Raw genomic sequence first — 144,179 nt, 5'->3', positions numbered from 1 at the left:
TACGGGAGGAAATGGAACAGAAATTGATGTAACAAAATAAGTAAGACTGCACCTTTATGTTCTCTTACCTAAGAGCAAGCCCCATTGAACTCAATGGCAGTTAATTCTGACTACATACATAGGGTATTGCTCTGCACATAGTATTTTGAAAGCACAGCAACATCCCATTCTGTATCCAGTGACACTTTGAGCTTCTTAAGGTTGATCAGTTTACAGCACAACAAATGAGCTGTGCCTTGTTGGGGGAAGGGGTCATCAAAGTAGAATCACAGAACTGTAGATCTGGAAGGGACAACAAGGGCCATTGAGTCCAACAGCCTGCAATGCAGGGATATTTTTCCCAACACGGGGCTCAAACTCATGACCCTGAGATTAAGAGCAGGCATAGGCAAACTCGCCCCTCCAGATGTTTTGGGACTACAACTCCCATCATCCCTAGTCAACAGGACTAGTGGTCAGGGATGGTGGGAGTTGTGGTCCTAAAACATCTGGAGGGCCGGTTTGCTTATGCCTGATTAAGGGCCTCATGCTCTACCAACCAAACTAGTTCTTCAACAATGCAGGATATAACTACAAGTAGAGCTTCTGTAGCAAGCATATGGCATGGCAATGTGCCCCCTCTTGCCCCTGCTCTTGTGTGAGTCCATAATTATATCTTGTTTTTGAACAGAGGTGGGAAGACTCATGCCCTGGTCCTTGAAGAATCTCTCCAAGTCACACCCTCCCTCAGGCTTTATCCTGCCTGGGATGTGTCCTTGAACCTCCTACTTTTACATATCTGGAATGTAGTTTACTACACAAAGAGTCACATCCATTGCCTCTGGCCCCAACCATCCCTGGCAGGAAGGCTGCTCAGGGGGGAAAGTGATCCTTAGGCTGAAAAAGGGTGCTTCAGATGTTAAGAAGACTTTCTGCCATACTTCTGAAAGGATAATACTTGGTACATATAGTCACAGACACCGTCCTTCTTGGAGCAGCGCACTGCCATTTGTTGAACGGTCCCATTTCTTTTATTTGATACTTTGAAATATGTCCACTCCTCTTCACCATAACTGGAGTGCATGTATACCCTGAATTAATTTGCAGAGATATGAGTACAGGTATCCCACACAGCAAGACTATGTAAGACTGAATGCCACCATCACTGAACTAGGACTGGTTCCTCCAGTGTAGTCCTGTGAAGGTTTTAGTTGTCTGGAGATCATTTTGTCCCAAATCCTCTCTCCTCGCAAACGGCAGCATCCTCGTATGCCAAGAATATCTCATTCTTCAGAGGATGTCCACCAGAACATTGTGTTAAATGCTACTGTCCACATTTATACCACATAGAGATGCTGAAAATAATAATTTGATGGCTGAGAAACAGACTTTAATTAGGACAGATTCACAGGCTGCAATCTGAATGTGCAATCTACTCATTAAAAAGGACAGAAAATGGTTTGATTGTAGGGCATAAATTTACCCTTTGTAGGAAGACAACTCCAAGTACAAAAGGGCTCCTCCTCCTCCATCCAGCAGAGGAAAGTATAACAATCTGTGCCTAAATGTTCAAATGATGTTTGAAATGTTCAGCAATGAGAATACCCAATGGCCCCAACAAAGGTGCCCTCTCCCACAGGCTCCATACAGCATGGGCACTACCATAAAATGCAATGTGAACAGGCTTCACATGTTAACAGTAATAACAGGGAGAAGTTAGCTTTGCCTGTTCTGTATAGGAAGTTACGCTGGGCTGTGCCTGTGCATCTGTATGATTATGAAGTCAATAGATCTCGAATGGAACAGGGGGAGCTATATGAAAGAATAGGTAAAGATAAAGGGACCCCTGACCATTAGGTCCAGTCATGACCGACTCTGGGGTTGCGGCGCTCATCTTGCTTTATTGGCTGAGGGAGCCAGCATACAGCTTCCGGCTCATGTGGCCAGCATGACTAAGCCGCTTCTGGCGAACCAGAGCAGCACATGGAAACACCGTTTACCTTCCCGCCAGAGCGGTACCTATTTATCTACTTGCACTTGACGTGCTTTCGAACTGCTAGGTTGACAGGAGCTGGGATGAAATAATGGGAGCTCACCCTGTCGCGGGGATTCGAATTGCCGACCTTCCAGTCGGCAAGCCCTAGGCTCTGTGGTTTAGACTACAGCGCCACCCGTGTCCCTTATGAAAGAATACTCACTTTCAAAATTCTATAACAATACATTTATCCAACACACATATTTCCATTCATATGCACAGTTACACGTTGTCAAGTATATTAACACCAAGTTGCTGTGTGAATTTTAAAGAGGTGTCAGAGATGGAGAGCGCTAGAATATACGAAGCCTTCTATTTGTCCACAGCACAGGAATAGCAGTAATAAAAGTTTCCCGTGTTCCCCCACTCACTATACTTATTTCCAAGGCATCAAACTGGAACAGTAGAAGGTGTAGCCTTGGTTATTTGCTCTCTATGAGAAGTAAGCCAACCATCTATACAGTGGTACCTTGGTTCCCGAACGGCTTAGTTGCCAAACAAATTGGCTCCTGGATGCCGCAAATCCAGAGGAAGTGTTCCGGTTTGGGAACATTTTTGGGAAGCCCAACGCCCAACACGGCTTCCGATTGAGTGCAGGAAGCTCCTGCAGCCAATCGGAAGCCGTGCCTTGGTTTTTGAATGGTTCAGGGAGTCGAACAGACTCCCAGAACGGATTAAGTTTGACAACCAAGATACCACTGTATTAGTGAAATCAGGAAACTGCTGGAACAGGATCAATATTTGATGTTTTACAGACAGGCAAACCAGCTTTGATGCAAAGGTGAATGTCTATGTATTCAGGAAGGGAATGAGATCCCAAGCCTCTATATTACTGCTGCATTTGAGGACTTCATGAAATTTAATCACATACTGTTCATCTTGTTTTATAAAGGGAGCGTATTTTTCCCCAATTCTATTTTTGAATTATTCCATGGAGGACTTAGAAGTGACCAACCAAGCTTTCATTCGACTGCCGTTATATGCTAATAGAAAAGGCTAGGTAGCCTGCTACCATGTGTTGGACCAAGCTAATGTATATCATAACTCCATATCTACAAAAATCCAATAGGTATATACACAGCACTATGGGTTATTTGAATAAATTGATTACAGTTTATTGCATCAACTGCCATAAAGTCATAACATTTTTCTTGCTTACTTTTAATCCTTTCTTTAAAAAATACAAAAAATAAATTAAATAAAAAACATGTTAAGTAATATTAATGATCTGTCTATGATAAAAAATACCAGCAAATTCCACATTAAGGCTAAAAAGTATGACCTTATTATTCTTGTAAGTTCATGGCAAGTTTGACCTTAGCTATTATGGGTGTCCTTAACATTTTTGTGGACTTAGTGCAAAATCAGATACTTATTGCTACTTGAATCCACCTTTATGCAATATGTATATATATATCTTTTACTGTTAGATGCTGAACATGCTGTATGTCTTTTAACTCATTTATTCGAAGGATAATCATTTTCTGGTTATGGTTATTAAAAACACAATTTCAAAGTAATTTACAATGATAGTCCTATTGCAGATTCTGGTGGAATTAGTCCAATTAAAGTGGTCTTATAGCAAGCCTGCACCATTTGTGATCCACCCAACTTATTACACAGCCCAGTATTGTGGCTTTTCAACTGCTTAACAATCTTCCCATTTTCAAAATCCCAGGCAGGCAGCAAAAAGAAAAAGGGTCGTCATAAAGTGGGTTTTGATCCATAAGAGAAGAACTGTATCAAATTCTCAAACAGAAACAAAGTCCTGATCAATTAAGTCAATATGTGTTGAATGTAAGCAGAAATGCTCTGACAATTAGATGTCCAACATCCCTTGGAATTAACCTAGCTGTCATTTATTTACTTTGAAAGATTTAGCCCAAAGCTAATATTCAGCAGTTTACTATACATTGGGAAAGTCTTGAGTCTGATTATACTATGGATCAAGAAGCAACTGGCATTAAGATTTTCATTTTAAATGAAAGAATAGTTTTCTTATTCTGATCCCATTCAGAGTAAGTGACTGCACACATTATGGTGCTCACATAATAAATTTTAGCTATCAGTTATGTGGAACAGATCTCTTCCGTGTATCATGGATAGTTGCATCAAAAAATTACCCAAGATTGGATACTATGGACTGGCTAGCCAAAAGGGCAGAACTACACATTACACTTGACTCAAGGCTGCCTCTGAAAATCCCAGCCCCGTGTTGAGTTCTCCACCTCTCCCATAAGGTTTAAACACACCTGTGTTGACATCATAATTCCTCAGCCCTTGTCCAGAACACAGGTTGATATTCCACAAGGGTGTGGAAACGTACAGATAGATGACATAATAATAAGGGGAAGACTGACTTTGTATCAAAGAGATACAAAGAGTGGGGAGAGAGGGGTAAGAACTGTACATGGGGATATAATTTTCATTTGTAGCCCCATGTGGAATGTAATGTGCTCCCCACGCCCCAAAACCGAACATATAAACTCATCATGTGCAGCTTGCAACTGAGTGAAGGAATGCTGAATTCATTCTGAACATATTGATGGTTATCTCCAATTTGTTCATAAGCAGTACTTAATATCTTTGGTTTGTCTCCAACGGAGGCATGCTCAAAGTAGACCCACTGAAATCAAGGGGCTTGAGTTAGTTGTTACTAAGTCTATGGGTCTGTTCTGTGCATGACTTAGTTGATACAACCCTCTGTGCATTAAACTCCCTTCTTACTCCAGCTAGGTGGAACATTTAGGCTTGTCTCTAGCGACAGCCATATTCAGAGCGACCAGCTGAGGTAACGAAAATGACTACCAAGTCTATTAATTTCAATGGGTCTACTCCGAGTACAAGCTCGTTGGAGGCAACCAGAGCCTTGAAACTGCTTGCTAATACTTGCACGGGAAAACTCAAGTAAAACTTATACGGTCCCAGAATGACATGAGGTATCAACCAAAACAAGTGGCATCAGAAGTGATTAGACGTGCTTCAGTTGTTTTAAGCATCTACTGCAACCCAAGGAAATACGCATCATTCATACGGAGATGGAGGCACAACTTTCCAAACTAAATAGAATCCAGAGAACAACCCAAACCAGGCTGAGCTGAAACCTTGTACAGTAACTCTGCACAATGGTACACCAACATAGTGCCCTGGGCTGCAGCTGTTGACAGCACTTCTGACTCAGCTATTCCCAGGGGCTCTTTTCTATGGGCAAGTTCCAAAATTACAACCCCTAACAAAAGGTGTGTTTGCACTGATTACGTTACACAGTCCTAACGGCATACAGAGCCTGCCTCACGATACACTCCAGGAACATATGGAAGATAACTTGAAATAAAACGAGTGTAGTACTTTCCCCCTCATTGCAATTCTCAATAGAGATTTATTAGTTTCATTTGCAAGAGTCTTACTTTAAGAAGGGTGTTAATATGTATTATGACAGTTCACACTGAAAGCATTTTTTTTCTCCATAAAAGATGTTACAGTAATAACCCCTATGGAACTTGTGTAATTTCAGAGTAGATAGTCAAGTGCACAATTAAACAAGTTTACAAGAGTGAACCTTGCCCCGGGCCTCTTGTACTAGTTGTGAAAACCTTAATTAGTACAAAATGTCAATATTAGGATGTTTCTGGCATTCTGCTTAAATAAAAAGAGCATATTTATCATTTAGCTTTGGTATTATCTGCAGTAGGTTTTAACAAGTAGAGCATATACCAACCCTTATTTTCTTTTCTCTTTCTTCTTTTCACAACTGTGAAGATTACAAAGATGGAATAAGTCGACTTACCAAAGAGGAAATATTACAGACACAGAATTAAAGTTTTGAAGACCCATTTTTATCTTTAATCCTTGGGGAGGGAGGGGGGAGGGGAGAGTTTAAGCTATGAAACAAGCAGTCAGAAGAGTGAGCTCTCTGTGTCATGAGTGGTTGTGCATACTTTTACAATAATATGGGCACAAAGGAGATTGTCGCCTTTAGTACATTAGGATCGCTAGATTTCTCTTTGCCTCCATGCACCTTTTACATTTGACTTGCATGAGTTTTATCACAGGTTCAAGAGCGGCCTTTCGCTGTCGAAATGTTTCACAGAGCCTAAAGCTTCCAAACTGCCTATCTGGCCTGTACATATTTCATTAAAAATAAACTCTATATAATAAATAAATATATAAAATAAATAAAATGTTGCCTTTGGAATTTCTATAAATAAATTTAAACTTTTTTACGTATTTTTTTTACTTTTTATTTTTTTAATTTTTATTTTAATCTTTTCTCGTTTTTTTCACCTAGGAGGTCTTTGCTTTTAAATTCAGCGAGGGGTGGCTCCCACTTGAGCAGTCAAACAAAAAAAATAGTAAGTCTCTTTTTGTTCGTTTGTTTGTTTGTTTAAGTAAGACCGAACCCTCCATGCCTTCTTTTTTTTCGTTTTCTTTTTTATAAATGCAGCGTACACTTGAGCAGGCCACCAGCCAAAATTCCTGATGAGTCAAAGTATGGCAGCTATGCTGATATAGGATGAAGTACAATGGATCAAAAAATTTAAAAGCGTGTCTATTTCCCAGCATGCATCAGGCCTTTCCCCCTCCCCCTTCCTTCTTGCTCCAGCTTCTCTCTTTCATCCTCCTTCCTTTCTTTTTTCCGCTCTCACACATTCTCACTCTTCCTTCCTTCCTTCCTTCCTTCCTCTCATAATAAACCAAGCGAGTGGGCAATAGGCACTCCTCCAGGAAGACAAAACCCCTTTAAGTGCAGAACAAAATCAGCATGTTCCATCCAAGCCTCCATCATACATTATGCATGCGACAAAGTTTGGCAACAGTGGAGCTGATGCAATGACACAGCTAATCAATTAAGAACCCACCGCATGAAACCTTTTATAGTGGTTACTTTCGTTTTAAGGGCTCACAAGTGAAGGAAACGTCTTTGTCAACTTTGGCTTAAAATATCCTTATATAGTTCAGGGACTTTCTCTGGATCCACCGGTCTAGGTAAAAAATGTGTGAATTTTTGATGGCGCTTAGTCCTAGTCGCTTCTCTCGGAGACCCGTCCTTATTTAATGCAACATAATATCGTCTTCCAGTGTCCACATGCTTATATAGATTTGATGAGTATGTGTTATACCAGTTTTCTTCAAATTGTTCTCTGAATACACACTCCTGGGTTAGCTTTTCCTGTGAACAGAAACAGGGAGGGAGGGAGGGAGAGAGAGAAACATTAAGGAATTAGCAACATATTTAATTACTTATTGCCAAATGCCATCTAGAAAAACCAGGGGTTGGGAATAATAATAATAATAATAATAATAATAATAATAATAATAATAATAATAATGTATCATTTATACCTCGCCCATCTGGCCAGGTTTTCCCAGCCACTCTGGGCGGCTCCCAACAGAATATTAAAACCACAATAAAACAATCAAACATTAAAAACTTCCCAATACAGGAAGTTGGATGTTACAATTTCCAATTATACCAGACTCCACTTAGTTTCTGGCCTGAAGTTTACAGGGTACAAATATTAAGGAAATGGATGGAAGTGGAATAAAAACAAAGTAATACTAATAACACAACAAATGAAAGAAGTTTAAGGGAAGGAGGTCAAACATGGGTGGAGGGAAGTCAAGGTTCTGTGTAGTTTTTGTTTGTTCTTTTCATTCTCTTTTTTGTAATTTGCTATTTTTCTTTTCTCTTGTGATATTGTTTGGTTTTTGTTACTGCAATTCAATAATGTATAAAGAATAAGAAACGATCAAACATTAAAAAGTTCCCTAAACAGGGCTGACTTCAGTCATTTAGTCTGACTCTTTGTGACCCCATGGACCAGAGCACGCCAGGCACTCTTGTCTTCCACTGCCTCCCGCAGACTCATTAATAGTAATTAATGTATCCATTGTCATATGCAACCCTGTGTATTTCCACGAAGGGCTGGGTATTAAAAGCTATTAAAAAAAACCAAATGCATAGGTGGCTCGGGAGTGGTGGTGTGATGAAATGTTATTTACCCATGACCACCATTACATTGGTCCCAACCTAAAAACTGAAGACAGCAGTACCAGAGGATTTGCCCACAGAAGCTGACACAACAATAGGAGAAGCTGAATGTGTTCTAACAGCCTCCCATATCTTATTGAGAGAGAAGAATGCCGGCAGCTTTGTAATCAATGTCTTCTTTATATTGGTTGAATAGTCTGTAAATACAGCTCTTGCAGTCTACACATTTCTTGGAGCAATTTTAAAAATTACTTTATATTCTTTCAACTGCAAAAGCAGATGCTGAGAAGAAGTAGTCGGCGGATGCTGGGCTCTGTGTGTTGGGAGGGGAGGCATAAAACTCATTCAAATGAAGTCTTTTTCTGCTATCTGCAAGCATCACATGATGTGCGCTGCTGAACTTCTCGGGTTTTAAAAAGAGAGATCCTCTTAAATGTCTTTCTTTGCTTTCCTGAATCATAAATACCCATATAAGGTTAATTTGAAACCAAGATACATCTCTTGAGAACAGTTCTCTTTTTCTCCCTAACAGCTGCTCCCAACTTTAGACCTGTAAATGTTGTTATGCCACCACCACCACAACAACAATCCCATAATGGTCAGGGGTGGTGGGAGGGGTGGTCCAACATCATCGGGGGGAGGGAGCAAGCTTGTAAAAAGGGTTATTCTTGAAGCTTTAAATCAATTATTTAAACCTACTACAAACCCTTTTCCATTTTTGAATTTTCACAGCTAGAACAAAACAGCAATTACAACATCGAAACATTCAGTCTTCCCCATTATAATGTTGCCATGCATTAGTAAACTGAAGGGAAGGATGATATCACATGGAATACTTTGGATGAAAAATTTGTAAACTCCGCCCCTATGGAGCAAATAATTTTAAAAGGTACGGAGAAAAATGTAACAATTCCCAACGTGCAAAAGTTTGCAATTTACTTTACTCCTCAGGCTCTGTATTATAAAATGCACTTCCAGTAAAATACTTGCTGATTTAGTTCCAACTACATAATTAAAAGAGTAAATTGATAACAAATATAAATAATCACTCCTTCTTTGTTTGGAGACCTTTCATTAGGAGCTACTTCTTTCAAATGGTTTTGAATCAGGGAAGGGGGATTATTACCACATGTATGTCACCACCAGTTATCTTTTGGGGGGTGTCTCCTAGAACAGCCTTGCCAACACAGTGCTCTGCGGATGTAATTGAACCCTTGCCAATCTACTGCAAATCATCCAGACATCAACCCAAAAAACCCAAGCTCATTTTGCTCAGCCCCATTCATACACATGAGCCAACCAGGAATTTGAGTAGACACATTACAACTTAACTGTGCCACCGAAAGAGTGACTTCCTCTAAAGGGTTACAAGAGGGCAGCCCTCTGTGTGAAAGCATCTTCTGTTTCAAAATCTGTTCAGTCCAAGTCTATTTTTAAGATAGTTAAAGAGTCATAAGAAGGGAGTGTAAGAAGGGCCTTGAAGTGGCTCATCAACAGTTAACACCTGGAGAGCAAACTGAGCATGTCAGACACAACTCACATCGTCACAGTCTCCCCCACTATAGTGAGATGTATCCTTGGGAAGACAAGGCAGACCAATGTCAGTGTACTGGAAGAAGCAAAGATCACCAGTGTTGAAGCAATGATTCTTCAACATCAACTTCGTTGGACTGGACATGTTGTGCGGATGCCTGATTATCATCTTCCAAAGCAACTACTCTATTCCGAACTTAAAAATGGAAAGCGTAATGCTGGTGGTCAACAAAAGAGGTTTAAAGACTGTCTCAAGGCACATCTTTAAAAATGTAGTATAAACACTGACAACTGGGAAACACTGGCTTGCGAGCGCTCCAGTTAGAGAACAGCCTTTACCAAAGGTGTCATGGGCTTTGAAGACGCTCAAACTCAGGACGCAAGGGAGAAATGCTAAGAGGAAGGCACGCTTGGCAAACCCTCACCGTGATCAATTCCCAGAAACCGATGTCCCCACTGGGGAAGGACGTGTGGATCCAGAATTGGCCTCCACAGTCACTTACAGACCCACTGTTAAAACATTGTTTATGGAAGACAATCTTGCTCGGCTACGAGTGATTGCCAAAGAAGAGGAAGAAGATATGTATTTCTGTTTAAATAATAGTAATTATCTCTATGCTTGCATTGATGCATATAAATTATCACACACACACACATTTGTACCCCACCTTTACTTCCAGGAGCTCACAAGGTAGTGTATATGGTTCTCTCCCTCCCCATTGTATCCTCGCCTTAAAACCCTGTGAAGCAGTAACTGTGTGAGTAACCTGTCCACCAGAAATAAAAGACAGCTGTTCATGTTCTTTCTAACTCAGCACTTTTTTAAATACACTACCCCATTCAAAAATTAATAATAATATTGCATTTGAATCGCATCTCCTTTGCCAACGAGCTCAAGGGAGTGTGCATGGTTCTCCCCATCCTCCTTTAATCCCCACACCAAGCCCGTTAGGTAAGTCAGGCTGAGAGGCAGTGGCTGGCCCAAGGTCACACCATGAGCTTCATGGCTGACTGGGGATTTGGACCCTGGTCTCACAAGTCCTAGTACAATGCTCTACACCACACTGTGAAGGGTCCATTCTTGTTTCCCCTTTGAGTGTTGCATTCCAACTCCCATCATCCGTGACCACTAGCCACGTTGGCTGGGGATGATGGGAACATTTAACTCAAATTTAACTCAAGATCCACAGCATGATTTTATTCCAGTCATTTTATTCCAGTCATTTCAGAAAAATGCCCCAAATATCAAGGAAGACCATGTAAACTTTCTGGCTGACAATGATCCTTTATATAAAATATAATGTTTTTAGCTCTGTTATTCTGTTGGCCCCTTCGTTTTTGCCCCACCTTACCCAATCTGAGGTCACTTTAGAAGAATACTTACATTGTTAACCTAATACTTAATATATGTTATAGAGGAGTTTATTTGATGCATGATTTACTTTAACTGACATTTCTAGAATGTTTTTAAATAAAAAAAATCCTTCCCTACAGCTTTGCCTCAAAAATAGGCTGAAAGCAACTGTTTCACCTTTCAAATAAAGTGCATCTAAGCTCACAAACACTGGACAATTGCTGCATGCATCTCCCACACAGGAATCCATTTGTAATTGGTTAAGGCTTTATCCACACAGTTAATTTCAATTTTGATGACACTTTATGTCAAATACTTAACAGATAATTACATATTTATTAAAATTTCAACTGATCTGATGAGTGAGGAGGTCAGATAACAGGCAGCCATCTTTGCTTGATGTCATGTGGACCTTTCCTGAGAGCAAAAATATCCAGCACTCAAGCTTTGAATCGCAAACGTATTTGTGGAGTTTCTTTACTATTTTTGTAAGGCTGTGAAGGAGGGGAAGGGGGGAAGAGACTTGGTTTTACTCAACCCTGTTATGCCTTATTAAAATGGCTAAAATTACTTCCATAACATTTTCCCCCTCAAGTAAAAATGGGGAACAAGCGCTTCAGCAAAACCCCAATATTTATTGAATATAATGTAAGTCTATCCTGTGGTCCTTAGGAAGGCATCCAAGAGGCCATAAGATAGCATGGTCCCTCTTTCTGAAATAGAGAGAGGGAGACCCATGACCACAGGAGATCTGTCCATGACGCCATTTTCCTCGGAACTGCACAAATCTCCCTGGTTTGCCCCCTCCTTTGCCATCAAAGGCCCTGGGGCAGAGAGGGGGGAAAGGAGGCATTCTGGGGGCAGATCATGGGCAACTTTGGATTCACTGAATCAAAAGCCCTCCCATTCCTCTGACATGCCCCCAACTGGCATACTTAATTCCCCTCTCATTGGGATCAGTGGCAGGGGAAATCCTTGTTTTAGAAAGCTGACCAAGAGCAAAGCCCACCCACAGAAAAATAAGCAACCTACACACACGCTATTTGAACTGCTGTCATGAGCTACTAGGGCTTTGGATTTGGCCGTTCAATTCTCTCCCCCACCCCCAACTTCTGCAGACTGCTCCGCCTATGAACACACCAGAGCTAATGCATAAGTCACAGAATTTGGGCTTTTGGGAGCATCTATCCCAATTTCAGCTATTTGGCTTGCAAGAGAACTGGTCCCAAAGTGTTGAGGTTCAGGGCTTTAGTATGAGCTCTGTGCCCCCTGAGGAAGGACCACAAGAAAGGAAGGAGAGGTGGCTTTGCTTTTGGTGTACCCACTAGTAAGGGCTCAGCCAATTGATGCTAACTCGTCTTCAGACCATTTGCTTGACCTGCTCAAAGGCTCTGCAATTAATATGTACACATGCCTCTGAAAGGCTCCAAAGATTATAATCCTGATTTATGGGAGATACTGGAATCCCCATTTCGACCTGATTGTGCATATGTGAAGAGCCTCTGCAGGGACATATTCAAGGAAAAGTCAGCACACCTAAGTCACAATGAAATCATCAAGATTTGTGCTTTACTTGTGGTCCTAAATCCAATAGTTTTCAACTGGGCTTATTTTATTCATTTTACAAAATTTATATAGTGCTTGATTGTAAACAGAACCTCAAAGTGATTTACAAAAAAAAAAAAACAACATTAAAAACAAGGTTATGGAGAGAGAGAGAGAGAGAGAGAGAGAGAGTGTTCTATACATATGGACTTAAGAGATGTCCATCTTACTTTGTAGATTTCCAGGTGTCATTACCACTTTTATGTTTACAACACTTGGTTCAAGCATCCTCACAATCAACTCAAGTAGATCCTTAGTACTCCCTCGCTTACGCTTTGGAAGCAGATAGACAAAAATAATAACCTGAATAAGACCATCTTAAGAGTTCACTGTGCAAATTAAGATGTCCAGAGTTCAAGGATGCTACATAAAAAACCTTTCACATCTAGGGATGAGGGAGAAATTTGATTCAGCTTCCATTTGATTCTAATCTGTACTTTCCAAAACAATACATGAGCCAAAACGCAGCCATATTTTGAAATTCATACTTCTCTGATTTTTGCAATGCAGTTGTACAGCCACGAGACATGTACAAATATGCATATACTAGGGTAAAGTGTGCATATGAATGCATATATTAGTGAAAATAACATATGCATTTGCATTTTAGTTGGGGGAAACCCTTTTGTAAAAATGTAGGACCAGTAGGACCAGCGGTCAGGGATGATGGGAATTGTAGTCCAAAAACTAATGGAGACCAAAATTTGGAAAACGCTGGTATACAGAAATTAGCAAGTAAAACTGGTCAAAATCTGGTAAATAAAATGAGCCTCTTGCTCATTTATTTGACTTGCTAGCGTGGCATCTGGTCCTCAGACATTGCAAGAAACCCCAATAGACATTAAGTCAAAAGGATAATCCACCCCCAGACCACATTATCTCCAATGCACTATGTAAACAAACACTGAGTTATTTAGCAGGGAAAGTTTTAAGCTATTGTGATACTGCTGAAGCCATAAAAGGCAGAGTTATAAAGATGCTTGTAACAGAGCCAATACTGGCAAGACCTTGTCATCACTTCTGTGTTATGCCACTGTGTGCTGTGATCTTGACATTTCATAATAAACTAAGCAAGTGAAACCTGTTGAGCACATGGTACAAAGCCTTACAAAGGCAACTTGGGGCTAGTGATTCAGTAGGACAGACCTCTTTTTTTCTCAAAGTCAACAGCAAACAAAAAAAGGATGCTCCAACAGAACGCATCACAATATCCAACCCTAAAATAATCACCTAAGCAGCAAGTCCTTGTTTTCAGCCTCAGGTTGAAAACCTACACACGTTTGCAATTAATACCCATTGGATACAGTCAGAGTTATTTTTGAGTAAAAATGCATAGGACAAGACTGTTAACGAGATACTGTGAGACTTCTGCCCACACCGCATGTCTATTCTGCATGTGTATTCTGGGTGCTCCCTCTCAGATTTTACAGGCTCACGGTAGGTATAAAGTGACCAATGAAAAACACACCCAAGGCTATATTATTCAAAAGTGGTGTAAAGACACGTTTTCATACTTCTCAACTGTAGTTTGTATCCTGCTTCTGCTTGTATCCTGTCCTCCACAACATTCACCCATGCACAAAAAGGTCTCATTCAGACATAATCCTAAAAGGTGGTTTCACTTAGGGATAGTCAATGCAGTTACTTCCAGATGTGGTTTGACTACAATTCTCATCAGTCCTGACTATAAGCCTTGTTGGCTGAGGCTGATGGGAGCTGAGTCCAACAACATCTGGAAGGTGCCATATTGACTACCCCACTATGCAAATGAGCCTCATGAGCTCCCCTCTCCTCTAAGGCAACCAGAAGCAAATCAGAAGTTTTCGCTTCCATTTTTAACTAACTGCAGTTGCTCCTTAAAACCTGGACAAACAGTTATTAGTCTCACCCAGATTGTAAGGAAACAAGCCATCTTCAAACCCCGGAACATTGCTATCTCATGTAATATACAAGGTAGGGCTGGGAGACCATTTTATTTGCACTTTAATATCTACTTTCAAAGTAATATGCAAACTGGAATGGAACTATCCTTCAAACTTTGCCCTCTTCCCAACCTTGCAAAGCAAATTACTAAAAAAAAAAAAAAAAACCCACCTGTGCACCAAAACAAAGCATATATTGGGCAGGTGTGCAGAACAGACAACATAACATACAAAAATAAATTATATTAGAGTAGATAGCTTGCAAAAATGCTTAAATTGAGCAAAATTGCGTACCAAAAGTGCATATATTAGGAGAATCATTTGAATTTTCATGCAGGCTTTTTAAAAAAATAATAATAATGAATGGATAAGGAATGAACTGAACTGGACTGGAAATAGAGAAAAGTCAAGAAATCAAGAGAAAATTGGCAAGATTTACCCATCCCTAATACAATGATACTATTTTATCTCCTTTGAGAACATAAATGATTTAGCCAGTAGTTATCTACAAGGTTATCATTTCCTTCCTTCCTATCTATTTCCACACTGTAGCCTACTAAAGTTGAAGAGTTTTCCAGACACTATTCCTTCTCATAATAATATTCATTTATTGATCATATTATACCTTGCTTCATGCACCACATTGTGTTAGATTCAAGGTCACTATTCTGTGGTCTGACACAAATTCTTTAGGGAAGAGGGATCACATTGCAAAATATGCATTATACCAAGAAGAATCAACATGACCCAAACACATAAAATGGACTGCACACAAAATGCAAAGGTTGCCTCACAAATACTCCAGGTTTTATTTTTCTTGGTTCCTACAGATACACAGAACTCAAGCAGAGGTGCAATAAGAATCAATGACAAATCACTAATCAAAAATTTTCGTTAATCTTTTGACTTAGCCCAAGGGTAGCCAATGTGGTGCCTCCCAGATGTTGTTGGACTACAATTCCCATCACCCTTGACCACGGGACATAGGAGATGGGAACTGTAGTCCAACAGCATCTAGAAGGCACCATATTGGCTACTCCTAGCTTAGCCCTTCTGTCCTGTCAAAAAATGCAAGAGTTGAGCTGGGAATCCTGTGACCCTGAAAACAGCACCTAAGATTCTTTTTAGTTGGGTCCCAGAAGCTTCATCCTGGGCAAAAGGGAGTAGAACTGTGTAATATAAACCTCTGTTGGTGGCAAACCTTATGAGGCCCCTAAATCGACCAAGTCAGGTGTAAGTATTAGGCACCTAATAATCACCCGCCTACCATACTCCAGCCTGCAAGCTCCAGCTTCAAAAGTAAGGAGGCCGTATGGCTGAAAGAGATGTATTGTTAAATGCATCTTTGCAGGGAGAGAGGGTAATGAAATGCAAATTACAAACGCCTTGGGTAGGGCATGCCTGACAATTAAGAGGATCAGAGAAGGCATGTGTGATGAATTCAGCCCTTTCCTTACATGATACAGCTCTGAGTAGACGCCAAGACAGGCTCTGGTGGACAAGACTAATATTACATCCAATGGTCAAGTTTCTGCATGTACTGTTGAGGGAAACGAAGGGCAGATGGGGTGTGTCAACCTGGGAAGGAAGCCCATCTAGGAGAAGGAAACTCTGATCCTAAACCTCCGCTGCCTTGCAGATAAACTCACTTGTGAGAAAGGCTTTGGAAGCAAATCCTGGGCACCAATCTGTCCTTGCTGCCTTGTACGACATCTTCTGGAGAAGGAAAAGCTAAGGAGTTAACCCTAGGCTAATCTGGAGTGGAGTCCCTAAGGCGGTTGGAAGGCATCTTGTATGCTTCCTTCCGACAACGCCTGCAGCCAAGCTGGTGCCAAATGCTTTCCTTTCATTTGGGCCACATCTGTGAGGCCAAGAGGTGAGTCATGTCACCTGTGCACACTGCTTTATGGTAGTGAGATGTGGGCAAGTTACACCCACCAGAAGCAATGCCTCAACCTCTTGCACACATCCTGTAACAGGAAGATTTTGAGCATGTTCGCACTCCTGTCTCAGTGACAGTCTACACTGGCTTGGTCATGTCCACAGAATGGAAGATGGCAGGATCCCCAAGGAGGGGCTCTACAGGGAGCTGGCTCCAGGAACCCATTGGCAGATCAACGCTGAGTTACAAACGTGACATGAAGACTGGCATCATTAACTCCGCCATGTGAGAATCCCTTGCAGACGATCACAGTGCCTGGAGACAATCAGTCAGGCTGTGTATCCACAGCAGTGACCAGGGAAGGGATGACCACTGGGAGGAGCGTAGAGAGAAGAAACACCATGGAGACTTCCGGGTTGGCGCCATCGCCGAATGGCGGACTCCCTCTGAGCTCCGGAGGGAGTCTGCTCGGCAGGGGCTGGGTCCTACCGCGCCGGTGATGCGGGGACCCTTAAAAACCACGGGCACGGAGCCCGTGGACATGGGTGACTCGGCTGGCACCATTAGCGCCCTCCCGACTCGTGAAGGAGCCTTTTTAAAGGCTTCGGATCGGGTGCCGGGGAGCGGCGTGGTGCTTTGAGTCCTCTGCTTTCCCTGCCGAGCACAGCCACATGCCATTCAACGGAGAGCGCTGACTTCTTCCATTGGAAATTTGGACTATTAACAACAACCCATGAGTAATTGGGAAACCGGGTTCAAAAGGAGAAAAAAAAGGAATTTTTTTCGGATTTGGCACGAGCGGGGGTGATCTAAAAAGGAAGTCAATCCCCCCCCCTATTGTAAACATTCCAAAACAAGGACTGGGTAACCAAGGTCGGAAGAGAAGTTTACTTCTGATAAAAATCATCAATTCCACGATGGGAAATTATAAGAACTGTGCTGGAGGAGAAGAGTGGAGGGTGAGAAGGAAAATGCAACCCCCCCTGGGAACCGGGGCGATTCGCAGAGCCTGGTGAAGAGAGATGGGGACTTTGACAGCTGTCAAAGTAGCTGTCAAAGCAGGAGAATATAAAGAGGACTTTGTTATGAGGACTTTGCTGGTTAATTTTGTTACAATTTGCTACAATTTGGATATAAACTGTCGGAAAATAAGGAACAACAATTTGACTTTTGGATTAGAGGATACAAAGTTATTACAATCCCCCTAGAGGGGTTTTGGGACATTACAAGAACAGTCGTAAGTGGAAAAATACTCCGGGATTCGCACAGGACTTGTTATCTTCTGGGAAAGCTGCAAAACTGAAATAGTATTTTGTCTAGTAGATAGGTAGCCGTGTTGGTCTGCCATAGTCAAAATAAAAAAATTCCTTCCAGTAGCACCTTAAAGACCAACTAAGTTAGTTCTTGGTATGAGCTTTCGTGTGCATGCACACTTCTTCAGATACACTGCTCCAGTGTATCTGAAGAAGTGTGCATGCACACGAAAGCTCATACCAAGAACTAACTTAGTTGGTCTTTAAGGTGCTACTGGAAAGTATTTTGTCTACAGAGGTGTTTACATTAAAGGAGACAATAGAATTTTCTATTGAAGAAAGGAAGGGACTGGACGTAAGTTTTTGTTCCTGAACAACAAACCTCTGTAGAGATACAAGATTTCTGAATTAGAACGTTTTGGCAGCTGAACAGGACAAGAAACCTGAGAAAGTGAGAAATAAGAAGAACAAAGGATTGACTACGACACGGAAAGAACAATGGGAGGAGTGGTAAAGATCAAGGAAATTAAAGGCCTTGTTAGATTGGACGTTTGAAGTTAAATATTATTAAAATTAATAAATTAGAAGAAAACCGGCAAGATGGAATTGGGGATAAATTTGGCCATGACTTGAGATCTCCAGGCTGACAACATATAGACTGATGGACATGGGGAATTCAAACCGGGGAAGGGGGGGAGAGATTTGGAATCCAAAGGCTGTGTAACCATCTTTTGAATCTTTTTATATCTTTTATTTTCTATTTCTTTATATAACTTATGTATGTTATTTTATTTTGATTGGACGTGTTTTTTTAAAAAAAGGGAATTCGTGGAAGTAACTGGGGTGGATCTTGGGGAAAATCTTTTTTCTTCTCTTGTTAATAATGTGGGACGGTGGTAAGATTTGTACAATTCAATTTGGATAGTGGGTTAAACAAATTAAGTTTCAAACTGGGAGTGAGAGCTTGTAGAACCAAATTAATGAAAGGGGAATACAGTTGGGAGGGGGAGGGGGGAGTCCCAGAAAGTAGGTAATGAAAGTAAGGGTTTAAGTATCTTTTTCTTTTCTTTTTCTTTTTTCTTTGTATTTCTATATTTCTGGAAACTTTAATAAATATGATTTTAAAAAAAAAAGAGAGAAGAAACACCATGGCGCATCTGCATTAGCATAACCGGACCCCTTTATCTGCCCCAACTGCAACAAAACTTGTCTCTCCTACATTGGTCTCTACAGCCACAGCAGGCGCAGTAACTTTCCAATGGGTTGACTGTCTCCCAAGACACACAGATGTCAACCAAAAACTTCTTCTAGTATAGCATTTGCTTTGGTAAGGTAAAGGTAAAGGGACCCCGGACTATTAGGTCCAGTCGTGGCTGACTCTGGGGTTGCGGCGCTCATCTCGCTTTACTGGCCGAGAGAGCTGGCATACAGCTTCTGGGTCATGTGGCCAGCATGACTAAGCCGCTTCTGGCAAACCAGAGCACCGCACGGAAATGCAGTTTACCTTCCCGCCGGAGCGGTACCTATTTATCTACTTGCACTTTGTGACGTGCTTTCGAACTGCTAGGTTGGCAGGAGCAGGGACTGAGCAATGGGAGCTCACCCCGTTGTGGGGATTCGAACCGCCGACCTTCTGATCTGCAAGCCCTAGGCTCTGTGGTTTAACCCGCAGCGCCACCCACATCCCCTATTTGCTTTGGTACCAGTGGGTAATTTCCTTCCAATGTCAATATTAGATTCAGAATATGTGCTACATGACATTTGTGTCTAGTTTTGAAAACACAAAGCACAGCTCTGTCTCCTGATAAAATCATGCAAAGCCCTACTATGTACCCGACAAGTCCCCATACGTGACTGAAAGAAAAACTAAGCACACAACTGCTCACACTTCTCCCTTATTAACCATGCCTTTCCCTTGACTCTTCTCTCTCAGCTGTATCCCTCCATGGTTGGAATTTGTATCACGAGCTCCTTGGGACAAAGCCCCACCATTGCTTGAATGTCTACTACATCTTCCCACAATCCATCTTAAGACCATGGCTAAATAGAGACTCCATCCATGGCTCCAACCTCAGCCAATTTACCCCCATCCCACACCCCCTGTTTGCCATCTATCCTAATGCAGAGTTCCAGAGAACATGAAGTCTTGCACAATATTCTGTAACATTTCAGTTGGCCTAATAAAAGATTGCATATTCCAAGAATTTGTTTTTCCAATAAAACATATCAACATTTATAATCCATCATACTTCAGTTTAAAAAGAGTACAACATGCTATTATTTATGAAGGAACAATAATATCGTCCTTCTGAAAACACAAAGTTACTAATTTAATCTAACACTATTTGGATCATTCTAAGTGCAATATTAACTGATTCAAGGCCCTTTCATTGTGTCTGAAAGCTATAATAACTTTGTTGTTTTCTAAATCTCAGGTAGTGGATTAATCTGGTGACAGCAGCAATCTTCCAAAGTTTCTTCATCCATTCTTTAATTGATGTTCACTGACCTCCATGTCTTAGAGAGCAATGTCCTCACATGTGCAGTTAACATATAAGAAACTAATTATTTATGTTCTGATACCACCAAGCTTTCCACATAATTAAACAAAATGAATAGTGGTTGAAGATGAATTCCATAACTTAAGACCTTTTTAACTTGGATTCTTCCAATATTTTCTGACAATCACATTCCCACCACATAAGGGTAGGGGAAATCACCTATTTTCTTTTTGGCATGTCCAACATTTAGTGGGATAAAAGAATTGCCCTAATGTGGGTACTTGAATTTTTCTTATGGTCAACACAGGTACTTTTGCTTGGCTTGTGTTACTCTGTGAAGTGCCCTGTACACAGATGGTACTGTCCCTGAATAAATCTTGCCCTACTCATAGTCGTAGACATGCCTTAGATCTGGTGTTTACCTCTGTGGACGTGGGTGATCTGACACTAAGTTCCAGTGGAACAAAACAAGTGCCATGGTCAGATCACTTCCCGGTGCAACTAGACTTCTCCACAACCCAGTACATACATTGCGTGTAAACCCACTAGCATAATTAGAAAGGTAGCACCCACAACTCCAGCCAACTGAGCCCAGAACTCCTGCTGATGCCACAGCTGGGATGTCCTGCCATTGGGCAGCCTGCAGCTGTTGGACAGTCCGCCCCTGACCATTAGGATCCCTGCTCCTGCCACTGCCCAGTCAGCCTGTCAGGGCAGTGGGTGGGGGGAGCCACGTCACCAGGTATGTGTCTATGCCATGTTGCAACACTGTGTGACTCATGAAGGCATCTCTCCCAGGCCCACATCAAACCTGGAACCTGATACTGTAGCCTAGGGCCCCTTGTAACCTGGTACTGTTATTATTAATAACAGTAACAAGTGCAACATGGACCCTGAGATCATCCTCTGAGACCCTTCTTCATGTGCCTCCTCCATGAGAGGTCCAGAGGGTGGTAACACAAGAACAGGCCTTTTCTGCAGTAGCTCCCTGTTTGTGGAATGCTCTCCTCAGGGAGGCTCGCCTGGCACCTTCATTATGCACATAACATTCCTCTTTATCCATGCCTTTAGGTGATTAATACCCTATGCCATTTTAAAATGTGTTGGGTGGGGTCATTGGGTTGCCTTTTATTTTATTTTAATTATGTATTTTGTGTTTTCTACACTGTGATTTTATGTTGTAAGTAGAGCTATGGATGAAGGGCATATACAAATTTAATGAACAAAGGAACAACCTCTGTATTTAGATTTCTCTATGGGTTATATATATGAGGGGTAGCCAACACTTGTTCTCAAGATGCTCTTGGGCTTCAACTCCCACCAGCTCTGACCATTAGCCATACTTGCTGGGGCTGATGGGAGTTGTAGTCCAACAAAACCCGGAGGGCACCATTTTGACTACCCCTGACATACATGACTGACAACTTTGAAAGAGGTTGCTCTGTTGCAGCAGCAGAGTCTGTTGGCACTTTGAATTCTAACCTGGCAACGCCTCTGGAAATTGCCTACAGCATATGTGGTTTGTAATACAGCAAAAAACAACAAGAACACCCCGCCCCCAAAAGCTGAAAAAAAGAGGGATGCCTATCACTTAGCAAACATTAGTACTGCAATGTCAGCAGCCAGTAACAATTCCTTAGCTTTTGGCATCGTGCAATGCCATCTTTGCACAAGCTCCTCAAGGCTGCACCAGCGCACTGGTTGGCACAACCCAATATCCTGAGCACTTATTTGTTGGCACATGCCTCAAGACCCAGAAGGATAGGGGAAAATGAAATGGTTCCAGGCCACAACAGTATTTGCGCTACTGTTGGCAGCTGCTGAAATATGGGTACTAATTTTGCCAGTGTCAACAAGGCCCTAAAGGATCATGAATATTAGATGCTATGTTTCATTGGAACTAATGGAATTAGATCACAGCCACTTTTCATCACGTTGCAGTCTGACGGCAAGACCCATCTTCTGTGTACAGTTTTCAAAGCCAACTCCGCTAGCCTAGGGGTTCAATCCACCTGGAATTTCTCCTACGCAAGCCCCGCCAGCGGAAGTGGGAATTGCACAAAAGCACAGCTTATGCCCCAGACATAAAGCTACCAAGTACTTCATTAGCTCCTTGTACGTTAAATTTTCAGTTTATATAAAAGAAAGCTTCCGTAGTTCAGTATGACATTAAAGCTCTCAGAAGCATCAATTGCAAAAATTAACACAGGAAGGATGAATGCCAGCTCATATACAAAATTAACGACTTTCCAAATCTATTTTGTTAGTATAAAAAGGCAGTTTCGTGCCTTCCTTTGTAGAACACTTAAATATCTGCTTTTTAGTTTTAAAAAGTATTAAAGGTTTAACTAGGGTTTAATTAAGGTAGTGTTAATGGTTTCTTTGACTAATAAAATTACAGACAGCCTTTTTTTTTTAACTTTCTACTCCTGTCAGCAGGTTACTGTATACTGTAGATCTGAATATCATCACATTGTAATACAACTTTCTGTCGTGCCATAGGTACATAACTGAATCTTCTTGCTCTTGTTTAATGTATTATAACTTTCACTTTCTCTTATTCCACCGTAAACGACAGACCCTACTTGTTCTGTCCTTCATTTTTAACCATTTGTGATACATAACCTGTGCTTCTTTCGTGACAGTACTCACTGGAATGGAGTACCAACACCTCTTTCTGTTGCCCATGGCAGCCATTTTGTGATGGCACCCGCGGCACTTTTATCAAGAGTACCGGCACCTCATTTATTATTATTATTTTACCAAAATAAGCCCTGTATATAACACAAATGGTATCCATCAGTACTGTGTATTCCCCATCTCCCCTCCGCCCTGAACCACTATTTTACACCCCACACAAATTCTCACAAAGCTAGGCTTTATCCTCTGCATTTATTTTATGTCTTTATTTCAGTGCCATCAGTTCCAACGATGCCACTGAATTAGGACACAACCCTTTCTGAGCACAAGATGCTGGCCAGCAATAGATCAATGGAACATGAGACAGAGAAGGCCAAGTCACTGACAGAAAAGGTTGGCGACAACAATTTGGTGACCTTCATAGCCACCTTGACGTTTGTGCCTGCTCCCAGTGCTGACTGGTCCCAAAAAGGGCCCAGGTGCAACCTCCTGAATCTCTAGCTTGGGGGATCAAAGACAGCACTGCTTGGAAAGAATCCTACCCGAAGACTTGGGCAATCATGATCAATAAGAGCGGACAGTAGTGAGCCTGACAGCCCAGCTATCTGATCTGGTCTAAGGTAGCATGTGTTCAGTTTTATTGTTCCTATTTCTCTCCATGTAGGATACTGCCAGTCTTCACAAAACAGCACCAACGAAAATCTTCTCATTAGCTTTCCAGAGCTTCCCTTCAGACTTTGTGGTAGGATACAGCACAGTTGCTCAGCCAGTACAACTCCTGATCATCCTTTGGCTCCATGCAGCATCCTTTGACTCTTTACATATGCAGCTGCCTCGAACTGCCTTTTGAGGCTTGTAGGGCTGCATCCAATCGTTTCGTGGATGAAGGCAACTCAGACTCCTTATCCCTTCCCGTTCTCAAAACGTGTTCGGCCAACCAACCTTTGTGTATGTGAGGTCTCCTCTTTTCATGCCTGCATTTGGTGGCCCCCTCATCTTTCTGTCTTTATGAATTACGTAGGCTGACATGCATGACTATTCTTAAATGTCACCCTGAGGTAGGAATGAAACTGAGGGTTAAAAAAAAGGGGGTGTCCAAGCCAGGCTAAGGTTGTGGGTAGCAGAGCCAAAAATCCTCTGACTGAAGCCAGAGTAGCTATCCTTTTGTCCCGGAGAAAGACAAGCCCACCATTAGGCAGAGTGGAGCAGCCACCTCAGGCAGCTAATTTTGGGTGCCATGAAAGGGAAGTGAAGGGTTAGTGACATTTATTGCTGTTGTATTTTTCCTGCAAGTGAGGAAGAAAGGGACTTGCAGGATGGCCGAGGAACCAAGTTAACTCGACCAGCCTTGCGTACTACAAACTAGCAGGTGCCATTTGCTGTCCTGCCTCAGGAAGGAAAACATACTGGGCCATCTCAGCTGAGGGGTAATGGAGGCCTAACTGCAGGTTTTCGTACCTGACCTAACTAATAGAAAGAATCCATACTAATTGTCAGTTGCAGGTGCCAGTGCTCTGTTCCCTTCACCTCAGATGGACTCTACTGCTTCTTCCTCGGTATAGAATCGACTATTTCGAAAAACCCAGAGCAAAGGAAAACTATCCTATAATATCTTCCCATGGCTTCACAGATGGGCGTAAACCTACCTGTGCAACTTAGGTAGCAATTACACTGGACAGAACTTCAAGCTTTGCGAACATCAAGATATTCTGGATAGCTAAGCAAACATGCACCTTGACAGGATGAAATACCGTATTTTTTGCACCATAACACTCACTTTTTTCCTCCTAGAAAGTAAGGGGAAATGTCTGTGCGTGTTATGGAGGAAATGCCTACGGGTGGCATGCCTATGGATTTTCCTCCTCTAAAAACTATGTGCGTGTTATGGTCGGGTGTGTGTTATAGAGCGAAAAATACGGTAAGTGGAATTTCTTATTCTTTCTGATAGTCTGGCATATAAAATGCATGAACAGAAGCAAGGCTCTAGAAATATAACGTGCCATTCATCCTGTGAGTGGGAATGTAGCCATAGATTTGAGGTAGCCAACAGCGTCCTGCAGATGTTTTGGACGACAACCTCCATCATTCCTGACCATTGCTGCAGATGATGAGAGCTGTAGTACAAAACACTGGAGGGCACCACATTGGCTACCCCTGCCACAGAACGTTCCATGGTGGCTAGAATGCCTTGGAAATGTACCTTTCCAAATGTACATACCCCCACCCTCCCATCATGGCCTGGTTCTGCTGATTACTATACCATGTAAAAGTACTGCAAACAGCACAGGAGCGCATCTGTTAACAGCGGCCATTCGCAGAGAGCAGTAGTATCATCCAAAGTGTTGTGCCAGTTTAACATCCTAGGTGAGCTTACCACACCAGCACAAAACTACAGGTTGTGACAATGCAAGTACATCCCAGCTTTTATGTTTATTTAATGAAAACACAGGGTCAATCTGTCAAACTAAGAAACAGTGTCTTATTTATACTTCTTAACTAGATTCTAGTACCTTTGACCAGAAATTTGCACAATGCATTGTTTTACAAGCGCATGATCTTCTGGGCACTGCAGATAGCCATTTAACGACCACAGTAACCATAACAGCACGTTTAAAGAAAACAGAGGCCAAGATTTTTCAAAATCACAAGGAACTTACCGAGCCATATAGTTCTCCTTTCTCGTTCATTCCCAGATAAAGTCCACTGTCGACCCCTCGAATGCTGACCAGGCCCACTGCTATACTGATAAATTCCAGGATACCTGCAAAACACAACACACACAAAATGTCCATACCATTTCCATTCACAAATTTAGCACTTGAAGTCAACTTTGAAATTGACTCAGTGGCATCACAAAGATGGCAGATGTTTTCCACCAGAAAGAAAAATGCCAACAGATGAGTAATTATTAGAGATACAGACATCCGCAGCATATAAAAGGCAACAGTGCTGAGCTTTCTCCCGAAATTATGCAATGCAGACGGCAGAGGAGTGCCAAGTGAAAAGCTCAGCCTTTCAAAGAAGGCTACTTGTTCAAAGAGATTTTTCTTAAGTCCTTCCAATCAAGTACCTGACCAGACCCAATGTTCCAGCAATCCTCTGGCATGCTGGGGCATGCAGAAAGGTTTGTAAAGTTATTTACAGGCTGCTCGTTGTTTTTTAAAAGGTATTTATGTGATCGGCTGCGAAAGATTGTTCAGAATCTGTTCAAGACTGAAAGTGGAGCTTACAAAGCACAACTTCAGGTCTAAAATCAGGTGAGAGGAACCTTTCTTCAGTCTAAGGGGCACGTTAACCTTACCAGGCCACCAGGTTCCCCATCCCTGGTCTAAATATGTGTTACACACACACACACACACACACACACACACACACGTGTGTGTGGAAACCTGCATTATGTTCAGGAACTGTAATTAAACTGTGCTTTGTCCTGTTAAATACAACCAGTGCCAGCTATAGGGGGATTGAACAACCCTCAATGCCCACTCAATGCCAACTGCTGCTGCTCTGCCTCACTTTTGCTTGCCCCATCTGCAGTATACATTTAAAGCAGTATCACACCATGGCTTCCCCCCAAAGAATCCTGGGAACTGTAGTTTGTGCTGAGAATTGTTAGGAGACCCTTATTCACTTCACAGCACTAAAATTCCCAGAGTTCCCTGGGAAGAGGGGCTTGACTATTAAGCCACTCTGATAACTGTTGCTGTGAGGTAACTGTAGCTGTGAATAGGCATTTCCTAGCAACTCTCAGCAGGTGTCCAACCATGCTGACCCTCGAAGCCAGCCCTCCCTCAGACTAGGAGAAATCCTCCTGCAGGCCTGTAGTAAGAGCCTTGCCAGAGAACTGACGAAAACCTCCTTAATAACTTAATAAACCTACTGTGTTACCACAACTGGCGCGGAGCCTTAATTTAGTGATTAAGGTTCAACGGACGATAAAGGTACACGCTATACCTTTAAAGTACATTCAAAACACATTTTTCTCCTTCAAGAATTCTGGGCACAGTAGTTGCTGGGAATGGTATCTGTGAAGGCTAAACTGCAGTGCCCAGAATTCTTTGAGGGGAAGAACGTGCTTCAAATGTGCTTTAAAGGTGCAGCACGTACACAGCTCAAGTCCCAGTGTTCCTTCCGCCCTTTTGCTTCAGGAAAAGCCACCCCAGAATGAGTTGATCTGGAGGAGAAGCAGTAGGAATAGAGGATTTGATCCATAGTTGTGCTTCAAATTACACCCGCCACAAACTCACTAGCAACCCAACCTTGCAAGGTGTCCAATTCCTCATTTATTTATGTGTGTGAAAAGGGAAACATGGGGAGGGAAGCAGCGGATGGGACAATTTGGAACAGGGGAACAATGGGTAGCGAATGCATAAACATCACCTCACTCTCTCCCTGCTTCTTCCTCAGATTACCTACCAACAAAAGTGCCTTTTGCTGGAATAAAACAGGCCATTAGTATTTGGCTGATTGTCTAGTTGGGCTTTATATCAGTATCTTGGTATCAGTATCTCCCATTTACCTATAAATAATGAAGACTACCCACTCCCCACCCCAAATAAACTAGATACCTACAGTCCAAAGTTTGTCTGTAACCAATATTTGCCATCCAGTTCTCAAATTCCCAAACCCTTGTCTCCCTCACTTCCCACAATAGCCAGATCTGGCCCAAGTCTTCTCTGAGCATTCCCCTCAACCCATGCCTCCCTCTCTACCTTCCCTCCAACTCCTCTGCTGCTAAATTGATCTATCACAGTCTCCTTGAAGTCACAGCCCACCTCCCGTTCTCCATATTTCCCCTTCTTCCTCCTTCACTGCTTAATTCAACACTTTCACAGACTGCCAACTGAGCCCCCTTCAGCCCACTGCAGCAAACAGCCCCTCCAGTCCTTCTGCAAGACTCTTGGCAACCTTTCCCTTTCTACCAAACGAACTGTCAACTTGCCTCATAGCAGCTGATCTGGTTTTGCATATTACACCATTAACCTTTCCCGCTTAATAGTTCATATTTGTCCATATCGCCACTGAACAGATTGTCTATTTTACACAATTCCTTTCCCCTCCTAATAGCTAGGATTTGTCCACATCAGCAGTTACAAGGATGCTGTTGTTATTTATTAGTCACTTTATTCATGGAAATGACTCAAAGCAGCTTACAGGTGTTGTCATAATTAAACCATGTCAGTCAACAGAAAGTGTCTTTGTGTTCATGGTCTGTTTCTGAGCTTCTCATGGGCCTCTACTGTGCAAAACAGGATTCTGGATCCAGCAGGACCATTCTTATGTTCTTATGAAAGGATTTTGCAGATGGGCAGCCAACAGCAACCAGGTTTTACTGTGTCATATCTCAGAGAGAGAGAGAGAGAGAGAGAGAGAGATGACACAGCAAAACCTGGTTGTATATAGATTGACAACATTGCTAAAGAGTGTGTCTTGCCAAACAAATCTCTAAAAAATACACTATTCTTCCAAGTGTAATCAAAGGTCAAGATATCTCACATGCATTGTTAGAAACTCACATACAGTGGTGCCCCGCAAGACGAATGCCTCACAAGTCGAAAAACCCGCTAGACGAAAGGGTTTTCCGTTTTTCGATGCGCTTCACAAGATGAATTTCCCTATGGGCTTGCTTTGCAAGACGAAAACGTCTTGCAAGTCTTGCTATTTTTTTCGCTCCCCCCCCTTTTTCTAAGCTGCTAAGCTGCTAATAGCCTTTTAGCCCGCTAAGCCTTTAATAGCCGCTAAACCGCTAATAGCGCTAATCCGCTAATAGGGTTGCTTTGCAAGACGAAAAAACCGCTAGATGAAGAGACTCGCGAACGGATTATTTTCGTCTTGCGAGGCACCACTGTATATAATCTAGGTGCCAAATGGCTCCTCAAACCAAGGTTACAGACGCCAAAAATGGAATGTCTAGTTGCAGTTTTGGGGTCAGATGGCTCAAAAGACTTTTTGGTTCCTGAAATTTGTTCCGATTGTGCAGATAAAATATCACAGATAGAATTCTACAGGATGTGTTGCTAGTGTGTGAAAACATGCAAGATCCAAGGTTCCCCAGGCCTGCACTTCCAGATGGCGGAGACATCAGACGCCACCCCAGCACCTGGGCAACTTCACTTGGTCACAAGTGGTCAATAGCCAGGTGCAAAATGTGCCTGGCACCTAGCGAATTTCAAACGCTGCTCACATGCTATGGCAAACATGGGGAACCTGTGTCCCTCCAGATGTTGGGCTCCAACTCACATAATCCCAAACCACTTTCCATGTTGACTTTGGCTGATGAAAGTTAAGAGCCCAAAATAACCAGAAGTCCACCAGTTTCTCTCCGCTGGTCTATCCTTGCCTTCAGGAATGAACATAGGAACTTGCTTTATGTTGAGTCAAGATCATTGCTCCATCTAACTTAGTAATATCAAACTGACAGGCAGTGGCTGTTCAAGGTTCCAGACTGGGGACACTCCCAGCCCTAGAGATACCAGGGATTGAACCTGCAACTTTTCTGCACTCAAAGCAGATGCTCTGTCACCGAGCTACAGCCCTTCCCTGTAGGTGGAAGAGGAACTCAGAAGTTGGAGAGAAAGAATGGGATAGAGAAAATGGCTGTTTCTAAGGCAGATTTACCCAATGCCAGTTTTTGTTCAGACCATGGTCCTACCAGGAATATCTGTGAACCAGTGAATGTGGCCTCTTTACCATCCTCCTTTAAACCCTCCTCCAAAAATGTTACCCAGACAATTCTTGCACGTCACATTACATTTATGTTTGTTTATTTATTATTGAAATGTTTAAAGCTCCACTATAACTTGATAGGATGTTGTACAAAGGACCGAGGCCACCAGGTCAAAATCTATTTTAAAAACAAGGCAAGAGATGAGTTAGAGAAGAACAGAGAAAGAGTGTAGTTGTAAAAATGGAAAGCCAAAGGAGAAAGATGGAATGGTAACAGGCAGAAATCTGAAGCGAGAAAAGGTATTCCAATGAAAGCAAATATATGAGGAAGACAAATGTGGGGGGGGGGGGACTGACCAACAGAAAAGCTGTTACAAAGATTATGGAGCGATTCATTTTGCATCTTTCACAAAGGAGCAATAGCAATAGCAGCCTCAGCAGCATAGATCTATCAACAACAGGTAGAAGCCAAGAGATAAAGTTTTGTAACCAAGATTGCAAAGATGAGTACTGCTGTACCTTTCTCTAAGGCAGTGGTTCCCAAACTTTTTAATATGGTGGCCCACAAGTCAAAAAATCACTGATTTATTGCAACAAGTGTCAAGACAGCATTATAACAAGCCAACTAAACAAAAAGTTGTAAGAGATATTCATCATACCAGTTAAGGATTGCAAGCAATAATTATTTTGAGCTTATTTATAAAGTCCAAAGCCCACTTGCACAGGCTTTGTGACCCACTTGCTAGTCTAAGAGAACACTACTGATTATTTTACTCATCACTGCATTGATAACTCCAGCTTAGTAAAAGGCAATCTGTCCATTTTAAATTGTTTGCATTCTTACGAAGTAATAAAACAAAACAAAAAAATCAGCATTCTTCAGCTAGGTGCAATACTTCTAGTACAATATCTGATACAAACAGTCCATTGGAAAGCTTTCACCATGCTCAGAGCTACATAATCAGGGCTCCAAATCTTGTAAAACTGTAAAACTTTCACCAAACTATCAAGTTACCCCTGTGTACATATAATCACCAAGCAATTTTAAGAGAGGCCAATTCTTAGGTTATGTGCCTATTGTCCAATATTGTAGGCTCTGGGTTTATAAACCTGGTATCTTTCATTCTGGTGTAAAAGTAAATTGGGAGTGAAATTGCTACTCCAATTTCAGATGGCCGGGTCACACACTGCTGACCACCTGAAAGTAAAATGCTGCTAGCCCTGTAGCTGATTTTTTCAAGTCAGTTGTGCCTCTGTTCTTGAGAAGTCTGTGAAACCCACAAACAACAGAGTTTATATATTGCAATAGGAAATGCTTCAGTTTTATTACTCTTTGCTCAGCACACTCCCTTAGGGAAAACTATCCAGAGACACATCTGAACCCTATATAAATCAAAGCACAAATCACTCTGGACCGTGCCCACTGTCCATAATATGAGTTTTGCCAAATCAGCAGATGTATTGTTTAATTCGAGGCACTTTTGAATGTTTCCAGGATATAAATAATGTGCTCATTCAGTTAATAGTAGCACATACAGTCTATGGCAGTAGTTATCAACCAGTGTGCCATGGCACCTTCGGGTACCTTGAATGACGGTCAGGGGTGCCAGGCAACACTGACCTCTGTCCCTCTTTCCTTCGCTCCCTCCTCTGATGCCCTCTTGCATCTCTGCCTCCCAAAGGCTTCCACAGCTGTTTGTTGCAGCAGCCCTGGCTACAAGCTCCCCAGGCGAATGTTTCCTCTGGGGCTGGTCAGGGGGTGCTGGGTGCCAGGAGCTGAGGCAGCCTCGGAGTAAGCAAGTAAGCAGACAAGGGAGCCTAGCCAGCCAGTCCACCGGCCCTTGTTGTTGGGAATGGGCAGACAAGTGCCAGGGGCAGTGTGAGGAGGCACCTCTATTTGGGACATGGGAGGCAGCTCTGAGACCAGGGGTGGCAGCAGCGGCTGCCCAGAGGACTCTCAAGGAGAGGGGAGAGGAGGCTGAGGGAACACTTCATAAGGGAGGGTGTTCGAAAAGGGGTGAGGGGCTGCCAGCTCTGCAGGCAAGGGGTGACATAACTAGGTTCCTGAGCCCCACAGGGGTGCCGCAGAAAGAATGCTGTTGTTCAAGGGAGCCATGGATTCAAAAAGGCTGAAAACCTCTGATCCAAGGGCTGAATCATATGCTAACTTCACGGATTGCTAAGGTTTGTATCCTGCCTCTCCAAATCCTTTAACAGTCAAAGGCTTGTAAACATGCAATCCAGGATAATGTTTCATTTGCAAAGATCAAGCATAACTTTGCCACTAGAGCCAAAGTGACAAGGCATACGCCATACACAATGACATTCCTAACATGCTATCAACTAGCCAACTGGCCAACCCATTGCACTTTGCAGGATTTTGTTCATTTCCCCTAATTGCTTTCAAACCCGAACTAGTACGCACTGCTGAATATGACCCTGATAGTTACAGCTCCAGGGTAATGTTGTTATAGGATTGGCAGGGCTTGTTTGTATGTCGTCTTTGGAGCCACTCCCAGCCTGTGGCTTTGTATCTGGAAGATGGCATTCTGTAGACAGAGCGACTGCTTAAGCGGTCAAACAAGCCATCAAGCAAGCCTCTTTGGCAATGGCTCTGGCCAAGTCTGCTAAGCAACTCTTTGCAGGACCGAAGGGTAAAGGCTGCCATACAAACTAGCAGCTGCCATGCTCCCAGAAAAGATATAGGGGCCTTGTCTTGTTCTCTGTGCTGAATTCAACACTCTGGCTTTACCATCTCCACCACCCCAAAAAACTGTTGGAGCTCTTCCATAATATGCTCCGCCTCTGTGTGTGTGTGCGGTATCATCAAATCGCAGAGTTGGATGGGGCCCCAAGCATCATCTAGTCCAACCCCTTGCAATGTAGAAATCTCCATGAAGTCATCCATGGATGAAACCTCTGCTTTGAAAACCTCCAAAGGAGAGTCCACCACCTTCTGAGGGAGACCGTTCCACTGTTGAACAGCTCTTAGCGTAAGAAAGTTCTTTCCAATGTTTATATATATAAGCATACTGCTTTTTGTGGTTTTATATCACTGTACAGTGGTACCTCAGGTTAAGTACTTAATTCGTTCCGGAGGTCCGTTCTTAACCTGAAACTGTTCTTAACCTGAAGCACCACTTTAGTTAATAGGGCCTCCCGCTGCCGCCCCACCACCAGAGCACGATTTCTGTTCTCATCCTGAAGCAAAGTTCTTAACCCGAGGTACTATTTCTGGGTTAGCAGAGTCTGTAACCTGAAGCGTATGTAACCCGAGGTACCACTGTACCCTGCTCTGAAATTTTATGAGAAGGTGATATGTACTTTTCTACATAAATAGGTAAAGGGGACCCCTGACCATTATGTCCAGTCGTGACCAACTCTGGGGTTGCAGCGCTCATCTCGCTTTATTGGCCAAGGGAGCTTCCGGGTCATGTGGCCAGCATGACTAAGCCGCTTCTGGCGAACCAGAGCAGCGCACGGAAATGCCCTTTACCCTTCCCGCCTGAGCGGTACCTATTTATCTACTTGCACTTTGAGGTGCTTTCAAACTGCTAGGTTGGCAGGAGCAGGGACCGAGCAACGGGAGCTCACCCCGTCGCGGGGATTCGAACCACCGACCTTCTGATCGGCAAGTCCTAGGCTCTACGTAAATAGATGTAAATAAAAGACACCACAGTCTCTGGTGACCTTCATTCTAGGAAAACTCCAGCCAAAGTATGTGCTGGCACCCTGAAATCTCTCATTTTGCTCAGATACTGAGGTGCATACAGCCATATCACGGTTTGCAACACTGCGCTGGATTGTTGTACAATCTTTAGGCCTTTTATGCTGCTGCAAGAAATATTGGAATCAGGTTCCTGAACAGTCATTTCCCATACATCAGCTGGCAAGAGATTCAGATATGGGTCATTAGGCTGCCAATGTTCTCTAACCAGACATGCAAGATACACCAGTACTCACACTGGCCATTCACTGCTGGACCCCTTCAAGGGTTTGCATTTGACCAGTTGCAATCTGGAGTTTAATGGGCTTCAATTTCCCCTGGATATTTCAAAAGGAGCCAAGAAAACAATTCTCAAGCAGAGACAAAGTTCCTTTTTCACAGGCGACGTCTTCCATGGGCCGTCACTCAATATGGAACAGCCCCTCATCAGAAGGGAAGGGAGGAGGGAAAGGAGCAGCTGTAGTTTAAATCCCAGTGAAACAGCTGCACACTCAGCAAAGAAACAAAGTTCTTCTACAGATGACTTGACTATGGTTACATTCACACACTACAGTTAAAGAACACTTCAAAGCGGGCCAAAATAATCCTGGGAACTGTGATTTGTTAAGAGTGCTGGGAACTGCAGCACTCTGAGGGGTAAACTACAGTTCCCAATATTTCTCAGGGGAACATCACGTGCTTTAAATTTGTTGTGTGCACACCTTCTATGGCTGTAGATTACCAGTGTTTGGGAGAAACAAGGGCAGAATTGCAATTTGCCACTTGCCCGCTCGCCTGGAGCAAGCTCCTATGCAAGTACCCAAGTGCCAAAACTATCAGATCCACTTAGTGTTGCTAAGTGCTGACTCAGCAGCCATTCCTGGGTGTCTCCATACCTCCTGGAGCCACAAGGCGCACTGCGAGTTGCAAGGACAGAACTAACAAAACATCTCAGCCAGCTCAGTCTCAGGTGAGCTCCAGCGAGGAATAGGAAACGAATAACTTACTGAGAGATGTTATGTGCAGAGCTGCACAAAAATGTATGTAGGACCTGGGAAACCAGAGTTCAAATCCCCACTCAGCCATGAAGCTCGCCTAGCCTAGCTCATAGGGTCGTTGTGGGGATTAAAGGGAGAGGGGGAGAACCACATACTACAACTTGAGCTCCTTGGAAAGGTGGAGTATGAATGCAATGAATAAAAAAGGAACACATTTTATTTAGGCTGAGTATAAGAGGCAGCAATGTTTATGGGACTGGATACATACTGAGAATTAAAAAGCTTGCAAAATGCACATAAGAAGAGCTCTGCTGGACCAGATTAAAGGCTTATCTAGTCAATAAAATACTTCTGGGAAGCCTACAGTGGGGCATGAAGGCATGAGCCCTCTCTGCTCTAGCAACTCAGCCCACATCATGCACTCAGATATGACTTTAACGGTCATGGCTTCCCCCAAAGAAGCCTGGAAGCTGCAGTTTGTGAATGATTCTGGTAACTGTAGCTTTGTGAGGATTTACCTAACAACTCTCAGCACTTTTAATAAAACACAGTTCCCAGGATTCTTGGGGGGAGCTGTTAAAAGTGATGTAGGAGCGCTTTAAATGTACAGTGCATTTTGGACGTTGCCTATGAGCCAAATGGGTAGCCATATCCAGTGCTACTTTTCTAGAAAAAGAAATGCCAGAACCTCACCACAAACACCTCCCTCGTTCTCTTAAAATGGCAATGGCACCCACCTGAGAAGTGGGGGGGGAGCCCTGGCCTTATCCCCCACAAATATGGCTAATCTCGTTTTGAAGACATGAAAGTCAGTGGCCGTCATTACAGGAGGAGAAAATTCCATAGTTTAACCATGCACTGTGGGAGATGGGGAGTGTTTCCTTTTGCCAAATTCCTAATTTTGGCAATTTTGGGAACCTATTTTTTTGTTGATATTACCTATTTCTCTCTCGACAGTTCCTGCAGTGACTACTTGGGGGGGGAAGTGAACCTTCAAGATTTGTTTTTGTCTTGGGGTGGCATAAGGGGCTGGAGACCTACTTTCAGAGCATTTGGTGGGAATAACGGCCTTGAGGAGATATTTACAAATATGGTTATGGTGGAAGTCCCTCCTGTGTTTTCACACTGGTAGATACACCAGTGCAACTGCTCAAATGCAACACTGGAATAAAAAGCTAAAGGTAAAGGACCCCTGGACGGTTAAGTCCAGTCAAAGGCGACTATGGGGTGTGGCGCTCATCTCGCTTTCAGGCCGAGGGAGCCGGCGTTTGTCGACAGGCTGCTTTCTGGGTCATGTGGCCAGCAGGACTAAACCGCTTCTGGTGCAACGGAACACCGTGACGGAAACCAGAGCACATGGAAACCTTCCCACCGCAGCAGTACCTATTTATCTACTTGCACTGGCATGCTTCCAAACTGCTAGGTTGGCAGGAGCTGGGACAGAGCAACGGGAGCTGACCCCGTGGTGGGGATTCTGCCGACCTTCTGATCGGCAAGCCCAAGAAGCTCAGTGGTTTAGACCGTAGCACCACCCGCATCACCTGTGATGGAAGTGAAAAGCCCGATGGAGAGGGAAACCAACTAACACTGTGGCATGCAGCCATCCTCACTGGCTCAATTTGTACTACTCCAAGAAACCCACTGAAATTAACTAACATTGACTAGCTTAGTTGGATATAAGTTTGCTGGATCCAACCTGCTGCCTTGGAGCTATAGCTACTGTGCCATCCAGACTGATTCTTCTACAAGCCAAGCAGAGAGAGAAAACACATGTGACCACAACACACACACCCCATACATGGGGGAGGTTAGCCACGAGCATAGAGGGATTTCTTGGCAGACAGACATTGCAATCTGCATCCCACTACAATTCCTAAGTTCAAAGGAGCCTTCTTAGCAATACTATCTGAGCCTGCTTCAAACCAAGGTGTTCTTGGTGGCTGGTCTTTTAGAGATGCACTAAAGTATCTCTTAGAAGCTCTTCCTGTTTGGGTTGGCTTTGGCAACGGGCTCAAAGCGAAGCAGACATCAGAGAGGAGGGTTTTTTTTGGTATTTTTAAAGGCTACAGCCCTAAAGTAACTCACTAGGAAGCAAGTGGCAGTTCCACTGAGTTCAATTGGCTTAATATGAAGCTGGGATACAAGTCTGAGTTAGGTTGCAGTCCTAAACACGCTCATAAGGAATAAGCCTGACTGAAGACAGGGGAAATAATTTCCAACCAAATGCACATGAATAGTATTACAGTATTCAGTTTCAATATAATACTTTGGTATGCTGTTTTTATTTTGTTATTTGACATAAGTTTGGAGAATGGGTTGAGCTATAACACCTCAATACAAGCCTCCATTGTCCAATTAACATCCACACACACCTTTGAATGTTAGAATGCTGTTGTAAGTTAAGTTTGAGCCTCAGACTGATTTTCTAGGGGGTGCAATAGGTGCAAGGGAATCTTGGGCCCTGGGTTCTCATCAGGTTGAAAGGTCATCTGTTGTCATTATTTTAAAAAAACCTAAATCCTATTGCTATAGAAATAGCATAAATAGGAATAATTGAATAGAATAAAAAATAGTAAAAACAGCAAGAAGCCTGTTGATGTAGAACAAAGGGACAGAATTTGCATCCTGGATATATACTATTAAATCTATTAGGCCTCACTTTGCATATGCACATGCACTTAATATGCAAAATCAGAAGATCATCAGCCCTGTTGGCACCTTGCCATAAGCCCAGATAAGCTGAAATAAGTAACTTCAAATTACAGAAATCACAAACCAATGAGTACTCTAGCAAGGTCAGTTCTGCAAGGAGTAAAAAGGACTGAAGTTACAAGTCATGGGCCCCTTCCACCCCTACTGATGGTGGTGGTAGTGATTAAAATTTATGGACCACTTCATAACATAAAATCATCAAAGTGGTGCACACAATAAAAACAGAATAAAACACAAGCTCTTAACACATGCATATGACGCAGTGGGCATTAGTCCACCAAATCTTATGCCATAATAAAATTTATTAGTTTGTGCACAGACTCAAAAAAATTATTTGTTCAACAGCCAACCTATGCTGCCCAAATTTAGAAAAATCATAACTGGGCATCCCCAGCTTACTGGAACAAAAATATCCTGCCAGTGATGGCTGTGATCCTATTTTGCCTTACCAGCCACAGGAGGCACTTTCTAAAGACTTAAAAGGAGAGTGCCTGCCCACCACCTATGAAACAGCTACTGCAATTCATCTGCAGCAGCAGGACTCAGCTTTCTCCCCCAGCCTTTGCAAGGAGGCTGTCGCTGCTGCATCATCACCTACGTGCAAACAGAGCTGGAGTCACAAGCTATGCATGGAAGGTCACAGACTGCAGGAGAAGGACATTGTGCAGGTACGGGCTTTTGCATCACTTTTCCTTGCCATCGTGTAAGATGAGTTCTCTCCCATGCAGGGATTTTTGCCTGGAGGAGCAGGTAAGGCAAACTCTCCCTGAAGCTAACAGGATATCTAATTGCCAATCTTTCCAAAGGGCTGGCTCCTATTCCAGAACAGCACGAGGCTATGAAAGTTAACTGGCGCCTTTTATTAAAGAAAATTGTAGCGCTACAAAAAGCACAAGCACTATACACACAAGTGCCAAGTTTTGGTCATCATCAGAGCAAGCAGAGGTGTGCGCATATATAAATATATACACAGGGACAGTTTGAATGGGGCAAATATGGCCCCATTCCTCCAGAGAGATCAAGGTGACATTACATGCTGCTTTATCCTCACAACAACTCCAGGAGGTAGGTTAGTGTAAAGACAGGCTTCCTCAAATTCGGCCCTCCAGATGTTTTTTGGCCCACAACTCCCATGATCCCTAGCTAGCAGGACCAGTGGTCAGGGATGGTGGGAATTGCAGTCTCAAAACATCTGGAGGGCTGAGTTTGAGGAAGCCTGGTGTAAGAGAATATGCCTTGCCCAAGGTCACCCTGTGAAACTTCCAACACTTCCACACTGGACCTCGCATATTGCACATGCACCCAGAACCTAGCACAGACTCAGGACCAGAGGAGGTGGATAGATTCTGCTTTTGCTGCATCAGTGCCCTTGTATGCAGTGCTTTGCCCAGAGGAGGCAGCAGAATGGCAGCCATCAGTTGAATGGAAGCAAAGCACTGCGCTTAAGGGCTAAACCAGTTCCCTACTGAGTCTGCTCCATCTGCATACAGGGTTCCTCTAGAGCAGGGGTGGAGGGACCTGTAGCCCTCAGGAGCCTATTGGAATACAACTCCCATCATCCCTTGCCACAGGCCATATTGGCCAGAGCTGATGGGATTCCAGCAACATCTGTCCATCTAGAATACGATAGGTGTTTGGAGGGAATAGTTTGTTAAAGCAAAATAGGTGGAGTAGACATTTCCCTTTGTCCTTTCAGACATACTCAGTCCCATTCAAAGTTCCTGGGTGTAAGGCTACACTAAAAAGACTTAGGAGAGGAAATGGTCTGGCTTAGCAGGATGGTTGCTGCAAAATAGTTTTTGCCACAATGAGTTTAAAGCTTAGAGGCTATAATGTTAGACTGAACTATAGAATTGTAGAGTACCCCACGGTCATCTAGTCCAACCTTCAGCCATGCAGGAATCTCAACTGGATCATGCATGACCTCTGCTTATAAACCTCCAAAGAAGGAGAGCCCATCACCTCTCTTTGGAGTCTATTCCACTGTTGAACATCTCTGTCAGAAAGCTCTTGTAACTTTGGTTTTGGTAACGTTGGTTTGGTTTGGGTCCTGCCCTCCAGAGCAGCAGAAAACAAGCTTGCTTCATCCTCCATGTGACAGCCTTCAGACCTTTGAGGATGGCTATCGTGTCTCCTCTCAGTCCCCTCTTCTCCCGGCTAAACACAACCATCTCCCTCAACCGTTCCTCACAGGGCTTGGTTTCCAGACCCTTTATCATCTTGGCCACCCTCTTCTGCACATGTTCTAGCTTGCCAATTTTGTAAGTGGACACGCCACCTATAAAACTGGGAATTAATGACCTTCCTTGTAAGCTTGGCTGTGCTAAAGAAGAGCTCTGAAAAGCAAGCACTCTATAAATGTTGAATTCTGAAAACCATGTACAGCGGGGGTAGGGGACTTGTAGCCCTTCAAATGTTGCTGGACTACTGCCGCCATAATTCCTGGCCACTTCCCATGCTGACAGGGGCTGATGGGAGTTGTAGTCCAACACCATCTGGAGGGCTGCAGGTTTCTCCAAGCCTGGTGTAAAGAACCGAGTGCTGATCAAAGAAAGCCTCTGGTGGCATTGTGCAGTAGCTGGTATTCCTGGACTAGGAGACCTGGATTCAAATATTTTTCCCTCAGCTACAAAGCTGACTGGGTGACCTTGGGCCTCACTCAGTTTAACTGACCTCACAAGTCCTTAAAAAAGGAATCGTGCAAGCTACTCCCAAACACCTTGCAAGGTAAAGCAGGCTACAAGTTTAACAAGTCTTATTATTTGTACCCCACCCATCTGCCTGGGATGCCCCAGCCACTGTGAGGGGGGGGGGCACCAACAGAAGAAGAGTGCAAGCTGCATTTTCACTCCTACCCACTAAGCAGAAGGGCGTTGGGGGGCGGTGAGAAAGCAGAAGGCAGAAATCTGTTTTAAAGATTGCAATGACATTGTGCAACGAAGCGGGGTCATTCCCCAGAGGGAGGGGCTTGCCTGACTTTACCCTCCCGGGTCCTAAGGCTGCTACATTTTACCCCTTGCGTTTTTCCAGAGGCCTCGGCCAGGTGGGGGTGCAGGAGGTGCTGGACAAAGGAAGGGGGTCGCTCTGCTTTCTCTGCAGGATGCGCCCGAAGAAGCTGCTTTAGTACTGCAGGTCCCGCTCCTCTTGCTTATCCGAGTCATTCTCTGCAGCAGCAGCAGCAGCAGAACAGGGTTTTTTACGGCAGCGGCGCCCAGCCCGGGGAAGTAGGGGGGGGGAGGGAGTATGCAGCTGCAGCAGCCGGATCCTATGCAATAGATATACTATATATAAATGAACTGGAAGGCAGGGCTTGCTCCGCAGCTCAGCGTGCCTTGGGATTGCAGCCCCGAGACTCGTCAGGTGCACTGCAAGCGGGCGCTGCAAGGACCCTCTGCAGCAGCAGCAGCATGTCGCTCGAGGACACGCAGCTGCCGGCGCGTGACGACACCTGGGGAGCGGAGACGCCTGCGCTTCGCCGGGGATCTATGCACCGTTCTTTTTAAAAATAATAGGAAAGCGATCGTTTATAGAGGGTCCGTGACGCGCATAAGCACGTGCGAAAGCCCCGCCCACGCTTCCCCTGGGCGAAAACTAACGCTGCTGCTGCTGAGCGGGGGCGCGATCGTCCGGTGCTGCCGGTTGCTTCTCTGCTGGGAGCTGATCTGGCCGGAGCCCGGACGAAGGTTGACTAGCATGACTCCTTAGCAGAGCTCTCTCTCTCTCTCTGGAAGGGTGATATTTTTCTCCCTCTCATGCAGTGGTTGTGCTGACGCAAGAGCTACGGTACCTTCCCCCATCCCCGGTACAAAATTCCTTAAGTTTACCAGTATTGCACCGTCAATGTCCTACCTACACCAAAGGCACACGCAAAAAAAAAACAAAAAAAAACCAACCACCCAAAAAAAAATCCCCAATAAATTCCGACATTCCCCGGAGAGATAGCATCCGCTTTGATCCCGCGGGGATCGCGTTCCACACTGGATCTCGTAAAAGAGCTTGCATTTAAAGGAAGACGTTAAAATGGTAAAAGTATCACGGGTCCCTGAGCCGGTGCAGCTTGATTTATGACATGTCCCTGGCACGTGTCTAAAATAGGCTTCCCGTCTAAGGTTTCTTCTGAGAAGTGGGGGGGGGGGGCGGGGTGCATAGCCAAAGCAGGAAACTGGGTCCCTGGGTCCTATTTCCGAGCATGACTTTTAAAACCCCGCCCACCCACAAATACTCAAATTCATGGAGAAGCCTGCTCTTATTCTGGAACCAAAAGCTACCCAGCTAAATTCGGATTGGAAACGAGGGTTGCAATCCTGTAGCTGCTGGCTTGGGAGTCAGTGACCTTTAACTCAATGGAGCTTACTTTCTGAGTAGCCTTGAGTTGCAGAAATGCACTGGTGTTGGGCAGCTATATTAGCTGGGGCCTTTGGGCAACTCCCGAAAAACAAGTCCCTGGGGCAGGTTCTGGAAACGCATAGGAATGCAAGGACACATGCATTATGAAGTTTGGTTTAAAAATAACTAACAACCTGAATAATAAAGAAAAAACAAACCTGGGAATTGTAAGGATGCTGCAATGGTGAGGGAGCCAAGATGTGCCCATACTTCTCTTGGCACAAAACATAACTGTAATTCCCAGCATTCTCTAGGGCAAACTAGAACATAATTACTTTAGAGTTTTACCATGTTATGTTGATGCCAAGATACAAGTAGTTCAACAGGAATTACTTCTCAAGATAAAAAGTAATCCAAAAGGAAGTACACTGAAATGTACCAGACTTGGACTAATGTCAAGTCAATATTTTTAGGATCGGGTAGGCTGCAGTATATTTTGGGGTCACCTGTCTGCCCTGCCTGCTCCCAATTAACCCACTACCATCATAAAAAGCCAATCCTTTTTGGAGCGCTCTCTCCACCTTTTATATATACTGTAAGCCTTACCTAAGCAGGCGCTGTGTTAATTTTGCAGAACTTAAACCAGCTGAAATGGTTCCAGAATAGTACAAGGGCCCAAGGTGTTCAGTCCTTGAATGGGTTGGCCAAGATTATTATGGAAAGGACTTTTCTGACCTTGGTTTCTCAAGGTCTGCAATGAAACCTGTTCAGAAGATTCCAAAGGCTAATTTATTTTATGGAATATGGATTTGGCTGGGTTGTTTGATTCCATTTGTGGCTATTTGCTTTCTGCATGTGACATACTGGGAAATGTTGTACTTTAAGAACCTGGATCAGGCCAATCGCAAACTTGGTCTAGCATCCTGCTTTCACTGTGGCCTGTAGATGCCTACATAAAACCCACAAGCAGTGGCTGCAGCACTCTCCCTACTTGTGCTGAACGGGTTGGTATACAGGGGCAAACTGCCTTGCATAGTGGAGACAGAACACAGCCATCGTGGCTAGTGGCCGTTGATAGCCTTATTGTCCATGACTGTGTGGCCTGACCTCTTGATGTCCCTATGGATGTAAGCAGGAGAAGTTTCTATCCACACTGCATTCAGCATTCTGTTAACGGAATAATGCATGCCTGAAACCAAGAGTCCCTTGGAACAGCTTGAGATAAAAGCCGGTTGTGGGGCCCAGCAGCTTGAGCCTATATAGAGTTACCCAGATGTTAGCTCCCAGCGAAATCAGTGCCCAAGTACAGGGCACGTACGGGAGGTTTGCAACTTTAGCTACAGAATAGAATTCTCACAATATCTAAACTATCTTGCCTCCCCTTTCCATTCGGTCCTAGATCCAATAGTCATCACCTCGCAGGGAGAGCTGCAACTGAACAGATGGTGTAGGGATCCCACCACATTAAGTGCCATGAGATCACAGAGGTTTTTGAGTTGTCCACTACACATAACCTTTCCAAGTAAGTGGCAGAACAGTTCTATAGGGGGCAACCAGACACAAATGAGGACAAATTCCCCTGAACTTCTGTTGCACAGGTGAAGCAGGAGCCATTTCACCATCCCAGCACAATAAGCTGCACCCTACCAAACCAGGTATTTTGTACTACCGACTGGGGGCTGATGGGAGCTGAGGCTGATGAGAACTGTAGTCCAAAAAACCTGGAAGGCACCCAGGTTGCTGACTGCAGACCTAGATAATGATCCCTCCATTCTCCACCCCTTAAATCAGTAGCTGCCTGTGGTGGTGGTGGTGATATTATTATTATTATTATTATTATTATTATTATTATTATTTAGAGTCACCTTTATTTATAGAGCAACAATATTCCAACAGATAATGAGAATATTAAGGAATCTTAACTACAAGGACATAGTTGTTACTGCACTGCATCTCTTCTCGGCGCACCGTATCGGTGTAAAATGAGCCGCCTCCCCCTAACGCGGGTCTTCTGCAGCTCTGCAGAGCAGCAGCAGCAGCAGCTGGTGCGATGGCCCAGCTCAGGCGAGCGGCTGGGAGGAGAGGAAGCGGCGGGGTGTAGGACCCTGCAGTGCCCTCCTGCTGCTGCCAAGGCCAATGCGCGCGGTAGCAGGAGCGCCAGCTCGGCCGCCGTACACCTGCTAGCGGCGTGAGCCCGCGGGCTGCCGCTGGGCTCCAGCACAGCGTGCAAATCTCGCCTCTTAACGCACCAGAGCTTCCTGCTTTTGATCTCGCACCAGCCAGCGTACCGTAAAGACTGCAGCCCCGTCCTTGAGGGCGCATGCACATCCCTGCACCAGATCTCGCCTCTGCTGCTGCTGGCGTGCAGAACCACCCCGGAGCAAAAGGGGCGTGCGTCTGCATAGACGCATATCTACAGAAGCGCAAAGCCAACTTCTGCATAATCTCTCAACTTTCTCCATTTGAGAGCTGCCGAGGAGATCGCTGCTGCTTTGCGCCCGCAACCCTCAAGTTTACATGCCTAGCGCTGGGATTCTCCGCAGACTTTCGCCCTCCTTTCTCTTCAACCGCATTCAAGAACTATTCTCGTTTTCAGGTGCATGTGTTCCTAAGAGAAAACGGCGCCCAGGCCTGAAAAGGGAACGTGTGCTGCATATGTTGCAACGCAGAGAAGGGGGGGGGATGCTGTTTCAGGGCTGCAGGCAATACTATCCCTACCGAGAGTGAGTGCACATGAGGGCCATTCATTGCAACCTGAGTAGGACTAGCTAGCACCCACTTAGGACGCCCTTAGCCTCTGGCGAACGAAGGGTGACACCGGATGACTTTGCATGTAGCGACCGGTTCGAATCTCAAATGACCCCTTTGAAGCGCATCCCTTCCTCGCGAGCCCCGGCATTATCTCCCCAGCTCTCGAAAGCAATAAAAGGAACACAGTTTAGAGCTTGTTCAACATCTGGCATTCAAGCATGGCGGTGGGGAAGGAAGGGGGGAGAAGCACCACAGGACTTTTTCTTTTTCTTTTGTTTTTTGCTTTGCTTTTACGACCTGGTTTTAAGTGCTGTCAGGTGGATTCACTCACAAGTTAACTCCTTCCAACAGCCGCTGGAGCCCGCCTTACCCCCCAAAGTGGCATTATTTTACCACCCAAACCCCTTCAAAGAATTCCAGATTTGTTTAAAAAAAAAATCAGGCCAGCGCCAGCCCGTTGTAAGAACTCAGTGGCATTTTGGAGCTACTCTGAGAAGGCAGAAGGCCCACTTGCGTGTGGCCACAGCATCGGAAGTACCGCGTGAAGTCCTCCGACGCCCCTCTATACTGCTGAGTCACAAATAGGAGCCCTCGGGAATGAAATCGGCAGAACACGAGACTCTTAAATCTCAGGGTAGTGGGTTCGAGAACCACGCTGGGCAAAAGATTCCTGCATTGCAGGGGGTTGGGCTAGATGACCCCCGGGGTCCCTTCCAACTCTACGGTTCTGCGATTCTAACACACACCTCCCCCCCCCCCAACTCTGAAAGGAAGTCTGCGCCTGCAGGCGTGGAGCTCCCATTGGATACCTGCGCTCAAGCATGTGGGCGCACAGCAGAGGGACAGAGGCGAAGGAATGCCTTCTTTAATGACCAAGAGATCTGGGCTTATGATGCAGGCACCCACAGCAGCGGTGGCTATTCGCCAGAGCCGCTCACTGTAGGGGGATCCCTCACAGTGATGGGGGCAGGATAAAGGGGCGGGATCCTTTGGCGGGGGGGGGGACAATCCAGACCTATCTACGGAGGCAGGTATTAAGGGTCTTGCGGTGGGGGAAGAGTGCGAGGCACTTCCTTCACCCGAGGAAGCCGCGATCCTTCCCTATTAAGAAAAAAGCGACTAGGTTTGAAATAGGAAGCACATTACTGACTCATCGGAAGAACGGGATCTATTAACCTTATTTATAACAGGACACCTTATGCTCACCCCTATTGCCCCTTAGCCACAAACCTAGAGGAGTGGCAATTCTTTTAAAAAATATTATTATTATCATTATTCTCCAGACTTGTGGCTCTTTGGTGAAAAAACTCTTACTTGGACGCGTGCAGGGGTGTCCCGTTTGCATGCCATCTGCAAATCCCGGAGGCATTTCCTCTTCCGAGCTGTTTCAACAACAATAATCCTCAGCATCGACTCTCCATCCCATTTCCTCCCGACCAAAAAAAATAATAATATTATTATTTTATTTGGTTGTGGGTTTTCTTTTCTTTTCTTTTCTTTTAAAAAAGACCCAACTTCTGTCCTTGTCAGCCCCACGGCCACCAGAAGGTTAAATCGCCCATACCTACCAAATCTGCTGTGGTCTTGCCTGGTTCCTTGGATCGTACCATTGGGGAAAATCTCTAAATGAAATCCAGTCCTGCAGTAGAGCTGCCTCCGCCTCAGGATCCCTTTTAAGTGATCCAGGTCCGTCACCGCAGGGCCCCGGGGTAGCCCACCCGCTTCCGCCTGGCCCAGGTGGTCGCTTAACAACACGGGGCTATCAGCCGGCAAGACGGGGACGTTCCCAAAGGGTACCGCATCCTGGACGCCGAAATAGTTCCCAACTTCACCTAAGGGAGCCATCAGGAGCGAGGGGGAGGGAGGAGGAAGGGGGGAGGAAGGCGAGCTCGTTTTTGAAGCAAAACTGTAGTGCCGGTGCCCAAAAACCCAAGGTAGATATCTTTTTCTTTCCCCCCTTTTTTTGGGTGGGTGGGGGGGAGGACGTGCTCCCACTCCACTCTCCCCTCCCACTTGTAGTTACATGGAGGGGAAGAATGTCCTTTGCTTTAATCCATCAATAATAATAAGTAGGATATATATTTTTTGAAAGTGATCTGCTGCTTCGACTTGTCCCAGGTTCAAGGTCAAGCCGCTGTTAGTCTTAAGAAAGCGCCGCACACGGACATATTTATAAACACATCAGACGGGTCTGGAGGGGTCCAGGGCGAGGGATCATCTATATTCCTCCAGCTCTTAGCAAGCGGTGGGGTCTTCTGCCCATCCGACCGTAATGAGGCTAAAAATCCGTAGTTTCTCCATGGGGCTTAGGAGCAGCACGACCATAGCAACTTCGCCGCCTGAGGCTTTTCTCTAAAGGGAGCTGCACGCACCGATTATTGTTATATATTATATATATATTTAAGATGCACGGGCGACGCCAGGATTTTTTATGGATTCTGACTCCAGGAAGGCATGCGCTGTTTTTACTCTATAACTGGCTGCATACATCAGCATGGACTCCTGCAAGGAGAAAAGCGGGAGAAGAAGAAGAAGAAAAAGAAGAGCAGGGTGGGTGGGAGATCTCACGTTGGCTGGCTGAGACGAATCCCCCTCTCCACCGCCCGGAAGGGGGGGAGATTTTTTTTATAATTAAAAAAATCCAAATAAAAGAAAACTTTTGCCGTCCAGATCCTATTATCCCGAATTCTCCGGAGGAGGCACCGCGGGTGCCTCTCTGGGCTCAGCCGGGCTGGCGATCCGCGCCGAACAACGCGTCCCACGGCTGCTCTCTCTCGGCTGCCTCGCCTGGGAACAGGTGCCGCTTCCGCAGGGCTCCCGGTGCCGCGCCGCCGCTGCCGCTGTCCTCCAGTGCCGAGCTGCGGCTCTCGACTGTGCCTCTTCCATCCAAGCGCGCAGGGAAAAGTGGCGCAGGAAGAGGCATTGGGCTGGGTTTAAGGTAGTCCAGCTTGCGGGCGGCCACGGATTCCGCCCAGGTCCTAGCGCGCAACGCTACCTGCTGCATTAGAGCGGCGGCGGCGGCGGCGGCGCTCCCTTTCCATCCCAGCCAGCTCAACGCCACCGAAGCGCCTCGCGCGAAAACCCAGCCAGTCAGTCGCTCCCTCGCTCGGGCTTTTTGCTGGTCTGCGGCACGCCAGCCTCGGCGGCGTTGCAGCTTGAAAGCGGCGGAGAACTTCTCAGCCGCGCGCGGATCCAGGGGCTCCTGGACGCAGGGATTAAAAGCGGGAGTGGGGAAGGAGATGGAGGGGTGCAGCGCGCGCGCGGCGCTGGGTCAAAGTGTGTTTTGTTTTAAGGCGGGGATCCCAGGTTTAGGTGCTGGGTCATCCACTAGCGCGGGGCGTCCTTCGAGAGAGGAGGGGAAGAGCGAGCGAGGAAAACCTCTCCAGCCCAGCCCGGTTCTGTGCCGATTTCGTTTGCAAGTCGGTCCCCCGAGCGGCGAGCCTGCTGCGCAGCCTGGGCTTGTATACTCAGAGGTGTGCACGCTTTATGTGCGCGTTCCCTACTCCCGAGTCAAGGTTGGGCAGGACACGCTTAGCTGGAAGTAAGGCTCGCCGTGCACAGTAAGAAGGGTGGGCAGTAGACGCGCCTTAGGATCGGGGGCGCGAAGGCAAAAGCGCTATCGGCGCGCGGAGCAAACTCCTGGGAGGTAAAATGGGCTGCGATCCTGCGCACGTTTGCAAGGGTACAAGTTCCGCCGAATTCAGCGGGGCTTTGGCCAAGGGGGTTGCTATGTGTGTATGTGTGACTGCTCTGCAGGAGCGCTCACTTGCTAACCGGGCGCGCCACTGAAATGCGTCTATAGGATACCAGGGAACCAGATACCGCCCCGCGGTCTCCCGCTTCTCCTGCAGCATCCAGCAGCCCCGGGCCCTTGCGAGGGAGCGAGGAACTGGGGCGGGGCGGAGCCGCGAGAGGACTAGTCCCGCCCCGCCGCACGTGGCGAGGCGCCCTGGAGGCGCCGCCACGTGCTCGGCTCCGCGGGGAAGGGCTTTTCCGGTCGCCACGCCCGTGGAAGTCGCCGTCGGGAAATGGCTCCTCGTCACAGGGGCGCCGCAAGCCCACCCTGGGGAGACGGGAGCTGTCTTAGGCTGAGTTCGGCCACCAGATCATAGCAGCTCCCTGTGGTCTGCGCTCATTCTGCGGGGTTTAAGAGAGAGACTCCTCCCAGCCTCTTCTGGAGATGTTGGGGAGGAACCGACGACCTGCTCAAGTACTGCGCTGCAGCCACAAAACAAAACAAAAACACCCAGTGAATGGTGTTCTGCAAATTATTACCACAGGCCAAGCTCCAGGGAGTTAAAGAAGTCTGGAATGCTCTATAGATGCCTGGCTCAAATGGCGATGTGAATAATAACTTCAGACCTGGGATTTATCTGTGCTCAGACTCAGCACCCCTTTTTCCAGTTGTGGGGTAACAATGACACCGGTGCCATTGAGCTTATGCAGAATGCCACGGTTGGGTTGCAGGGTCTACATGGCTAACAGGGGCTAACAGGCAGCCTTGATACCCACAGAGATGTACCCAGGGTCCCTTGTGTCCTTTGCAATATGTATTGGCACTCCCCCCCCCAAAAAAAACCACCCTTGAGTCATGGTGTGGGGATGATTGCTAGCTTCTCTTGCATTTGATCTTGCCGTGACAGCGGCATCACATCGCCGCAACACACAGATGTCACACACTGCATAGTCTGATAGGTGATTTTTGCACCCCCAGCAAGGGCCAGTTTCACCCAAAAACACCCCCATGTATACCTCTGGATACCCAGAGCCTTTTAAAATAACTTTGAGCCCTATGCAGAATAAACGTGAATCTCTTAAGGAGCCACAAGACACAACACTTTTTGATGCACCGGATTAGACACAACTCTTACCCTTCTGAAAATAGTTGGACTTTCATCATGTTTCCCAGCAAGAGTGACTTCATCACTGTGCAGCAGAACTGCAGCCACTGCAAAATTCAGCAGGTCCAACTGCATGGGCATGGCTGTGCAGCTGCCCCCCCCCCCGCCATCAAGTAATTAAATAAAAATACTTAACTGACTATTTGCATCGCAGATAACTTGGTTCTGCCACCGCCCCCCACATGAAGCCTGCCCCCTTAAAATAAATCCTGGCTACACCCATAGGTCCAGGTTTTCTGGTTAAGCCACCCATTGGTGCTTCCAGACAGGAGTTTCTTGTGGGTTGGTCCTCCTGATGCATGCAATTTGGGTGGGTGGAGGGGCTGCATTCACATGGCATGATCCTCAAAAAGCCAGCCCATATTTTTACTCCATTTAATCCAGGTTTACCCTTTCTGGGGGAAACAGTAAACTGTTGCCAATTACTCATTTGCAATATCTTAAAGAATTACACCCCCCCTTCAATAGAAGCACATTATGACAGGTACTGTTCATGATGTTTCAATTAATAAAATGGATTGATTGCATTTCCCCATGGGTTTGTAAATCAAATGAAAAGGCTACAAAAACTAGAGTATGTACATCTAATTGAATATGTATCTCTCAGGCTCTTTGTTTTGCATGTCACAGTGTTCACAAGTGATGTTTTTGCAAGTGACAGGCACAGCCATACACACAAAACTGTGTGAAGCACACTTGGAAGGAAGGGGGCTTACATTTGTGTAAACACAGATAGGATCAGGTTGCACAGATGCTTTTTAATCTAGAATGCATAGCTTGTGAATATCATTATGAAAGTCATTTCATTTTAGGGAAGGGTAAAGAAATGTAATAGATAATAAAACCAATGAGCCAGGACAGAAAATGGAAGGTAGCTGTAATCAAATGCACAGATTCTGCCCAGTGCATATATTTCATCTGAATTAGAAATGCAGCAGAAAAAAAGAATTGAAATGTCAGCTGCAGAAATGGCCTCCAAAGGCCATTCACAAGCATCGCTTGTGGAAATGCCTTGAGTCTTCTGAAACAGCCCAGCCAGAGAATTCCTGTTCTTCCACTCAATTGCTTTAAACATGTTTTGGATTAGAGGGAGAAACAACCTGCAGGCTCCAGGTCCCATATGGTCCATTTCATTTTCACAGAAAACCAGGAAGTGGGAGCAGGTTCTCTCTCCTTAATCCCACCTCTCAATCTCTCCTGTGTTCTGCTGTCCCTATGAAAATAGCAGGCTCTTTCAAAGGAAATCTCCATAACCGGAAACTTGCAAGGAGTGGCTGCAGAGAGTCATCTGTCAAGATGCTGAGCTCCACTTTCCTGCCTCCAGGCGGTGGCTTAGACGGATGATCCCTGTGGTTATTTCCTATGGATGCCTTCACCTGAACAAAGGCAAAGAGCATTAGGCAATCCTCTAGGAGTTCATTCAAGCAGACCTGCCTCACTTCTGCCTTCCTCACCATGCTCCTATGTTCGGGGGAGCTAGGGGCGCTGTCAGGGCAAGACTGGCTGCAACATGTGGAAAGCCGGGCCGGCTGAGTTGGGGGTCTTCCCCTCATTCTGCTGGGGAATAAGCTCACGGCCTTGCCCAGCAATGTGAACAAGGGTGAACCCCACTCCCAGGATTTTTGTTGGGGGAAAGCAAAAAGCTGTTGAGTTTTTGGGGGGAGATCACAGGTAAAAATCCCCCCAAAAAGAGGACATTACAAGGAGTGGGCTTTTGTTGGGGGGGAGAAGCTTTTAAATGCTTTTCAATAATTTTTGAGGATTTAAGGAGGGCCACTGCCCCCTGCCCCCCCCCTTGGCAACACCCATGAAACCCCTCCCCACCCCCCAAAAAAAACCCTCAACAGGTCTGGCTTTGCACAATTTGGTGTAAGTGAAGTAATGCCATCTAAAGACGAGTCCCATGGAGTCATAGGAAGCAAGCAAATTAAAACAAATTAATACAGTATGCAAAGCGGGAGTTGGGTGCTAAAGGACCATTGAGGCAGCAATTCAAGTCTCTGGCTGCAAGGTGGCAGATGGGCTGGGAAAATAGTTTATCACTATGGCAATCTATTAAATGGGGGGGGGGGTGGCAGAACCATACAGGGCACCAGCCTAAATTATGCTGCTTTGTATTAAACTGGCATGAAGTATGTCAGATCCAGAGCTTGACCATGGGGTTAGGATCCAGTGCAATTCCCTCTCCTGTCCTGCCCCCATGACTTCCCTTTTTCTGAGCGTACACCAGCATAACATTTACTGGTTTCAGCTGAGCTACTGTATCTCCAGAGATCTACCGGATCCTAAACTGCTCAGCCCTGCTGTTCTGAGCTCAGGATTATGCCCTAAAATAATTTTATAAATTCTACCATTTCAATTGCATCTTTTGCCTTGCTAGCCTAAGACACCGCACACACTTCATTCACTCATTTCATAAAATTTGTACACCTCTTGATTGTAAAAAGACAAAACTCAAAGCAGTTTACAGAAAATAAAACAGTAAAAGCAAGAAAAATACACAACCATACTTTAAAACATACGAAATTTAAAATTCTAAAGCCGATTAAAATTACTTTGACTTTCTCAGCATATGGGCAGGCTTTTCTAAACAATAAGGTTTTAAGCAGGGGCTGGAAAGAGTAAAGGGAAGGCACCTGCTTGATCTCAATAGGCAAGAAGTTCCAAAGTTTAGGCGCTGCTGCACCAAATAACTAAATTCTTACAAATGAAAACGGGCCAGGTATTATGTGGCACCTATTACAGTGGTAGTTCCATTCCACCAATCAAAGCGATCAAGTGGGCACGTGTGGGGTAATCTTTTCTTAGCACGGAATCTGGGCTCAGTTGGTGATAAGGTCATCGCAGTTTAGGCAATATCTGCTTTTGCCACATCCAGGTTTTTATCCCTTTTCTATGGTGGCGCTGTGGTCTAAACCACAGAGCCTAAGGCTTGCCGATCAGAAGGTCGGCAGTTCGAATCCCTACGACGGGGTGAGCTCCTGCCAACCTAGCAGTTCGAAAGCACGTCAAAGTGCAAGTAGATAAATAGGTACCGCTCTGGCGGGAAGGTAAACGGCGTTTCCATGCGCTGCTCTGGCTCACCAGAAGCGGCTTAGTCACGCTGGCCACATGACCCGGAAGCTGTACGCCGGCTCCCTCAGCCAGTAAAGTGAGATGAGCGCTGCAACCCCAGAGTCGTTCACAACTGGACCTAACGGTCAGGGGTCCCTTTACCTTTTATATGCTTAGAAGCAGAAAGGTTGGAAATCAAATCATAGCAGGCACTTTGAATTAAAAATAAAATGGTTGGCACATTGAGTAAATTTAATAAATAAAAATTAATATAAATAAAACAAGACGCCTATTGTATGTATGTTTCCTGAAGCAATCTACCATTCTGATAGTATACAAATTTTCTGACCACTTAGCTCTGTGACGTGGTTTAGACTGGGAAACAGCTGTTTTCCCAAGACCACCAAATAAGTTTCATGGTTAAGAAGACAGTTGTTGTTAAGGAACGTTTCCTGTCTCCATACCCAAAACACTGTCCTCATTTTATACATTTCCAAATACCAGGCATGTGGATGCTTTATAGGAGTGCCTGAATTAGGGCAGAAAGTGGGTAAGAGGGCATTGAATTGAAATACAACTGCTGGTAAATAAGCACAACTGAAACAGAAAATTCTATTTTCCCCCATCCTCAAATGAAGAGCTTTAAAACCACTAACCTAGGACTTTGATGTTTTCATTACTCATGAGTTTTAAACTCAGAACGGGATTGCAAGCTATCATTAATCATCCATGAGTAGGCGGTGTTCCAGCCAAGTCTCATGAGAAATCTACATTTGCTATATAATATAAAACCTCTCTTTTCTTCTCCCCTCCCCTCATTTCCATCCTAAAGTAACTACTCGTGCAAATATTAAAACCAAAATCTTACCAGAGAGGCACAAATCTGTAGGGCTTCCTCTTCTTCCCAGGGCTCCCTTTGACCACACTGTTGGCGCATTTGCCTCCTTGCTGAATAATAGTGGCATTCAAAAGCTGCGTTTCTCACTATCGGTCATCAAAATTTAATTTATCACCCCCAGTCTATCTCTGACCAGCAGTGAGTCATCATATTTGCCTCCCAGCTGGTTCCTTATAGCTGCATTTCACCATCCCATAAACTTCCCATATATGCACCAATTGAACAATAGATGACGTCTGTAAATGCAATTTTCATAATTTTACTGCAATTCAATAAATACGGTAATATTATTAACTAGGAATATGTAACAGCAGCTCTCATATACCAGTCTTAAGGTGTGTAGATGAGATGGCCTTTCTTGTAACATCTAAAACTACAACCATGTTGGAAGTGTTTTTCTGTAGGAAGAATATAAAGTGATCTGGCAGAGACATTAGTTTTCTGCACTGCTGTGATTAAGCAGAGAATTACAGGATTTGGCACATTTACAGAATTCACAACACTTAACACCCTTCATTCTCTCCCCCCCCCCCCTCTCCTGTGAGATATGCTCATAACATTCACATTTAGAAAATAAAGATGAGAGGGTCTTGCCCAAGCCCAGTCTGGAATTAAGATTCTAAATGGCACTTTGAATCAAGGCTCAAGCATAACCTTTATTTCCACTGGACCACCGTTCATCCATCAGATGCTTCAGAAAATCAGTTTAGTTGCTATTGTTTTAAGTATCTGTTTCCTAGATCTCATAGTCACGTAGATACATTTTGAAAGAGAAAGCCTTCATGTGTTAAAGACTCAGAGACTAAAATGTCTTGAAAATGTATCCAGTAGCCAGCAATAGGAATACCTATCCTTATAACCCCCACTCCAACTTCTCTGCCCCTTTTTCCACAGCCACCCACTCTCCCATTAATTCCCCTTCCCCTTCTCCTATTGTGTCATTTTGCAACGATTAAAATTCTTGTCAAACAGCATTTGTATTGTGTATGTCATCTGCATAATTTATTCTGATTTACAGAATTTGATAAACTTATAGAATTGAGCTTTGTTGGTTGAGGAATTTGACTTGTTCATTACACACACACACACACACACACACACACACACACACACCATAAAAGTCTTGTAGCATGTGGTGTAGCCTGTACATAATGTGTAAAGTGTGTCTGTGTGGGCCTACACTGATTCCCACAATATTCCCCATCTCTTTTGAAAGGGAAGAAGCATTCAAATGAAGCCTCTGCGCATGCACAGAGTGGACTCTTCACATGGAACACTCACATCACATATTAAATACTGTAGGTGTCCAATGTGTCTTCTCTGTTTGGGTAACAGCTGGAAATTTCAACCTATATAAGATACTGATGTTTGCTGAACCTTTTCCCCCTTGTAATCTGTTAAAGCTTGCCAATGTGCTCCCACTGCTTGTTTACACTATACAGTGGTACCTCAGTTTACGAACTTAAATCCGTTCCAGAAGTCCATTCTTAAACCAAAACCGTTCTTAAACCGAGGCGCGCTTTCCCGAATGAGGCCTCCCGCCACCAGTGCCCTTCCATTGTTTGGATTCTGTTCTTAGACCAAGGTAAAGTTCACAAACTGGGACACTACTTCTGGTTTTGCAGAGTTCATAAGCCGAATCGTTCATAAACAGGACTGTTCTTAAACCGAGGTACCACTGTATTAGCCACAATCTATATTGTCCATTTTCTGATAATGGAGTGAACAGATAAAGTCTTGACCTCTATCATCCTCCGTTTTAAACCATGGGACCTGGTCTGAGTCTTGTAAAATCAAAAGGACATTGCGTAAGTGAGTCTTTATACCGTTTTAGGTTAGGTATGTACCTACGGCTGCAAACAATGTACTGAAACTTACTTGCAGGTAGGGTATTCATTTACCCACCAGTTAATACAATCTCTTAATTTAATTCTCCCTTTATTTCTGAGGCCTTTGGAGGGCTGGCTATGTAGAAGAAACAGATACAAATAAGATTAAAATTGAAGCAGAAAAATACCAACCTCTGAGGCAGACCCAAAGCTACAACACAGCAGGTGTAATTACATAAAATAGAAGTGGGACCTTCAACAGCGTGTTGCAGAATCAAATGTTTTTGTTGGGGTTTGAGCTACCCGTATGTATTTCTTTCTTCAACTTCTTATCAATTTTTTGTTACATACAAGATACCCTTTCCCCATCGCCCATCCCCAACTATCAGTCAGCATTCCATCTCTGCTGAGCATGCTCAGTTCTCATTGGACGGTTTCGGAATTCTTTGCTCCCCTAGGGAATTTCCCCCTGTATATCTGCAAATCTTGTGGTTCCCCAAGCCTGTTGATATCTCCCTCTGGTGCATGGATGGTGTGTCCCTTTGGCTACATAAGGATTGAGACCTGGAGAACCAAGTTAACTTTCAGTACACAGGATTTCAAGTCAAACTTGCAATTTTGAATGCAGTCCTTGATTTACTGCTGCAGTTCGGTGCTCTGCGTGAATATCCTATGACATAATTATGTTTTATCACTTCTAGGAACTGGCATGAGCCCATAGAGAAAGCTGGCTCATCCTCATAGTGAGAATGAGAATTATTTCAGTCTGTGGGGATGAAGTGATTACGTGAATTCAAGTGTCATGTTTTAAGTACAGGAGTAATAATCCCATTATCAATCAGCCAGAGCTCACTGCCTCGTAAGTACTGATGTGGTTTCATGTAATTTATATCTGTAGGGTATATTCTAAGATAGATAAGAAGGAAGCACGAGTGAAACATGCCAAAAATGCCTGAGGTTCCTCCTACTCATTTCTCGTCTATGATCAGGCACATGTGCTAATTGGCAGTTCATATCTCGTATTAACTGGTGATAATTAATTATACTCCCGATGTTGTGAAAGCCCTGACAAAGGCACTGCAAAACACATTAAAATGGAGAGGTTGTTGCTCTCCAACCTTTTACAAATAGAAAACAGGGACATGCTTGCAAACTTGTAACACGTTTAAGCTAAATGCTAAGAATAATTGAGAATCCCCTCATTAGTACAAAATACTGAAGCCTCGTTTGCATCTTCTGTTTCCTGTATTCATCCATTCTGCAATAACCTCCAAAGCAGGGTGTTAGTAACCTGACAGTTTGCCACTGAAGAATGATTGATTGACTCCTCAGTCTCCTAACTGATCTGTAAAGTAAGAGCAGATTTATAATAGCTGCCCCTCAGATAGGTTTGTGGACTCCATTATTGGAGTTTTAATGCTCTCAATGAAATAGCTCTCTGGTGTGTCAGATTATTGTGTGCTCTCACCCTTTCTCTCTGTGTGCACACACACTCCTGGGAATAGAAAATATACATTAATTCCTGCGTGGTAGCTCCTGAACAGTATTGTGAACTGACCCTCCTCCAGAATCCTGGTAGGAGATGGGAGGAAACAAAATTTACCAGGGTCAAAAAAACCAAACCAAAGCACTCAATCCCACAGGCTATAACTTAGATTAAGGAAGGAATCTATAGAGACTTATGACCAATCCTCCCCATGCATACCATTCCATCATTATCATATCGTATCATCATCATCCTGATTTACACCACCAGCAGCCAATGACAGCAAATCAAATTTGCCTATCCGAGGATGGAAGTAGCTATTAATGGCAACCAACTTGCAACAAGAATTTCCACTGCCTGGTAAGTGCATTAAGAACAAATGGGACCTGGTTAGTTTTGTCACGGCCTGATCCGCTTGTGATAACGCAGAGGTGGACTTTTTCACTGGTGAGAGCCAGTGTTGTGGAATGCTCTCCCTGCTCAAATATGAGAGGCCCTATTGATATTAGCATTTTGCTGGCTCTTCATTACACACCTGTTCAGACAAGGACTTCCCTGATAATAATAATATCATAATGGTTTATTATTTATATGCCGCCCATCTGATTGGGTTGCCCCAGCCACTTTTATTGAATCTGAATTGGTGTTAACTTTATACTGGTTTAATAGGCTTTTTTGTGAGAGGGGTGTGTGTTTTTCATGTAGCTTTACTACATATTTTAGTTACAGGTAGTTGTTGTATTTGAGTAATTCATTTGATCTGAGAACCTGGCTCAATTAGGGTTCCAGATTATATCATAGAGATGTACACAGAAATAGCTCCATCACACCTTCCACTGAACGCTGGGGTGTGTGTGGAGTGACTATACAAGATCCTGCACCTTTTGTCAATGTCTGCTAGTCCTGATGTCACAATATTATTTCCAGTTTAGACAAGAAGACTGAACATAAGTGGGGGAGTGCAGTTGCTGTGATGCCGTTTGCGGGTTTCCTATGGGCCTCTGGTTGGCCACCGTGGGACCAGAATGCTAGATTAGATAGGCCTTTGAAGATCCAGCAGCCATGTTCTTATGTTTTTTATGACCTCTCCTCTTTGCATGTTCAAACACGTTCTGAAGGTGTGAATAGAGTGTTAATTTGATCACTCACAGCTGAGGTCCTTTCTCAAGATCATGTGCTAAAACTTTTCCTCAGCTGTACAGTACCATTTCAAACTGCAGGTCAGGATTGTGTGTGTTTGTGTATTAGATAGATAGATGATAGATAGATAGATAGATGATAGATAGATAGATAGATAGATAGGAAGAACTCTTCACAGATAGAAAATGGGGTGTCAGGATGCTCTATCCTAGCCTACCTTTCTCTGACATACATTACAGTGGTTCCTCAGGTTATATACGCTTCAGGTTACAGACTCTGCTAACCCAGAAATAGTACCTCAGGTTAAGAACTTTGCTTCAGGATGAGAACAGAAATCGTGCTCCGGCGGCATGGCGGCAGCAGGAAGCCCCATTAGCTAAAGTGGTGCTTCAGGTTAAGAACAGTTTCAGGTTAAGTACGGACCTCCGGAATGAATTAAGTACTTAACCCGAGGTACCACTGTACTGGTTTTCACTTTAGAGATTCTATCCTTTCCCAACAACTGTTATTTTCTAAGGGGGCTGTAGAAACTCATAACAAAAGGCTATGAAAAATGTATCGCTTGTGCAAATTCGTTACTTCTATTTCAGCCTCAGAACAGAATCAGAGAATTGTAGAGTCGGAAGGAACACTTGCAAGTGTTTTGCTTTTTTGTAAGGGGGGGATCTTTGCAAATGAACACGACAAACTAATCAGCTTGAAAGAGCTTACCAGCACAAACCATTTTTATTTGGAGGCAAGTTTCACTAGTTTCAATGAAACTTACTCCCAAGCAAGAGCTTAGTCCTGTAGTCCCGTTCAGTTAAATGGAAGCCACTCTCAAGTAAGCATAGGACTGTAACCCTTTGGGGGTTAGATTTACTGCCAAGACCTGTGATCCTAAGCAAACTTAGGGGGTTCAGATTAGAGGGGAGAGTTGTTTGTTGCATGAGCCGCTGCATCTGGAAGCCACGTTGCCACTATCCATGCATTCAGCATATGTGAGAAGAAGCTGCACGTGCATACAGCCCATTTCCAAATGTGTCAAAAGTGCTGGGCATGGCTGCGGCAAGGGGTGGGACTATCTCACCACATATTATCTGAAAATTAAGGGGAGGTTCAGACAACCCTGAAACCCCCTCCCATTTGAAGTAAAATGGAGTATTGAAGGAAGAGAGGGAGGGGCTGAGAGCAGAAAGCGTATGGTTTGGACTGGCTGAACCTCCACGTAAGTGTGCTTAATATTGGGCTCATAATTGTTATTTGGGGGAGATCTCAGTTCAGTTCTGAGATCACAATATCGCCATGATTCTTAGCACATTGTATGGAAACACATTTCAATGAAATTGCTGAGTCTTTGCTGCATAATGAGGTAGGAATATATGAGAAATCAGAAAAGGTAGTTAATGCTGAGTAATCTCGGGTGTTAAAATGTAGACTAACACCCAGTGTGGAGTGTATAATGAGTGCAGTGGAAGTATTTAGCATTTAAGGTTCTGCGCTTGCTCTTTGCAATGGCCTCCTGAGCAGCCTCTTTGAAAATACTAACACACAACATAGTAATGATGACCAAACTAGAAGAGACACTAAATGCACCTTTGCATTTCATGTGCACTTTTTAAAAATGCACATATCAGCCACTGGGGGGACTGATCACTACTGGGATTGCAGGAAGTGAAGAGAGGGTTAACCCTTTCTTACCCATGCTTCTGGAAATAGAAGCTCATGAGGAAAGCCATTCATCTGAAGCTGCCTTTGACATTGGTAGGGAAGCCTCCATAGGCACATCTTGGGTCTGTGAATACGATGCAATTAAGGCTGGCTGAATATTCTTTGGATTGTGCTCATAAACTGCAGACGTGTTTATAAGCAGCAAGCCCACAGATGAGTCAGAACGAGGGCTGTTCCTGTGCAAACCTTGCCACTTCTTTATGACGGGGGAGGGGAGCTGGTGGCCCTCCAGATGTTCAGCTCCAAGTCCCACCAGCCTCAGCCAGCATGGGCAGTGATTAGGGTGCCAAGAGTTGTAGTCCAACAATGCCCTGGTTCCATTAGCACAAGGATTTGCCTTTGCACAAGATAACTTCCCATACACACATATCTTGCACTCTCACCATATCTGCTCCAGGGATTTGGAGGAAACCCCAGGACAGATTAGGGGGTGCATGGGGTGGGGGAGAAGTCCCACTGAGCAAAGGTAAATCCTTGTGCTGATTGGACAAGAGATGCAAACCAATACAGGCCACAGGTTCAGTATCCTATGAGAGTCAGGTCCACCTTGCTATGCTCCCTATAAGCCATTTTCCTATTATAATTCATTATTTTTGTGCATCCTGTGTATATGCATGGAGACATAATTAATTAACACATGTTGAATTTTTCAACTTTCCCGAAATGAGGAGTGCTAAAAAGTTGTGACATGACCAAAACATATTTCTGTTAAATTAATAAACCAAAATATATGAGTAGGAGACCAGACCCTCCAAGTGTCCTTATTTTTCAGGACACTCCTGGATTGACAGACACCATCCTAGTTTCTTATTTGATCCTGGAATGTCCCTCTTTTCCCTATTTTCATCGGAGAAATGTTGGAGAGTATCATAGGCACCGACTCCATGGGGCCTGAGGGGGCTCGAGCCCCCTCAAAAAAATTTTGGGGGGGCTCAGCCCCCCCAATAATCTCGGGCGCCCTTCCAGCAGAGCGCCGCCACTGTCCCCCGCCTCCTCCCCACCTGCTCCCTCGCCAGCCAGTCAGCCAGCTGCGCGCCCTAGTCGGAGAGCCCCGGCTGTCCCCCGCGAGATTAGGGAATCCCAAGGGGCGGGGGCTCCTGCCTCGCTGCTTCGCAGCACCACCGCCACTGCCAAGGCACTGCCGGGGGGAATTTCCTTCCTCCTGGCGGTTTCAGCGGTTTAGGGCCGGAGCAGAGGGGGCTCGCCCTCTCTTCTCCGGCTAGCCCCACGTTTCCCGCATATCAGCTGTTCCGGAGCTGATTAATAGGCACAGCACGCTCTCCCCTATTCGCTCACGAGGAGGCGGTGCCACTTTATTTGCAAATTCATGAGCTTATTTATTATTCATGAGCTTTCCCGGCCCCCCCAATATTTTTTATAAGTCCGCGTCCCTGGAGAGTATAGAGTTATGCAACCCTGGAACCAAGGAGATAAGTAACTATACAACCTTTAGACATCTGACGGCAGCCCTCTATAGAGAAGTTTTTCAATGTTTAATTTAGATAGATTATAGATAGATAGATGATAGATAGATAGATGGAAAGTCCCTATTTTGGAGAAAAGTTGGAGTATATGGATATATTTTCGGTAGAGTAGCAGTACAAATTTACTTGGAGGTAGGCTAAGAATACTCAGACCCATTTATTCCTACACCTTAAGCATTGTTGCTATTGGGTTCTTTAGTTGCTGGCTGCTGTTCTCCTACTAATTAAACCCAACACAGTCCCACATTGCTGGTGTCATCTTGGTGGAGGGTCAGCGATGAATAAAGTTGAAAGGTTTCTGAGAAGAAAGGACTAGATGGAAGATAAGAACTAGGTTTTATATAGCCCAGATACAGGAATACCCCTTGATTTTATTACACACGGACATCTCAATTAATCAAACATCATGTTATTTTTGGCTAGGGAAGTTTATACAGCTGCAGGGGAGGAGGGTAGAACCTGGACAGGTTTTAAAAATAGTTTTAAAACTTGGAAATGCTATTCCTCCTCACAATGATTTGGGGCTTGCTAAGTTTGCACAGTGATATGATCCAGGAGAAGGAGGAATGGCAATTTGGGAGAAAAGGAAACACAGCTTTATGGCCCACTCAGCCATTAATTAGAAACCTTTCTGTACCACCAGTGTTTATTTTTAAGGCTGCTTCTGCAAATGACACCAGGAACTCTTATTTATCAATTCCCTAATCGTAATTTTCTTGGGAATTTGTGAATATTGTCAGTATGGTTTGCAGCACAGGAAAGAGCCATTTTTCTGTTTGAATTACTGTCCTTATGTATATCTTATTAGAATTGTGAACAGAGTGGCAGCTTCCAGTATATGGGCTGTTATCAGTTGCTGATTACTACCATGTCATCAAGAAAAAACATCTAAGTTTTTATTGTATAGTGGGCATTGTGGGGGGGTGACTTAACACACTAGAAAACAGTGAATATTGTATTTCTAAATAATTTTGATGTGATATTATTGATATTATTATTATTACAGTATTATTATTATACCACCCTTTGTCTGAATATTACAGGGCAGTTTAGAATATAAAAACACAAAGTACATTTCATATTACTAAAAAAACAAAACCAATACCCCCATATTTGAATATGGATAATATGGGCTCAATTAATGCCTAGATCAGGGTTCAGCAAACTTTTTCAGCCGTGGGCCAGTCCACCGTCCTCAGACCATGTGGTGGGCTGGACTATATTTGGGGGGGGGTGAACGAATTCCTATGCCCCACAAATAACCCAGAGATGCATTTTAAATAAAAGCACACATTCTACTCATGTAAAAACACCAGGCAGGCCCCACAAATAACTCAGAGATGCATTTTAAATAAAAGGACACTTTCTACTCATGTAAAAACACACTGATTCCTGGACCATCCGCGGGCCAGATTGAGAAGGCGACTGGGACGCATCTGGCCCCTGGACCTTAGTTTGCCTACCCCTGGCCTAGATGCAGGAAAGGTACAAAATAAATCATGAGCACAATCCTGTAATGAAGATACAGTATATGGGCTGTGGGGCTATGGGTTATGGTGGAAGCCCCTCCTGTGCTTTCACACTGGCAGATACATCAGTGCAACTGCTCAAATGCAACACTGGAGTAAAAGGTAAAGGTCAAGGACCCCTGGACGGTTAAGTCCAGTCAAAGGCGAATATGTTCAGGGACGTTTTTAATATGTAACGCTGTACTGTTTTTAACACTGATTGGGAGCCGCCCAGAGTGGCTGGGGAAACTCAGCCAGATGGGCGGGGTATAAATAATAATAAATTATTATTATTGTTGTTGTTGTTGTTGTTGTTGTTGTTGTTGTTATTATTATTATTATTATTATTATTATTATTATTATATGAGGTTGCGGCACTCATCTCGCTCTCAGCCGAGGGAGCCAGCGTTTTTCCAGACAGTTTTCTGGGTCATGTGGCCAGCATGACTAAACTGCTTTTGGTGCAACGGAACACCGCGACGGAAACCAGAGCGCATGGAAACCTTCCCACCGCAGCAGTACCTATTTATCTACTTGCACTGGCGTGCTTTCAAACTGCTAGGTTGGCAGGAGCTGGTACAGAGCAACGAGAGCTCACCCTGTCATGGGGATTCGAACTGCCGACCTTCTGATTGGCAAGCCCAAGAGGCTCAGTGGTTTAGACCACAGCGCCACTCGCATCCCTAACACTGGAGGGCTGCACTGTCAAAAGTGCACTGGTGAAATGGGAAAACGAGGTGGAGTTATAGGTCAGACATGGGCAGCACAGGACAGAAGAACACTTACACTGTATCTCATACTCTGGTAGTATCTCATAGTCTGGAATACAACCACAACCCCTACAATGGCACCACTTCAAACTAGCTCTGGATTCTCTTTGGCCTGCAGGCCAGTGGTGAGCAGGGGCATGTTATTTCCTCCTGCTGGAACTTCAACTCACATCCTCTGCTTCTTTCCGATTGCGCCCTTATTTTTAAAACAGATAAGCATATTATAGGTTGATACCAAAGCAGTTACTGAGTGGCTGAGAATAAGTACAGTGTTGTTTTAATTCTACATGGATGCTTATAGTTCTATGGATAATTGTAGATGGGTTAAATCTACTTCTGTATGTTCTGTAAGGACTGCAGCCTTATGACACTATTCACTGAAAGCAGTTTCTGTACAATTCCCATTGGAAGGGACAGAGAAGGTGCACTACACTATGAGAAAGGAAACTGATTTATATTCAAAAGACCTTCCACAATATGCCACACATAAAGCGAGAAAGAGAGAAATTGCCCTCAAGGGTGCAAATAAAACATGTCAAGATTAGCAAAGCTAATTTTATCTCTTAAAAAGCAGAAGTATTTATTAGGGACTCTGCAATCTTAAAGTGCAATGTGAGTAATATAATTTGATGTAATTATAATGTTATGAAACTGGGAGATGCAATTTAAGGCTGACGAAAGCATTAATTCACAGGAGCATCACTCCCTCTATTAGTAAAGTGGGGTGTGTAGACATGCTGGGCACCAAAGCAAATGGAAAGGAAGGAGTGATAGGTGTGAGTCCCTACAAGAAGGTGGGGTTCCTGGAGTTTTCAGGAAAATAATGAATTAGGGAGGGATAGCACCTGCCACCCCCAAATCTGGCAGGGCTAAGGCTGTGGATTCATGGTCCAGATGAAGGGCAGTATACAAATATTATTATTATTATTATTATTACTAGTAATAATCTTAAGATCCCCCTGCCATTCCCATGCTGTGTTTTCGCCTCAGATCTGATCATGTTGGCTATTGTATCTACATCCAACATACATACATACACACATAGCTACTATAGCCAACATCAGATCTGAGGCGAAAACACAGTATGGGAATGGCAGCGGGAGAATCTTGTTAGCCCCGGCTCAAACTTTAAGGTACTTTGAAATAACACGTGGCACCCCTGATTTGGGCGAGTCTGTCTCTGGTTCTCCCAACACCAAAACTGAATGGGAAAGAAAAGAGGAGAGGAGCGGAGGACAGAGCAACCCCGCGACTTCAGCACCACCACCTCTCCCACCACCCACGCGCAGGCTTCACACGATCTCTTTTCCCGATGGAAACGCCTGTGGAAATCGCGCGCGCGCGCACACACACACACACACACACAGAGGAGAGAGAGAGAGAGAGAGAGAGAGAGAGGGCGAGCCTTCGTGTACTTAACAGCTGGAATCGGTTGTAGACATAGCAAAAGGTCAGAATGGCAGTTTAATCATGAGGCAGAACTTCCAAGTTCCTTTTCGTGGCTTTCTTTTTCTGCCTCCCCAAGGACACAACGGAGAAGATACCCTAAAAGAGCGGGGTCGTTTGAGATCGAGGTGCCCAACCAAAAATGAAAAAGAACAAAAGCGGGGACGGGCGTTCTTTTTCTTTGTGCTTCAGGTCTTATTTTGTGTGTTTGAGGGCGGGGGAATGAGTTTAGATTTTAGAAAATAAGAATTGCATTGCCGATTCCAATTCCACAATTTCCACCCATAATGAAAGTTGCAGATTTGGGAGGGAAGTTTATGACAATCGTCCATTATTAATATATTGCTGTTAAAGCTGCGGGTTTGCAGTCAGCCAATCTCCGCAAAGACGGCAGCAAATGTCATTTTGACGAGAGTGCCCTTTCAGACCTGCTTCCAGCCCAAAGCTACCACTCAAATCGCTTGCGGAAGAAGCCTTAAGCTCCATTGGTTTGCATAAAGACGCTATCAAATGTTTTAAGTTCTGCTTAAAAAAACACACACACATTCTTCATGCGAAAAGGATAACAGCTGCTGCAATTTCCCCCAGCAAGACATCTTAAGGCAGCCCTGTTTAAAGAAGTTTTTAATATTTAATGCTGTATTGTTTTTAACACTGGATAAATAAATAAATAATTATACGTGTGAAGGAGCGGCGGGGCGGGGGAAATCATCATCATCCCGGAAGAAGCAGCAGCAGCGTACGAATCTACCTCTTGTAAAGTCTATAGTTCCTGATAGGAGCTCGCGGCGATCTTCCTACTTCCGGGAAAATGGCGGCGGCCTGGAGAACCGTTTGGGCAGTTGTCTCCCGGGGATACGTGAGGCGCGGCGGGGCGCCGGTGCTGGGCAACCTGCGGGCCCCCAGGCCCCGGGCGGGCCCCTGGCTTGCCACTGCCGCTCTGGTCGGAGGCGGCGCGCTCGTGGGTTTTGGCGGAGGATGGAGCGGGCAGGGCGGGAGCGACGGCTTCCTGACAGTCCTGGCTCAGGTAGGAGACGAGGAGTCGCTGCCGGCCTTCCTCCCTTTCCTCGGCGTGGAAAGGACAGCGGGAGCCTCGGGGGCCGAAGCCAGCGCGCTTGCCCAGCCCTGTTCCCTGTTCGTTGGTTGGTTTCCGGGCGGCTTGCGCGGTTCCCTGCCTTCCATCGAAAGGAAAATATTCATAACCCGCCTCTCACGGCAGCGTGTGCCCGGGCGGCGTGGCATTTCAGATGGGGGGCCGCGTCAGTCCTGTCGCAGCAAGAACAAAAGGGCCCCGCCTTCAATACTTGGCACGCCTCGTTGGGGCTTAAGCTCTGGGAAACCCAAGAGTCTCATGACCTGTCATCTTTAGACGCAGGGATTTTGTTTAGTCGTTTAGTCGTGTCCAACTCTTCGTGACCCCCTGGACCAGAGCACGCCAGGCACTCCTGTCTTCCACTGCCTCCCGCAGTTTGGTCAAACTCATGCTGGTAGCTTCCAGAACACTTTCCAACCATCTCGTCCTCTGTTGTCCCCTTCTCCTTGTGCCCTCCATCTTTCTCAACATCAGGGTCTTTTCCAGGGAGTCTTCTCTTCTCATGAGGTGGCCAAAGCATTGGAGCCTCAGCTTCAGGATCTGTCCTTCCTGTGAGCACTCAGGGCTGATTTCCTTAAGAATGGAGAGGTTTGATCTTCTTGCAGTCCATGGGACTCTCAAGAGTCTCCTCCAGCACCATAATTCAAAAGCATCAATTCTTCGGCGATCAGCGACTGTAAAAGGGACGGTTTCAAGCAGTGGGGATCAGCTACAGCTTAATAGTAGTAGTAGTAGTAGTAGTAGTAGTAATAGAATAAGCAGAATAAGCACAGTAACACCACAGTGAAAATGGTTTTTTAAAAAATCAATTCCACAAGGCTGAATACAGATGCATAAAATAGAATTGTTTGCCCAAGTGCTGTCGACTCATTTATTGCTGCTGGGTTTTTTATGCTTCAAAAGTCTAAAGGAGTCTGTTGGCACTTTTGTCATGGGGGAGACAATGTGATACATGGATATGATGGTGTGAATTTTATTATTATTATTATTAACAACAACAATTTTATTTATACCCCACCCATCTGGGGTTTCCCCAACCACTCTGGGTGGCTTACAGCACATGAAAAATTGTAAAACATTAGACATTAATGCAAAACAAACAAACAAACAAAACAACCCCACTGAGGGCAGTTTTATAGTTTTGAGTTGCAGCGCCGATACCTAAAGGCAGAGTAAAAAAAAGGAGGAAAACTCAAGGAAGTGGTTATATGTGGATGTGGGGAGAGGGGGAGAATGGCTTATCTATAAAATAAATGCAATGCTTGCTGGCTTTCCAGTACTGTACTGATTCTTGGAGTTTGAATAAGAAGCAGCGCTGTTGTGCAGTGTTAGGAGAAATACTTTAGGAAGGGTGGGTAGGTTTGAATCAGAAGTTGGTGTCCTCTGAAAGAAAAGGGCAATTAAACTGAGCTTGAACCCTGGGAAGATGGAGGCACTCTGGGTTGGTGGTTTCTGTGTCTGGGAGATCAACCAGTTGCCTGTTAATGGATGGGGCTGCTCTCCCTATGATAGAACAGGTTTAGAGCTCCTGGGTCCATCATTGTCTCAGGAAGCTTAGGTAGGTTCAGTGACTAGGAGTGCATTTTCCAGTTATGTTACTGTGGCCATTCTTGGACAGAGATTGTTTTACCATCGTGATTCATGCATTCGTAATCTCAGGCCTTGATTATTGCAAGGTGCTCTATGTGTGGCTACCCTTGGACCTATTTCAGATGCTCCAGTTGATATAAAATACTGCAGTTAGACTGCTGATGGGGATATGCTATTGGCAGCACATAACTCGGGTGTTCAAAAACTTGCACAGGGCCAGGTTCAAGGATCTTTTATAAGTTTATAATGTCTCTGACAAATTAGGCCCTCAGTGATTTTTAATCCCTTTTATCCCTGCCAGATCACTGAGGTCTTTGTGAAAGTCCTTGTTACTCATGTCTTATATATCGACCAGGATTTCTGTGTCCAGTATTGTGGGCCCAATTTTGTGGAACTCCCTTCCAGTTCTAGTCATACAGGCTGTATATCTTGAGCCCACTGAATATTTTTTTATTCTAGCGGGCTTTAAAACTGAAGTCTGATTTTGTATTTCTTGTACACCACTTAGAGACAATTGTAGTTAAGTGGTATACTAATTGTTCGCATAAAATAATAATAAAATGGCTTGACAAAAGATGTGAAGGAAGATACATAGAAGTTAATTGGCAACAGTATATGAGGAACACAATTACATTTCACTTTAAGTGAGTAAGTCAGTACTTACAATGATACGTATTGTTGTAAGTAAACCTGACAGGCGGAAGTGTACTTGCTTCTGCTTAATAGCATATATTATAGGATAAACAAAGGTATTAGTCACTGGCAGTACCTGTGGATAAATAAACATCTGTTTTCAGTCTTACAATCAATTAATTCTAACTGGTTTACATCAACTTGTGATGTTTAATTTGCCATAATGCAGTCATTATAGCTTAGCTGCTATATGCATTTTAAGTTCCATTGGGCTGATGGAAGTTACTTTTGAGCAGTCATGTATAAGATTTTATCACTAGGGCATTCATTGTTCAGCTGTATGAAGCTAAAGTTTAGTCACTAAACATACATCAAAGTATCAAATAGTTAATTTCCTTTAGTTTATACTGGCATAACTTTAGCTTGTGCTTCTCTAGTATAACATACTGTATTTTTCCATCTATAAGACGCCCCCATGTATAACACGTCCCCTATCTTTGGGGACTCAGATTTAAGGAAAAGGGGGGAAATACTGTATATCAGTGTATAAAATGCCCCCTAATTTTTGACATTATTTTTTAGGGGGAAAACCTAGTCTTATACGGTATATTCTGATGGACAATATTTTTTTCCCATTTGCGCTATGCCAGAATGTCAGTGTGTAAAAAGTTAGGAGCTTGTGTTATCTGTGTAGCTCTCACCTGATGCTTAACTTTGTTTACATAAAAATGTACTGAATTGGATCCTGTAAGATTAATATATATTTACTCACTCAGAAAAAAAATTATTTCACAAGTAAAATGCTCAACTATGCTGTCTGAATTGCATCATGTAGGAAGCCATATGTTTTAAAAACAAATATGGACATTCATGATTTCAAAAAGAAGTTACTTACAAAACACCCTTTATGTCCATCTCTGTCCTTAAAAGGCCATGGGAATTATGTGGTTGCTGTCTGGGGTTACTTTCATTCCAAATATCAATGCTTTGTTTCTTAGGGGAAGTGAAATAGGATAAACCTTATGTCTCCTGGTGAGTACAGAGAGTCTCCAGATCCAAATAGGAAGCATTGTGTCTATTTCTAGACTCCCAATAATAATAGAACTGGTGTAGCATAACGTCTGAGGATAGAATGAAGGGAAGTCCCTGGTTCAAACTTTTAACTACAAATTGCCTAGCAGGTCTTAAGAGAGCTGCTATTTCCCACCCACGCACAAATCTACAATATGAGGAAACTTTGCGGCTTTAGGTCTCTAGTAAGGATTACTGTGTTATTGTGCACAAGTACTAATCCATATATATGTCATGTTGCTTAGACTTTTGTGTTGTCCACCTCTGAAACTAAATTTGTTAAAATGTAGTGACTCTTGTAATTCTCCACATTTAATTTAAAATACGATGACTTTCAGTTATTCAAATTGTGAATAATTTTAGTCGCCTTCCATTTCTTTCCCGTGCTCTGAATCTTTAGGGCTTGCCGATCGAAAGGTTGGCGGTTCGAATCCCCGCAGCGGGGTGCGCTCCCGCTGCTCGGTCCCAGCGCCTGCCAACCTAGCAGTTCGAAAGCACCCCCGGGTGCAAGTAGATAAATAGGTACCGCTTACCAGCGGGAAGGTAAACGGCGTTCCTTGTGCTGCGCTGGCTCGCCAGATGCAGCTTTGTCACGCTGGCCACGTGACCCGGAAGTGTCTCCGGACAGCGCTGGCCCCCGGCCTACAGATGTGAGATGGGCGCACAAACCCCAGAGTCTGTCAAGACTGGCCCGTTCGGGCAGGGGTACCTTTACCTTTAGTACATCAGAAATCATCAGATTTCTGCAGTGCTCAAAATAAAAAGCTTTTTCTTCTGTGTGGACTCGGTGTAGCAATTAGCACAGTCATTTTCCAGTGTTGTTGGATGCCAGACATAGTGATACTTCATACTTGTTTATCTTTAGCACTGTATTTCCAATATCGGAGTCACAGTAATGTACTGCAGAAGATTTTGAGATGGGTCACTTCTGTCAAACATCTGTTGTTGGCTTTGACTTAATGTTTATTTTCAGACAGCTTGCAATCCTCTGCATTAACATGCCACTACACAGCATGCTCCTCTCATTAACCAAGTTGGGCTTGGAATGTCTTGTCTTCATGGGTTTACTTTTGTGATCTTAAGCCTTGAGCTCCGCCAGTTCTTTGGTGCAGTGATTTGTTTTTGCATTTAATGGCCCTTCTAAATTCTGCATATTAACTTCAGCTTCTAAATTAAACTAGTTTTGGGTCAGTTCTCTAGATTTATTCCCTGGATGCAAAAAGCTTAGCTTTGGAGTCTTCAAAATTGCTTCATTTTTTATTTTATTTTTTAAAGCAAAGTTATTGTCTAGATGGGCTTGCAGTTCAGACAAATGCTTTAAAGGTCATAGAGCACTTTATGCATTGAAAGTATTATAGAAATTACCGATAATTTAACTACTGTTAGTGAGGTATTGTAATGGGTAGACTATACCTTTATTAAGTCCTATCTAGGGTGTGGTGTACATAACAAATAGTATCATATACATTGAGTTATGCTTGAAGGCTTGGAGCAGGGCCATTCTCAGTGGGGGCTGAGTAGGAATTGGTGGCCAAGTTACCTCCAGTTCTAGAATTGATCAACTTTACTTCTAATTCCCATCTTTATTCCTCAGTCCATGCATTCAGGTCAATGGTCCATTGCTTCCTTGGTCTCTCATTGCTACTGCTCTTCATCTATTGTCTGCTTTGTATTTGTTTTAAGATTCTTGATGAATTTTTTGTTTTGTTTTTAATGATGGTTTAAATGTATATGTTTTGTGAATATTAGACTCTATATATCATTTTGGTTGGTTTGGGTAATTTTATTTGATCAAGTGGTTTATATGGTTTAAATGAAGTGTAGGCTGGAGCAGGCTAGTTCAAGGTATAATGAAACTTACATTAAAAACTGTTCCGTGAATGGAGACATCCTGCTGTACTGTAATAACTAAATCATGTGTTTGGATAAGCTTGTCAAAACAGAAGCCTTTTCAGTGGATATCTAAAAGTTATTTGCAAGGAACTCAACATCAGCCTTGACTGTTGACTATGGGGCTGATGGGAATTGTAGTCCAAAACATCAGGCTTGGGAAGGCTCCCTTGAAAGATGAAATACAAGAAGATAAAGACAGATGATGTACTTATAGCAGGAAATTGTTTTGTTGTTTTTGCTATATCTTTGTTACGGGACCTACGGGAGGATGTTAGAGGCAGAACATTCTCCTGTTACCTACATTATAAGGAGCTGGCTCCAGGCACCAGGCTTGTTGGCAGACCAACTCTGTGTTAGAAAGATGTCTGCAAATGTGGCATGAAGACTGGCAACATCAATCCCACCGTGTGGGAATCCTTTGCAGACAATGAGTGCCTGCAGACAGACAATCAGGTTGTGTATCCATAGCATTGACCAGAGGAGGAATGATCACTGGGAGGAGCGCAGAGAGAAGAAATGCGAGCAGCACAACTGGACACCTTCATCTGCCCCAGCTGCAACAAAACATGTCTCTCCTGTATCAGTCCTTACAGTCACAGCAGGCACTATAACCTTCCAATAGTTTGACTTCACCTCTAAACGCTCACTCCTCCATTGTCTCCTGAAAAAGACAGATGCCAACCAACTATCTGTATTATTATTTATTAGACCACTATATCACCAGCAGCTTACAAACAATTAAACACTATTATAATTGTGAAATTAACAAGCTCATCATGTTAAAATAACACAAAGCAAGGTACAGTGCCTGACATAATAATTCTGACACAAGATCATTCATAGATGAAAAGTCGAATTATTCACTGAAAAACTGATGAGTAAACAACATCATTTCATGAAGTTATAGCCTGCAACAATCTCTGATAATAAAGTCATCTACAGAAGGATTGCTGTTAGAACATTTAATTTAATCAACAAGTTTTCAAATTATGTAATTACAATACTATTCATTGTTCAAATTGATTTCTTCCCTGCATATATTATGGCTTAGAGCATTATCAAGTTTCACAATATCAAGAATTGGAGAACCTGTTTGCAAGAAGTATACATAAGTGCTTGATACTCTGCCAGGAGCTTCTACCAGCTGGCTCAGTTGTGTGAGCTTATGTGGGAAAAGTCTAGAGTTCCTATTTTAATCTCTGTCCCAGAATATAAAAACAACTTGAATTTGTACAAGCTTCTGCTTAAAATGAACCACAGATTCTAAATATGTGTGCAAATTGTATGATGGTGATAAGTGGGTATAAAATATACCTAATTACTGTTCTATAGTTTTCGTATTATACATTGCTAAGCATGTGTACTTAGAACTAAGCCCCATTGAGTTTAGTGGGACATACTCCCCAGTTAATATGTATCGGATTGTAGCTTTAAGCATCTTGCAGTGGATATTTTTTCCCTTTTCGTATTATGCACAACAGGAAAGCAATGTTGTCATTACTATTATGGCCTATGTTATGTATTTTTGTGTGTAATATTTTTCTCAAATGATATCACAACCCTGAGGTCAGCATGTCTTGTCTTAGTTCACTGTCTTTTAAACCCCCAAACACCTAACAGGATTTTACAAATCTTTTCTGGAAAGTCTTTTTATTATATGTTATAATCAAGCTAGGAACTCCCCATGCTGCTTTTATTCTGTATTAAAACTTGTTAAAGAAGCTCTTTAAGTATCATGTATCCCTGAAGAAGTTTAAATAACTTGGGTATTAAATATATCCCAAGTATCATGCTTTGCATTAGTGACATACAGACATTGTCATGTTGAGTGACCAAAACAGTCAATAATATAGCAAGTATGGAATCTGTAAGGCCATAATGTTATGTTTAAATTTAGAAATGGATTTTACTTAGGGGTGTGCACTTGTTTCACAACATAGTATCACTTACAACTTTTTGAAAGCAGGATATAAATATCTTGAAGCTTTGACTTTGAAAATATAGTGGATCCATGCTTTGTATTAATATTTCAGTTAGGGTTCTGGAAAATATCCAGTGCCCTCTTATATACTTGCTTTTCTCTAATCTGCTTTGTTACGGATATTCATTACTTTTGCTATGTGAGATTAATTATGGAAATCCTAAGCATCATTTGCATTTATGCAACAGTGTCTGTAAAATATGCTGTATGACCAAAGGAGGGTGGTGTTGATGGCTGTTGTTTGTAGGACAACTCCTGTTCTTTCCTTTCTGTCAACAAATGCAATACCTTTAGTTTCCATAAGTGTTGACTGATCAATTAGCAGGAATCTAGGTAATGGGGTGGGGGGGGAAGCATTTTGTCTAAATTATAAAATATGGTATAAACAGCAAATTTTAACTGCATCACCAACCATCAATTTTCCTGTGGGTAATTAATTCTCATAGACACTAATTAATTGGTAGGTGTTCCAGGGTCCACATATTCACATAAACAACACTTAAAATAGGATTGTGTGCATTATACAATTAGTTATATTGCGTTGTATCCAGTGGTGCATGAGCAGAGGCAATTCGGTACAACGTCTGCTTCGTTTCCTTTCCTCTCCTTCCCCCTGTACTCCGCCCAAGAGGCCTCCCCGGAGGGCCAGGGGGACCTATTGAACATTGTGGACTGTATCTTACAGGGTTCCAGAGGGACGCGGAATCACCCAAAATATTGAATGCTTAAATATTTAAAGTTAATGGATACAGAATGTCCCTAACTGGTGTATATATGATTATTGCTCCTGTATACTTGTATGGTTAATCTTTCTGTTGTATGTCAGTTCAGTTGGAATTAGCCCTGTGATGTGCCTACTTTGGTGATAAAGCATGGTATTCGGGCATACATAAGCCCAAGGAGAGAAGTCAAAGAAAAGTTTTCATAGCGGTAAGGAGTTAGATTGCCTCTTGAAGACTTAATTCAGAAATAACATATGTTGGGAAAAGCTTTTCAGTTTAAGGACATACACACATCAAGAGCACATTTCTAGAGCTCAGTTCCTTCCAACCTGCAAAAATCTTTTCAGGCTCAGCTTATCTTTGCCGTAGAAAGGATTCTGAATGTGAGTTTGGGTTCTAAGAAGCAGCCAAAGTGCTGTTGTGCTTAAGAACTGACAAGAGGAGGGTCGGGAGGGCTGAAGCATGTTACTAAGGGTCCCATTTGAGTACTTTGTGCTAAGGAGATGCAGGTGGCTCTGTGGTATGAACCACTGAGCCTCTTAGGCTTGCTGATTGGAAGGTTGGCAGTTCGAATCCACCCAACAGGGTGAGCTCCCGTTGCTCTGTTCCAGCTTCTGCCAACCTAGCAGTTTGAAAGCATACCAGTGAAAGTAGATAAATAGGTACCGCTGCAGCGGGAAGGTAAACAGCATTTCTGTGCGCTCTGCCTTCCGTCACGGCACTCCATTGTGCCAGAAGCGGTTTAGTCATGCTGGCCACGTGACCCAGAAAGCTGTCTATGGACAAATGCTGGCTCCCTTGGCCTGAAGCGAGATGAACACCACACCCCATAGTTGCCTTTGACAGGACTAAACTATCCAGGGGGTCATTTACCTTTACCTTACTGTGTGCTGGTTAGCTATCGGGTACTATTTTCTTATGAGTAGACAGTAGAAGTAATTGCAGTGAGAATCTAAGATGAAATTGGCTTGACTTTTCTTGGGTAATTTTTTTTTTTTGGGGGGGGGAGGAAATTCAAGCTTCTGTGCATTATTAGCCTTGGTATTAATTTTCAGTTTTCCAATCTCATTATGTGGTTCATGTGATGGTGTTTGTCCAACTGCTCTAAAAGAGTGCTGCAAATGTAAAGGGAGGTACATTGGTATTTCCTTGTGATTCACTTTCTTTAGCCATGTGGCAGTGTGTTCCAGACCATTCCAAATGCCTTCCAGTAAATGCACTTACAGAAGACTGTGGCACATCTCAAGTTGATTTTTAGTGCTTAGGTCACCACTCAAGCAGGCGTTCTGATTCTTTCTTTTTTTTCCCCTCCATCCATGTGCTGAAGTTTCTAAGAGTTGGATAGCCTATACAGCAGGGGTGGGGAAACCTTTTCAGCTCAAGGGCCACTTTAACTCATGGTCAGCTTTTGGGGGATGCGTGCTGCTGGTGGGCATGAGCACAGGCAAAAACAGATAAGACATGGGGTAGAAGAACATAGACCAATGGATGTGGTTCTTACATTGTTAGAGAAGATTACCTTTCAGCCATGCAGAAATTGGAGGTTTCTGCATGCAATCGCGTATCTCCATCCTCCACGTAGGCAAGCAAGAGACCGTTATCTCAATTCATGGGCATACTCCATGCAGGCAGCAGCACTTGAGGAAGGTACACAGTGAAGCCACTGAAGGAGGAAAACTGGGGAGGGAGAATGGCCTGGAGAGGGGCCTGAGGGCCAGATAAGAGAGGTCTGGAGGGATGCATCTGGCCCTAAGTTGTGAGGTTCCCCAGCCGCACCATTTACAGACCCAGTAATTTGCAGGTATAGCTACATGCAGTAAATGACATTTATGCTGCCTGGAAATGGCACAGTATTCAGCTGTATTGTTAGTCGTCGTATTTTTCAACTGGTGTAGCTTTATCTGTTGCATTTTATCATGCTAAGTCACGTTGAGATTGCCTTTGTAAAAAGCCACGAACAAATCTAGTAAATCATCATTTACTAGATTTAGCCCATCACAGTTGTTTTGTTTTTGTAAGTTGTGTTATTATCATTATTTTATTATTATTTATTAAATTTGTGTACTGCCCTTTATCCGTAGATCTCAGGACAGTTCACATAAAATTATATAATAAAAACCACAAAATACATAATAAAATTAAGAACAACAACAGACCAATAATCCCTCCTCCCACAACACATTTAAAATGTCAGCACTTTAAAATAAACATATGCTTTGGAATCAGTAGTCATTAAATTATATCTACCACTTTGAGAATGTTTAGTTAGCTATAATGGAGAGTTGGTAATCTGTTTCATGTAATTGATGACAATAAGTCTTTATATATGCTGGAAACAAATCAGACCTTTCTAAAACCCAGAAATGTCAGAACAGAGTCACAACTTCTCTAGAGGATAAAATGTAGTGCATTTTAAATAGCAACGAAAGATACCACTGACAAGTAGGTTCAAACAAAACAAAATTACTGGAACAGATCAAAATGAAGGTGGTATGGCTAATAAAATAATAGCAGTCTTGGGGCCTGTAATTCCTCCTTAGATTAGATACATGATATTTTGTTGGCACAGAGTTCAAACACTTATTCCCATACTATTAGTAATTTGACTTCAGTCATGCACAGGCTTGTTGACAGCTATTTACTAGAAATCTCCTGTAAAGTTGGGAAGGTAGACCAGGTATCCTGCTGTGCAGCAATAAAGGTATTGGCATACCAGCTGCAAGGGCTATTTTTAGCTCAAGCTTTAGGTTTATGATGGCATTGTGTATTAGTAATAAGCGCAGTAAAATTTCAAAGTAGTAGAAACCTGAACATATTCTGGCATTATGCTGTTTTGTTCCTCCTTTGAGCAACTGGGAATTTAGATCATTCCATCCATCCAGAGTGTGGTATAATGTGTACTGTTTTGAATAAGCCTTTTTGTAAAGCTAAAATTCCTCTACTACACAATGGTCTGAGGACCTCAGGATCCTGGCTGCATTGGATATATTTTATATAGACATCAGTTTTTTGTGGATATATAGCTGGACACTTGTAGGGCTTATATTGTATTGACTTAAATGTTTAACTTAAGATATGCGTTATATGGTTATTATGGTTTTCTATTACCGACTATGGTTTTCCATTCCTAGTAGCATTATTGATATATTTTCAATTTGCTTAATTTTATTTAATTCCATTTTTAATTCATCCTGCCTTTCCCTTGTTCAGTTTTCAAAAATAATAATTTAAAAATGCTCCTCTTAAGGCAGCTGAGATCTACCCACAGAAGAGCACTGTTCACTAAATGCTATTGACTTTTTTTAAAGTCACAGGCAGGGAACTGACCCAAGACTGGGAAAGTGCCTGCTGAGTAGAAGTTTGATCCATTTGAGCCACCATCCATCCTTAAATACAATTCCACATTATTGCTCCCACATCTGACAGAAGAACATGAGCAATGTCTTGGCATTTAATATTGACAAAAGCCTATTAATCTTCTAAAATTAAACTGTCCATAAAACTCCCATTCAAATCTTCATTAATTACACACATAGTCATGTTTATGAAAATAGTATTAACAATAAGAATATAATTTCAGAGTACTGTACTAATGTATTTAATACAACAGTAGGTTAAATTATAGTGTATTTTAAGACTTCTCTGCCAAGGGCAATAAATTTAACAACATGGTTATTAAAACCTTTGTATAAAACATCATAAGAACAATGCAGACTAAACTATTCTTGCATCCGAAAAGCTGGAATGCAAAGAAGTTTTTATTCTTTATTGCCTCAAGTAAAAATTCTGTGGAAACAGATAAGTGATGACAAAGCTTTGATGTTAATAAACCCAAATGGAAGTCAAAAATCAAAGTGTGTAAATGGCTAGGTTATAAAAAGAGAGATGACAGAGTTATACCCTGTAATTAGGTGTAATTTGTGCTTTTGGCACAGCTATTTGTCCTGTATGAATGAGAGGCTGTCTTACATTTTCTTTGCTTGTATAATAGAATTACAGTACTGACACATCTACTTAAACATGTACAGGGTTTCTTTCTTTCTTTCTTTTTAAAGTATTTGACAACAGCAGCACCCCCTCCCCCCTTGAGATGCCTGACTTGGAGATACATAGCTTTAAAATTGGAAAACTTGAAGCAGCAACTTACCTGGTGCAGGTATTTAGTAGAAAAAGTAGTAGCAAAGTTTTGGGGTGGTAGTAAAATACAGGAAAACCACAGTTTACCTTTCTGGCACAAGTCTTAACCGCAGATGTACTATGAGTTGTCCACACAGACAAGAGAACAATTGAACAATTCAATTAAATAATTTTGTGACCTTGCTTGTTTAAGAGCTGCGTAAATACTGTCTGATCAGGGTTTCAAAGTAATTATATACTGAAAACAACACAATTGTGTTGGCTGTGCTACTGGTCTGGGTTCCATGTAATTGCAGCATCTGCAGGGTTATCAACTTCTTCTGCAACTGGAAGTTGAGAAGGAATGAGAAAGAGAAATCTTTTAACATCAGTGAAACTAGGATTTTATGTTGCATTTTTGTAACATTTTTGGTTGGTTATTATTTACAATATTTATAAAAGTGTCCTCGTATTTTCTGTTAAATTGTCATCATGCTTAATTTAACAACAATTTAACAATATAGTCCCAATTTTGTATTGCTGTTTCATTATTGCCTGTGCTAAAATTATACCCACGTATTACCACAGTACCATGTATTTAACCTACATGTCCTTCTGTAGGTTTCTAAAAGAGAGATTGCTAAATTCTTAGGTTTAAATCCAGAGTTGCTTAAAATCTTAAGCCTTTAAAATGTACAGGATGTGCTGCAGGTTCAAAAGTAATACCATTTAGTTATATGGGGCTTACTCCCAGATATGAATGAGTATTGGGCTGGAGCCTTAGTAAACCTTTCTTGCGAGTTACCGGTACTTTACTTTTTCTTGAATTGCCTGCTGAAGGCTTACCAAAATCCTCTTAAAATTTCCTATAAAGCTTTGGTCAGAGGTCATCACAAACTTCACTGGTTTGTAAATACCTTGTTGTAAAATTGGTCATAAATTAGTGTAATTGTTTTTTGCTTAGAAATAGAACTGTCCTCTTGTGACAAGTGCCATTAAAGTTACATAAATATTGAGATTCCAGTTAAAAAAATACATGAAAATTCTCTCTCCACAAAGTTTTTAAACTGTTTTTTAAAAAACATTTGGGGAAAACATAAAGAGGTAAGTTTGAAATCATGAAAAATTAGGATAGTATTTGCTTTCCTGGATTTTGTGTCAACATTTGCTTTATTCCTGCTAGGCAGCGTACAGATTAGATAATCATGGCAAGCAACTATATATGAGAGGAAAACTAGCTATCTGGAACCACCATAGCTTACCTTTGATCCTGGAAATAGGATCAGAGACATCCAGTGCTGTGGGGTATAAGGCGTTCATTCCTACTATGTGCTTGGCATCTTTATAAATTGTCTCTTTTTATAAAGACCCAGTACTTCAGTCAGGGTAAAATGCACCCCCCAGGAGATAGCACAGGGAGGTGTCCTGCTTTAGTTAAGAAGTGAAATTACAGGGAATCAGGCAGAGGGCCTTCTCGGCGGTGTCACCCTCCCTGTGGAACGCCCTCTCATCAGAGGTCAAGGAGATAAATAACTATCCAACTTTTAAAAGACGTCTGAAGGCAGCCCTGTATCAGGAAGTTTTTAATGTTTGATGTTTTATTATGTTTTTATACGGGTTAGGAAGCCAGCCACCCAGAGTGACTGGGGCAACCCGGCCAGATGGGTGTGGTATAAAGAATAAAATTATTACATTATTATTAATGGGTTGTGTCAGGGGATGGTTAGCTGCTTGTGCTTAAAATTGTGCCCCTTCAGAGTTTGTGCGACCCCACAAACCTCTGTGTGTGACAGAGCTCCTCAGACATGTCTGCTCTAGTCACTAGTAGAGTCTGACAGTGGCTGTCTGCGGAAGCGCTTCCAGCAAAGAAGTTCCTTAACGGAAACACGTCTCCTGGACTCACGACGTGGCAGCTTCCGGCGAAGCATGGGTCTCCCTGCAGTAGCTTCTGACACCTCCCCGCTATTTTCGCTCGAAGTGTCTCTCACCCCTTTCTCTCCCCTGCTGCTTCCTGCCTGGGCTGCTGCGTCTCTCTCAGCATTACTGAGATCCTCCTCCAGAGAACCCGCGCTCCCCCTGCTGGTCCCTGCTTTGGCTGTTGACTCTCTCCCAGTCTCTGGGAGCCTTACCACTTCCCTTTCCTCCGATGTCAGTTCCCTGACATCCACCTCCCCTCCAGGGCCCCCCTCTCCCCCGCCCCTACTTTCTCCTCTGGGCGGTGAGGAGCTGAAACCCCTAAAAGAATCCTCTTCATCTTCAGACGTCTCGAACAATTCCCTCCATCGGTCTTCGTTCCGACTCGCTGAATCCTCCTCCACCTCGGAATCAGCGAACCCCTCCAACTCTTCTTCGTCGTCGGTGGTGGCGAAATATTCCCTCCGGAACCTTGCCACTGGCTGGGGTTTTCTAGGGAATCTCTGATGAAAAGTTTCAATCAAAACCTCGTCATCTACATCCTCTGCCCTGGCCCAGGTGTTTTCCGACTCCGGCTCCCCTTCCCACATTACCAAATACTCTACTTGCTCTCCCCTCCACCTGGAATCGAGAATTTCCGCTACATGGTAGCTGTGTTCTTTTTCCTCCATAGCTGGTCCCCTATTGACCCTCCCCTCTCTGTCCCCTATATACGGTGACAGCAATGATCTGTGGAACACTGGGTGCAACTTCATGTGGTTCGGTAACCGGAGTCTGAAAGCCACTGGGTTGACCTGTTGCGTGACTTCAAATGGGCCCAGTCTTTTGGGTCTTAACTTCTTACAACCTCCTTTAAATGGTAACCCTTGGGTGGACAGCCACACCTGGTCCCCCACCCTAATGCTTTCCCCTTCCCTTCTGGTTTTGTCTGCCTGCCTCTTATATTCCTCCTTCGCCCTGTTTAAATTAAGTTGGAGCTGGCGATGGATCGCTTCCATTTCTTCAACGAACTGTTCTGCGGCAGGAACGCTCCAGTTCTCCCCCTCCCCCCCTGGGAAGGCTCGGGGATGACACCCGTGATTGGCCAAAAAAGGGCTCATCCCCGTGGACACGTTCTCTGCATTGTTATAGGCAAATTCTGCCAACGCCAGCTTCTCCACCCAATCATTCTCTCTGTCATTCACATAACACCTCAAATATTGCTGGAGGACACCATTAGCTCTTTCCGCCTGCCCATTGGTTTCTGGATGACGGGCAGTGGAAAAATTCACCTCTACGTGCAATAAGCTCATGAGCTTCCTCCAGAACCTGGAAGTAAATTGTTTCCCTCGGTCCGAAACCACCCTCAAGGGGGCACCATGCAACCTAAACACATTTTCCACAAACAATTTAGCGGTTTCTTCTGCTGTGACCGCATGTGAGCAGGCTATAAAGTGGGCCATCTTGGTTAACAGGTCTACCACAACCATAATGGCTGTCTTCCCTTTGGACCTGGGCAGATCAGTCATGAAATCTATTGCCACTGCCTCCCATGGTCTTTCCGGCGTGGGTAGTGGTTCTAATAAACCTGCCGGTGCCCGCCTCTCCCCCTTGGCTCGTTGACATCGGTCACACCCTCTCACATATTCACGCACATCTTCCCTGACCTTGGGCCACCAGAATTCCCTGGTAACCAGCCACATGGTTTTGTGTTGCCCAAAATGCCCTGCTGTGGGGCTATCGTGCAGTTGCTTGAGTACCTTCTCCCTCAAATCACCTTCAGGTATGTCTAACGCTCCCTTGTAGTACAACGCCCCGTTTCTCTCCTCAAAACCCCCGGGTTTGTCTCCCTCCCTCCTGAGACCCCTGAGTTTGTCCTGGGCGTATTCATCCTGCACCGTTCCCTCTACCAGTTCCCTTTGCCCCACCAAAGCCGCCCCACACACCCAGCGGTCCTCGGGAATAACATGGGTCTCTTCGGGTGCACCCTCTCCCTCCAAATATTCAGGTTTGCGTGAGAGAGCGTCCGCCCTAACGTTCTCCGGGCCTGGTACGTAACAAATCTCAAAGTTAAATTTGGAGAACTCCTGGGCCCATCTCAACTGCCTTTGGTTGAGCACTCGCGCAGTTCTCCAATACTCTAGATTCTTATGGTCCGTGCATACTTGCACCTTCTGTTGTGCACCAATTAGTAGGTGCCTCCATCTCCGGAAGGCCTCATAAATCGCAAGAAGTTCCCGGTCGTGCACCGTGTAGTTTCTCTCAGATTTGTTCAGCTTTCGCGAAAAGAAGGCACACGGTCGCCACTCTGACCCCTCCTTCCCCGGCTGCAGAAGAAGCACCGCCCCTATGGCTCTGTCAGAAGCGTCTGTTTCGACCCTCAGCTTTTTTTGTAAATCCACATGTAGAAGTTGTTCGTCAGAGGCGAAGGCCCTTTTCAGTTCCTCAAACGCTCGCTCCGCCTCCCCCGTCCAAACAAACTTCTTTTTGCTGCTGAGACAGTCCGTGATGGGCGCCGTCAGGTGGGCGAAGTTTCGGATGAACTTACGATAAAAGTTTCCAAACCCTAGGAACCTCTGCACATCCTTCTTGGTCTTGGGTGTTTTCCATTCCAGCACCGCTTGAACCTTGCCGGGGTCCATGGCCAACCCCTTGTCTGACAAGCGGTACCCCAGGAATTCCACCTCCTTGGTATGAAACTGACACTTCTCCAGTTTCACCCACAATCTGTTGGCTTGCAGCCTGCTCAACACTTCTCTGACGTCTCTCACATGTTGCTCCTCATTCTCCGAATACACCAACACGTCATCTAAGAAGGCCACGCAATTCTTGTAGAGCAAAGGCCCCAGTACATGGTTCATAAAGGCTTGAAAACACGCGGAGCCTGTTTGTAATCCAAAAGGCATAACGAGGTATTCAAATGCCCCCAAAGGGGTGAACATGGTGGTCTTCCATTCATCCCCTTTCCTTATACGTATCAGGTTGTACGCCCCCCTTAGGTCCAGCTTTGTAAAAATCTTTCCTTTTCGCACCCTGGTCAAAATATCATCAATCCTGGGCATAGGAAAAGCCGCCGGCTCTGTCACTGCATTTAGGGCCCGAAAGTCACATACCAGCCTCGGCTTGTCCGTGTTTTTTTTATCCACAAAAAACACTGGGCTACCCCCCGCTGCCTTGGACTCTCTGATGAAGCCTCTCTTCAGGTTCTTGTCAATGAACGCTCGCAACTCCTGCATCTCCCTGTCTGACATGGCATACAACTTGCCTACAGGAAGCTGTGCTCCAGGGAGTAAATTGATCTGGCAATCAAAGGGCCTATGCGGGGGTAGTTGGTCCGCTTCCTTCTCGCTGAACACGTCGCTGAGATCAGCATACTGTGGTGGCACCTTCCCCTTCTCCATCACTTCCGTCCCTGCTAGGGTGGCTTGGGCCCCTGCTGACCCCTTTTCCCCCCTGCAGTGTTCCAAGCAATGTGCTGAACCGAAGGAAACCACTCTTTGATGCCAGCCTACCAGCGGATCATGTAGGGCTAGCCAGCTCGTCTTTCACAGCTGAAGAAAGACCTTCTTCAAATAGCATCTGAATGGGTGCCGCCGATAAATCCCACCCCAATCTGTGAATCAGCATGGTAAATTCAGTCCAGTACTCACGGACAGATCTGCTTCCCTGCTTGCAAGCCATTAGCTGTCTGCGTAACACCCCTTCCTCAATATTGCTGGAAAACATGATATCCATTGCACGAAAGAATTTCATAGTGTCCTTTAGGATATCGTTGTGCGTTGCCATCAGGGGTCGAACCCAGTCCCGCGCCCCCTTCTCAAGATGCCCAATTACGAACGCAACTCGCGATTCCTCATCAGGGAACTCATCAAACTGCACATTCAGAGCATATTGCATCTCAGTCCTAAAGGCATGGTAATCCTTGGGGTCCCCCCCAAACTTCTGCACCAATCCTGGTACCTTTCTGGGGAACTGAGTGGTTCTCCCCTTTTTGTCAGCATCCTGAGCCCTTCTCTCCTCGAGCCTCGCCGTCTGCAGCGCAAGTTGGACCTCCAGAGCTTGATACCTTTCTTCCAAGCTTGGACCAGTTCCAACCCCTGCGTCTCCGGTTCCGACTGGGTTGCTCATGATGCTTTCTCCTGCACAGGCAGCGTACAGAGACTGTCAGACTGCTGTCAGGGGATGGTTAGCTGCTTGTGCTTAAAATTGTGCCCCTTCAGAGTTTGTGCGACCCCACAAACCTCTGTGTGTGACAGAGCTCCTCAGACATGTCTGCTCTAGTCACTAGTAGAGTCTGACAGTGGCTGTCTGCGGAAGCGCTTCCAGCAAAGAAGTTCCTTAACGGAAACACGTCTCCTGGACTCACGACGTGGCAGCTTCCGGCGAAGCATGGGTCTCCCTGCAGTAGCTTCTGACACCTCCCCGCTATTTTCGCTCGAAGTGTCTCTCACCCCTTTCTCTTCCCTGCTGCTTCCTGCCTGGGCTGCTGCGTCTCTCTCAGCATTACTGAGATCCTCCTCCAGAGAACCCGCGCTCCCCCTGCTGGTCCCTGCTTTGGCTGTTGACTCTCTCCCAGTCTCTGGGAGCCTTACCACTTCCCTTTCCTCCGATGTCAGTTCCCTGACAGGTTGGGAGTAAAAAGTTAGCTATGAAAACTAAGGTGATCTAGTTGTTTATGGTGTGTTAGGAGTCCTGGATTCAAATCGTTGCGCTGCAGACAGTTTGGACAGTTCTGCACAGCTGTAACACACTGCTCTGTTTAAACAGTTCCATACTTGTGCAATAGACTTCCAGTAGCAGAAAGAGGATTTCCCCTTCCTCTTCTCTCTCCTGCAGCACCCTCTGCACCCCACAAAACTTCTGCAGGTGTTTGGGGGACCCACTGGAGCAGATTGGGTATGTGTGACTTTATTGTCACATTTACTTTATTTAAACTTTTTTATTCTGCCCTTTACCATATTACATTTCAGGGTGATATTCAAACACCATGTAAACCACAGGATCTGAAAAGATTCAAATCCTGTCTGATGTGAGACTCAAAGAATAATGCATTGAATGAGCATTTCAGAAATCAAATGAATTTTCTTACTTTGTAAATTATTTGTCAGTTTTCTTGGTTCAAGCTTGACTGGCAAATGACAGTTGGTGCTGGGAATTTAGTACACCCATTTGTGGATATATTGAGATTTAAAAATAACACATACTTTTTAAAACATCTAGAAGCTAGCTTATTCCCTGTAACCTTTGTTTTGCAGATGGATTTAGAAAGTATGCTGTATTTAAAATCTGAGCATGGATTTAGAGCAGCTTTGAAACTGTTCTATTGTGGCAGAATAGAAATAGTGTGACATGACTACTTAATCTTTAGCTGGGCCAGGGATTCTTTATACATAATCCCATCTTTCTTAAAAGATGGTAATGCAATGTATGTAGTGCACTGCAAAACGGTTAAAGGAAAACTTGTTAAGCCCAGAGGCCTATAATGGAAGCATTCATTAAACTGCTTTTGAAGAGTGTTTTGAGTTTTAACACTCAGATTCGTTGTTCTGGAGTTTGTGGGGTCCTCTAGATGTTGCAGAACTCTAACTCACAGCAGCCCCAGCTAGCATGGCTGATGATCAGGAATCCTGTAAGTTGTAGTCCAAGATCTGGAAGGCCAAGGGTTCCTTTGTTGTATTGCTTCATTTTGTTTAACATTTGTATCTTTTTAAAAATGTTACTGCCAGCCCTCTTTAGAAAGAAAAAAAAGGTGGTATTGGATTTATTAGTTAAGCGTCAGTTATCAGTGAGAGTTAATAAAGCATGTTTCATCATTATTAAATACAATTCTCATTCTTTTAGACCACTTTATAAGTTTTTACTTATAGAAAAACGTTACCCAATATGAAGGTAAAAAGATCTGTTGTTTGTTGGGAAGCTGAACTCTCTTCATACTGGGTGCTAGAAAACTTGTTTTGTGTGTTACGATGGACAACAGAAGCAGCGATCTTTAGTTGTTACCTTCTGTGGCTAATGGCTCGTGTGTAAGTGGAGTGCACTACATATACTTAACACTAGCTTTGATGTCTGAAAAATCACTAAAGGATCTTGTTTGAAAAACAAACCTCTTGCCATATTTGTCAGAACTATGAAATGAGCATCTCTTGAAAGCAGCTATGTTGCTGTAGGGTATTGAAACAAATGTTCCTCAGAAATCTGAGTGGATTGTAAGGAGAGCTCAGTTGCTTTATTCTTTATGGAAATTTTGTCCTTGATGAACCAGCTGTGTGGGCTCGCATAGTTTGCTTCTGTTCTTATGAATGACTTTCTAAAATAAAGAGAACTACATTGGGTCAAGAGGTTGAACAAAATACTTAGGGAAATTACGATCCATCACTGGCATACTCATGGCACATACTGGTGGGAAATGATCTCTTGTGTGTGGAATTAGTTATCTATATGAGTAGGTTCTACATCTCTATAACTGATTTTTAAAAAGAAAAAACCCACAGAGCAAATGTGTGATTAATTAATTTGGGCATAATGTTTTCATGTGCATGGTTCTTCACTTCCAAGCAAAGGAGTGCCAGAGCTCAAGCTCAGTAATAACGTTTAATAATGTTTTGCATGGAGAAAAAGATCTCAGTGGCCAAGCTAGGAAAAATGCCTGCATAGAAATTAGTGACCCACTTTCAGTTGACATGCACCCGGGCTAGATGGACCCATGGTCTGACTTAGATAGCTTTAAAAGTGGAATAGACAGATTCCTGCAGAATAAGACTACCTCCAGTATCTGAGTCAATATGCCTCTGTGTAACTATTGCTAGAAATAACAAATGGGGAGAGTGCTGTTGCACTCATATCCTTCCTGCAGGTTTCTCACAGTCATCTGATCAGCCACTATAAACCCAAGAAAAATGAGGAAAAAGCAGCTCAGCTGAGCAAAGCAAAGCAAGCAAGAGTCTTTTCTTATCTTTTTTTTGCTAGCCATTATGAGAATTCTAGACTAGATGGGCCTTTGGTCTGATGCAGCAGGACTTATCTTCTGTTCTTCTTGTATTGGGCAACTTCAAAGAAGCCCAGGACCTCTCCCAGTACTTATGCTTTGCGACCGAGGACCGTGAAAGAGTGATGTACTGCCTAAAGCAGATATTAAAATTTTAGAAGTTAAATAATGATGCTCGTATCCATTGCTATTTCTATGATGTGTCTATTTTTGCCAGAAAAATATGTGCAGTTTATGTGACCTTAAAATGGTTGACTGAAATCCTTTAAGGCAGAAGATACCATACCACGGTATAAATAGCTGTATAGGTGCCAACCATAAATAGGCAAAAAATAATGTGTCTGACTTTAGAGTCATGTGGTTCAGTTGCATCATGTTTGAAAAATAACTGGGAATGGACTGGTGCTGAATTAATGGTATAGTTAAGCTTGTCATTAACACTTATGGCGGGGTTCTTTTTTGGAAACCATTAATGAAACCTCAGCTTTTTAGCAGCTGCCACTTTAAGAAAGCACCTGAGACCTTTAAGGTGGCAATAAAATCATTGTAACTTTTAAGTAGTCAATGTTTTTTAAATTAACATTATGCAGAACAATGGTTAAGGAAGTACTATTTAATATGATGCATCAACAATTTTCCCTAGTTGCAGGAATTGTAGGAAATCACTCTTGTATTGCAAAAAAAAGTAATACAAAAACTCCTATACATATTCTATGTGGTAGCAAAAATAGTGAAGTTTAAAAAAATAAAATCAAAACTCAAAAAATCAAAAGGAGCTTTAACAGCCTCTGCTAAAATACTTTTTAGAGCTATAAACTAACAGAATAACAGGTGCTCCAGCTTTTGTTCACCTATACTTACGGAAAATTCTTAAGCTGGTAGCTTGCTGTGTTTGTGGAGCCAACAGAGTAGGAGAGCCATAAAACTAAGATGAAATATGCAACTAACTATATCTTAACATCTATTATTTATGCTTGCACAACTTAATTTCCATCTTATTTGAACAACATTTTGTGTTTTGTACACTTCATCACAGAATTTGGTCAAAGCTCACAAAATACACACAGTCCTGCTTTTTTAAAAAGTAATACACAAATTAAACATGTATGTCGTTAAAAATGAGTTTTCTTTTGGGGGGGACTGTTTTGAATGGAGCCCTTACTTTAATAGTATTTATTTAAATCTTCAGCAGATTGTCTTATAAATCCAGTGTCATGTATTTTGCATGCCTTAATATAACTTATGTGGTGATTACGGATTGTATAAGGGCATGCTACAATACATTTATGGCAATGTAAAATTAAAATGCATGTGTCACACGGTATCTTGCCCATTGCCATTCTTCTTACTCTATGTTGACTTCATCTCAGATAATATAAGCAAGACAAAATAAAAATCACAGGTTTTACAGGCTTTTGGTTCTCCAATGTATAGATGTTTATTTTTGGAGCAGCATTGAGAACATATGACTGGCTTTTTTGTTGTTGCTGCATAGATGGTATTGACAGTAAAGCATTCTTGGTCCTCTTCAGTGGTCTGTAAGGGAAGAGCTAACTCAACTGCATTTGGTATGACCTAAAGTTTCTAGCTGTGCTGAACCTGTGCATGGAGATTACTTTATTCCCACCAGAAGAATGGTGTAACATGATATGGTTGCAGAGGTGAAACCCATAGATAAACTCTCTGAATCGACAGTTATACTAACAAATGATGTAGTTCTTATTTTGTCTGACTTGCAATAAATTCAGGAAGGAAATGTCAACATAGTTCTTTCTTTCATAAGAACAGTCTTATGGGGGGGTCATTGTTGCAGAAAAACAACAACAAAACCTTGTTGGTTTTCATCTTTTGGGGTTATGTCTGTACATAAGGAATAAATGTGTGCATTGCACTTGAGTGGCAGAACAGTTTCTGTCCAGCTTATGAAGAATTGTCTAATGAAGAACAGAAAACACTTTTGGAATGTGCCACATTTAGCCCAATCCAATATATCTTTATTTGGAAGCTTGTTCCATGGGTAGGATGCTGTTTGCAATTATGCTGTAGGCACATCTGATTGTGAGTTACGCTTGTAGATGGTGTTCCATCCACATGCTCTGTTTGAAATACATGTTTGAAATGGATTGAAAATCTTTTTTTCTTCCTTTTTGAGTGACCAAATATTGCAACAGACATGGAGGGAATGCCTTTTTCATCACCTGCAACAAATGAATAGCTTCTACATATTTTTTTGTTCCTAGGAAGCTGACTTCTCAGCATTCATTGTATTGAGTTGCGAAGGAAAAGTAAAGGAAATACTATAGTCAGGTAACTGACCCAGCAGCTGGCAAATGCAGCTGATGTGGAAAAATGTAAAACAGTTTGTCTGGGACCAGAAACTTAAAGGCACTATGTGCCTAAATGGAACAATCATTCAACACCCGAAAAGGATTTTGAAAAGTCTTTGATGGAACAAAATCATTGGGACCAAGCAGCTAGTTGCACAGCTGTAAGAAAGTTACTAGGCTGAACTTACAGATGGCGAGAATGCAAATCAAAAGGTGACATAGTACAAGAGCTCTACAGTATCACACAATATGTTCCGTTGATCATAAAAGGCAGGTGATATTGCAGTGTGGACAGTGCAATTGGCAGCAAAGATGAATCATGGACATGGTAAAAAATATTAGCAGAAGGAGTTGGGGCAGAACAAAGTTCTGTAAAGTGTGTAAAGCATGTGTTATTAGAATAACTGAAAGCTGATTGCTTCCTTTTGGTACTTACTGCATGTTGGCTTGGTAATTCTTGTTCTCCTGAAAGATTCAGGGCTGCTTCTCACAGTCCTACAGAAAGTGATGCCTGAATTTGTAGATATATAACATATTATCCTGTGTTAACTTCCTTTCAAAGCAGGCATGGGTATAAACCGGTGTGACATACTACTGATTGACACACTGATACAAATTCAGCTCCTAACTGCAACCCTCTCAATACACAGTTGAGAGTGGCCTTCCTGTGCCTCTGTTTTAACTGGTGAGAAGTGTTGCTTAGAACAAATATATGGGAAGTGGGTAGCCTATGAATGATATTGAGTGACTTCCAACATTGGTCTTACTGAGAGTAGGACCATTGAAATCAGTTGACTTGTTACTTAAATCCATTGATTTTAGGTGCATCCATTCTCAGTATGACTAATGTTGGATATCACCCTCAAAAAAAGGTATAATAGTATTGATTACTTTACCAGAGTAGTTATGTTTAAATGTATCACTTTATTTGTTTTAAAATATAAATTGAGGTGACCATTGACTGAAAAGCAGTAGCAGTTATCAGGGCTGCAGCATTTACCTGATCTCCCATCAGAGGCATTGCTGTAGTTGCTGCTGCTGTTTCTTTGGTAATCACTCATAGCCGAGTAAGATTGTCTTCCATGAACAGAGTCTTAACAGTGAGTCCGTAAGTGACTGTGGAGGCCAATTCTGGATCTACATGTCCTTCCACAGCAGGGACATAGGTTTCTGGGCGGGAGCCGATCACGGTGAGGGATTGCCAAATGCGCCTTCCTCTTAGTACGTTTCTCCCTTTTGTCCTGAGTTCAAGCATCTTCAAAGTCCATGACATCTTTGGTAAAGCCTGTTTTCCTATTGGAGTGCACACAGGCCAGTGTTTCCCACTTGTCAGTGTTTCTACTACATTTTTTAAAGATTTGCCTTGAGAGAGTCATTAAACCTCTTTTGCTGACCACCAGCATTACACTTTCCACTTTTAAGCATGCTGTAGCATACTGGGAGGGGTAAGGTAATGGAGAGGTCAGCATGGTGCAGATGTGCTGGTGGAGCCAACCCAGACCTACCAATGTGTTTGCACCATGCCAGCCTTCTCTCTCTCTCTCTCTCTCTCTCTCTCTCTCTCTCTCTCTCTCTCCCTCTCTCCCCCAGGATACCACAGTGATGCCAGTGACAGAAGGTCAGGTAAGTATCCTGCTCTACCAGATGCTGCTGCTCAAAAGTCCCACCCTGCTTAGCGGAACTTAATCCCTGATATGTATATGTAGTATTGCAGCCTGATTAGATTCAGCAGTAATGCAAAACACATTTGTTCCCTTTTAAGTTCATAGCATCTCACCAGCAGGGAGACGGTCCCGCAGTACCAAGAACTTGTAATTTTCCTTTTGGAGATGTACTAACTCAATATAATTTTATGAATGCTGTTTGCCTTGCTACTTAGGACTATATTCTTCTTCCGATCTGAGAAGTTCAAGGTAGTTTACTCCTTTGTTGTGTGTGGTTCCTCCGATGACAAGCACCCACCTCTGGCAAGCTCTCTAGCTGCTGCCACCATTTTCATGAGGCTGATAGAATGCCAAATCAAAGTAGTTGGAAACTTGGTTCATATGCACAATAACTATTTCAGCAGTATCTCACAAGAAGAACCTTTTATTTCATCATGCTTCAAGTTACTTCTTTTAATTCACAATCATAACTGAAATATATGCTTTTGCTCTGAATGCAGCCTGAAATTCACAAAAGAAAATTCCCACCTTAAAGAAAGATCTGCCTGCATTTTAAATATGCTTAGAAACTCATTCTTTCTGTTACTCATCAGAAAAACAAAATCAATATCAAACACTTTTGGAGAGGAGTAACATGTGTTTTTTCTTTCAAGACCCGAAGGTTTTCCAGAAACCTGACAAAGATTGATGCAGGAACTCTAAATTTTGAGACACCTGACACCTTTATAGGAATTAATGACGAAAGAGAGGGACTGTTTGAACATTTTGAGGTTTTGTTTTATTTTCAACAGGTGCTGCTCTGTTGAGCAAAGTGGTTGAAAGCTTTTTCAAATCATACTTGGATTACTGCTGCCTTTTCCTTTTTAATTTCATGGCAATCCCTATTTCTTTAGTAATCCTTAAAAAGGCTGCACTCGTTGCTACTTCTTATTTCATTATTTGCCAAATGCGTGCAGAAAATGGGAGAAATGGGAGGTCCTCGCAACAAGACTTTATGCACCTGTCTAAATGTCTTCTGTAAGTGTAAGCATAGGGTTGAAACCAACTTGTTCTGTTTACAGATAGGTAGCCGTGTTGGTCTGCCATAGTCAAAAAAAAATAAAATCCTTCCAGTAGCACCTTAAAGACCAACTAAGTTAGTTCTTGGTATGAGCTTTCGTGTATCTGAAGAAGTGTGCATGCACACGAAAGCTCATACCAAGATTTTTTTTATTTTAACTTGTTCTGTGTTTGAGAGGCATGGAGTTCTGCTCATGCAGAACTTTCCCCTTCCTCTTCTCCCCTCTTCTGCAGCGCCCTCATGCTCCCAAATCTACCCCAGAGAGTCTCACCATAGGTATTACATAAAACAGCCAAACACATAGGTTTTCATGGACTAACTTCATCATTGCCTAATAAAAGCATCACACCATTCATTATTTGTGTACTCATTTACCACTATGTTGTCTCAGTGTAGGGCATTCCAGACAGTGCTGTGTGACCCTAAGGCAGCAACGGCTGTGAAGCACTATTAAATGCCCAGGGTAGACTTAAATGCCTTTTTAGACACTATGGTCTCGTTCATACATGCCTTAGGGTATGATGAAGGAGCCAGTGCAGGCCTCACTTATGCAAATAACAACGGTGTAAGCAATGTCCTCAAAGGATGAGGGTGAGGAGAGTACACCGGCAGGGACATTATAGATACAGTGGTACCTCGGGTTACATACACTTCAGGTTACATACGCTTCAGGTTACACACTCTGCTAACCCAGAAATAGTGCTTCAGGTTAAGAACTTTGCTTCAGGATAAGAACAGAAATCGGGCTCTGGCGGCGCGGCGGCAGCAGGAGGCTCCATTAGCTAAAGTGGTGCTTCAGGTTAAGAACAGTTTCAGGTTAAGAACGGACCTCCGGAACTACTTAAGTACTTAACCCGAGGTACGACTGAATATTAGTAGCTTGGGGAAGAGGAAGAGGAAGAGGAAGAGGTGTACACTCCTGTCTAATAGGGATCTCTCTTGCACATTGGAACTCTCTAAAGAACACTCAGTAGCAACCTGATGCAACAGGACAGTAGCTCAGTCAGGTTGTTTTCGTGTCTGAATCAGTGCAAGCTACGTTGTACACCATTGCAACAACAACAACTGGTAATTTAACTATCAAAGTTGAATCGGCGCTGCATTTTCATTACAAATAGTAGGTCTGTAGTTCCTTCGTTTAAAAAACTGGATGTTTCCTTTAAAAACAGCCACATATTGCACTGGTCTTCCACATTACATGAAACTGAAAAGAGCCTTATCCAACCTTTTTTTTTTTCTTGGTAGAAACTTCTCTGGCAAAAAATAAAGCAAAAGTTTCTTTATGGCTAAATATACTACCCCCATTTATAAATAAATACTTTGACAGCTTTGGAAAAATGTAGGAGTACCTGAAGTCTTGGGATGTTTGGATACATTTATTGAGCAAAAGGAGATGGCACCAATTTACGTGTAACTTGACTCAACCTGTTTCACGCATAGCTTTATCCTTCTTCAAATAAACATTTTTATACAGAAACTATTTTTGAAAAAAAAATGCCGAGATGGAAATAGTGTTGAAAACCTTTAGCAGGAGGTGAAAAGGATTGCTTTGCTTTGAATTCTGGACCTCCCAAGGAAGTTTAATGGAGTACTTAGTATCAGTCTGCTTCCAAGAATACAGGAGCTTCTGATAAGAGCAACTTCAGTGGTAGGACTGGAGGCCTAGAAAAGGGAAACCTGACAAATTCTTTCTCTGAACAGTCCATTATGATGGGTCAAGATTTAACCCTTCTGTTAGCGGTACCAAAAGTAGGTGTAAAAAGTTTTCTGTTAACATGTACTGCTTCATATTCTCTTATATTAAAGGGTCGTTTGTTCTGTGATGCTTCATCTCTCCCCACTTTTTTTAACTTAACAGTTTCATTAAAATGGGATGAGGGGAGGGACAGGACATTCCCTTTTATAAAAGAATAAATTTTATTAGAATATAAAGAAAAATACAAAACATAATATCAAATATCTTTTTTCCGAAACTAAAATTACCGTAATTTAAATATCTTATCAAAGGGGGGGGGGGAAAGAAGAAAAAGAATAAGAAAGAGGGAAAGGAAAGAAATAAGAAAATAATTTTAAAAAATAGGAAAAGAAAGTACTTCCGCTTCTGTGTCTGCCAATTTGACACACAAATACACATACACACTGCCCCACTTGCCACTACTGTTACAAACTTCATGTGTTGCAATCCAATTTTACAGTCAGAGTGGAACTTTAAAACTCGATGGACTTTGATAATCAGGACAAACAACTCTGTTCATTTCAGTGGGTCTACTCTGAATAGAAATGCAGATGGTTATGGGAGTAGATACAAATTGTAGTAGATAGCTCAATGACGATGTCAACTTCATTGAATAATGAAGCTGACTGTTGGAAGATTCAGGAGGAAAGTACTTCTTTATGCAGTTCATACTTAAGTTATGGTACTTGCTCCCAGAGGAGGCAGTGATGACCACTAACTTGGAAGGCTTTAAAACATGGTTACACAAATTCATGGAGGATAGGATTATTTTTTATTGCAGATTTATGGAAGGAAGGAAAGAGGGAAAGAGGGGGACCCAACCAACTCACATTAACAAAACAATAGCAGTCAATGCATCCATCTTAGTTTACTCATATAGCTTAATAGATGCCATCCAAATAGGCCAGTGAGACTTTTGTTTATAAAAAGTGTGTTCACATGAATTCCTTCTTGTTTCCTTATTTGTATATGTAGTTGCCAATTGATGATGTTTTCATTTATCATATTTGCCTTTTAAATATTTATAAATCATACTTCCATATATAATTTCACAAGGCACTTGGTTAAGTGCGGTCAAGTTTGCAGAAGCTAGTGCCATAAATACTTGTTCTTAAATGTGCCACAGGGCATTACAGTTCAAGGCTATGACTTCCAAGGTAGTCTTGAGACCTGTCCCTTTCCCACTTAGCATTGCCTGGAGGCTGAGAAGAGGGGGGAAGAGCAGAATATGCCAGTGAGAATAGGATCCCTCCCCTCTCCAAGCTAGCTCCCTAGAAAATCTGGTTTATTCCTAACACTAGGAAAGAAAAACCACCAACACCACACTTCTGCATGTGTATATCTTCTTAAATCAGTGTGTGAAAAGAATGATTATTGTAGTGTCATTCTGAAGTAGTTCAATGTGATAACTTGCAGGCTGGAGTGTAAATGCATGGCTTGTTAAACAAGTTGGTTCCTGGCTTGTTATAACTTGTGAACCTTCCCTGCCTTTGTGTTCTCTTTAGTTGTCTTTTGCTCCCCACCCCTTCAGTTTATATTTCAGGAAAAATCTAAGCCAAGCTGGAGCTTGCTGGATTAAAAAAGAATAACAAAAAGATGAACCATGTAAAGCTTTTTAGCAGCCAGTATGTAATACTAGTGACATACATATTCATTCATAATGCAATAGCTTCCAGGGTACAGTTGGAAGATTGAAATACAATTGTAACTGCAAACTTCCGTCTATAGCAAGCATCGCCTCCCTATTCTTGGTGGTTACCATGACCTTTAATATCTTGTATCAACAGTGAAGGGATCCTTGTTGCACTTGGTGATGCTTTAAACTTTACATTGCAAAGGAATGTGCAAGAATTGGTTTGCAGCCACCTTATTTTGCTAATGTGCATGTTGCTGCATGGACACATGGTTTACATGCTACTTTCTATGCTGAATTGTTTCCGTGTAGGAATTTTATAATGTTTGAAGTTGTCCATTGTTACTGTGCGTCAAGTGAGAGACCAATATGTGCAATCTTACCTGATATGAAAAGTGCGGAAGAATTATGTTTGTCTCCTGATATACAAAGTTAGAGGTGAAGAGAGAAATATGACTTTTCCTCCCCTCCATGTCATATGAAAGACAAGGAAGAGCGTCCATGGGGTTAGTGTGAATTCTATATGCTGCCCCTATAAGAAACTTGGCTGCAGCATTCTGAACCAATTGAAGTTTTAGAATGGTATTCAAGTGGAGCCCCAGGCAGAGTGCAGTACTGTAGTCAAGATTAAAGATGACTTAAGATGTGGGTTGCCCTAGCGAGATTGGAAGGTTTCAGAAAAGGATGCAGTAGGTACCTACAGAATTTCCAACCTGTCTGTGAGGCCATTTTACCCAAGCAGCAACCAAGGGTATGTAATGGGTTTGGAAGTACTGTATAGCTAGGGAAGGAAGGAAATTGTAAAAATATGGACAAGGAAATAGCACTGCAAAAAGCAGGAAAATGCTAGAGAGAAAATTAAATGAGCAGACACCAAGCATTTAACATGGATTACAAAATGGATCCAAATGCATGAAACTTATTTTCCACAGCTTCTTGTGAACATCACATTATTAATTACTAACAAGGTGCTTAACACATTATTTATGGTACGTGTTAAGATTTGAAGAAACAAATGTGTAAAGCCTTTTTATTCTGTTCCTTTGCTAGAACTAAATGGCCTATGATTAAGATCCATTGTTCTCCTCTGAGATACATTTTATAGGCTTCACAGAGGATTGTTGTGGGGGGAAGCACATTGTGTATGTGCTGTTATAGCCGCCTCAGGCCAGGTTTCCTACGCAGACCAAAATGAGGAAAGCCATTGTCTCTCTCTCCCCTTCAAATAAAATCAATTAACCTAAGCAGATTTATAGCTCAAATTAAAAAATACACTTACAGAGAAAAGGGCTGCCTTGCAGCATGTTACTGTGCCAGCCCCAGAGTATTTGTGTGTTCAAAAAATGCTCAGACATAAATTGCTTCCTTGCAGCTGATCAGTTGCCACGTCAATGGAAGGGGAAGACACGTGCGTCACTTGAGACTTCTTTGAAGTGATTCAAGCCTAATACACCATTAACTATTAGAGATCTGCCATTAACATTCCCAGTTAACACTGGATGTCTAACATAAAACCACAAAAGCAGTTACATCCAGAGTTAAGGTTGAAACCCCATCCTTCATTAATTCGGTTGGTGCCTTGCTATTGTGGAACATCTGATAGGTGGGAACGCCCTTGCTGTGTGTAGACACAATAAAACAACCAAAGTCATTAGCTGAAATTCTACCCTTAACATTAACTGAACACATTTCACTATAGTGTAATGGGTTTCCCCCCCCCCTAGTATATTGTTATTAAAATTGGTTGATGTTCAGTCTTAATTATCCTTATAGAAGTATTCTTTAAAAGATCCTTTTCGCTACCAGTCCTTGAAATAACTCTGTTTTTTATAGTGAATGGAAGAAGCTTTTATGAATTAGTATGCAATATCAACTCTGTTTTTTAGCTTTCATCTATTTGCCATTGCACTTGCCTTATAGCATTGACACTTGAAGCACTGCCATTGATGTGGCATTCAGAGTAGGAGGTTAGCTTGAGTAGTTCAGAGTATGCTGTATTGCTGTGGCATTGAATATTACGTTGCTGTGGATACACTGAATAAAAGCCAGTATGGGTAATTTATTTTAGAAGGCAACAGGCTGCTGAGAAAAACCTCTACATTGGCTGACCATATGCTGGACATAAATTGTTGAATTCTTTTCAGTGTGTGATCTATATTTGGCTAGGGATAAAGAAGACTGGCCTCTTGTTGCTCTAAAAGCAAGAAGAGGTAAGGAATCCACTGGATTTCTTAGTAGTCTGAGGCAATGCTTTTAAGGGTTTTATTTCAATTTGGTTTTTCCATAATTAATTTCCTCCCTTCACAATTCTTATTCAAGTCTTCAGTAAAGTAGCAAACTAATTAGGCTTTTATGGTTCCTTCTGTTTTCTTACAGCTTGGTCCATCTCAGACATTAACAAATGTCTTGTTTAAAGCTTTGATAAACAATAAAGAAAAATGATGTGATACTATTTTGTTTGTAATAATTACCACAAGTGAGATATTCTTGTGGATGGACTGCTGACACATTTCAGAATACTTCTGATCTGCATTCATTTCAGAATACTTCTGATCTGCATTCAAGTGCTGCATAGAGGTTAGGATAAGATATAGTAAATATGAAAATAGAATTGAACTTTTAAAACTTGGCACTTCCAGTCGAATAGAATTATACAACAATTGCAGTAGATAAAAGAGCATGTGTGTTTTGGAAGGGAAAAATGTGAATCCTATTTATCTTGGAGATAATTCAAGATGAAAGATGTTTTTAAATAAAAATCTGACTTTTGTTTTATTTTGCTGCTTTATAATGAAAGCAAGTTTTTTGACGGGCAAAAACTGATACAAATATGCTGTATAAATCTGAATAATCCCACTTCTTTCACGTGAGACCATATTTAATCACACTCCCACAGCACACTAACCTAATCAGCATTCCCAAGCACACATGTACACCAGTTTCTTTTGTTTTTGTTTTTTGCCCAAATGGGCTTGTGCAGTTACAAATATTTTTTTCCACCCCTGAACAGGTGTATTGTCCTAGATTTTATAGTTGTTATAACAAATTGGCTTATTAAAAAGGTGTAAGGTGTCTAACATAAAATGGGAACATTTGGAGCACTTTAGTCCTGTTCTAAGTTCTAAGATTTCATTCCACTTCTACCTTAAATAAGCACTTAAGCATCTTACTAAAACTTCTAAAAGATCAGTAACAGTTTATCACTTTGAGAAAAATATGAAAGGATAGAAGATATCTCCAGAAGCAGTGGAAAAAACGAAGTTATTTCCATTTTTCCCTCAGCTTTTTATTATCACATTCCTCATCAAAGACAAGCAGCCGTTTACAAGAATTCTGCTTTAAACAGTCCAAAACAGTGTCATTAATGTTGGCTATAAATGCCTTGAGACAAAGTGAAATGCGATAACTCTTCATGGGTTTTGGTGTCTCAATATCCATAACCACTAGCCAGAAGATTTCAAAGCTCTTCAGGCTGCAAGCAGCTCCTTGGTGTTGAGGGCAGTTTTATTATTATTATTATTATTATTATTATTATTATTATTATTATTATTATTATTTCAGTTTCTGAGCAGAATACCAGACAGTGGCTTGGACTGCAATCTTATGCACGCTTCACTGGAAGTATATTTTCTTAGAAGCATTGCTTTGCTAGTGAATAATTGGGATTTTTAATAAAGAAAACCCCATCTGTTCTTAAGCGATATGCACAAAAAAATAGATTTGTTTTTAAAAATCTTGGCATAAGCTTCTTATGCAGGTTGCACTAAACTTCCACCTCTGCAAAATTTGTAAATGTCACACAAGAATCAACTAAACTGTTGATTTATTTTCATGCTGCTGTGTGGCATGACTTCCAGGTACCAACTGTTTAGCCATTGTAAGTGGCATAGAAGAAAGGAACTCGTAGCCATTGGGGAGATTGAAGTTGAATTTGAGAGAGGTTTTTGTATTTTATCTTTTAGGACAGAGTTGAGGGAGGGAGGGTGGTACACACAAAAATTAACATGGGGAGGGTGAGGACAAGACAAAGACGAAGGACTTTGCCAGCCCGTTGTCATTTTCACCTTCTAACTTTAGACAAGGAAAAATGGGGAGAAGGTAATCTATTGGAGACTAGATCAAAACACCAGGAAGACCTTTCTGATAGAAAGAGCTGTTTGACAGTAGAATGGACTCAAAAGGTTGTGGACTCCCCTTCACTGGAGGTTTTTAAGCAGAGGTTGGATGGCCATCTGTTGTGGATAATTTAGTTGAGATTCCTGAATTGCAATATGATATGAATTCTGAAGTTTAATAACTTGAAAGTATTGGTGTTTTACCTGATAACTAAAGCAGCATTCATGAAATCCTGTTTAGGAAGGAAAAGTCATAATCACAAGTCCCAAATATATGGCTAGATCAGGGATCAGCAGTTTTTTTTCAGCAAGGGGCTGCTCCACTGTCCCTCTCAGACCTTGTGGGGGGCCAGACTATATTTTTTGGGGGGGGTGATGCAGGAGCACCACGAGTCCCGGTGCATGCTTACCGGTTTCCTGTGAGTGGCAGGGGCTGGTGGTGGCAGCAGAGGGATGATGAGTGGCGCGTGAAAGGGCTCTGGAGGGGGGCTGCTTGAAACGGCGGCCGCTCGAGTGCTGCTGCTACTGGCACCAACAAAGCCCAGCCCCCTTCCTCCTCTAGGCAGGGCGGGGCGAAGCCGGGAGGAGGGAGGGAGGAGGCGTCACCGCCGCCGCCATCATGTGAGGGAGAGGCAAAAAACGTGCGCACTGGCAATCCACGCGATGATTCCCGGACCATCCGCAGGCCAAATCCAGAAGGCAATTGGGCCTGATCCAGCCCGCGGACCTTAGTTTGCTGACCCATGGGTTAGATGAATGATATTCACAAACTGAAGCAAATGACTTCTTGCAACAGAATATGTATACCATATTTTCAAATACATCCAAGAGGATAAAAACATTTTGCATATTAACAATTCTGGTCTTTTGTGTTAGAGATGCAAATGTAATGTGGTGTATAGTTCTTGGCACTCAGCCCTGAAGTATGATTGTATATTACTAGTTTTTATCTTCACATATCTTAAAACTGGGGCAGGAAAACTCAGGCCCTCAGTTGGATTTGGGATTTGTTGTTTTTTTTATAATAATTTTTATTAATTTTCCAAACATATAATAAAACAAATAACAAAACAAACCCTACAAGACATACAAACAAATAAACATGTATAATTTCTTAAACTTATTTTCAAAACCTTCTTTCCCGGACTTCCCCATACCTCCCTTTTTCTGCATCCTTATATTAACCCTTTCTCAGCAACCCTTCGTTCAATTAATTCGCTCATTTTCTTTATACATTCTTTAAGATTATGGTTTACAGCTGCAATTCTCTATTTCTTATAACCATAACATCTCAAGCATCATCAATTTTACAACAGTCTTTAAGATATTTTTTAAATTTCTTCCAGTCTTCTTCCACCGTTTCTCTCCCCTGGTCGCGGATTCTGCCGGTCATTTCTGCCATTCCCATATATTCGATCACCTTCACTTGCCATTCTTCCAGAGTAGGTAGCTGCTGCATCTTCCAATACTTTGCCAGAAGAATTCTTGCCGCTGTGGTAGCATACATAAAAAATGTTTTGTCCTTCCTTGGCACCAATTGGCCTACCATACCCAGAAGAAAGGCCTCTGGCTTTTTCAGAAATGTCCATTTAAGGACCTTTTTTATTTCATTATAGATCATTTCCCAGTAGGCCTTTACCTTCGGGCAGGTCCACCAAAGGTGATAGAAGGTACCTTCCGTCTCATTACATTTCCAACATTTATTACTGGGCAGATGGTAAATTTTTGCAAGTTTGACTGGGGTCATGTACCACCTATAGATCATTTTCATTATATTCTCTCTTAATACATTACAAGCTGTAAACTTAATACCTGTATTCCATAACTGTTCCCAGTCATCAATCATTATGTCATGACCTATGTCTTGTGCCCATTTAATCATGGCTGGTTTTACTACTTGATCTTGTGTATTCCACCTCAGCAGCAAATTGTACATTCTCGACATGTTCTTAGTATTGGGTTCTAACAGTTCTGTTTCTAATTTCGACCTCTCCCTCTGGAAACCTATTTTCCTGTCCTGTTTAAATACCTCATTTATCTGACGGTAATGCAACCAATCTCGCACCTTAGACTTTAATTTGTCAAAACTCTGCAATTTAACTCTTTCACCATCTTGTTCTAAAATTTCAGAATATTTTGGCCAGTTGGACTCCATATTTAGTTTTTTTACCTCTTTAGCCTCCATTGGTGATAACCACCTAGGGGTTTTACTTTCCAGCAAATCTTTGTATCTTATCCAAACATTGTACAGTGCTTTCCTCACAATATGGTTTTTAAAGCCTTTATGCAATTTTACCTTGTCATACCATATGTATGCATGCCAGCCAAATCTATTATCATACCCTTCCAGATCCAAAATGTCTGTATTCTCAAGAAGTAGCCATTGATTCAGCCAGCAAAAAGCTGCCGATTCATAATAAAGTCTCAAGTCCGGCAGGGCAAAACCCCCTCTATCTTTTGCATCAGTTAAAATCTTAAAGTTTATTCTGGGCTTTTTGCCCTGCCAGACAAATTTTGATATATCTTTTTGCCACCTCTTGAAACAGTCCATCTTATCCAAGATCTGGAGTGTCTGGAATAAAAACAACATCCTAGGCAATACATTCATCTTAATGACAGCAATTCGGCCTAACAAGGAAAGTTTCAATCTTGACCATATTTCTAGATCTTTCTTCACCTCTGTCCAACATTTATCATAATTGTCTTTAAATAGGTTTACATTTTTAGAAGTCAAGTTCACACCCAGATATTTCACCTTTTTTGTTATTGTTAAACCTGTTTCCTTCTGAAACTTGTCTTTTTCTGCCAGATTTTTCTCTAACACTTTAGTTTTTTGCATATTCAGTTTAAATCCTGCTACTTGACCAAATTTCTCAATTAGTTCTAAGACCCTTTTAGTACTAGTCTCTGGCTGTTGCAACGTCAGTACCAAATCATCTGCAAACGCCCTTAATTTGTAGTCTTTTGCTCCGAGCTGAACGCCTTTAACCAATTTGTCCCCTCTAATCATGTTCAGCAAAACCTCCAGGACTGTTATAAAAAGTAAGGGTGATATTGGGCATCCCTGTCGTGTACCTTTTTCTATAGGAATCTCTTCCGTTACCACATTGTTAACGATCAACTTTGCTTTTTGCTTAGAATATATAGCACCTATACCGTTTTCAAATCTTTGGCCTACCCCCATCCCTTGGAGATTCTTCTTCATAAAGGTCCAACCAATGTTATCAAAGGCTTTCTCCGCATCCACAAAAATTATCACTGCCTTTCTATTGATGTTAACTTCCAACAACTCTAAAATGTCTATAATGTTCCTTACATTGTCTGACATATGTCTCCCTGGGAGAAAGCCTGTTTGGTCCTTATGAATCTCCTGCACCAATACTCTCTTCAATCTTTTTGCTAAAATGTCTGCAAAGATTTTGTAATCCACATTGAGTAATGATATAGGGCGGTAGTTTTTGACCTGGTTCTTTTCAGCCTCTGTTTTCGGTATAAGTGAAATAAAAGCTTCTTTCCACGATTCGGGTGCCTTTTTCCCTTCCAAAATTTCATTACAAACTTCCTTCAGTGGTTGTATTAACCAATCCTTCAGTGCCTTATAATATCTAGCAGTCAAGCCATCTGGGCCTGGAGATTTTCCCAGTTTCATCTTCTGAATGGCGTCCTCTATTTCTTGTCCTGTTATTTTCTCATTCAAAATTCTTTTACTTTGATCTGAGATCTTTGGTAATCCATGTTTTTGAATAAATTCTTCTATTTCCTTCTCATTAATCGGCCCTTGTGCATATAGTTTTCTAAAAAAACTTTGGAAACAGTTATTTATCTCATTTGGTTTGTGTATAATTTTTCCTTCCATTTCCAAACTTGTCACAGTGTTCAATTTTTGTCTCTTTTTCAATTGCCATGACAAAAGTTTCCCACATTTGTCCGCCGATTCAAATGTTCTTTGTTTCATTTGCTTTATCTTCCATTCTATCTCTTGGTTCATCAGTTCCATATATTGTGACTGATAATACTTTATTTCTCTCAAAATCTCATGAGACTTTGGTTTGGACCTCAATTTCTTTTCGGCTTCTTTTATCTTTTCCAAAAGTTTTTCTTTTCTCTCATTCTGTTTTTTCCTCTTTATGGAGTTTTGTTGTATTAGGAAACCTCGCATCACGGCCTTGCTAGCGTCCCAAATTGTTCTTTTTTCCACATCAGTTCTCAAATTTATTTCAAAATAGTCTTTCAGTGCTTTTTGGGCCTTTTTGTAGATCTCTTCATCTCTAAATAGGGCGTCATTCATCCTCCATCTGAAGGTTCCAGTTGTTGTTAGTTTCATCTCTATCTTCACTGCGTTGTGGTCGGAGCAAGTCTTTGGGCAAATTTCTGCTTTTTTTATCTTCGGTGCCATACAACTAGTTACCCAAATTTGGTCAATCCTTGTCCAGGTCATCTTTGCTTCAGAAAAGAAAGTTCCCTCCCTCTCCAGAGGGTTCTTTACTCTCCAGATGTCAATCAAGTCCAGTGTTTCAGTCATTTCAAAAAAGGTCTTTGGAAGTCTCCCATCATTGGAGATTGTCTGTCTCTGTGCCTTATCCATATTGGTGGAAACAACACCATTCATGTCTCCCATCATTATAATTTTAAAGTCCAAATAGTCCATTAAAGTCTCATGCAACTTCTTGAAGAATTCCGCCTTCCCCTCATTTGGTGCGTATATTCCCAATATCATGATTTTTTCTCCTTGTACTTGTATTTCTATTGCCAGATATCTTCCTTGTTCATCTTTAAAGATCATTTTAGGAGCCAATTTCTCTTTTGCATAAATTACAACACCTCTTTTTTTAACTTTATCTGATGAGATGAATTCTTGTCCAAGCCTCTTATTTATAAGTAGTTTCCTGTGTATCCTAGTCACATGCGTTTCTTGCAAACAAATTAAGTCCAATTGTTCTCTTTTCAAAATATGAAAGACTTGGCGCCTCTTCCTGGGGAGGTTTAGACCATTACAGTTCCAACTAAGAAGTTGCAGAGACATTTTGGTGCTATGTACCTACTCCTCCAACTGCTCCAAGTTTTTGTTCTTCCTCCGATGGTAGTAAAAGTCCAAATGAGAGATTTGCAATATCTGTCGGTTCTTTCTCCGCTGTTGTGCCTACTGTTCCTTTCTGTAGATCCTCCTGGTTTCTTTCCAAAAACAATTCTTTGTCTTGAATTGTTTTTATTTTAATCTTCCTTCCTGTGTAGTTAAAAGACAGTCCTTGTGGGAACTCCCACCTGAAAGGTATCTTGTTCTTCTTCAGAAGGTAGACCAGATCTTTATAGAAGGCCCTCACCTCCAAAATGTATTTAGGGATGTCTTTGAAGATCTGTACTTGACAGTTCTGGATTACAAGGGCCTTTTGGTAATGTAGATCTAGAATTTTGTCTCTTTCTTCTTTAGATCTCAATGTAATCAAGCAGTCCCTAGGTTTCTTGCCTTGCCTTCTGCCCAATCGGAAGGCCGTTGTTATTTCAAATTCTTCCTCCTGAAATTCGTCCTGCCAAAATTCCAAAATATTTTCTGTGAGGAATTCTGCAAGACTATCTTTCTCTTCCTCTGGGATTGATCTTAATTTAAGATTTTTCTCCTTTCTCTGAAGTCCCCACAAAGCCAGGGTTGCATCATGTTCATTCACCTTTTTCGTAATTGGAGCAAGCTCCCTCTTAGTTTCTTCTGCTGTGTCTTTTGCACTTTGAGCAATCTTTCTTGTTTCTGAATTTTCTTGAATAAGTTTATTTATCGAGTCTGTATTAGAGGCTACGCTTGCCGTGTTCAAGTCCAATCTTGTTGTCAGGTCATTCAATTTTTTTGTATTCTCCGCTGACTGCTTTGTCAGTGCTTCCAAAGACTGATTTATTTTGAGCAATGCCTGTGTCATTGACTCCATAGATGCAGTTGGTGCTTTTTCCTGTCCAGCTGGTGTTGTGCCTTGCAAAGAACCCCTTTTCTTTTGAATTTGCTGGGTTTGTTTTGCTTTGGATCTAGTTGTTATCTCATCTGGTTGGCTACTCATGTCCTCAAGGTCAATTCTCACAGGAAAGGCTTAGAAGTGGAAAGTTCCACTCTTTCCCTCTCACAGTAACAAATTTTCTTTAAGTCCTCTAGAGGGAGCATTTAATTGTATCCAGTTTAGAAAGTCAGAAACACATAAGGTAGAGAACAAAGAATCCCAGAAAACAGAGTCCAAAAGTCCATAGTCAAAACACTTTTTACAGTTTCAATCTGAGATGTTCACAAAATAACTCCATTAAAGTCTTATAACTTTGTTTCAGTCAAAACCCCAACTTTGTATCCAATTTGAGTTGACAGTTTAGTTGCCAGATGCTTGCTCCGGCAGCCCGACTCAGGGTTTTGACAGTGAAAGATCTCTTTCCTCCACTCCTTTAAGCAGGCTTATAAATTTCACTCTTATTCCCCCCCCTTCTCCTGCTCACTGGGGGGGAAGTTTAAGTCCGATGTCAGGTTTTAAACAACTTAGTAGTTAACCTTCATTTAAATGCAGCTTTGTTCTTTCGTTGCTTTATTTACATGCAGTCCGGGGAGGCAGACTTCCTTACTTTATGCCTTTCCCGTTTTCAGCCAAATTTTAAAAGTCCCATTTTAAATGTCCCGTTCCGTCTGTCAATCCTACTCACGGGTTTTACAGTCCGAATTCAGTTCCAGGAAGGAATCGGCGCTCTCTGCTCAATGGCGACGCGGCTTCACTCCGCAGGCTGGGTGACGACTCTCAGCACCGCGCTCACTCCCGATGCCGCTCCGTAGCCTTTAAAAAGGCTCTTTCACAGTACCGGGGGGCGCAAAAGGTGCCCGCCGAGTCTCCTTGCTTACAGGCTTCAGCGCCTGTAATTTTAGGGGTCCCCCGCTCGCCGTAGCGGGTCAGACCCGAACTTGCGGAGCAGTCCTCCCTCGGAGCTCGAGGCAAGGACCGCCATTAAGCACTGGCGCCGACCGGAAGTCTGGATTTGGGATTTGAACTGGGTCCACACACAGTTTTGCAAACTGCTGTGGAAAGTCCCCTCAGTTTCAAAAATGATTTGCTGCTGCAAAATGAGGAGGAATGCTGCTTGACAAAAGAACTTTAAACTTCGTTCGTTAACTCATGGCTGCTGATTGTGACAGTCTGCGAGTTTAACTGTGTGCTACTTTCTCCCTCTATTTCAGAAGGAGGATAATGTCGATGAAGAGATGGCGGAAAAGCTGTCCATCCGAAAGCAACGTTTTATGCAGTTTGCTTCCTTGGAATACGAAGGCGAATATTACATGACTCCAAGGGACTTCCTGTTTTCAGTGATGTTTGACAAATCAGGACGTAAGTTTCTGGAGGGTTTTTGTTTGTTTGTTTCATCTTTGCTGTTAAATGACTGTTAATTTGTGAGTTGTTATTCTCTTTGCAGAATAATTTAGCCCAGGGTATTTCCAGCATGGGGACTGGAGATTGCCAGTGGGCCTCAGCCCTCTTTTGGGCAACCCTCGGCACTGTACCCCATTGCATGGCCGTGATACAGCCTATTGATTGAACCGATTACAGCAGCTCCCAGCAGGCTCAGAACATGGGTACACATTGGAGAGAAAATTACCGTATTTTTTGCTCTATAACACGCACCAGACCATAACACACACATAGTTTTTAGAGGAGGAAAACAAGAAAAAAAATATTCTAAACGAAATAGTGGATATATGATTTTTGTGGTTCATGCTGTGGCCACAGACATGTGATCTGACAGTGAGTTTGGAGTAGCCCAATGCAAAAATCCTGAGGATCCATGTGGATCCATGCTTTGTAACCACGGAGGAGGGAAGGAAGGGGAACCATGGATCCTCTGCTCACGACTGCAGCAGATCCTCCCCGCCACCCGCAGGCATTCGCTCCATAACACGCACAGACATTTCCCCTTACTTTCTAGGAGGAAAAAAGTGAGTGTTATGGTGCAAAAAATACGGTAACTAGAGAGAAATGCAGGGTCGAGGCTGAACCATGCAATGTTGTGGGGACAACAGGAAAGAGATGAAACTGACAGTGGCCAACCAAGTGCAAGTGAAGAGTGAGAAAGAACACAAGGTATAAAGGATGAGGCTGAGGAAGGGGGAAGCTCTCCCAGGTGAGAATTGGGAAGACTCACTTCTTTGTATGTGGATTGAAGATTAAAGTACAGATTAAGTACTTAATTTGCTCTGGAGGGCTGTTCTTAACCTGAAACTGTTCTTAACCTGAAGCACCACTTTAGCTAATGGGGTCTCCTGCTGCCGCCGCACGATTTCTGTTCTCATCCTGAGGTAAAGTTCTTAACCCGAGGTACTATTTCTGGGTTAGCGTATGTAACCTGAAGCGTATGTAACCTGAGGTACCACTGTATACCATATCTTTTCATCTATAAGACACCCCCATGTATAAGGCGCCCCCTATTTTTTGGGCAACAACCAATCGCAGCCAGTCCACCCTCGGCACCATCTGTGTATAAGAAGCCCACTGATTTTTGACATTTTTTGCGAGGGGGGGGGGACCTAGTCTTATACACGGAAAAATATGGTATGGCTGCAGATGTGACATGTGTTTGCTCCTTGCACGATTTCTGTTCTTATCCTGAAGCAAAGTTCTTAACCTGAAGCACTATTTCTGGGTTAGCGGAGTGTGTAACCTGAAGCGTACGTAACCTGAGGTACCACTGTATAGCCAGTGCTTTTTTGCTAAAAAAATGTGTAGGGGTACTCTCATTCAAATTGGGAAAAATAAATATAGTAAATGGACAAAAGTACAAAGATTCACAAAATGTTTGGGGGTATAGTTATGACACTGGGTACAGTTATGACACAGGTCTACATACATATAATTTTGTCACAAAAACAAAATAAGAGAGCCGCAAAAACAAAATCGTAAAATAAATAGACAGACCTCAGCATAACACTCAAAATGAAAGTGTGGCACTCAAAATGAAGCACATTCGGCTTCTGAAGAAAGTTCGCAAACTGAAACACTGGATTTGCAGTGTTTGGATTCCAAGTTTTTGAGTACCAAGGTGTTTGAGAACCAAGGTACCACTGTATGTGGTGGTGGTGGTGGTGATATGATAAAGACTGGGAATGTGGAGGAAGAGGCTGCAAAGAGGAAAACCTGTTACAAGAGGAAGAAGAGGTCTGGCTGGTTGGGGGGGCTGGGTACAAATTGTGAAAGGAGAAAAGCAGAAGAAATGGCAGGATAAAACTACTTTGAGGCACATGTGGGACAGAGAGGGAAATAAAGCGACACATCTTCCACAGCCCATGCTGTGCATGCAAAAGGTCCCATTCTCAATTCCTATATGGTAAAGGACTCCTGCCTAAAATACTGCAGAGCTGCTTCCAGCCACTGGGGAATACAAGTGGAAAATGCATGCAAGTGGGATTTATAGTTCTAATTTGCCTGGTGTTGCCCTACCTAAATAATAGGTAAAGAAAACTTCAAGTTACAGAAAAATTCAGGAAAAGAATTAACACCTCCCTCTTCTCATTTGGCATTCTAACTTCATCACTAATAGTTGGATGAGGATTCCCATTGTACAAAAGGTTTTTCTTCTTCTAAGCATTCTTTGTCACTTGTAAGCTCTTTTTAGCTGCATGGAAATAATGTGTGTAAGCTCTACGCAAAAGTACACTAGTTTAATCCATCGCCATTATAATACTACTAATTCAGCACTGATGTCAAGTTTAATTTGGAACATTAGTGCGGGGAGATGATAGATGGCAGAAAAGTCTATTGTTAAAATTTATATGGCAAAAGACCACACCTACCTACAGCAGTATAAAGCTGAAATTTTTACTCTTGACGTGGGTGCAATTGTCGGCTAACACTTACTCTCTTGACCTGTGGAAAATCATTTTTGCTTGTATGTGTACCTTTACGTTTAAGGCCGGAAATGGCCCTTTGCCCGTAACAAAATGTACCTGTACCTGGTTAGTGCTTCATCGTTCTTCTGTTTAAAAACCATATAATGGAATCTCCAAGAAAGGTGGGGATGTTTTGAAAAACATTCAGTTTTATTTCCTGAGCCAAAATTCCATCGCAGGCTTGGAAGATCTGAGGCTTGAAGTAGTTTCCATTCTTTCATGCACATAACAATTAAAAGAGGGGGGGGGGGAAGCAACATTGTATTTTAGAGCGTTGAAGTTTACATTTTATTGCAGTAAATAAGATGATGAAACTTGGCCTTTGGTTTGCATGAGTAAACGTACTCAGAGTGAAGATGATAAATTGTAGAAAAGTTGAGTCTTTCGCCGAACCTACTTGGTGTCAATCCCCAGATGCAGTCCAAGATTATAAATTGATTCCCAGTACTTCTACTGTGTAATGGAATGCTGCAATAAAGTGTCGCGCCAGATCGCTTTCACATACCCTTTGCATTCAGGAACTAGGAATACTGTGGAAAAGACACAGTGGAAGAACTTTTTTTTCCTCCTTTCTCCCCACCTGAAAAAATGCCTTGTTAAACAGGCCGAAGTTTTAAAATGCATTTATTCTACAGCAGTCTCACTGAATCAGTGGCACTGCTTTGGAGTAGTAATATTTATAACTCGCTGCTGAAATCTCTTGCTTCGAGACTTACTTTTTTCTCCTCTGTCACATGTCCATAAATCTCACATATCAAGCTGTTTTATTGGGTTTTTCTAGCACCCATAATCTTTTGTGTAACTGATTCTGCCTCTTATTGTCTAGTACCCTTTCCCTGAAATCATTCCAGTGTTCAGAGTCAAGTTGCTCCCCTCCTGTGTTGTTCCTGAACTTACAGGACCCTGGACACCATTAAAGCAACTGAAGGGTTGAAGCCCAGCTGAGTTGTAAATGTGCTCATGGGTGTTCTAATGTAAGTGTATCCAGAAGGCATGTTGAATCAGAACAGAGGGCTTCACGTTGGGCTGCGTTATTCTCGACAGTCTTGTGAATATTGATAGCAGCCTGGTTAAGATCACATTCTGCCCAACTCTCCCAATACTGCATCATACTTCCTAGTGCAAGGGTGGGACATATTACCTCACAAGCAATCTTCCAGGACCTTCATGCCAGGGGTGGGCAGGGCCGTCTGCAAAAGTGAACAGAGCAGCAGATGCAGCATTCCTGCCACACACGAGCCAGAAGATTCTACAAATCTCCCACATCACTAGATAGCTCAGTTGGTTAGAGCATGGTGTTGACCACACCAAGGGCACAGGTTCGATCCCCATATGGGGCAGCCGCATATTCCTGCACTGCACTTCGGCTAGATAATCCTCGGGGTCCCTTCCAGCTCTGCAGTTCTGTCATCCTGGCAAGAAAGAGCCTTTGTCACTGTTCAGCAACAGGTTCCAGCCAGGCAAAAGCATTGGAGGGGAGTGAGCAGCAGTGAGAGAGACTGGTGCCCTGGAGAGAATCTAGGGGGATGCATTTGGCCCATGAGCCAGGACTTCCCCACCCCTGCTCTGTTGTGAACAAGATACACAACCCAAGTTAGGACTGAGTCATCTTCACGGCTGTGGTCATAAGGGAGCTGGCTTTGCCTCCGCCCCTTGCTATACCTGTGTGCACCTTTTTCCTCTCTATGTGAATAAGTGCTTGATTCAAAGTGATGGTTTTGAGCTATAAAGCATTAAACGGCTCAGGACTGCTGTACCTCAGAGAGTGTTTCTTTCCATATGAACCGACCTGGACCCTGCGACCATCATCTTAGGTGCTTCTTTGTGTACCTCCTCCACAAGAGATCCAGAACATGAGAACGGACCTCAGCAGTGGCTCCCCGTTAGTGATATTCTCTCCCCGGGGAAGTTCGGCTGGTGCCTTCATTATATAGTGGTACCTCAGTTCTCGAACGTAATCCGTTCCGGAAGACCATTTGAGTTCTGAAACATTAGAAAACCAAGGCGCAAAGGGCTGTCTGCAAATTCAATTGAGAAAATTTAAAAACACGCAGCAGAAGCCGTTTGATTTCTGAGGCACGTTCAAAAGCATTTACTTCCAGGTTTTTGACATTTGGGTTCCAAAACATTAGTCAACTGAGACGTTTGAGAACCAAGGTACCACTGTACACCTTTAGGCACCAGGCGAAAATGGTTCTCTTTAACCAGGCCTCTGGCTGATTGATATCTCATGCCCTTTTAGATGTTCTGGGTGGGGTTATTAGCTTGTTTCTGTTCTTATTTTTCTTATGCATTTTGTGTTTTTTATATTGTAATTTTATGTTGTGAACTGCCCTGAGATCTACAAGTATAGGGCGGTATACAAATTTAATAAACAAAAAATAAAAATATTTGTTGTGGGGGAGGGTGTACTATGTTTGGGGTCAGTTTTGCAGTATGGGTAAAACTTATCTGCCTCTGTGAGTGGATGAGCTGGCCTCTTGACTGGGTCTCTGGTGAAAGTAAAAATTGTCTCTTCCGTTCTGTTGTGGTATATAGGACCATGTTCCAGAAACTTATCCACTCCCCTGACCCCATTAAGAGTTGAGTTTGGGAGTGGGCAGGAAATATAATTCTGCAGTCCTCACTAATCTCATCGACATCATGTTGTTCGGATGCCTGATTATCGTCTTCTAGAGCAACTACTCTATTCCCAACTTAAGAATGGAAAGTGAAATACCAGTAGACAACAAAAGAGGTTTAAAGACTCTCTAACGGCAAATTTAAGCCTCTATCTCACATGATTTACCTAGTTCTCACTCATTGCATTGGCACTACTGCAGCAGTGAAGGAGGAGACAGGAGCGCCCCATCATACCTAAGGAAGGGGAGGGTACAAAAACATAGCATGAGGGGCCATGGCTTGCCATATCATTTCCATTTGGTCCTGCTGCCCCAAAAGACAATCACTGTTTGCAGTGATAGTCTTTTACTGTAACCTGCAATGATAAGTCTTTTGTTGCCCCATGATGACTGCTTTTTGTTATCCTGATTCTATGCACAACAGGTGATGCAATAAAGTAGAAAGTTAAGTTAATAAAAAGGATAAGAATTACCTAAAAGTTTTATTTTATTTTATTTTTGTTCGTATTGCAGGAGCATTTGAACAGGCTGTTCCTATTAGTTCTGAACACTGTGCTTTCCTGAGCATTGTGGGAATTAGAATATTTTGAAGTTGGCAGTTTGGTTCTGTTTCATATTACCTCCATTTTCCCCATAAAAGAATCTGAAGAAATGCCACAGAACTTGATCAAAGTTTTGACTTGCAGATGATTGAGTGATTTTTTTTTCTTTTACAGGTAAAACTTTAGCCAAGAAACTGACAAAAAAGGTAAGCAAAGTGCTCCTGCTGTTTTTCAAGAGAACACTTGTTCTTTCTGCTACTTGTTTTAATGGATTCCTGTTTCACGACTAACTTGGTATTTATTTTGTTTGTTCAAAGGAGGTAGAATCGACTCTAGGAAATGTTGCAAAGACTAAACCAGGGCCAACTTTTTTTAGAGACCTCGGAGATAAAGGTAATGGCTTAAGTCATTAGTGGAATTTGTTTCTAAGGGAACACTGTTCATTTTTAAAGATGAATTCTCAGGGTCTGGAAATTCTTATTGATCTGTGGAGGCTGAAATGAATTATTTCTTTAGGTATTGTAGCTGTTTGTAAGATTAGAAACGTAAATTTAGGAAAGGGAGGCATTTTTACAAATTCATTAAATTACCCCAAAGGAACTCTGGTTAGCAAGCAGTGAGACTTGAAAGTCTATGGTTCGTGTTTTTTTAAGGAAACCAGGATGTTGGAGAGCAATAATTCTAAAAATCATTTTTGAAGTGCACTACGGTACAGTGGTGCCCCGCAAGACGAATGCCTCGCAAGACGGAAAACTCAATAGACGAAAGAGTTTTCCGTTTTGGAGGTGCTTCGCAAAACGAATTTCCTATGGGCTTGCTTCGCAAGACGACAATGTCTTGCGAGTTCCTGCTGGTTCCCCCCCCCCTTTTCTAAGCCACTAAGCCGCTTATCAGCTGATCTGATCAGCAGATAAGCCGCTAATAGCGCTAATCCGCTAATCCTTCAATGGGCTTGCTTCGCAAGACGAAAAAACCGCTAGACGAAGAGAATCACAGAACGGATTCTTTGAGTCTTGCGAGGCACCACTGTATAGGAAACCATGGGATCCGTTAGGGGTCCCTGGGCTACATTTACATTGGGGTATCATTAAATTGAGCTCTGCTCCACGCATTGACTAGCTGGTACTAGAGAAGATCTGCATGGCAATGTGCTCCAAAAGACTTGGGTGCCTTTGATTTGACATCCCATTGCCAGTGACTAAAGTGTGGCTTGCATACATTACTTTTATATGCAAAGGATAGCTGTCACAACCCAGAGAAGGTTGTGAAATTCCACCAGAAAAGGGCTGGGGGCAAGTGGTTGAGAGGGTGGATGGATCCTCAGTTCCGCTAATAGCAGGGGATGTTCCATATCTTCAACAGAGCATCTATCTAGGGATCTGCCAAACCAACCCAAACAGCACAGAGAGAATGTACCCTGTATTGAGAGGAAGGTACATAACAGCTTGCACACAAAAAACATGAAACACATAAACATGCCCTTGATCCTATGTTGTTTGATCTGAAGGAAAACCGAAAACTAGGAATTAGGGTCCCTTTAGGGAAAGACAGCATGTCCTGTTACTACATGGACACAAGCAGGGAGAACATTTGTTTATGTCCATAGCTCTTCTAATTCCAGCTTACATGTTCTTAAGACTTGTATGAATCTGTGATCTTTGTACAGGTTTAACATTTCTGTAGGACCCTTGGTTATCTTCAGTTACGGTGATGAGATTCCACATTATTGAGCTGCTTATTTGAAAGGTAGAGATATTGCATGGAATCACCTACAAGCGTAGTTTATTTATTCAGCACTTTTTGAATGGATTTGGGCTCCCCCTCCCACCTCCTCACTAAGCCACTTCACTGTTCTCTAATTCTGAGGCTTCACTATTAAAACATTATGGATTTTTCAAAGTGGGGAATCTTTATTTCTAAGCATCTAGAAGAAGCTGGGAATCCACAGCTTTCAAACGCACAGTTTACCCCATACCAATACCTTATCAAGAGCATGAACACTCATTGGATTTTAGTTGAAGACAATTATGCCTCCTAGTGGAATGTCTGTAACTCCCCAATTTATCATTTTCTGTTAATTTTGTGTTTTGTGTGTATCTAAAAATTTTGATAATTGCAAGTATAAATGTCGCAATTTTTAGCCCTCTTTGTTAGAAGTTAGAAAATAATTACACTCAAATTAAAAGGTCTGGTTCATGTATGCTGCATCATCACCATCTCACTGTGTTAAAGTTCTGTAATTTTTAATTCTGATCACATGGATACATGATTCTTTTCTTTTCTATGACTGCACCTATATAATCTTTGAACAAAATAAATCATGTTTGCTGTTTTGAAATAAAGCACATTCCAGAAAGGAATTCCGTTTAACATTGGATAGAATTCTCTTGCAGGTCTATGGAACAGCTAAGTAAAAACTGTGATGAACTATTATGAAATTGAGTCCACAGTAAAAATGTGCTTTGAGTCAGCCAGATGTATGTTGACAATAATAGGATCAACCACGGACAGAAAAAATGTAAAATATCTTGTGACTTTCAAAAAAACCCAAACAAATCCTTAAGTAGGTTTAGTAAAAGAATTATTTGCACAACTTTTCTGAAAATAGCCTATTGCAGTGTTGTACTTTCAAACTGTAAATAGCAAGAGAACCCACACTTTGAAGTGTAAAACAGTATTTATTTCATTTAAAGGAAATGAATTCAAAAGGTTGGGAGCCATGTGGAAACTGGTATAAGCTTACAACATAGCACCTGCTCCATGTGGGGGAAGTAGTTGTCTTTAACCACTCGCTGGAGCATTTAAACCCAGGTTTTACAAGTGATTACTCTGGGGCTTATTTGTTTATTATTTCCATTTCTGAATCTCTTCCTCTGAAACATATTGAAGCGATTTAACAATAAAAACAGCAACAATTAAAACATATATGAAACAATCAAAACAACTACATATATAAAACCATTTCAGATCCAATACAGATACAGGCAGAATCTAACCACAACATGGTCCTGAGGAGTGCTATATTTTAATTGAGGCACAGGTTCAATGGCCAAAATTCCTATTGCCTTTTGCTTCCATTCCAGTCCTGTGAAATGGAACTGACTGTATTCAGTTGCCTCGCCCAGCTATGGCAAAGTTGCAAGGAAAAGTCAGGAAACTCAAATTAAAAGCAATAGAGTAAGAGATGTGCTTTGAACATTGCAGGACCGCCATGAGAGGTACTCTTCCTTGGGTTCATCCCACAGCACTTGTGTAATGTTGAGAGACCCACAACTATGAGCCAGGTTCCCCAGAGTGCTGGAGAAAGACCCTAGCTATCAGCCCTGCTTTTGAAGTGGTGGATCTGGAAACACTACATAGTTATCATTGGAGCAACACAGAGAAAAGTTGTTTCCACCATGCAGACATAAATAACATCTTAATATTCCCCGTAATCTGACATAGATGAGTAGCCACTTTGATTCCTCCTGCTTCTGGACAGCGCTGGCGCTGAGATAGACACAGCAGTGCCACACAGCACACTGCAAGTTCGTAGAACGCTACCTTTCTAAATTCAGTTACAAATTACTTGCTGGCAGAGCGCAGTAAGCGGGAATATTTTTTATGCACAAGTCATAAGGAAGGCTGTTTGCCTATCAATTTGCTAAATGTAAATTAGAGAAATGGCTTCCCTGTAGATAGTGGAGTTAAAACATCTGCTTTTAACAGGCTCTTCCATTATGCAGGATGGTATTTGGCTCGCATGTTAAAAGTAGCCTGATTATTTTTTTTTTTTTTTAATATGCTTTTTATTAGATTTTCTTCATCGCACACATCCAAGAATAAACACAGCCAATATACATTAAAGAAGACATTAAATAAGAAAAAGGAGTCAGGAAAGTAAGAAAAAAAAAAGAAAGAAAAAAGTGTATATACAGACAATTTACTAAAAACGACTTCCTTCCCTCCTGATTTCGGATTTCTACCTTTAATGATTTCATCATACAACTGGTGTAGGTTTTTAGTTTATAACATTGGAAGATTTAAATCAAACCTACTGTAGTTGGTAAGTTACTAAGATTACCTTCTAAATATACCATAAATTTATTCCAATCTTCTTTTAACTTTGTATTTTTTTGATTTCTAATTCTTTGCGTCATTTTTGCCATTTCAATAAAGCCATAAAGTTTCAATTGCCAATCTTTCACCGTTGGTAAAGTTGGGTTTTTCCAATTTTGAGCAATTAGCATTCTAGCCGCAGCTGTTGCGTATTGGAAGAGGGTTTTATCTTTTTCCGGTATTTCTTTCCCCACCATCCCTAGTAAGAAGGCCTCTGGTTTTTTGGGAAATGTGAGTCTAAGGATTTTCTTCAATTCATCATATATCTGATTCCAGAATTTTTTAACTCCCTCACATGTCCACCACATATGTATGAAGTTCCCTTCATTTGTTTTACATTTCCAGCAGGCCTTGTTACCGGTCTTATACATCCTGTTTAGTTTTTCTGGGGTTAAATACCATCTATGTATCATTTTTTCTAGATTTTCTCTAATTGCCGCACTCGCTGTAAATTTTATTCCTTCACTCCATAATTTTAACCATTTCTCATTTTCTATATTGTGCCCCAAGTCTCTTGCCCATTTTACCGTAACTTCTTTAATTTCTACATCTTTTGTGTCATGTTCTAATAAAATATTATACAATTTGGATAATAACTTAGTTTTACTTTCAATTATTTCAATTTGGAATTTTGATTTCTTTTCATTCATTCCTACTTTCTTATCTTCCGTCCATCTTGCGTTAATTTGGTGGTAATGTATCCAACCCTTCAATTTTTCTTTCAATTCCTCATACGGTCTTAATTTCCAGCCTTCATGGGAACTTGTCAGTAGATCTTCATACGTTAAACTTTGTTCATCCAAATTTGTTTTCTTGAGTGATAAAATATCTGTTGGGGACAGCCACCAGGGTGTTCTAGGTTCTAGCAGTTTTCTATTTCTTTCCCAGACCTCGTATATCGGACCTCTGATGATATGGTTCGAAAAGCTCTTATGTACTTTCCCTTTGCTTGACCATAAGTAAGCGTGCCAGCCAAACCTGTTTTCCACCCCTTCGAGTTCCAATAGATCCTTGTTTTCCAAAGTTATCCAGTCTTTCACCCAGCATAAGCAGGCCGCTTCGTAATACAATCTTAGGTTAGGTACCGCCAGTCCGCCTCTCTCTTTTCGATCCGTGAGTAGTTTGTATCTAATCCTTGGCCTCCTTCCCTGCCATATAAACCTTGAGAGGACTTTCTGCCAGTCTTTAAATATTTTAGTCCCTCTAATAACCGGAATATTTTGGAAAAGGAACAACATCTTAGGTAAGATATTCATTTTTATTGCCTCCATCCTGCCAAGCCACGAAAGGTTTACTCTATTCCATACATCCAAATCTTTTTTGACTTTATTCCAGGTCGTTGTATAATTATCTTCGATTAAATTTATGTTTTTAGATGTGAGCCAAATACCTAAATATTTTATTTTCTTGGTTACTTCAATTCCATGTTGTCTCTCTAATTTCCCTTTTGTCTCGTTTTTCAAATTCTTTGTTAATATCTTGGTCTTTGATCTGTTCAATTTGAATCCTGCTAGTCTGCCGTATTCTTCTAGAATTTCCAACGCCTTCTCAATACTCCTTTCCGGTTCTTCTAGAGATAACATCAGGTCATCTGCATAGGCTTTTAGTTTAAACTCCCTTGATCCTATTTTGATTCCTCGGATGTCAGATGTTGATCTTATTATATTTGCCAGGACTTCTAATACTATAATGAATAGAAGCGGGGAGAGGGGACAGCCCTGCCTGGTTCCTTTTTCAATTTGGAATGTATCTGTAAGAGTGTTATTTATTACCAGTTTGGCCGTTTGTTTTGAATATATTGCCTGTATTCCTTTCAAAAATTCTCCCTCTATTCCCGCTTCTTCCATGGTCTTTAATAAAAACGTCCATGAGACATTATCAAACGCTTTTTCTGCGTCTATAAAGATCAAAGCCGCTGGTATGTCATTGTTAATTTCCAAGTATTCGATTAGGTTTATGGCGTGTCTCACATTGTCTTTCAGGAATCTATTCGGTAGGAAGCCTGCTTGGTCTTTGTGTATTAGATGTATCAGGCATTTTTTTAATCTATTTGCCATAATATCGGCATATATTTTATAATCGTTGTTCAATAAAGATATTGGCCTGTAGTTTTTAATGTGCGTTTTATCCGTATCCGGCTTTGGAATTAATGTTATAAAGGCTTCCCTCCATGACTCAGGTATTTTTCCTCCCCTTAAGATGTTGTTTAGGGTGTCACATAGTATCGGTGACAATTGGCTTTCCAGGACTTTATAATATTTGGCCGAGAGACCATCCGGGCCTGGAGCTTTCCCTATTTTCATTTTTTTTATAGCACACTTAACCTCTTCTATACTTATGGGTTTGTTTAGTTGGAATCTTTCTTCCTCTGTGATGGTCTTCCCTTTATGTCTCTTCAAATATGTATCTATTTGTGTTGTATCCTCTTCCCCTTTTTTATATAATTTCTCATAAAACTCAAGAAACTTCTTTCGTATTTTTATTGGGTCTACTATCAGATCTTCCTCTACCTTTATTTTGTTTATTGTATTCTGCTTCTGTCTTTTTCTCAGTTGCCAGGCCAGAAATTTCCCTATTTTATTCGCTGACTCGAAGTATCTTTGCTTCATTTGTTTGATTTTCCATTCAATTTCTTGATTCGTCAGCATCGAGAATTGTGTTTGTAGGATTTTTATTGCTCGAATACTTTGTTCATCCTTCGGGTGATCTGTTAATTTTTTCTCATACTCTCTTAATTGCTTGAGTATTTCTTCTTTCTTCTGCTGTCTTATCTTCCTCTTATAATTATTTTGCTGGATGAATAAGCCTCTTACTACCGCCTTACTGGCGTCCCATACCACATCTATGTTTGTTCCTGTGTTTAAATTCAAATCAAAATACTCTTTTAGGGTAATTCTGGTCTTTTCGATGATCTCCTCATTTTCTAATAAGTATTCGTTTAATCTCCATCTGAAATTTCCCTGTGTTGCACCTTTAATTTCTAAAGTTATCAGATTATGATCTGATAGTGTTCTTGGGTGGATTTCACAGCTTGTTGCTCTTAGGGTGAGTGTTCTCGAGGTCCAAATTTGATCTATTCTGCCCCAGCTTTTATGCACTTCTGAAAAAAAGGTGAACTGTTTTTCTGTTGGGTGTAAGTGTCTCCATATGTCTATTAAGTCTAGGTTTTCCATAGCCTGATTATTTTTTAAAAGTTACTTATATGAGGCCACTCTAAAAAAAATCCTCAAAGTGCTCTTACAGGACAGGAGGGATGCTTCAGATTCTTTTGTTGAAACCATACTTCTTTATATACTTCTCTATCTTTAGCTGGCATGTTGCTATTTTGACACTGTCGCATCTTTGTGTTTGTTCAGGCTGTTCGTTTAAGTCGGCCTTTCAAAGGGAGGTGGTGGAATTTTCCTTTAAAAAAGGAAGGGGGGAAACACTTTCACCTTGCAGAAAGGACGTGTTCAGACCTCTTTTTTTCTCTTTTTTTAAAGTGAAGCCTCTTCTTGGCTCTGGGCCCAGCAGCCCTATCAGTGCAATCTAGCAGCTTGGCAGCTTTGTGTTGCCATATTCCCCTTGAGACTTAGAGAAAATCTGGTCTTCGCTTTTCCAAGACTGCCAAGGGATGAAATACTTTGATCCTTCAGAGTAACGTTAGAGTAGCTCTCCTCCCAGGTACTAAATATGACAAAGCACACTTAATTTATTCATCCTTCGTATAAACACGGAATATTTTCTGTGAAAATCCAAAGATTTAGTGCAGACCTTTTATTAATGCCAAATAAACCCAAGTCTCTTAATGAGACATCAACATGACGGGGGGTTGTAGAATAAGAAGTTCACTGCCAGAGCACTAGAATGGGGAACAGAAACATCTAACTTGACTGATAAATAATAGCGACTACCTCCTTTATTTGTTACGCAGAGTTGAATGGAATAATCTTTACAAAAGTGGTTGATTATGCAAGCCACATTAGTATCCTGATTCTGAATTCTGTAATTTTCACATTTTACTGTTTTGTTTCAGGATTGATCTCCTACACAGAGTACCTCTTTTTGCTGACAATACTCACAAGTAAGTAGTTAGCTGTACATTGTAGTATGAAAGAATCACTATTACTAGCTTCCATGTCACTAGTGAATTTTCTTATAACAAAAATCCAACTTCAAAGTTCAGTCAATAAATTACTTGCAAGAGTAGAGATGAGTGAAACAACCTTTCCCCTTCCATTCTTCTGAAATTGGAACAGCTTGGAGCAGACTAAACAATTTCCATGCATACTGGGAAATGGCTTTCCTTATTCCAGGGAAATGTGGGGCAGGGTGGGTGTTTCAACAGGATCTGATTTAACTCTAGAAATATGACAGGGCTGTGTACTTCTGTTAATCACCCATTTACCTACCGTTCTCCCAAGCTCCTTCCTCCACCCACCTGCTTATCTTGCAGCTGCTATAGCTCTGGTGGTGGCAGCAGGAGGGGATAAAGAGGGAGAGATCCTCCCCCACCTCACCCCACGTGCCAGGCACTGAGATACACCTGAAACAGCACCGAGGTTGAAACTCTAGGAAACGGTAAGGGAAAAGGAAAGGGTTTGAAGCTCACAGGTCAATGGGAGTGGCAAGGTAGAAAGAGCTTGGGAACCATAGTGCTCACTTTGTACATCAGGCCTGCATTTTGAGCTGCGACAGCATCCAGCCACCCCGCCTCTCTTTTCTCCCTTTCCCCAGAATGCCTCTAGGCTCACATGCGCCTAGAGGAAAGGAGGAGGGTGGGGCAACTGGACACCTGTGCCTTGGCTTCCTGCCGTCCCCTGGAACTCCAAAGGAAAGGAAAAGGGACTGTGTTGCTGCCTGGTAAACTTGGAACTTGGGCGACAACGGGGCATGTGTATCAGTTTTCCTGCAATTTTTTTTAGGGTGCACATTTTGCTTGGGTTTTGCACCTGTTTGTTTGGGGTAGGGGTGTTTTGCCTGCTTTTTTATTTGATTGTTTTGCCTGTTTGGAGATGATACTGGTTGAGAGAGCATTTGGGAATTGGGTGGGTATGTCCAAACTGAACAGTTTTTTTTAACACAATCCACGCAAGTTGGTCAAACTAAAGTCCCATGTCTATGCAGAGCCTCCATGATCTGCCACAGAAAATGGTGTTCTGCTAGGTAGCTGCAAAGACAGAAGTTCCTGTCTTTGGCATGAACTCAAAAGTTGAGTCTCCAAACCATGAGATGAGTTGGTCTGAATTTTCTCATTTCTGTGCCCCCATCAATCCCTAGGTCTCAGGAGCTTTTTTTGAGTTGTACTGTCATGCTTTTTCTTTTAATTCACAAACTTCTGTGCACCCAAGGAGTTCCAATGACATACAGGTATGCAGAAATCACTGTCTACCTTATATTTGGCTGGCTGTGTTTCATTTCCAAATTCAAATGCGTGCAGCCACCAAAGTTTACCATTCAAAGGAATATATGTACCATATAATGCATACCCAAGGACCTTTGGAATTGTATCACAAATGTTCTAGGATCTCTAGAGCAGGCATCTTGTTTTTAATGACAACGTGTCCTCCTTCCTGCTTTAACTTTTTGTTTCACCTTTAATGTTAACTAATACTATTTGTCTTACCCATTTTGCTCACTATTCATTCAGGTAAGGTAAACAGATGAATTCCAGAACAGTCTGCGCTTACTGATTTTGATATTCACCCATATCGCTTTACTACCTAGCCTTGTGCTACAAAATGAAATACAGCAATTGAAGGATATTGAGTAGGAACTATTGTTGAAGGGATCCGTCTGTCTCAGGACAATGGAGTGCACCTTCGGGGGTAAAGTCAAATTGCTGCATTAGCAACAACAGGGTGCAACCGTGGGCAGTGTGTATGGAGGTCCTGCGCTGCCCAGATGAGAAGCCCCCCTCCCCCCCGCCTCACTGGAAAGCAGAGCAATACATTTGGCACCAGCCTGGCTGCGGGAGTTGCTGGAAGGCCCACAAGGCAGAGGAGGTTTAGGATCAGAGTTTATCTTCTCCTAGATGGGCTTCCCAGGTTGACAAACCCCATCTTGTATAACCACATGAGTGGAAGTGTTACACATTACTGGGAAGAACTATGGAGATAGTTGCACACCAGTCTCCATGGTTCTGCAGCATATCCAGTCCTGTTTGTGAATGTGTGGCCGTTAGTCAGATAATTTGGACTATGAAGCAGAAGGGCTGTCTAAAGCTCTTCTGACGTGAAATATTGGTAGGTAGACGCTCCTTAGGGCTATTATTTTTAGGTTGGCTGAGACTCCGAGTTTGCAGTTTTAATTACTCTTGAGTCATGTTTTGAAGGTTACTGGACAGCTATAAAATCTAAGGATTTTGTTTTTGTTGGCTTTTGTAAAATGAAAGCTGAGATTCTGGGGAATAACTAAGTGGCCAAATCAAAATGAGGGAGAATTATGCAACCACATAAACATGTTTTACAAGGGTCTTTGTAAAGTGTCACTATAAAGCCGATACATATATGAAATATATTCCCTTTTTCCTTAATAGTACTGACCTTCCATATCTTGTATTAAGAAAGGAGCGCAGATCCGCCTCTCTGTCATATCACACTAAGCCTTTATAAATCTCTTTTCCCAAAAACTGCAGTAATTTGTTTATTTATGTATTTATTAAAGTATTTGTAATCCAGATTTTCATAAAAGTATATTGAAGCAGTATACAGCATACAAAGTTGTAATACGATCAGAGAAAGCGTCTATAAAAATAACATTTAAAGCATCAATAAATGCTGGTTGGTTAACAAGAGAAATTCATCTTGCAGAGGACTATCTAAACAATTCAGTTTTCAGAAGACGTCTAAAAGAAGGCAGGGATGGTTCCTTGCAAAATTAGTTTTCTACCATCTAAAAAAGAATGTCTTGCTTTTTCCAGTAAAGTGCCTTTTCCTGATAGATTTTGAGTAATATTTTTGTGAATAAACATCGCTTGTTTCAAAATGAGCAGTCATGGAAATGGTTATGACTAAATAGACAATGGGTAGTTTAAAACAGCTTTGAAAATGATGCCAGTTTTCACAGGTTTCTTATGCAGCTGAATAATCAGGCTGCAGCAGAGGGAGAGCAGGGCCATTCCGTTGACTCTGCGGAAAGGGCAGTCCCAACCTGGTTCCTTCTCTCCCTGAACTGTTTCCATTCCTGCTGGTCATTATAAGAACTACTGTTTAACTTTCAGAGCTGGTGCTCAAATTATCTTTCTTCCTTTCTCTCTCTTTCCCCCCTTTTCTGTCATGTGGATTATATTTCTCTGAGCAGGAACTGACTTGCTTTTATTGATCATACATAAACTGGTTTGGGAGCATTCTTGGCTGATGAGCAGGGTACAGATTCTTCAAACAAAGAACACGAGGTTCAGTGTCGTCACCCTCGCTCTTGTGATTTTTCCAGGGTTGGCACCGGGAGCAGTTCTTTGACTTGCATGGTACCTCTCTGCCTCTTTCCCACTCCCTTAAGAACTCCCTGACCTTGTGAGAGGCAGTGTGCATTCTTTCCATCTCTTTCAAGGCCAGGAAGACCCTAGGTTACAATAATTTAAAATATTATGTTAAAAATAAAAAATAGTTTTTAAAACTTGCAATTATGAAAAAACACAATCACAAAAAACAGGGTGAGTTCTGAAAATATTTATTCCAGATGTCAAGAGACAGGGTAAAGAGGTGCATCAGTGAAGATATAATATTTCAAAAAAGAAAAAAAAAGAATAGTAATCTGCTTGACAGAAATTCTTACTAAGACAAATTTAATTGTGTGGGGTGTTTTGCATGGACATTGACCAAGGAAGTCCACAAAAGTTGCACCTTCTTAATGTGCATTTGTATTTGCCAGATAGAAACACTCCTGTTGCAGCACCAGTTTTTCCATGTAGCAATTTAGGAATAAAGCAGCCATCATTTGCCATTTAGCACCAATATGTATTGAGTGCTGTTGGAACTTGTGCTATGAGGTCGCAAACGTTGCTGCGTTGAAGAAGTGGAAACCAAGTGGCATCAAAGCAAACTCTTTCCCACCCTTTTTCAAAGGACTGAATGATATTATTTCCTTGGTATTTCAAATTGATTGAATGTCAAACACAAAGGAGCCTCTGTCTGTGGTGGAAAATCCATTGCTCCTATTGTGTTAAGTTATCATATCCATCATTTTGAAAGAAAATGTCAGCAGGTGCTAGTATCTCCATCTTCATCTAACAGGTTTCCCATTTCAATTCGTTCTCGGTGCTTCGTAGCTCTCAAGTATATTTATGAAACCTTAGTTTATTAGAAGCTACTAGATTATTCAAAGCAGCTGCCGTGCTCTGCTTTTTATATCCACATCCCACAGAACCACCTCAGCATTAAGTGAGGCTTTGGGCCTCACTTTTGAACTTGCTGTTTCTGTTTTCATAGTGGTTAAAAGGCAATCTTGCATGCCCAACACAGTTACAGTGAACAGGATTTTGGGAAGACTGCTTTGGACTCTCCCCAGCACCACCCAGTTGACACTATTCCTTTCCTTTTCAAAGTTAAGTAAGCTGTTCCAATCAATAGCTAGCTTTTCTTTTTTATATTTTTTTGCAATCATTGGGAAATGGAAAGGTTCCTGCACTGTAGTAGGTCCTTGTTGTGGTTGGATGCCATTAGTATGAGGATCCTGTCTGCTCTCAGGAATGGTGCATCCCCAAAAGGCAGACTGCCCTACATCCACTAGAACAAGCAAGAATTTACTAGGAAGGGCAACATTTGAGGCCTTGCTTCATTTCCCAGCGGAGGAGGATTAACACGTTCCCTACTCTGAAGGAAATGCTTAGCCACTGGACCTCATAGCTGAATAATTTTGTGGAAAGGTTAGTCTGGCCCTGCATTTACATCTACTGTAAGGTTACCAGATTTTTTTCAATGAATCCGGGGACACTTTTCAACTTCAATGGATTTTGTATGGGGACTGATTCGTAAATCCGGGGACGTCTGGTAACCTTAATCTACTGTATATTTTCAAAAAGACCCGTTTTAGTATTTTGAGGAAGCCGGAGGTTCTTCCCGTAGTTAGCGTCCAAAGGTAACTTCCACAAATAGTCACTGTGAGTGTCTGAAACTCACATGTTAGAGTTATTGTCTGTGTAATTAAAAGCAAGTGCATTGAGCTTTTCTTTGAACCTCAGTTATTTTATAAATACATACCATTGGGGTTGCATCATATCAGATAAGAGTGTCATCTTATGAGCCGTATGAGCAGCTTTAGCTCCTATGTATTACGCAGGGCTACCTTCTTATCAGCCTGTTGCAACAGATGGTATGCATCACTTTGGAATAAATCATTCTGCTTTTATTCTCCAGTGACATTATAGGCTACATGCACATTATTACTGACTCAAAGAATACTTAGTAAAATGTTTAGAACGAAGCATTCCACTAGGAAGAAATCAACTATCTCTCAAATGGATTCCTCCTTCAAGGTTAGCACACTGTGACAGTGCTGTTTGAAATATATATTGATCATTCATGAACGATAGTTACCTGCTCAAAATTCTGGGGATTTGAAAGTCATCTAATCAAACTTCTTAAAAGAGACAGGATCCCTCACAAACATTCCAAACACTTTATCAGGCACTTGAATAGTATGCAAGAAAGCTATAGCAACTATTTAGGATCAATTTAGGTATACAGGGCTGTGGTTTTTTAGGGCTTTCAAGGTCAGCCAAACACTTTGAATTGAGCTCAGAAATGTACTGGGAGCCAATATAGATCCTTTTAGATCTTTCCAAGTCTTGTTTCTCTAGTTGCTGCTGCTGTGACATTGGCTCAGTTTAGACATCCCATTTCTGATTTTTCAAACCATGGATTGAAGATCCACTTTTTAATTAGCAACATGCTGGTTGGCCTAATTAGGACATCACCCACCATGCACCTCCCCTATAAACTGTTTTTAAGCCAGATTTCTTGGAGTGCAACAAGACCACTACCAGAAACTCCATCAGTTAACTTTGGTTTTAGTATTTATGTACTTCAGCCTAAATTGTTTTATATATATATATATATATATATATATATATATATATATATATATATATATATATATATATATATTTTCTGCGTTTGCTAAATTGTTGATTTTTGTTATTTTGAATCTGTTGACATGCGCTGTATTCTTTATATTTGTATTTCCAGTGTTCTCTGTTTTGATACTTTGAATGTTTGTTGTGAGACGCTTTGGGCACAGCTCATTGTGGGAAAGCAGCATATAAGTAAAACCAACCAACCAATGAGTCAATGCACTTCCACAATAGCAGAGATTGAATTGGTCAACTTTTCCTTTTTAAGTACACAGTGCCGCTCCACTAGCTTCAGAACACCTTTGCACATGCTTACATAGTTAACTATGGATCCTCTGTCTTCATATGAAACTGGAAGCATCTGCCCATTTATGAGGAACTGGAGTAGCAGGGAAGCATTATCTTACATGTAAAATATTTCTGAATAAATCTGTATTCTATGATTCATTGCAGAACCACAGACTGGATTTCATATTGCTTTTAAAATGCTGGATGCAGACGGGAATGAACATTTAGAGAAAAAGGAATTTTTTAAGGTATGGATGACAATATTTTCAACCCCCCCTTATTTTTAATTTGTGGAATTACTATATAACTTACAAATGAAAAGTGCAGTTGATCAAGACTATTCTTTCCTCATCTGCTTTGTACACAAGAGATCATGTCTTCACTTGAACAACTGAGGAAATTAAAACCTTTTGCAACCCTTTTTCATTGAAGTTCTGAGTTAAATCAAGAACATGTTTTTAAAACCAGATTTCCTATTTTTACATTTGGATACAGGTGGCAGTGAACATATAGCGAACCTGCTGTTCCTTAACTAACATGGTTGATCAAGAACAGTGCTTTGGTGTCAATAGCTAGGCTTAAGAGTTTATTTAATTTTAAAATTATGACTATTTATATATGTGGAATAGATTGATATATATCTACCCATACAAGCAAAACTGCAGAAAATCCATCACTAGAGAGAGGCTTCCATTGTAGAAATTGAAAGAGAAGGTATATTTAGCCTTTTTATTATGAATACTATGAAATGCACACTTGAGGTCAAAGTCAAATGTGTAAGCCTTTTTAATTTGTATAGAAGATAATGTGTTTTGCTCTTGAGACCATCTGGAGAGGGGATGGAGCTACTTCAGTTTCAGTGCCAAACCGAAATGCAACAACTGTGATGGAATCAACCCTTAGGGGACCTAACAGGCTTCCTGGCAGCAGAAGAAAATGCTGCCCTCCCTCCCTCCCAGGTTCAGATGAAGGTAGGGCAGATTATGAATGACTTGGAAGGAAAATCCTTGTATAGTCATGACTCCTTGCCTCACCTTACAAACGCTTTTGCCATAGCTGCAAATGGCAGCTGCTAGTGCGTTGGCACATTTCTGTCACATGCCCCCCATTCCCTTGTTTCATCATCTTTCAACAGTATTAAAGGTTGGGATAAATAGAGGAAATAATGCCCTATCCCCCCCCTCCCCAGCTTGCCTTGCCTGAACAAACAGACCACAGATGGGTGGTCTTGCTGCACGCACTGCTAGGAAAAGGGTCGCTGTGTTCAGTGTTGGGTTTCAGTGCGCACCAACTCTAATGACTGGACAGGGCCAGGTGCAAACTATTTAGGGGAAATAGTGCCATTTCAGTCCTAACCTGCCAAAACGATCGCCTGGTGTTGGCATGAGGAATCGGAGATGAGGGCTAAGGATGATAAAGCAGCAGGCTTGGGGAGCATCACATTATGCGAAGGGAAAGTTATGCGCTGCTTGTCTCCCAGTGATAAACATACTTTTAAAAGCACCTCTCCTAAGCAACTCTAAATCCTCTGCTTTCTATCTCTATCCGTGCTGTAACCGTAAATAATAAGTCCCTTGTTTTTTTATTTTTGCTGTCCATTTGAGGACTGGTGCTAACATCTCTGGAAGGTAGGTGAGCTTTGCAGTGTGCTGTGCTAAATCTCCTGCTAGAAACCCAGCCTCTGAAGAGATTTGTGAGTACATGTAATTACAAATGTTTCCCAAAGAGAGGTTGCTGCCAGGAGTCTGCTGAATGACTTGCTAGAGATTTATAGTAAGCTGCAAATGGATTTATTTATTTGCTGGAGACCTTATTTTTGGATCTGAACTTGTTAAAGAATGGTATGACACGAAATTGTCAGGTCATACTTGGATCATTAAAAAAAATGCATAAGCAAAACAAAACTAGTTCTTTGTGAGCATGTAAGTATTTCACATGCAGTCTTAATGCACCTTATGAAACTGTCTTATATGGAGTCAAACAATTGGTTCGCCTAGCACAGTTCTTACTCCGAATGGCAGCTGCAGTCAAAGGTCTCCAGGCCCTTCCCTGCTTTGCTGCCTGAGAACCCTTAGCTAGAAGTGCCAGTGTGGTGTAGTGGTTAAGAGCTGTAGACTCGTAATCTGGGGAACCGGGTTCGCGTCTCCGCTCCTCCACATGCAGCTGCTGGGTGGCCTTGGGCTAGTCACACTTCTTTGAAGGCTCTTAGCCCCACTCACCTCACAGAGTGTTTGTTGTGGGGGAGGAAGCGAAAGGAGAATGTTAGCCGCTTTGAGACTCCTTCGGGTAGTGATAAAGCGGGATATCAAATTCAAACTCTTCTTCTTCTAGACTTGGGACATTCTGCATGAGCAAAGCATATAAGCTGCCATTGAGCCTTCTGATCATGTCAGTATTATTATAGCACCTTTCAAGTGCGAAGGGTGAGATGGAGAGAACAAAGCTTTGCAAACTCATGGCTGAAGCAAGGTTTGGACCAGAGACTTCCTGATGCACTCTAATAGCCACAGTATTACGCCCATTTAAAAACTTGACTTGTGTGTTAGAAGGAATTACTTCTTTAAAATGGCCTCCAAAGGCTTACGTGTTCTTACTCTTATTTGGTCCCATTTTTATGTATTTCTGTGCATATTTCATGATTTCTGAAAACTTAGCAGTCAGCAGTCAGTCCTTCCCCTCCCAACCTCTCCCTGCATTCCCTTGAAAAGCCTTTTCCCGAGAGTTGGAGACCCTGCTGAACAGCATGGCCAATTCTGTGGGCATTTGAAGTAGAAGTAGAACAAATGAAATACCCAAAATTGGACAGAAGGGAGGAGAAAGATTGGTTGCAGCGGAGGATTCCATTCATGCAACCTGCTCGTGGTTATTCAGCCAGAAAGCTTGTATCAGAAATGATGAGTATGTTTATCCCCACTATAGCATACCCATTTCTCCAAAACAAACTAAAGAAAATGCCCACAACACTGAACAGGTTGGGGGAAAGTAGGCAAACTATCCCCATCCCCACCCCCACCCCCACTAACTCTCCTGACCTATCACCCACTATTTTAACACGCAGCACAAAACCGCCAGATAAAAACCTGGCAAGCCAAAGGCCTACACTGTCTAAAAGACTTCTACAAAAACAACAAACGCATACCAATACAAGAAATACAAGACAAACTATGGGACACCCAAATACCTTGGCTAACACACCATCAACTACATGCCTTCTTAAACAACCCAGCAGTAAAATCAGCAGCCACTAGGCCCTTGACCACCTTCAAAAACCTTTTGACAGCAGAGGGACATGGCAAAGGGATGGTATCCACAATATACAAAATACTGATCCAAAATCCTACAACCCCCCTTTGACGCAATTAAAGAACAATGGGAGCCCAACATAGGCTATGAAATTAACCCTACCCAATGGATTAGAATGTGGTCTAAACCTCCCTTTAAGTCCATATCAGCCAAAAAGAAGGGAACGTACTCTGAAACTCACCTACAGGTGGTACTTAATGCCATGGAAACTGGCGCTGATACAGCCAGGAACCTCACTAAGATGTTGGGGAGGCTGCACCTCCACAGGCACATACCACCACATGTGGCGGGAATGCCCTAAAATCCAACCCTTCTGGACAGCAATCCTGCAAGAGATATGCAAAATAATTAAACAGGTATTAGAACTCACCCCAGAACTGGTCCTACTGAGCATCTTTCAAGATCATTATGACCACTCACATCATATAGTGCTTATAACCCACCTACTCTCAGCGGCCAGAAGCCTCATAGCCAGACAATGGAGAGATCTGTCAGTAGTAAACATGGACCAATGGTATCAAATTGTATGGGAAATGGCCTTACTAGAAAAGCTAACCAATAAACTGAAACTGACATGGGGACAAATAGCAGAGGATGCCTTCACCCCAGTATGGATCCCCTTTATCACATACACTGCCCAACAAGACAACAAGAAGAGTTCACCGACCTCATATGAATCAATCTGGCTTACCTGACCCAACAAGCAGCACCCCCCCAATGCAAACAAACCCTACTGCAGGCAACCACAGACAACCAACCACACCTTGCCCCCAATACCTCTCACTACCAAGGAAATGTAATGAATGAATAGAAAGAGAACCTGCCCAGTTGATGCTGACACAAAACCCCATATGTACACTATATAAAAGAATATGTCTCACTACCCCACCCCTCCTCTCTCTCTCCTCTTTTTCTTCAACCTTATACAGTAGTACCTCTGTTTATGTAACCCTCTGATTATGTAAACTTTGGAATGCGAAAGTGGCAAACCTGGAAGTATTTGACTGGGTTTTGCCATGTACGCATGCGCAGAAGCGGTCCTCTGGTTGCGAAAACCTTGGGATCCGGCCGGACCTCCGGAATGGATCCCGTCCGCAACCGGAGATACCACTGTACTTTACTCAGCACTAATGTCTCACAACAAATGTAACTGATTTGTAAGAAAGACAGTACAACCTAAAAAAAGAGACAAGGCATGTACTTTTGTAAACCAAGAACATCTTTAAGAAAAAGAAATGATGAGTGTGATCTTTAATGCTTGAAAATTGTGTGTCGACCATTCATTTCACATGTTACCAGATTCCTTAATGAAAGGCACTGGATAAATGTGAAAGCTCCATCACATGTGATGAATGTGTATAAAGGCTTTGCACTCAAGGTACCTGTGCAGAGAATTTTACAGTTTGTGTATGGTAAATAGCACTGAGAAAGAAGCTATTTGTTAAAAATGCTTTGGTAGGAAAAACAAGATAGTAAATGGAAATATATATCCCTTTTGTTTTAGCTGCAGAAAATAATTGGGACGCAAGATGAGCTTAAAACAGCTTTAGGAGATGAAACACTATCTCAGGTAGGTCTTCAGAGAGTGTGATTTTCTTTCTAGCAGGTTGTTCTGGCACTAATGCACTGTTATCTTTTAAACATTATTCCTTTCACAGCTTGTAGCTGATTGCATCCATGTCAGCTCTTATGCTTCATTAAATGAAAGCATCTGATCAGTTGACCTTGCTTTTTGCATGTTCTTTACTAAAATAATTCCAATTGAAAAATTGAAAAAGAATTCATTTATTTAATATGTAGTCACATCATTTTTGAATTCATAATAAAGGGAGACTTTTAGTATTATACTTAGCTGACTTGATCAAAGAACAATAAATGCACTTCCAGGTCAGTTTGGTACCCCTACTTCCCAAGTTAAAATTAATCTTTCAGACCCTGCCAATAAAGTACTAAACATTAAAATACTAACTAGAGTTAAAAAGCTTATTCTACTCTTCAACCCCACATCCAAGACCATCTCTGCCATATATTTCAAAATCAGAATACAAATAAATACTTTGCTTGGCCTTATATGGACAAATAAAAATCTTAAGACTATAGACGAGAAGCTCAGTTTAACTGACTAATTTTTGAGAATTTAAGGTAAATTCCAAAGGAAAGATTGGTTTTTTAAAATCATTAATAGTCTTGGACATCATGATCTAAGCTTTAATCATAGTTTAGGACAATTTGATTTATGGAAGAAATGCAAGACCTGTTGATGGAAACATCTAGTATTAAATTTTAAAAATAAATGGTCTTAACCGTTGCTATTTTACTGTGTATAATATGCTGTTTTATATGTCATGTTGGAAGCTATCCTATGAATACTACATAACGAAGTCTGGTTTAAAAGAAATAAAATTAGAAGATAAATGGAATGGGGCTAATGTTTGATGGCTAGAATACTTTCAAGTCATATTTTTCTTATGCATAAATAACCTGAGTGAAGGAAAGCAATGGAATTTGAAATAATAATGAATAACAAACATTTATTGTCCACACTTCTTTTACAACACAAATGAGAAATGGAACAGGTAAAATAATTTGATTCATTTGGCTTGAGGCAATGGCTTGTATCCAGTGCTGTCTGTTCATGAGTGGAATGGACGTCTGCTCATGCAATGGGACCTTTCCCTCCTATCCTTGCTGCCCCCCATGCGCCCACAAAAACTGCTGCAGGGCATAGGAGCCAAATCCTAGGGGCCAAGGTCTCTTCAGCAACCCCAATATATTTGAGGGGGCTAGGAGCTCCCCAAAGTTGATGGACATTCAAATGGTGTGCGTGCACCGTGACTTGTGATTGATTACATGGAGTGGGGCTTACCTGCCCCTCCCCATATTATATTCAGATTGGCACTCCTGCTCTGGGGGGTTGGGGGACACTCTGGAGCAGATTTGGGGAGCATGTGGTGGGAGGGGGAGAGGAAGGAAGGAAGGACCATTGCTCAAATGGTACTCCCACAATTTTAGAAGTCAGTCATCAGACCTACTATTGAAATATCAGTTTGAAAATATCTATGATGATTAAGCATTCAGTTTTCCTCAAATACTGATATTTGGGAGAACTTCTTTAAAATGGTCACAAACTGGTATATTACAGCTTTAACGTTTCATAAAATAAATGATATAACAACTCAACAAGGGTTTGAGAATCATCACCCTCACTTTATTTGTCGGTCAGTTGAAGCCATTCCTGGGGTGTAGCTGGTCTTCATGCTAACAGCTTCTAGGAGCACAATATGTCCCCCACCAGAGATACTGCCCCTCTCCTTACACCCCATAAAATTATGCCATAATAATTAAATAATCTCATTATATGAGTGCAGGAAAACAGACAAAAACTGAATAACTACACTACTAATTGGTCAACATTTATCACCTGCAAACAAATGCTATATATTTCAGTTTGCAGTATTGTTTTTTAATCTTAGGAAGTTTATTTTCCTATATCCCCTGCAAAAGATTGTTTTCTTTCTAGTTCGGATTATCTTGTTGTGTATCTTTTTTTCTCTCAAGTACTATGTTAACGTAAAAAACAGTGGCAGTGTTCTATCATTAACGATTTACGAAGTTACATTATTGTTAGGTTTGCATAAGTATGTAAGTTTTTGTTGGTATTTAAAAATGTGCATTATTTCTATTTAGTTTTGATTTTTAAAAATACTGTAAAATGCAGCACACATACTGAACAATTTTTGGGTGGCTTAGAGATGGCTCATGTTACTTCATTTAGTGAAAAGTGTCATGGAACAAATGAAGAGTGCTACCTGAACTATAAAATGTGTTGTCATGTGTGCAGCAAGCATGAAATACACTGAACTAATGCAACTAGTTGATTATACTGAAAGCTAAATAACCATTAGTATTTAATCTTATGAATAGATGGCTGTCTTTCATCTTGCCTCTTCAGCAGAGTAAAATACACACCGGCTATTTAGATGTCACAAGAACATTACGTTGAAATCCCCATAGACTCCACATTGCTTAGTGTGTTGTTGTGTTCAAAGAAATGAGACTTAGGCTAAGTGGTGAAAGAAACACATAATCTAAAAATATTGTATTTTGTGTCTGTGGCTTTAGCCTTTCAAAGGGATGGAATAGCTGAGCTATGTGAAATACATTATTTGTTTTCTACAGGCCTTTTTCCATAGGGAAAAATTCAAATATACAGCATTTGTAGAATTATTTAACCATTAATGGGAAATGTAGAACTTGAGCCAATGCAGAGCTTTAACACAAGAGGTATGCTGACAAAATACTGATGTGCATTTTTTCAGGAGCCAGAATCAGAAGACCCTGATATTAATACCATGTTGCTGGTCCACTTCTTTGGAAGAGGAGGAAAAAAGAAGCTTCATTACTGTGAATTTCACAGGTAGCACTGAAAAAAGATAGTAATTAACGCTTCGGTTGTCATCTTGGTTTGTTCTGTGTTGTCAATCTGTCTATTAGATACTACAATTCACTATTTTGGCTTGTCTTAGTATTTTAATACAAAGAGATCCCAAATAACTTTTCCTATTTAGTAGCACACCATGGGAATTGCATCAGCCATCTTGTCCACATCCCATTGGGTCTCTGGACTCCTTTGGGAGGAAGGACAGGGTATATATTGAAAACAACAACAACTACATGTGTATGCCTTCACCCACATTTGCCAGGAGGTTCTGACCACACTTGTAGCTGTGACATCATGGAGGAAACCCTCAACAAACCACAGTCCCCAGGATTCCATGGGGATTATTACCATGTACGCTGCAGTTTTGTGTGGCTCATGCTGAGGTCACAATATCACTTGACAGACTGCATTCTGCTTATCTCTACTGCAAAAAAAAAAAAAAATTAAATCACTTTGTAAAGGTTGATGACACCTAAATGTATCGTAGAACCAAAAAATGCAGTTTACCCAATCTCTCCATTGTTAGGATAGACAAACTGGGCAAACCGTATTTTTTGTTCTACAGTTAAGTGTTCAGAAATGAGTAATTGTAGACTAATGCATAATGAATTTCATTACCCTCTATAAAGTGTTTGCGGGGAGGGGATTTGCAGCAGAGGCACCTCAGGTGAGAAACCTACCTTTTGTGAGATTTACTCTGTGGCTATAAAACCTTGGGTTGCTCTTCCCAGAGCAGCCTGCTTGGCCTAATCTTGTTTCTGAAGGTGAGAGTCAACATCACACCATCACATGTGACAGGATTTTACTTTGTTCCCAGAGCTCTGCATGCTCCTCCCACACCTACTCTGCAGGGTCTCCCAGTCTTTCATAGCAGATCTTGGGAGTGCAAAAGGCTGCATGGGGGAGGAAGGGAAAATATTTGTGTAATCAGAAAACGATTGAGCAAGTGACACACCATCGTTGGATATCGCCCTAACTGTTTAGTGAGACCATTGATGTTTAGCTTTGACTCCTTTTATTCTTGTTAGTCTTTTATGCAGAATGTCACCGTGTTACAAACTGCTTCCAATACTTGTATTTTGTGTTGCACGCTGCTTGGTGTATTCTGTGTGTAGAAAGCCAGTACTGAAATGTGATAGGTTTTGGAAATATGGAAAGCCAACTAAATATTAAACCTAGACTGCATAAAATCCAATCTTAATCAACCCTTAACTACCACTGGCATTACTAATATTGGAAAGCCTTTTAAAGCAATGTTTAAAAGCACATTAAAACCTTGCATCCATTGAAAGTCTAGGCTGATGTTTAAGTAAAAATATCCTAGTTACTTAAACTTGTATGCTAACTCAACTCAATCCTTTTATTTGCAGAATCATCTGCAAATCAAGTCTGTCTACTTTAACTCTATTTAAGAAACTCCCTCAAGGCCACTTCACATATTAGTTGTCATTCATAGGAGTTCTTCTATAAATCACTGCTCTCCTGGAAAACACAGCTGGGAGGTATTTCTACCTATATTGGCTCAGGAGTTCAACTAAAAATTGCACAGGAGAATCTGGGAATACACACACAATGAACTGAAGCAACATCATAAAGAAGAGTGGGCCACAATTCCTCCACAAGGATCTGAGAGACTGATAAAGTCATATAGAAAACGATTACAGTGGTACCTCTGGTTACGAACTTAATTCGTTCTGGAGGTCCATTCTTAACCTGAAACTGTTCTTAACCTGAAGCACCACTTTAGCTAATAGGGCCTCCTGCTGCCGCCGCGCCGCCACTGCGTGATTTCTGTTCTCATCCTGAAGCAAAGTTCTTAACCCAAGGTACTATTTCTGGGTTAGCGGAGTCTGTAACCTAAAGCGTATGTAACCTGAAGCATATGTAACCCGAGGTACCACTGTATTACCCTCCAGCTAACGTTTGGTTTCCGCCCCCCTTCCCAACAGACCAGCATGGTTTCTGCAATTTGTCTCCTCTCAGCCAAGCCAAGAATGGAGAGGTGTTTCAAATGCTGTGCAAAACATTTCTTCCCACTGATTTCAGGTGCACACTAACCTTCAAATAAACAAGCCTTTGAAGTTCTTAAAGATATTGAGAATTCTGTTGAGTTAGCACTCCCTCTGCTCCCTTTTCTCTACAGTAGGGGTTGTTAACAAAGCAAAGGCCAGAGTGCAGCCGTAAAAGCTTGTTTGCATTTATAGTGCGAACTGGAATGTCTCAGGTAATTAGATAAAATCCTGCATTGACCCAATGAGGCATAACACTGATAATACTGTGTACCTACTACATTCAGCAAATGTAGCTTTAAGACCTTTGCCTACCACACAGATAGAAGCCTGTAATCAAAATTGGACTCCCACATCTTGCTCTTAAAGCTGTTGGGTAAGTGTCGGGTTTAATACAGGTAATTTTTCAACAATGGCATTTATTTTTCATGCACTTGGAATGTGTCTCCTTATCACTATCCATATAGACCCGCTCCATCTGCATTGTGACCTGACAGTAAAGTTTGTTTTAATGCATAGGAAGGTGAATGAAAGGATCAGCGTCTTTAAAAAAAAAAGAAAAGCGCAGTGGAGATATCACTTTTCACATTATTTTATTTGCAAGTAGCTCAAGCACATCATTTCTGTGTTTCTATTGTTCGGGGGAAATGTGATTTCTATCTGATGGCTTTTCACAACATTTCTACCTCACATGGGAAGCCATTGTTGGCTTTCTGATCAAAGTGCCATGATGTTTTTACAAGAGATGACTGATGAGCTGTACAGACATAGATCATTGTCAAAGGCAGGGGGGAAATGATGGTAAATGCTTTTATCATTTTCCAAGTTCTTGTTAGAAAGGCTTTCCATTGATCAGCGGAGTAGCTAGAGAAAGCAGGAGTGATTACATTTGATTAGGCTGCTTCAGATATAGTTACCTGTGTAATTTACGTTCCTTAAAATTGGGGCGGGGGTTCATTCATAAAGCTTAATGGTGTTTACCTGTGATTAGTAGGTGAGTTATCTCCCCCCCCCCAAGAAAAAAGCAGGAACAAAACTTTTATTATTTATTCTCTCACGTCCCAGAGTGATTGGTTGTTGCTTTGCAACACTTAGCTCAAGGCTGGTGTGCTTTGTTTCCTCCCTTCAGAATCCACTTTTTAAACTAAGCCACATGGCAAGTTACTTCTGTGTATTGAGTGTGGTTCCCCCTCCCTTGCTCCCCATACAGTTCCTGTTTTCCTTTTTAACCATTTACAGTAGCAAATTGCTTGATCTGCATGGTTAACATCTGCACACCAGTGGTATACAGTAAACTATCTGTCAAACTAGCTTCAAGTTGGCTTGAGTCTTCATAGGGGGACCTTAGTCCATTTGCTTGCCGAATTCAGGGCTAGGTCTAGCTGGCAGGGAATTGATAAGAGATTATTGATACTGTTTGTACCTTCTAGAGTTATTGTTCCAGCTTTTGGTCGGAATTAACTAGCGCAAACGACATTCTCCTCTTAAATCTCTGAGTACTTATTTTTAAATACTGCACTTCTGTGCAGATTTTGGCTTCCTCCTTGTTAGTATTATTCAAACAGTACAAAAGGATTCGAAAACTTTCTTTATGAATTAGCTGTTTTCTGCACTTCCGCAACAGCTGCAGCAGAGGCGTGCCAGAAAAGTAGCTGGGGCTTTAAAATATTTTTTTAGAACACGTCTTTCCATTCCGTAGGCCTGCCAGGCAGCTTACAACAGTGAACTAATTAAATCCAGACTTCTAAACCATCAAAAAAGCAAATAAAGTAGAATGTACTTTATTATATTGAAAGAGAAGATAGCATGGAAAAACAAAATAAATCATCACCATCCCAAACCCAGCTGAAGGCCATTAGCTGAAAGCTGGCCTTATAGGCTTCATGGGAGATAGTATTCCATAGACAAGGTGCCATGACCAAAAAGGCCTTGCTCCTAATTGGTACAAATCCCCCAAAGGAAGGCTGTGGGCCACCTAAAAATGTTACGTACCGCAGTGTTCATATGAGAGAAGGCATTGTATTCATTGTATTCAATATACCTGTTCCCACTGTCTGTGCTAACTTTATTAAAATGATGATTTAGTGAAAATCCAGCTCTAATTCATTTTTTCATAGTCTCTTAGTTAGGGTCTGTTTGTATATTATTTCCCCCAGGGGATTCTTTCCAGGTTTACGTTCTCCTTTCCTTCCCTCAGCTCACCCAATAAATATCTCCCTTATTGTTGCTTTAAGTTGGAATTAAATTAAGTAGATTCTAAATTCCTGCTGGAAGAATCAACACACCCACTTGAAAGGCTTCAGATACTGCCGAGCAAACCATATTCTGTAGCTGATAATTGTCTTGGTGATTTAAAATGTGTATTTATTTTAAAAAAATTGTCCCGAACTTTTGTAAACTTTGGCTTTCAACAATGTGAGTCTTTTGGGGTGGGGTGTAGTTTTCAGGTATGACTCTTTCTGGAAGTGGAGTTAGAAGCACTAGATGGGATCCAGGCTCAGTTAGTTGAACTTGGACCCCATTGAAATCATTGGTTTGTATCCTGACTAATCCTCTCCAAATGGGTTGGCTCCTTCTTTTCTCAAAGGGTACTGGGGTTGAGCAGAGGATCTCAGGGATGACACAGCATTTTTGGTTGATCTCCCAAACCCTCTGCTCTGCTCATATGGTACTCCAGATTGTCTCTCCCACACGCCAGAGCAATATTTTCAAGGGGGAAGGGGATTTCGGCAAAAGTCATCTCTTACCCTTATCCTTCTAGACTATGGGCGGTTGCTTCTTCAGGCAGACCAGACCCTAATCTCCATCACCCCATGCAGGCCAACTTTAACCAGTGGGTGGGACTACCCACCTGTCAATCACCTGATGTCATTGTGACATCAAGTGACTGAAACCCCAAAGAAGTCACTGTAACTGCCAGCCAACTGATTGGCGGCTACAAAAAGCCCCTTTGATGCCCCTGCAAGTTGGTGCATGGGCAAGAGATTCCCCACCCCTGCTGTGGATCTTAAAAATATGTTCAAAGATCTGGCAGCAAACTTGCAAAAATAGTTAGCCACTTACAACTGGCAGAGTTTTAATTCCAGTGACAAAAGTGACATATTGTAGGTGACACTATTCTTATGTTCTCTTTATTTATCGGGACAAGGAAAGGCAAAGGTTTTGGTCAGTTTTCCTACAGATAAGGTCTTCCTTCTCTTTCCCCCCTGCCCCGCCTTAGTAACATAGAGAAATAAATAAGATTTCCCCCACCCAATGAATATTTGGATCCCATCAGTTGTCAAGGGAAAAAACAACTATCTGACTTTTAGAAGACATCTGAAGGCAGCACTGTTTAGAAAAGTTTTTAATGTCTGGTGTTTTATCGCTTTATTATTATTATTATCATTAATTCTGTTGGGAGCTGACCAGAGTGGCTGGGTAAACCCAGCCACATGGGAGGGGTATAAAATAATAATAATAATAATAATAATAATAATAATAATAATAATAATAATAATAAAAAATTACTGTTACATAAAGTTATTTTTGGTAACGTTCTCAAATACTTGTGGACTACTTTATATCAAAGTAAAGGATTTTTTAGGCAGAGCACTTGGGTAATAATTTTTACTTTTATTTATTTTATTATTCCTTTTTAAGACTATTGGAGCACCTTTCGTTCCCATATTCTGCTTGTTTACAGCTTTCCTCAAATACTCTCAGTTTTAAAGCTATGTGAGTCTTTTTGTTGTTCCATTTACAGTCTAGTTGGCTGCTACAAGTTTTATGCCCCTTCCATGTTTAAATATCCTTTCCCACTCAGGTAACAGTTATGCATATGTGTAGCAGCAATTTTTTTCAGCACACAGCTTGCTGCTACAACATTCATAAACGTACATAGATTCAGAGTGCTCCCTACTGGTAGAACTGCTAAAAGACAACGTTACAAAATTGGAAAGGTTAAAACTACATTACGTACTGAAAGTATATCTTTATCTCACATTGAGCAACCAAAATCATCTCAGCTTACTGAGTTATGGAAGTTCCTGCTATTGAGACCTGGAAGCCAACAATTTGTGTGTTGCATTTTCTCCCTGATTAGTTTTTGGAAAATTAAGGTGAGACATTTTCACTTCATAGCAGCTGTGAGAGTAAACAGTGAACCTCAAGGCGATCTTGCTTATGTGCAGTGTTTGAGTGCCTTATAAACGTGAAAGCATTATCTTTACTATAAGAAATGGTTCGTATTCTCTGCTTACGAAAGGAATTAAGTTGCAACTATTGTTTGTTAGATTTATGCAGGATTTACAAACAGAGGTGCAAGAGATGGAATTCATCCAATTTTCCAAAGGTCTAACCTTCATGAGAAAAGAGGATTTTGTAGAGTGGTTGCTGTATTTTACTGAGCAAGAGAACAATGAAATTTACTGGCAAAATGTGAAGGAAAGAATCCAAGCAGGAGAGGTGCGTATGGAGTTTCTAAACCCAAATGGCTTTTTTCTGGTGTAATTGAATAACATTCTTCCTAAATCTAAAGTATAGCAAAGGCATTCATTTTTACTTGTTTTGTTGTTCCAACCTTTACCATCTTTACTTCTTAATTTTTATCACAGTTATATGTTTCTCCAAGGAGTTCAATGGTGTTGATGCTTCTCAGTCTCCCCATTTTATCCTCGCAAAAACCCTGGGATGAAGGCTAGGTTTAGAGACAGTGACTGGCCCAAGGTCACCCAGTGAGCTTCCTGGCTATGTAGAGACTCGATCCCTGGTCTCCCAAGGCTTAGTCCAGCACTCTAACCATTACACCACAACTTTATAATAATATTAAATGCCTTAAGAAAATGCTTAGTTTTGAATCACTCACCTAAAAATAAATTAAATAGGTCTATTCGGTATTTCAGAGTATCAGTTTGGAGGAATTTAAGACTTTCTGCCAGTTTACAAACCGCCTAGAAGATTTTTCAATTGCCTTGAAAATGTTCACAGTAGCCAGCCGCCCTGTTAAACGAGGTAAGAAGTGCATAATTTTGCACATCAGAATGTTAAGAAAATACACTTTGCAAGTGACTTCTGAAAATGTGTACTATAAACCTGTATGATGTGGTTGTTTTCTCCTTTTATAAAAGGATTCTGAGTCCCTCTCAGTTCCTTGCTACTTGTTTTGGACAACCAGTTGAAGATTACGGATCACTATTTACCGGTGGTTCGGAGAAGTGGCAGTAGGAATTTTTCCTGGCAACTACTCCTCCTTTGTCAGCTGGGAGACGCTACAGCTGATCACCAGCCACAACTGCTGCCTGCACTTGGAACTGAAAGAAGGCAGCTTGCTGTCTTCTTCCATTCTTCAAGACAAGAAGGAGTGATTAGATCCCATTAAGAAGCTGAAAAATTAATATTAAGGACTTAGCATGCAATGTTTTGATTGTTTATTTGACTACGCAATTCAAATTATGTTTGTGCACTCAGAAGGAATAGTCTATTTGTTAAATTTATAGATCTTTCCACTATTCAGTTCCATAAACTGATCTATAATCTCCCTAGTTATTTTACGTTTTAATGGTAATGTATGGTGTGTTGTGCTTTTATTAGCCGAGTTCAAGAGAGCTGTGAAAGCTGTTACAGGACAGGAACTCTCAGAAAATGTTTTAGACACCGTCTTCAAGATCTTTGATTTGGATGGAGACAATTGCCTCAGCCATGCAGAATTCCTTGGAGTCCTAAAAAACAGGATGCATCGAGGCTTAAGGGTAATGAAGCCTTATTCCTAAAATAGAATGTTTAATGGAGTAACTGTTTTTAATCAGTCAAGGTGCCAGCATAGAGACCATATAATCCTAGTGGGAGCAGTTTGTGAAAATAGGTAATTGTGGAAATTTTACAGGGCTACTGCTTTTAAGGTGGAATTAAAAACAAGGAGTTTTCTTATTAAGATGAACTTTTTATGGAACAGTTAGCTAGCCTATTAAGTTGTTTGCTTCTGATGTATGTTCATTAGACTTCACTGAACAGCCAGTTGATGAAGGGAGGTACAAACCTCCATACTAACATATAACACACATCTACCAGATTAACCGCTATCATTCAGTGCTAGCACAAGCAGAGACCAAGAGTGAGAAAGTGCTCCATGCCAGAGACTCTAGTAAGCCAAAAGTTTAGATTAGTAACACCCAGATGGCTCAACAATAAGGTGTGACAGACCCCACAGGAGAAGACCAAAATATGCCCATCTGCTTTGTGAGAACTTTTTCCTAGCTTCAGAGAGGTCTCTCTTAGACCCTAAAATTTGAACCCACACATACAGTGAAAACCTATCAAGTGAACTGATAACCAGATTGAAATCTACCCAGCATAACACTTGATGTAGAATAACGTTGTTGTTGTTGTTAAATATGTATACTGCCCTTCATCTGTAGATCTCAGGGCACAACATAGGTCCACAACATAAAAATACAAGATAAAAAGAGCACAACATCCCCAAAGCAGGGGACGAGAAAAAGTTTCAATGCACAAGAGCAAATATTTACACTGATGGGATGAGTTAGTTGGCTACTGTCCTTTAATAATTGTGTTAGGGATTTTATCCCCAACTCCATGGAAGTTAACCGACAGGTTTCTAATGGCCATAATGGATCAAGGTTAATGGGGCAAGTCTAAATCACTTAATTCATCATATTCAATCGTCTGTTTATTTGCTGTCCTTTATATACTGCTTCTGTGAGTGTACTCGAAGTGTGATACAAATGAAAAAGGGGATTGGGGAGGAACACAAAAATAAGCAGATGAAGTACTCTTGTTCCTAGCTGCTCATAATGGCTAGCTGGAATGGCCACTCCAGAGACAGCTCTTGGTGGGGAAGGACCAAATGTCATTGGGTTTCATCCAAGTCATTGCCATAGCCAGCTAAAAAAAATGAAACTTAAATGCAGTGTGGTAATTAATGTTGTTTTTTATTAAAAACAAAAACAGGTGCCTCAGCAGCAAGGAGTTCCAGGTTACTGGAAATGTGTGAAAAGGGAGAGCATTAAAGGAGCAAAAGAAGTCTGGAAACAAACTGGGAAAAGTCCCTTCTAGAAAAAAGAGCATCATTTTACAACTATAAATGTCTGGGTTTGCTTTTGGTGTATGTTTTTTTACATAATGGCTATATTTGATAGAATAGAATATCTTTATACAATTGAGTGTTGAACAAATTTATTTTCTCATTAAAATTCTACAGTATTTATCAGTAGAATCACCATTGATGGGGGACTATTACAATTTCCAGATTTCATAAGGTGTTTTAATTCCCAATAGTATTGAAGTTCTAAAAAAATGGATACTATCAAAATCCCTGAATTGATCAGTCTGCCTGGAATTTAGTAGAAATTTCTCATTTTGCATATGTTTCATAAGAAAAGCACGTCCTGTTAACAGGGCTGAAAAACCTAAAAGGATATCCTGTGAACAGAAAGAAGAAAAGCCCAAAACCTACAACTCCAGAATGAATTTTATACAGCAACAATCATTTTAAAACTACAATCCTCAGTTGCCTCACAGATTTCACTAGTTCTGAGCAATTACTGGACTGAAACTTTGTATATTCCTGTATATTTTTCTTCTAATTTATACAAATATATTTTTGACTATTCTGTTTGCAGTATGCTTTGCATCTCTCACTCCAGCCTGGAAATAGGAACATGTTTACATAAACTGGAAGACTGTAAATGGTGTGAATTTGTATAGACAAAAAGTTGCATGCAGTCAAGAAATGGGTGGAAAATAAAGTGTCTTTTGGTAGATATAAATGAAATAGCTTCTGGCCATCCTTGACACTGAGCTTGGCAATTACCTTTTCTCTATGGGCTTGCTATGTCCGTAGTGGTTCAGCTTTGCAGAGCAATGAGCGTCTTGATTGTTTCAGGAGAAAAGAGATTGAAATTGGGAGGGGGAGTTCACTAGACCTCTAACTTTAGTATAACTAGAAATGGGAGGGAACTTGAATACAAATAAGAAACTGTGCAATGCCAATATGTAATTTAAACACCAGCAGCCTCTGGGCCAAATCCAGTCTGCTGGGGACAGGGCAGTTGCCATGTTTGAGGCAAGGATCTCTCTAACCCCCACCACCGTGGTCTCTCCCCCTCGCCTGGAAATGAAGGCGGGGGTGGCTGTAGCCACTTCATTCGCTGCTTTGAGCACCCGGCTGATCGCAGCTTCCCCATCCCTCCTGCTGCCTTCCCTGGTAGTGTGGCCTGATGGTGGGTGGAGATGGAGAGCAGCACTGAGCAGAGAAGTGCCGTTTCTGTTTATTACTTCTGTTGATTACTTATGTTACACAGTTTTTAAAACCAATAAAGCATATATATATAAAAAGAAGAAGTGCT

The 144,179-nt window shown here is 42.1% G+C and overlaps 2 protein-coding genes across 7 annotated transcripts; one reads left to right on the top strand and one right to left on the bottom strand.

Moving 5' to 3' along the window:
* Positions 1-3,104: 3,104 nt before the first annotated feature.
* FGF9 (fibroblast growth factor 9) lies at positions 3,105-46,532 on the bottom strand. 6 transcript variants are annotated; one of them, XR_014219011.1, is made up of 4 exons: positions 45,424-46,532; positions 25,354-25,457; positions 6,663-7,184; positions 3,105-6,622 (listed from the first exon to the last, which is right to left on the bottom strand). XR_014219011.1 is itself a non-coding variant. In XM_082220353.1 (3 exons), the coding sequence occupies exons 1-3, from the start codon at positions 45,698-45,700 to the stop codon at positions 6,939-6,941; spliced, it is 627 nt and encodes a 208-aa protein (XP_082076479.1). In that variant the 5' UTR covers positions 45,701-46,532; the 3' UTR covers positions 3,105-6,938. The 6 variants fall into 6 exon arrangements, 5 of the variants coding, with proteins under 5 accessions (XP_082076479.1, XP_082076480.1, XP_082076482.1 ...); XM_082220353.1 differs by having other exon boundaries at positions 3,105-7,184; XM_082220354.1 differs by lacking the exon at positions 45,424-46,532 and adding an exon at positions 39,792-39,875 and having other exon boundaries at positions 3,105-7,184.
* Positions 46,533-64,877: 18,345 nt separating this feature from the next.
* On the top strand, positions 64,878-143,605 carry MICU2 (mitochondrial calcium uptake 2). The gene is made up of 12 exons (XM_082220314.1): positions 64,878-65,108; positions 105,782-105,929; positions 111,819-111,850; positions 111,962-112,037; positions 119,758-119,805; positions 126,247-126,329; positions 130,889-130,954; positions 133,704-133,801; positions 140,109-140,280; positions 140,718-140,826; positions 141,406-141,563; positions 142,783-143,605. The coding sequence occupies exons 1-12, from the start codon at positions 64,893-64,895 to the stop codon at positions 142,885-142,887; spliced, it is 1,311 nt and encodes a 436-aa protein (XP_082076440.1). The 5' UTR covers positions 64,878-64,892; the 3' UTR covers positions 142,888-143,605.
* Positions 143,606-144,179: the final 574 nt, after the last annotated feature.

Source organism: Podarcis vaucheri (genome assembly GCF_965113315.1).
Source record: "Podarcis vaucheri genome assembly, chromosome: 4".
Lineage (NCBI taxonomy): Eukaryota > Metazoa > Chordata > Lepidosauria > Squamata > Lacertidae > Podarcis > Podarcis vaucheri.
This window is presented reverse-complemented; position numbering and strand designations above follow the sequence as displayed.

Bases quoted from the DNA above. Each gene is read 5' to 3' on its own strand.
- FGF9 (XM_082220353.1), bottom strand. From the start codon at position 45,700: ATGGCTCCCTTAGGTGAAGTTGGGAACTATTTCGGCGTCCAGGATGCG. The intron at 25,458-45,423 runs GTAGGTATGGGC...TGTGTTTTGCAG, and splicing joins GCAAGACCACAGCAGATTTG to GTATCCTGGAATTTATCAGT. The intron at 7,185-25,353 runs GTAAGTTCCTTG...TTCTGTTCACAG, and splicing joins AAGGAGAACTATATGGCTCG to GAAAAGCTAACCCAGGAGTG.
- MICU2 (XM_082220314.1), top strand. From the start codon at position 64,893: ATGGCGGCGGCCTGGAGAACCGTTTGGGCAGTTGTCTCCCGGGGATAC. The intron at 133,802-140,108 runs GTAGCACTGAAA...ATTGTTTGTTAG, and splicing joins CATTACTGTGAATTTCACAG to ATTTATGCAGGATTTACAAA. The intron at 140,827-141,405 runs GTAAGAAGTGCA...TGCTTTTATTAG, and splicing joins CAGCCGCCCTGTTAAACGAG to CCGAGTTCAAGAGAGCTGTG.